This window comes from Hoplias malabaricus, chromosome 12, assembly GCF_029633855.1.
Source record: "Hoplias malabaricus isolate fHopMal1 chromosome 12, fHopMal1.hap1, whole genome shotgun sequence".
Lineage (NCBI taxonomy): Eukaryota > Metazoa > Chordata > Actinopteri > Characiformes > Erythrinidae > Hoplias > Hoplias malabaricus.
Genome location: NC_089811.1, coordinates 10441707 through 10585885, shown reverse-complemented (window position 1 = coordinate 10585885; position 144179 = coordinate 10441707). Strand labels below are relative to the sequence as shown.

Genomic DNA, 144179 nt, shown 5'->3' with positions numbered 1-144179 from the left:
CTCTGGAGTGGGAGTGAGAAGCAGAGGGGAAGATGAGAGAAAGGAGAAGAGGGGAAAAAGAAAGAGAGAGTAGAAAACATGCTATTCACCCAGAGGCGTCTAGTAGAGACTTGAGACAGTGAGATGGAGGTAATGCCTTCCACATTATCAAACGTGAGGCAGCTCTGTCAGCCTGAGGGAAGCAGCATGGTTGGACAGATTTGGCTGAGAGGAGCTCATCTGGATCATCTACAAACACACACACACACACACGTATACTATTGCCAGAACTTGATTAAGATCCAGCTATGAGCCACTGTAGAGGTATTATGTCATCCCCCCATTTCAACACTTGCTTGACTTGAGGGTCTCCTGGCAAACATCACTGAAAAACCCACAGGTGGAAGATGGGATGAGAAGTAAGGGGAAAGGATGGCGTCATTTCTGTACATTTTTTTCTAGCCGTCTAGTGTCTAAAGTTTAACATTTTTATTCAAGTTTGTAGACACCTGTTATTTCTATTTTCCCCACACAAAATCAATTATATTTATTGAAATATTTCCCCCTTTGCTCCAGCAACAGCTATTGGTCTTGTACAAAGTCTCAAATCAGTGACATAACATTGCTGTGCAGATCTGATTGCATTAAGCCACAAGTTAGGGTGGTCAGGTGTTGATGATTGGTGATTAGTTCTAAATCACTCCAGCTTTGGTGCTAGGGGGCAAAAAAAAAAAAAAAAAAAAAAAAAAGATATTTGTTATTGAACTAAAAGACAATATATATTTTAATTTATTACATGTATAAATATTGTTATTATTGGTACAGCTAAGTTTTTTTTTATAAATGTTTCTGTGTAATGTCTAATTGTAATTCACAATTCAAACATAGTGTTTCATAGCATTACAAGTTATAAATTAACAAAAAGTAGTTTAAAATTTGAAGTACATTTGTGTGTCTCTAATAACTGTGTAGTTACACATGAACAACATATGCAACTACTGATTAATTAGTACCTGTAACAGATGGGTTAAAGTAGTAAAGCTTATGTAACTACACACTGTGTAACTTCACTTTACAATAAAGCATACTGATAACGTTAGTATTATGCCTTACTAAATGTTGGTTAAGGAACACCTCATATAATTAGTAAAGAATGTTAGTTATGGTAACTGACATGTGTTTACTATTAAAACTAATATTCATTAAGAATTTGATTATTAATACTGTCTTAAATTATCTTTAATAATGCATCCTACCTCGTGAATTAGCTACAAAGTCTCAGATAACGTTGTCTTTATTTCCTTTGTTTCTCTCTCCTGAGAAACTGGACTGAACCATTACTTCCATGAAATAGTTCAGTCCTGTTCCAGTTCCTTTTTTTTCCCCTAGTTCTTGACAATGACTCCCACCTGCAGCTACTCAGAGACTCTATTGCTCTGTTTCTTGAAACCTGTACTTTTGCAAATGGACTGTGCACCTAACCAGTGTTCTGAGCCTCTGTTACTGACCCTTTTGCTTGTGTCTTTTGGTTATTGAATATGGATCTGCTAGTCTTTATTTGTGTGTGTGTGTGTGTTTGATCTCTTCTTGTCCTGATGAAAATATAAATCCTAACCCCAAGAAAACTACTATGTGTGTATTAGTTAACCTCAAATCTCATTTTAAAGACCAGTCATTTCATAGTAACATATCATGATTCTAGTGGAGCCTATTTTTGTAGACAACATCTAGTGAATGCATACATCTAGGGAAACACATATCCTGCAATTGGCAGCTTATTTTTAACAGTATAACTTAGTTTGTCACAAGCTTAAATAGAGTCTGTAAATCACAGTCAAATAAGACAAGGGTTTAGCCCGAGGCTAATCATTAGTGTTTAATAAATCAATCAGAAGCTGATGTCTGAAGTCATAACAGTGGCAATGGAGAATGATGAATGAAAACTTAATATCAGATGGTGTGGTTACCGTGCCAACTCAGTTAATTATAGCATGTTGCTAAGCATATTGACTATGTGTTGTTCAAGCTAGCTTGACCCTTCCAATGAATCAACTCACTGTAGCGCTCTGAGTGGTGCCTCTATGGGCTGGTAAATGTTGTGTTAACATGCCGTTAATTTTAGATTGTATCTATTGATTATGATCACTTAAAAGAATTTGTTTGCTTCTGGTCAAATGCAGCACTAAGCTCTGCATCTTTTAGGTTGGAACAGTGTGTTTGAGGGAAAATAACAACTGCTGTTTGTATGGGAGGGCGGCACGGTGGTGCAGCAGGTAGTGTCACAGTCACACAGCTCCAGGGGCCTAGAGGTTGTGGGTTCGTTTCCCAGTTTACTCCCACAGTCCAAACCAAAAACACACGTTGGTAGGTGGATTGGCGACTCAAAAGTGTCCATAGGTGTGAGTGAATGTGTGTGTGTATGTGTTGCCCTGGGAAGGACTGGCGCCCCCTCCAGGGTGTATTCCTGCCTTGCGCCCAATGATTCCAGGTAGGCTCTGGACCCACCGCGACCCTGAATTGGAAAAGCGGTTACAGATAATGAATGAATGTTTGTATGTGGCTAAAGTTTAACTTGACCGTAAGTATGTATTCACTATTTGAATTACCACAGAAACTCATTTGTTTAGTTTTGTTATATTTTCAGTAATGCAGGTAGACATTGCCAGAGTTTGAAAACATTTCCACCTTAAGTAATCCAAAACAGCAAAATAAGTCAATATTACCACATGTGGAGCAGGAATAGAGCAACATCCTCATTTTGGTTGATGCTTGTCAGCATTTGGAGTTCTCTCCATTGTTTAAAATAACTCCAGCTGCCCCTGCCATGAGCAGAGAGAGAGAAAGACTAGCATACCGGAATGAGCCAATATGTTTTTTATTCATTTACAGACTTAAGAGATAGTGAATGGTGTGGAAACATCTGAATGCTACCAAAAGTGTTATTTGATTACAGTCATGAACTACACCTTTAGTGAAACTCTACATTTAAAACTGATAATTGAGCATTTAGTCTGGGGGTGTTTTAATCAACTTAAAATAAAATATTATTAAAAATATATGGTAATTTTACCATTAGATGTTCTTTAATTTCAAAACAAATGTACCACAGAAAGTTCCTTCAGGATACATAGTATACCCGTCTGTGTTTCTGTCTGTCTATCTGTCTACCCATTTAAATATTTTAGCTCTAACTATGGGTTCTTTTTATTTTCTTCTCTTTATAATAACACACACACACCAAAATTTCTCATGAATAATAGCTCCCCTTTATGGAGAGTCTTCAGACAATCCGTCTTCAAGAGACTTTTATGGGGCCGTATCCAGGAAACATTTATGTCACCCACTTTTTAAGAGACTTCTATCAGTGGACACATCCATTTCAGTAAACTTTAGGAGACTGATTATCAGGAAAGTGGTTAGATGAAAAATAACAGCATCTCCACTGCTTTCCTTGGGCACTGATGCCATTAAACAGAAAGCTATAACATTTTCTATGAATCTAGTATCTATTTTAATCTACAGTGCATTTGTAAGATGTTATATGGCACACACAATGCCTTTCAATGTCTGGAACAAGCCTCTGGATTTAGTGTGAGAACAGTGAAAAGCACTGTAACAAAATCCTCATTGTCTCATGAACTCATATTATAAGGTGTTACAGAGCTACATTTTATAAAGTTCTATATGAGATCATTATAATGCTAGATTTGGAAAGGTTTTCTGTAAAATGTGTCAAAAAACACTTAAAAAGTTTCATTGGTGAAGCCTAAGTATTATAGGAACTGTTAATTGCACTGAACCACATTATCAGTGTCCACTTTGTTTACCCGCTCCTTCATGAAGCATTAGTCAGAGTCTTTAGACTTGTTTAACACCTTTGCCACCTTCTCTGTGACCATAATTTGAGTAAGATCCGCCAGTGGGTTTTCGTGTTTCATTGCTGACAGCAGGACTGAGGGACGGTGGCAGGCCATTCATAAAGGCTGCGTGCGAAAGAGCACTTGCATGTTTACAACCGTCGACGTGATTTATTAGCATGATGCTAGTGTCCGTTATCCCACCCACTTCCATTCTCTGTGTGAGGAGCTCATTTATTACGCGCTAATGAGTTGTTGATAACGGTCCTCCACATACAGTAATGCTCAGCTTTGCCAGAACTACACAAGGGACGGGGGGAGGGTGGTTGGAGAGGGATCGGAGCCAACAATAAAGCTATAGCTGGAAGGGAAATGGAAAAGTAAATGCACAGAAAACTACACTTTTGACTTAAAACCCCTCCTGACTTGGCCAGTTGCCTTAAATTTGAAGAGAAGACAAATGTTTTCTGAAGGTGGTGTAATGCAAAAGTTATTTCATCTGCAAGTGGGGAACCACAGTATTAAATCATAGTGTCGCGGCACTGAAAATTAGCCGACAGGACGCATAAACCATCCGTCACCTTAAATATGACTGTAACACAATCTCGGTATCTAGCGCTTATAACAGAGCAGCACTCGAAGGCTCTTGATAAATCAAGGCGCGCTCCCAACGAAGCAGAGGACCAAAACTTGTATTCCAATCGGGCCGTTATTGCCTCGTAGCGTGCTAATCAAAGCATGCATTAAGCATCAAAATGAACAATTCTTCTTAATGACACAATGGAGGCACTAGGACGGCAGTGCCAGGGGTTGCAAGAAGTTGATTATTTTGTGAACTGGCACAATCAAGGCAATGAGATGAGATCTACCAACCCCCTCCACTCCAACCCCTGGTCCCCCACCACCGCATCCCCCATCCATATACATGCATTTATCTCTTTCCACCACCCACTAGTGATTGTCTATTCTCCCTAGGTGTTAATGTGATGAACTCGAGTGAATAGGCAAATCAGGGAGATCTTAGATTGCAAAAGAAGCAGCGTTTTCCTCAAAATATGGACGACAGTGAAGGGCACATTCAACATTCTCAACACCAGGGGTCATCATGACTTTTCTAAGAGGACATTGTGGGAATTTGTTGAACTCTCATAGAAGCAGGAGAACTGTTTTCTAGAGTGTTGAAGCACCATCTAACACTAATCATTCCACATCAGCATCAGCCCTCAGTAATGTTCTCTTAGGTGCAGGCTGTCAGTTCTTCACAGCAATGTTTTAACATCTATTGTAAGGCCTGATGACACCCACATTTTGTAATTTGACACAACTGACTTGCGTAATCATGGTGGCCAAGTGTTTCTAGAACCAGGAAAACAAGATTAGGAGCTAATATTTGCAAAAACTGCCCCCCTTGGACATGGCTGGCCATCGCAGGTCCAGTTTGTTTGTCTTCAAGTCTAGATTCTCAGCTTCCGAAGCAAAAGAAATCCCTATCTGCTTGGAAATAACACTTGAATAAGACGAAACATTCCAAGCCGAATGGCGTTATCGCAGAGATTCAGATGCTCTTCAAAATTAGCTTATTAAAACCTCGCACCCCACGCCGTGCCTAGTTCCACAGCTCTGTGATTGGGTATCTGATTGGGCAATGCTTGGCAAGCAAATTTGTCTTTGATTAAATAATTAATTCTCGATTGGAGATGCACGCAGCAGGTTTTCTCTCTCACTCTCTCTCACTGTTTCTCTCTCTCTCTCTTTTTGACAAGGCACATGCTCTTTCTTTTTAAAGAGCCTGGGCTCGAGTGATTAGCACCAAAGCATTTTAATTAACTCCAACAAGATTTTTTTTAACTTTATTTTTTTTTATCTCAGCCGAGAAATTAACATCTCTTGTCGTGAGCGTCAGAGTAAATTTACCCTGTGCTGTGAAGTTGGATTGCTTTTTGCAGTTACAGTATTTTCTCCAACTGGAGTTTGGGATTCATTTTCTGAGCCATATATTTATTAGCAATTAAAAATAATTAAACATAAACACCCAGAAAACATCTTGTCATGGCTAGCCCATGATCTACAGACTTCATTTGCCATAAACCCTTAATGAAAACCAATCTAGTCTGATGTTGTTCAGTGATTTTGTGTATTTAGACTCTGAACTCTGGACCACGAGAGCTCAGTTCAGACTACACTTGCAGCCTTTGTACGGTGTCCACTTTCTTTAATTGTCCCCAGCAGCAGTGCTCAGAAGTGTCCAGTGAGTGCTTAATGCAACCCACTAGTGGACCGCCCTTTTGTGAAGGCTGTTACCAAAAATCCATGGCAATCTTCTTGACATTTCAAGATGTCTGGGAAAATTGAAAAAGAGGGTAAGTGGAATTTTAGTTTGTCAAGATTCAGTAGAACTGGTTTGGAAATGGTGATAGTGAATAGGAATGGGATGTGGGAAACGTTCTGTACAAATTTATATTAAGTGTCTGTAACAACTGTGTAGCTACATATTAACAACTCAACAAGTTAACAACTGTGTAACTATCAGTGATTTATTCACTGTTACAAATGGATTGCAGTAGTACAGCTTCACTACAGTGAATGTACAAATGTACCAGCTTGTATTTACTCTTGTAATTACATGAATGTATCCTATGTGTTACAATGTAATTAAATATAAATACACAATAGAACTGATAGTACCATCCATAGGTAAGTAATCCATAGGTAAGTGTGTGTATATAATCAGTAGTTACACAGGAATTGCATATGTTGTTAGTGTATAACTATATTTAATATAAATTTAAATAATATATATATATATATATATTATCTTACTGATGTTCAATTAAAGCAAGTGTGTTCAACCTTCAGATACCTTAAGCACTTATGATTCTGGTGTTCCATTAAAGTGTACACTTCAAAGAAGACTTCAGGGCTCAGGCTGTGAATGGGAACAAGGACATATTTTCAATAACCTTTGTGCATTATAGTAACTGGTCCAATATTATATCACAGTGGCGCTACAGGTTCACAGCTATACAATCCTGGGGTTGTGGATTCAATATCCCCACTGGGTCGCTACGTGTGAGGAGTATGGTGTGTTCTCCTTGTGTTTACATAGGTTTCCTCCAGGTGATCCGGTTTTCTACCAAAATCAAGAATATGTGTTAATATGTGAATTGGCTATTCAAATGTGTCCATATAGGCATGAGTGACTGTATATGTGTGTGTGTGTGTGTGTGTGTGTGTGTGTGTGTGTGTGTGTGTGATGCCCTGTGATGGTCTGATGCCTTTGGATGCCTTTGGGGCCCACCACAACACAGAGCATCATGCAGAATTTACATAAATTGAATAAATATATGTATTCCATATTTATAGTATTTACAGCATTATACTCTTTATAATATTGCAGACATGTGCAAAATTTTGGGCACTCTTGTTGCAATGTGTGTCTGAGTCATTGCCTTATTTCTGATGTGTCTTGACGTATCTGTATATCCCCCACATGCATCAGGCTGGTCTACTCTAAACACTCTTTATTTTCCTAGTGAGCACATTGTTTCGCAACAGTGAGGTGAAGCGGGCGTCCGGGGGATACTTCTCAGTAAAGTCCATTTAGAGTCGTCCCATCAGGCCACTGCATCTGCCCCTTGCTGGATGTGGGTGGGTGGCTGTGCCAGCTGCTGCTGGAGCCCAATAAATCATCTGTTACTGTGTGCCAGTGGCAGGCAGCTCTGCAGAATGCTGTATTATTCCTCCTACTGGCTTTGACAAATGGCTCTCCGAATGTTAGGGAGACGAAATGGCAGGTTGTGTAAACTGTTTCACTTTTTTTTTTCACTCGCCCCCCACCCCTTTCTACACAGCAGTATGTTCCTTAGTCCCTCCCCCCACCCACCCACCCATTTCCTTCTTCACCAGTTTTGTGGAATCCTTTTGGCTCTTTTCCCCTCGTTTGCACTCAGGATTTCTCCTTTCAGACATGTCCTCTTTCTTCCTTACTCTCTCTTTAAACTGGAGATTGAGAAGAAGCAGGATAATGCAAGATTTTTTTTTTTTATTAGCACTGTTAATTTATTTCTAAAAGGATTAATGGTGTCCTAGCAAGATCCAAAACATACGGAATGTTGGCGCCTGTTCCATACCTCAAAAACTCTAAGAATTCCAAGAGAACAGAATTTCCAATCTTGATTTTTGGAGAACTAACCTTCTGCCAAATTTAGTCTAAATACTTTGACACTACATTGATTTTAAATTGATTACCATGGTAAATAAATAAATGAATAAATGAATAAATAGCAAACAATTAAATGCACTTCCAAAGTTTAGAAGATAAATTAATCAATAAGTGGGTTCAAGTAATCAACTGATCAACTTTTCCTGAGTAAAGCAACGGGAGGGGGAGGACCAATCGACTGAAACATAATGCACACACACACACACGTATAAGCACACAAATACACACCCAAAGTTTCCATTTTGATTTGGATCTATTCCCCTCCATATTGTTCTGGTTTGTCTTGTGTTCAGCTTTAACATGCTAATCCTCTAAGGTGCTTGTCTTTCTTCTCCTCCTCAGCGTAATCCCACCATTCTCATGCCAGCCCACATCTGGCGGCGATCACATTAAACACACTGATTGATGATGTATCGATCATGAGTGCTCCTCCCTTGTAGGTGCTGAGTCAACAGAGCCAGTATCCAAGACCTTATCTTTACAGACCACCTTGTCTCACACGTTTTCTTCCCCCAGAATACCAGAGGAAATGGAAAGCTGTAGGGGGAATGTAAAGCCACTTGGATGTGTTTGAAATCTGCTGTTACGTTTGCGTACCTTTCGCGGCCATCCCAGTGTGTGTGTGTGTGTGCTTGTGTGTGTGTGACAAAGTGAGAGAGAGAGAGAGAGAGAGAGAGAGAGAGAGAGAGAAATAGAGAGAGAGACAGAGTACTGTTCCATTTCAGAAAAATACTTCTTTATTATCCTCATCACCATCTGTGTGTCCGAATGTGGAAGTCTAAGGACATGGCACATTACGGTAAAAGCAAAAGTAATTATATTTCACACCCTCTTAAGATCTTTTTAATTCTGTTTTTCTCCTCATCCCTGTATTACGGTAATGACACACGCAGGAGACTCCTTTTCAGAACCATCACTGCCTTTCACTGTCTCACCATCTTTCTCTTTCTCTTCTACCATTTTGGAAAATGCCCATTTTTTTACGGCAAAGGAAATGGATGGGATGCTAAATTACATCTGCAGAGATGACATTTGTGTCTAATGTTCAATTTTAAGGAAATTGCCATAGTCTCTTACTGCATAAGGCTTGGAAACTAATTTGTACATTTTTTTTTCATTCTCTTTCTCAATTCCTTCCAACCTGCCTATCTTCATAGTTCCAATTTCTCCTGATTTTGTCCTTTTTTTCAAGCTTTCACAGAAATTTTACCCTTCTTGAACTCCCACCTATACATCCTCATTTCCCTCTCACACAGGTCACACCAGGTCATATGTGGACTTGGAAAATCCAAATCCAAGTACTTAAAAAAGATTCCAATGTTTCTTTAATTAACTCTAACTAGCAATAGAGGTATCCTTTCAGCTGAAGCAAAATCCTCAACATTTCAACATTATTGCCCTGAACCACTAAAAACTTGCATCTTTCATTCTACTTCTTGACCACCAGCTTCCCCCCTCCCTTCTTTCTTCTCTGATTTCATACTTTTCTGTTTGGATGGTGCGATAACCATCAGCTTCAGCAGCAGCTGCTTAAATTCAGCCATTTCCTGCCATTTTCTAGCCAGAAAATACTCTCCACATTGGCCTATTGGCCCATTTGCATGTTGAGTGATTGCCCAATGTTTTTTATGAGCAATGCAAGGGATAGAGAGGGAGCAATGGGGGTTAGATTTGCTTAGATATACCAGGCTAAAGCCATAGCTACTGGTTTTGACTGATTTACAGCTTTTTAAGCTTGAAATCATTTTTCTGCTACAGATATTCAACTATTCTTAGCTTGTGCAATCACCCCAGTAAAGCATGAAATGGAAGTATAACCCTCAGGAGGGTTCAATTCAGCTGTGTTCTATGAGAATGACTTTGAAATGAGTTAGAGTGGTGTTTGTCATTCACAACTAGTCACTAAACATCTGTACATGACCACAATCATGGCTAAACAACCATCAGATCCTCACAGATCAGTTCCAGTATCTAGATTAAAGCCTCCCTAGATGTACTGAAGCTGACAAGCTACCTTTTAATATTCTTTATTTCTGAGGAACCGGTGGTCATACTGCATAAGTGAGGCTAAGAACAAGGGTGGGGTGAAGTGGCAGGGTTGTTCCTTGTCTCCTCTCCTTTTTTGTTCCTCTTCTGTGACCTGGCCCAGTTCAACTCTAGTTGGGAGACACCATCACCATTGAAGGATGGCTTTGTTGTGACCAAGCCTAGCCTTACAATGCCACCTGTCACTAAGGCCTCTGCCTACACACCATTTTATTTTGCACCCACCCCGATTCAGCCTGCACAGTGTCAGGACTACCCACAGACAATGGCAAAATCAAGTTTGCTGTTTCTGCCTGTTAACAAGTGTGACCAAGCATTGAACACATTCAGATAATAGGTTGTCAGTTTTCCCAGAGTTCAGCAGGACATCACTTCACTGCTTTAACAAGGCATAGGTACTATCCCTCTACTTACCAATACTTGTCAATTGCCATTAAGAAGCACTCCCACTTCTGTCACAATGAACATGTTGCCACAGCCAAGTGCAAACTACTTTGAAAATGGCACTGGATACAGCGGAAGGGGGTCAGCAAGATGGAGTACAACACATCTCTCTCCACTTAACCCATCCCTCAGCTGAGCAGCAGCCAGTCACTACGAATTTGCCGCTAAGCGGGGAACTAGCCTGGTGTTTGGCTGCCAGGCATTGCTGGGACAAGCCGCCAGACAATGGACACAAGGATGAGACAAGGAAAAGGACACAGACAGCAAATGAGATCTCCTTCATCCTAGGCTGCTCCACTGAACTGTCTGTAACCTCGGCTCGTACCAGACACACTTTCCGTCAGTCACAATGCATGAATCTTTCACAGGCCTGGATGCAAAACCGGCCAAACAAACATTAGCTCAGCATGGAGATAAAGACCTCTGCAGCAGCACTAAGTAAATGTTTGCATCAGAGCTGCATGCAAATGTGGAAGAGCTGTAAAGGAAGTTCTTGACCTTCCACAAGTCATCTCAAGGGGAGTTTGTACATGTTTTACTATGAGACAGTTTCCAGGATTTGTAAAATGTGTAAGAAATATAGTTGCCATTTCTAAAAGCATATACTATTTATGTTTGTGTACGTACATGTGAATTTCTGTATGTCTTAACACTAAACTTAACCCTTCATCTAACTTGACCCATTCATTTCGAGATCGTGTGGACTTGTCAGGTGTTGTAGTCTGTGACATATTTCTGAAATGTCTGTGACTTACTTTGGTCAAAATACCAAATGTATTATCAAACTAATTATGTGCAGGTTGGTAAGAACTCCAGATCGCTGAAATATATCATGTTACATGTTCAGTTTTTAAAAACATTTCGAATGGTTCTGACTAAATTATTGTCAGATGACCTCATCCTGAGACAGCTCTTGTTCCCCAGAGCCTCATGCAATGTTTATGACATTGATCCTATGTTTGTGTGGCAGTATTGTTGCAACGTGAATACGATGTGAACATGCTGAGGTGGGGAAACTCCTGTAGTCCATATGTGTCTGTGGGAATATATTATCGGTTGGACAGGAACATAAAGCAGTCTAAAGTGCTGAGAGTGCAATCCTTCATAGGGACATCTTGAGATGTCCTCACTGGTATCTCTCTCTCTCTCTCTCTCTCTCTCTCTCTCTCTCTCTCTCTCTCTCTCTCTCTCTCTCTAAATGTTTCTATCTCTCTAAGACAGCTGTTTTTTTACTACCTCCCAATGTTCAAAAAGAACATATGTTCTCCATGAGTCACATCATATTCCCACAGTCACATCAGCTTGAACTGTTCTCAGCAGGTGGAAAGTTATGGCTCGAGATTCACCTGGAACAGTGTTGTAGTATAAACACCTTTCATATTCATTCATTCATTCATTGTCTGTAACTGCTTATCCAGTTCAGGGCGGACACAGGGAGAACACACCAAACTTCTCACAGACAGTCACTCGAATCGGGAATCGAACCCACAACCTCCAGGTCCCTGGAGCTGTGTGACTGCGACACTACCTGCTGCGACCACCATGCTACCCTTGTAAATCATATTGATTAATGATATTTTTCCACCTTTATTATCTTTCATATCAAATCCCAGTACATTTATTTCTGAAAACTGTAGAGATGTTTCCTGTCATTGGCACCTCCTGTATTTATGCATGAATAACTGTAAATAACTGTATAATGTGTATATAGCCACTACAATTTGCATTATCATTATCTTTTTATGTGCATTGTTGCATTGATACATTGGCTATTCAACTTAGCTTTTGTAACAATGAGTTTAACAAATAAGTTTTAAAGCATTATTTTATGTAGCATATAATTTAAGTTCAAACATTGTCAGTTGTCATTTTATTTAACGAAATAAATAAATAAATAAACTAAATATCAAGTAAAGGATGGGCACCTCCTCCAGGGTGTATTCCCACCTTGTGCCTAATGATTCCAGGTAGGCTCTGGACCCACCGCGACTCTGAATTGGATAAGGGTTACAGATAATGAACAAACAAATGAATGAATGATTGAATGAATGAATGAATGAATGAATGAATATGAAGTAACTTGGAAAAGGCAAGTGAGAAGAATTTATTGGTCACTTTATTGGTCATTTCCATCAACAAAATTTGAATTACAATGCTTTAAAATGTCTTTATACACCTAATACTCTAATGTAATGCAACATCAGGATTGCTACCTAAATTCTTTGTATTATGAGCAATAACAATATATAATTTCAATTTAGTCACTCAGTGGCAACACAATAGCACAATTTTAAAGCATGTAAACACCTCACAGTCTGAGCCAACCAGGCTCAGAATAGCCTCCACATACTGGAGTTAGTTACAATGTCACCCAAAGGTGAATATCACCCAAAGGACAGCTGTTGTACTCTGTGTTTGCACCCAGCTTTTAACAGTCTCTACCCCCTACCATTGACACGAAACTTTTGCCAGCATCTGGCTGAAGGTTGTCCAAGTGGTCATTGATATTTTCTTGCCAGAAGTATGCGTGTAAGATTAGCATCTGTAGATTAACTAGATCACAGCATGAGATGTCCACACTGCATCTACAGCCACAGGTGTAAAAATCCCCTCTCAGAATCTGGCTGGAGTGGTCAGTCAGTTTGACCCATGGTGGGTGAATGCTGCAGGGGCATTGCTGGCCATTGATTAGCCGCACAGTGGGAGCATTTGAAGTCATTGCTTTTTCATGCTAGAGCACAACATGCTATGGAGGCTATCATGACCTCCCCAAGTCCTCGCCTGAGGGCCCACCTGGGACTGTGTGTGTGTGTGTGTGTGTGTGTGTGTGTGAGAGAGAGAGAGAGAGAGAGAGAGAGAGAGAGAGAGAGAGAGAGAGAGAGAGAGAGAGAACACAAGGACACATCACGTTCAGAAAAAGCAGAATGCCACATAGCTGTATATCCACTCGAATAGGTGGATGATAAAAATAACAGAGCACAAAAGAAACACTGGGAGTATAAAAACAGATGGCAAAAAAAAAAAAAAAGCAAGAGAGAAATGTGTCTAAAATACCACAAGGACAGAACACACTCTGTCTGCACTTCACGCCTGTGGCTGCTCTGCTCCACTTCAGCAAAACAGCAAAGTCAGGCAAAAATAACATCCAGGCAACTGAGCAATCCAGAAAGTCAGGTCCTCGATGGTATTCCCAGAGGATCTTTCATTCCACCCAGTAACACATCTATCTAAGCTAATTAAAGACTAGAGTGAATGGTTGAAAATTAGTGATTAGTAAATGTATCATTCAACCATCTATCCATCTATCTTTGGTATCTATTCTGTTCAGGGTCACAATGTGTCTGAAGCTAATGTAGAATAATTGGGCACATGGCAGGAACACACCCTGATCAGGATTTTTCACATTCACCCAGTCACTCACTCATGTGGACATTGTCACACAGCCAGTCTACCTACAAACTTGTGTGCTTGGACTTATTCTATATCAATACAGTGATATTCCTGGTAGTATACAGTAATTACATATCTTAGAGATGGATAACAATAATATAGCTATGTATCAGATGTTTCACATAATTAAACAAGAATATCTTAACACTAAATATATTTTATGTTATAACTGCATTTCACACAAGTGATTTTACACTACGGTAATTTCAAGTTTCAATAAGTACATCTCCATTAATTACACTATAATCCCATATGCAATTAACATGTAACTACACAGTTATTACAGAAAAAGTTGGACCACAAGATACCATTTGCTATAATGCCATTTGGGTAAGTGCTACGTCTATGGAGAGGATTGGGTACATATTTAGTGCTAACATATTTCAGGGCTTCATTAAAAAAGGATATACATTTCATATGTGTCTATTCAAGCTGTGTATACACAATGTGTGCAGTAGCTGAGTGTAAGTGTTCACTAATTATTTGTTGGGACTAAAAAAATCTGTAGGCAAAGCATGTGCAGTGCATCCGAATTTGGGCTGCATCATACATAATTAGATTAAGTAGCTACACTGAAAACATTACCTTTAGGGCATTGTGTGGTTCTTCCTCAGAAGACAGATGCCCATAAAAAGCCCAGACGGTTTATGCATTAAATGAATATTTGGACACTTTGTGCATAAATACATACACAATAAAAACAGACCGGCTAATGCCTGACCTTTAAACCAAAACCAGGTCATTGATGAAAGAAGAAAGAAGCCATGGAGGAAGATACACCACATCTAGCCGGCAAAGCCTGTAGGAAGAAAAAAAAGTGCATGTTGGTGTTTTTTCTTTTCCACTGATCCGAGTGCAGTTTTCCCAGCGTTCCCAGAGGGTAGGCACATTTCTGAATCAGCGTAAAAAGTAAAAAGTGCAAATTCCTCTTTGCTTGGCAAAGCCTACTTCCCTGAACCTCAATCAAATGGCCAAATATACACAATGGCCTCGCATCATATCTGCAATCAATGGAGTCCATTAATGCGGAGCTCTCAGAATTATCGATGCCATCTTTCCACCTCCGAGTGATTCACACCGGGAAGTCAATTTAAAGAATCAATAGCCAGCCTATTAGCTGAAAAGTTATTATGACAAAACAATTAACCGGATGGCAGCTATTTCAGGTCGGAGTCCAGCCATAAACGAACTTTCAATGATACATCACACTGGCGGTTTCCGAGAGGGCGTACGAGCTTAATATACACCATCATTTGTTAATTGCAATGCTTTGAAAAATGGTTTTTGTCTGGGTTTTTTCTTTCTTTGCCTAAAATGCTATTCAATGTTTTGGCTCAGTTGCTTAAGTGGGAAGAACTGACTACAGCCATACTCAAGGAAAATTACTGTTATCAAAATGTTCTTACAATATCCAGGATTAAAAGGAACAGCATAGGAAGTTTATATAACAAAAATGTCAATAAAAGGAAGGAAAAAGGTATAATCCAGAAATACAAAATATCTGATCACTAACTATAATGATTTGTTGCTATTTTACAGTCATTATGTGAGCTCCCGTCCACTGGTGATCCTGGTTCACTACATACACACACAGTAAATTGTTCACTGCTATAAACCCTTTTCGGGAAGATACAAAGATACAAAGAAGACAGTCCTGCAGCTTCAGATATATTGGAGCTTATATTTAAGCTTTTATGACCAAGGTTATTATTATGGGCAGAAATAGGGCTTGGTATATGGTTGGAGTTAGAGTTGGGTTGGGACTAATGATATTGTAACATTTAGTTTTATTTTTAGGGTTTAAGTTAAGACAACTTTTCACACTGTATGGCTGTCAGAAATTCTTGTGTGTTGCAGTAGATCAACTTTGATTCATTCATATAACTGATTAGGAATTAAATTATTTGAAATCACAAAGATGTAAACTTTAATAAACATTTACATTTTAAATGTAAAAACATGTATCTATTTCAATGGCTGCAAACAGTTTGTAGAAGCCTGAAAGAGGATATTTGTCATATTGTGAACCCTTGTTTCATAGCTGGTCTCATGATGTGAAGCCTACAAATAGTTTCCACATGCCCCTATCAACACACGGGTGCCGACTAATGTCGTCATTCTTAGCCACTGACTAATATTACATTATGCACAGTGAGTGAATGAAGCACGGAGCCAGGGGATGTGTTCTACTCAATTTCATTCTCTTGAGAACAGCTACTGCACGAAAATAAATATAACCCTCTCTGAGATGACTACACATGTACACATGGAAATACAGGCAGAGTTAGGCATTATGTGGCATAACAGAACAAGGGCTAAATCAGCAGCAGTACGCTTGGACCACTTATGGCCCTGTTTTAAATTATCGGAAATTACTGTCCAGTTATACATTAACAACACATATAACACTGTAACTATGAGTGATGAATGCTCTGTTACAAGTGAATTCCAGTAATTGAGTGTATGCAGATTGGCTATATATATTTATAATAACCTGAAAACATCAAGTTTATCTTTAATAATGATGGACTAAAACCTGAAGTCTGCTTGCCGTAACATAAGCTGTGCTATTGTAATCCTCCTGAAATTGTGAATTCATTATAAATAGTTCCATTAGTGCACAGACACTAAATTGGAACCAGAGACTTTTTATTTATTTATTTATTTATTTATTTATTTATTTATTTATTTATTTTAAATTAAAAATTAAGACTACATCATAATTTGCAATGCATCTTGAGGTGTACTGGATGCTACTGAAGGTGTATCTCTCCCTTTTTAAATGCTGTCTTTTTCTCTTCAATTTAAACAGACTGCTTTCTGGCTTTAAATCTTTGGACAGTGGCCTCTGCTGGCCATATTTTCCTGAGGTGAATTTCAACAGAAAAGAGAAATGACAAAAAATGCAGGCCCCTTTATGTTAAATAAATATTTATATTAAATTTAAAAAAGTTGGAAAATGTATAGTGTTAAAAAGGCAGTTGCTGGATTATAAAGAATATGTTTAGTATATGTTTAATATGTTTACTATAAAGAATATTCTTGTATTTAAGAATATGTTCAAGTCTGATTTGGTTTAGAACTTAAGCCTATGGCAAAACCTTTTTTATTTCGCAGTTGGTCTTATTTATCTGTATGTAAATATAAACAAATTCAGTATAAACAATATTTTAAAACAACAATCATTCACCTGCTGAACCTGTAGCCAAATGAATTGCTTTGTAGTTGGAAGTGTTGATCAGTATTCAAACTATGAGTTCTAAAGCCACAGTTTAAAAGGACGCTAGACTTCACAGACATTTTGAAACTTTTAAAAATCTTTAAATGTCATTCCACATTTGAACATACAGCCAAATAAATTCAGTTGGTAGTTTGCTGTGTTTTTTTTTATTTTATTGTATTTATTTGTTTATTTTTCTTCATTTGGCTGAATGCATCACAAGGTCAAAAACAAAAACTTCAGTTTATGGATATTTTGAAACTTTAACAGACATCATTCATTTTATCTTTTAAAAAGCAGTCAATATGGGCTGTAGTATACTGCTTTGGAACAGATTTCTGTTAAGAATCCTCTGTTAAACCTGCGTTTGGAGAATTGCTTCATATCTGCAGTGAGATGCTCTGAGATTTCAATCCCAAAAAACAAAATGCAAGCCAAGGTTGGCTGATTAAATTATTATCACTTCTCGCTGCTTTGTTGTTTCTTTTTTTGAAAACGTCTCACCTCAAGGAAAGTGATTTCAGCTCTTTTTTTTTTTTTTTTTTTTTTTGGATGGAACTCATCAGAGATGGAAGAACACAAACAGAAAAATCACAAAAACGTAAAAAAAATACAGTCACAAATGAAGCCCATCACACACCTGCAAACAAACAGCACCTCACTGATGACTACGGCACTTATTTACCAGCGGTTCTAGGTAAATACTCCCTGAGCTGCTCGGCTTAGAAACTCGGGACACTGCAGTGACTTGTTTTTGTGTTTGGGTTTTGCTTGCTGGGTTTGGCTGATATTTATTTATTTATTTATTAGATTTTTTTGCTGGTATGATTGTTTTTCAATGTGTATTTAGAATAACAGACTTGGTGTTTAAGTTTAAAGAGCAATCCATCATCTTTACAGTCATCTATCAGTTAGTTTTTAATAGTATTTTGAAAACCTATTATTATTTTTTTTTTTATAATTTCTACAATGTATGATTAACATAAGATAAAGAATAAGAATATGTTGTTTGTAGTCCCTCAGTGATCCTGTTTATGCTCATTTGATTAGGTCAGCTTATGTTTATAACTATGTATTTGCATTATTTAAAACAGCGATTACTGAATGCACTTGTCTAATTATAAGTCAGTATAAAAGGCAATATATATATGTGTGTTTAAAACCTCTCAGATGTAATATGAATGCATCAGTATTAGTCACAATGTCATGGCATGTGTTTTATTGTGTAACTATGCAGTTATTACAGACATTTTGAAATGGGAATTAAAAATACTCACTTTCTACTTGCTTCTTTGTAGTTGCCCAGACCAACCATGAGTGGGCAGTATGTTTTATGCACTGTAACTAGGGCACAATGTGGGCACACAGCGCACACTGTGAGAAATGTCAATCTGGCGGTGCTATGACAGGGATAACACTGTGTAAACACTGTGCACATATCCAGCCATCATCGTTTTCTCAAGCCTCCATATGTGACCTCTTGCTCTTATGAGATAAATAAGTCATGAACATATGGTTCTGTAAGTTCAGTTCAAATGGCAGAGCTCTAATGGTTTCAGGACAAATACATATATTTCAACTGTGGACTTGATATATAGAAACACTAGAGCTGAAAGCTTTGGGTCTACTCTATATATCCCATTAGTACATTTCTTACATAGATGTTAACTTTTCCTGGGATCTTTAGTAAAGGCGGTGGTCCTTCGGAAGCACTTTGCTGTAGTAAAAGCTTGAACTCTTATAGAATACTTTATATCAGCTATTGGAACATTGCTGTAGTGTTTAATGGAATTCTTCTAGAACTACTTTGGAGAACTCACTTCTCTTAGGATCTTAGAATCATGCACAGCTTCTCTGTAGTATTCCTAGAACATCATTTTTATAAAGAATATTATCAAGGTCACTAGGTTCCTAACCAAGCCCAGCTAATGTATTGGTTTCTTCCTCTATGTTTGCTTCATTCTTCAAGCTCTTACCCACTGCTTTACCACCATTCATCCACTATCAGTGCTCTTCTTCACTCTGACAGAACATGAGGCTGATTTATGCAAAACTGTGTAAATGAGAGGCATGGCAGTGCTTTCTGTGTTCAGTCAGAGGCCTGCCATGTTCTTGAGGGACATGATGTGAGAAAATTAGAGCAAGTTGTAAAACAAATGGACTTTCCTTGTCTTAATAACCAAGATTATTTAAAATTTCCAGACATGTGTTCTGGGTTGATCTGCACATGAAGCCTTACAAGGGTAAGCTCAAAAGACCTGTTGTGTGTTGTATGTGTTGTAAAATGAAGGGTATTCATAGGTACTGCCCATTTTTTAACTGCAGTAACAGTTTCTACTCATCAAGAAAAGTCTTGCACTAAGTGTTGTAACATTGGTGTGAGGATTTATTGTCATCAGTGATGGAAGGAGCTGAAGTTGGAGGTTTTATATAGTATAAGATTAGTATGCGATAGGCAGTATAAGATTCAAGTTTTCATTGCCTTCTCACTTGAGGTGCACATATTTAATGGTGTTGGTTGCATTTGCATATTTTATGTCATTTCTGCAGAAATGCATTCTTATTAGACTGGGACTTTCTGGCCTAAGATGTATTTGTTCAATGCCAATTGTCAGCGTGAAGAGTTTAAAACCTCCATGTTGTTGTTTTTTGGAACAGTGGAACTATGTTCTCTATAGTGATAGTGCTCAATTCACCACTTTATACTAACCATCAAATATTCACAGCAATGTTCCAACCTTTAAAAAAAATCGACTCTGTTACTGCTGCGAAAGTGTGTCCTTCTTTTAATTTTGTCTCTGTTACCTATGTATTTACACAAGAAAATAACTGTGTAACACCAGTGTAATAAATGGTGAACAAATCACAGTTGCATGGAATTACAGTGGTACAACTTGTGTAATTACACATGTGCAACAGCTTTAGGTTTGCCACATGTAATTACAAAAGTATTTGCATATTTGAAACAGTTTATTATGTAATGACTTATGCTTTACAACTGTGCGCGATTTATTACGATTACTAGATTGACAGTAGTTACATTGTTGTTACGTATGGTTATTTATATGTAATTATTTGGCTATAAGAGGCACTTTAAAAAATGAGACCAAAATGTGATGCAAATTACACACTGACAGCTTTGGTTTGAGAAGTAACCCTCCTGTTTGTACAGAACTGCACTGAAAGTAAAGCTCCACTTAGGTACTTGTTTCATATGTAAATTTTTGGCCTGTGGAAAAATGAATTACACACTTTATTGTGTTCAGGTTGATTTAACTAGGGCAAATTTAGTTGATACAGTGGTGCATCAGTTGAAGAAAACACTGTCTGTTGGGAAAAAAAAAGCAAAACAATACAAAGAGAAATAGGGAGCCTGATGAATAGATGTCTAAAAAAGACGAGGGGGGAAAAATGCAGACGTCAACAGTGTTGGGAAGACAAGATGCGAGCAATGAAGCCGCAAGAAGAACAAGAGATAGATGAAACAGAGAGCGAGAGAGAGAGAGAGAGAGAGAGAGAGAGAGAGAGAGAGAGAGAGAGAGAGAGAGCAGAAGCTTCTGCCGCAGAGTGATTTCTGGAAAGTTTTCTGCTTTTCCCCGTCACTGAAGTGAAATGTGGAGTTTTGCCGCATTCCTGTCGGTTTGTTGGCTTTGTGGCAGCATCAAAGGAAGGTAGATGCTGTGTCACTCTGTTGCTGTGGCACCCTGGCAGTCAGATAGGGCTCATTTTTATATATTTCCCTATTTATTTATTTCTTTTCCCTTAACAACTCTGACAGCCTGATGGCCTTTAAAGTCAGAGTTTGTTTGGCGCCAGAGAAAGTAGGTGGAAAAGGAGAGAATGACGAGACGGGAAGGGAGCACTGATGGCAATTGGAGGCAGAGCTAAATAACGAAGAAATGACAAAGAACAGCAGTGGTGACATTCATCATCAGTATTACACTGTCATGCCGGACTGATGAATGACAAGAAACATGGGGGTGGTAGCATTAATTGGGCTGTCCATGCTCCGCCCTTGAATGCATTCTTTACAGCTGTCACTTGTTATTTTGTATGCACAGTCACACTAACCATAACTCTAACCCTAAACCTGACACTAAGCCCAACTCCAGAAGGCTTCAGACGGTTTGAAGGTCTACATTTACCTATGAGAGATTACAACTCTGTTCCTGTAATTATTCATTGTAAAAAATGTCTGTGCATTTTATGGTGAAAAACGATAAAACCTTGACAATAAATGACTGTAAACTCTAAAAAGGTTGAAAAGGTTTCTGTAACAGTCACATGCCATAAATAATGTAAAATATAATGTAAAAAAAAAATACATTATTTCACTGGGGCGGCACAGTGGCGCAGCAGGTAGTGTCGCAGTCACACAGCTCCAGGGGCCTGGAGGTTGTGGGTTCGATTCCCGCTCCGGGTGACTGTCTGTGAGGAGTTGGTGTGTTCTCCCCGTGTCCGCGTGGGTTTCCTCCGGGTGCTCCGGTTTCCTCCCACAGTCCAAAAACACACGTTGCAGGTGGATTGGCGACTCGAAAGTGTCTGTAGGTGTGAGTGAATGTGTGTGTGTCTGTGTTGCCCTGTGAAGGACTGGTGTCCCCTCCAGGGTGTATTCCTGCCTTGCGCCCGATGATTCCAGGTAGGCTCTGGACCCCCCGCGACCCTAAATTGGATAAGCGGTTACAGATAATTGATGGATGGATGGATTATTTCACTGTTAAACGCACAAACCAATAGGGGCGGTACAAGTGTCCAAGGGCTGGAAGGAGCTGAGACTCATTAGGGAGCTCCCAGCATGCTTGCTGTGCCCTACTTTCTGTGATTTTCTCAGTTTATTTGTTTGTCTTTGAGACTTTTTGATTTGGGTAGCATTGGTTGTTTTATTTTAGGTAAATACTATGGGGGTTTTGCAGTGTATATCTGTTTTTAACAGAAAAGTACTGTAAACAAAACAGTAATTGGATGTAAAATTTATAATTGCCAAAAATAACAGTGTAATTACTGTGAAATTTTGGCAACCACAACTGCCTTTTTTTTATATATTAATTATATATTTTATATTATATATTATATATTTATTTATAAATTTTACCGATTTTTTTATTTTTTTTGGACAGTGTACTTTTTGGCACAAAAGTGTGTGGACTTGAAACAGCAGCACCAGTGAATGGGAGCTCATTTACCGATCATAACATAATCACCAGTCATGATAATTATAATGTAGAAATGTAATGCATTTCTGGAAGATTAGATTTAGTTGTGTTACATAGAGAGCTGTTGTAGTTATATATAACATTGTAGTTTATCAAAATGTCAGCATCCCAGTCCAATAGATAAAAACAATAGCCAACTATCTCTAAAACTGATCATTCTGATTAAAACATTCAGCTACTCCACTATCTCTGAGGGTGACAATATAAAGTTGTAGCTAGTCAGAAATGCATCGAATGGAAATTAACAAAAATATCTGCAATATTTTTTATAAATATGTAAAATTGTCTGGTTTTGGGCGGCATGGTGGCACGGTCACACAGCTCCAGGGACCTAGAGGTTGTGGGTTTGAGGCCACGCCGGGTTACTGTGAAGAGTTTGGTGTGTTCTCCCTATGTCCATGTGGGTTTCCTCCGGTTTCCTCCCACGATCCAAAAAACCACATGTTGGTAGGTGGATTGGTGACTCAAAAGTGTCCGTAGGCGTGAGTGTGTGAGTTAATGTGTGAGTGTGTGTTGCATTGTGAAGGACTGGCACCCCCTCCACGGTATGTTCCCGCCTTTCAATCAGTGATTCCAAGTAGGCTCCGGACCCACCGCGACCCTGAACTGGATAAGTGGACAATGACAATGAATGAATGAATGAATGACCTGGCTTTGGAATATTGCACTTTTGTGTGATAAAATCAAAATACAACCAAAAGTGTTCTATGAATATTCTATTTATAAACCTAATTATATGTGTATAATGGCATAGTCTGCATTTCACACAGTGCAGTGGAACAGAAACCTCACCCTAACACATAAGTACACCTGCATGTGAATTACACGCTTATCAATGATACTGGGTTGTATCAAGTCTTAGAGACCGCTGAGAAGTGTCATTAGCTGTTGAGATTGTGGCGTGTCACCAATTCCTCCATTTCCTTGTCATCTCAGAGACCCTTGATGGAAGAAAGCCTCTCGCTCACACTCACACACACACACACACACAAACACACACACACACCAAATGTCATGGGCATTATTTCGGTCTCTCGTCCACCTCTAGAGGAGAAGGAGGTAATTGCGTGTAATTGTACTTTCTAATGACGGCTGCTTTCTCACCGGAGCCCAAACAGCCAGCAGCCAGCTGTTTTGGCCAAACTCCAGATAGAAGGAAATCATTAAGCATTTTCATTAAGGTACACTGCCCTACACACACACACACAAGTGCCCACACACACACACACCGCGACCCTTACCAAAAATTAAACTTCACTGCTGGAGGGTCTAATCAATACGGAGCTAAATGGTTTCCGTCAAAACGTGTAGTGGGCGACGAATTCATTAACGTCGCCTTGTTTTCTGCACACACACTTGAATACAAAGTTGTCCTTCACTGCGTAAGTGTGTGTTTTAGGGCAGTGGTGAATTATGCACAGTGGTGTGTGAAAGTTTTGGTTCATGTGCTGTATATTTATTTTGGCCTCCCACTGTATTCTGTGTTTTAGGTTGAATTTAATAAATGCCCATTAAAAACATTTTAAACTTTTAATAAAGTGGCTCAACATGTAGTTTTTATAGTTTCAGGTTCTCAGTCAGAGCTGGTATAGATTTCCCAAAGGCCCTAAGCAAATTTTGGATAAGGGGCCTTGCTACATTTTAATGAACTGAACATGTCACTGTAATTTAGACAGTTTGCTGTGTTGTTAGTAATAGTATCAGCATCTTTAGGCACCGCTCAATCTGGCTCTTCTTTTCTCTAATATTGATAAGACATAGATGATATTTATACTATTATGTCAATACTTCAATGGTTCTCTTTTACTAAGATAAGTGCTGCGCATCTATATTACCCGGTACGCACAACTTATCAAAGTTCAGTTCCATGTAGTTCATTCTTTAGTATCAATTACTTTCCATCTTATGTCCAGATGTAAAAGACTTAATCTAATGCTTGAGATGAACATAACCATTGCCTTGTTGTAAATTGATACAGGAGCAGTGTAGTCACCATCACATCATACAGTGTCTCTACACTGGTCCTCACAGTGGTCACTGCTTCAAAGTGCCAGTGTCATGTGAATGAACAATGAACAATGTAGAACTTAAGGTGGAACAACTATAACAATTCATTCATTCTCTGAAACTGCTTATCCCGTTTAGGGTCGGGGTGGGTCCAAAACCTACCCATAATCACCAGACGCGAGATGAGAACACACCCTGAAGGGGGCGCCAGTCCTTCGCATGGTGACACACACTCATACATTCACTCACACACTCACAGACACTTTTGAGTCACCAATTCACCTACCAATGTGTATTTTTGAACTGTGGGAGGAAACAGGAGGAAACCCACATGGACACGGGGAGAACACACCAAACTCCTCACAGACAGTCACCCGGAATGGGACTTGAACCCACAGCCTCCAGGTCCCTGGAGGTCTCTAACTGCTACGCCACCGTGCCACCAACTATAACAGTAAGAAACCAATTTGTAGCACTTCAATTTAACTTCTTCAAGACTCAAGGTGGAACAGAAAAATCAAATAAGCAGCTGGTGAAACAAGTAACTGGCACTTAATTTAAGATGGAACAGAAACAAAAGCCATTTAACTGTTTATTTTCCAGCTTTCAGCTCTGTGTGACCTTAAATGGTGCAGAAGTTTCATCCAAGGTGTCCCGGGTTTGAGTCTCACATGGTTCCACATAGAATCTTTACCTGATCAGTATGAAGTAGTTACAGATGAATGAATGAATGAATGAATGAATGAATGAATGAATGAATTTTATTTTAACAGAGTGAATTTATGAATGACATTTAAACCCAAAATTTGGTTGGTTCCTGCACCATATTTTTATGAATGTGGACAATTTGATTCATGATCAAACATGAGCTCTTAAAACAAAAAAAGCAAAGAACATCAGAGAAATAAACAAGACCTGGCAACCCGGAAACAGGAATGGGGCCCTGCTCTCGACCCTGAGCACGTCTGCAGTGCGCAGATGATGATGAAATTTGCCCTTTGTCATTTCTCTTCTTTTCCCAAGTGCCTTTCTATATTTCTCTCTTATTTTCTTATGCATTATTCTCCTCCTCAGATGTGGCAGAGCAGCAGGAATCTAGACGGCTCATATTCTTAAACAACTGAAACAGGCCAAACAGACAGATTGAGCTTGTAAAGTGGACGCAGGACTAAATGGAATTGTTCTCACATCATTAAAGCATTCTGTTTGTGACCCAATGATTTGTCATTAGATCAATACACACAGAACGAAGAGGAACAGTGCAGATTTTTGTAACACATTTGTGGAAGTTAGAACTCTTACACAGGAGAGCATTACATGTGGTAAATACTTTTTAATAAATATTTGTATTTGGTACTTGTTTTTATGGCAGTAGAGTAGACACGTTTAGTAGAGGTGTTATGGTATGAATAGGTGGTAAGAAAACTTTATTTCTGCCCTAGTTTTTAGGGCAAACCAAACTGACAGTGGCTGATGTTGGCATAGTATAACTTCATTACATCCTGTTTGTAGTTTTATGTAAAAATAGCTGTATACGATTGATTTAACTGGACTTAAATGTTATAAGTTTATGAGAGGCCATACCACAACAGGTAGCATCACTGTCACACAGCTCCAGAGTCCTGGGGTTTGGGGTTTAAGACCAATATCGATATCGATATATAACTTCATTCAATGCTTAATACAACTCAACTTCATTCATTGTCTGTAACCAAGGTGCCAGTCCATCACATAGCACCACACACTCATGAATGGCCAGCCCAACTACCACAGTGTGTTTTTGCACTGTGGGGGAATACACCAAACTCCTCAGGGCAATGATCCAATGTGTGTCTTGAACGCACAACCCCAGGACTCTGGAGTTATGTGACAGTGATTCTACCCAGTGAACCTCAGACCCCAGACCATCCACCATCTCGGCTGAACATTCCTGCACTGGTCCAACATCTGTGACTTCAGACGTCATGCTGCATAAACTCAGAACATTTAAGTTCAGTTAAATCTCTAATATCCAGCTATTTTTACATAAAACCACAAACAGGACTCAGCTAAATCAAAATGTACAGTGCTTGAGGTGTTTGGTGTGTTCTCCACCTAAAGACTGGTGGGTGGACTGGCCATTCATGTGTCCATAGGTGCCTTATGATAGACTTGCACCTGGGTTACAGTCATTAAATGAATTAATTAATTTATAGGAAGTTTAGATATTTTAATAATACAACAGTATTGAATGTGAAATGCATATATATAAGTTGTTTTATGCTTTAAATGACGCAGCAGACACTTAAAGTATATTTGTGTGTAAGAATAAGAATATGTGTAAGAATAAGAATATAAGTTATATTCTTCTAAATTCGGGTTTACAGTGTAGTAGGTTAATATTGTGTCAATATTAATATTAGTATATAGTACTTACTCACATTTTAGTGCTTCGTACTCACTTGTGAGCCTCCCCTTTGTGTTTATTTTATTGTTAATGTTTATTATAACATTTATTGTTAATGTTTATTTTATTGTTTATTGTTTTATTGTTTATAGTTTATAATCACTACAAGTGACACGTCCGATGTTTGTAGCTCAAAGAATGTTCAGGTAAAATTGCAGTAATTTTTGTACAAATAAAAATAAATAAATAAATAAAACATTATTTCAGCTTCTGGAGTAAAAGTTAATGGCTGATTTTTCAAGTTGGGCATGCATCAAAAATAACATTGACAAAGGGAAAATGATATTTTGTAAACACATTTTATAAATTCTGGTAATGGATTATAAAATCAAGACCTGGCTGTAACCACCAGGCAATGTCACATTTGGTAGGTATTTATTTCATTCATTTACTTATGGTCTGTAACTACTAATCCAGTACCGTGTCATGGTGGGTACGGGGCCTACCCGCTATCAGGGACACATCCTGGACTGGGTCACAAATCCATCGCAGGGCACCACACACTCACACATTCACTCAAGTATTGTTCAATATGCCTATGCTATTGTTCAATATGCCTTACTCAGATTTTCTCTGTGGATTGTACATTGTACATATACTGATTTAAAAATACTGGAATACTAACTGGAAACTGAAACTGGGACTTGGACTGAGACAGAATTAACACTACATTAGTCCATGTGTAATGTGGGGATGTTATCCATTATGTTCTATTACAGAATCCACACTACAAGTGACTGTATTGGCATCAGTGTTTATAATTCCAATATATTCCTGCTGATAACATCTTATTCCCATTTATTGAAGAATAACCTGTCAGTCAGTGGTGGAGATCTATGGGCCATGTAGGTCTGCGAGTGGGAATCACTGGCTTGAGACCTCCAGAGGAAGTGAAACTGGCACTGTCAGGGGCACAAGTCCAAAGGCTAACGGAAATGCCAGTTCCCACTGAATTAAAACTGGCATCTGTAGGCTAGTTGAACCCAGACCTTGTGGAAGGACCACTGCCAGAGCAAATGGAGGAGCTGGACAGGAACCGGGTGCAGCGATATAGCACAGATTGCAGAGATTAGCTGGGTTTTTAGTTAGTTAATTAGTTTAATAGCACTCCAAACAGTCAAAGATGTTAGAGGATATGCTTCCACATTGACTTTCATATTCATAATAAAGAAGATACCACAGATATTAATGATCAGCATGCAAATGACTTGTTGATTATGCTAACGGTATGCTAATGTTGCTCCTAGAGTTATTTAATCGAGATAAAAAAAGAAAAAGAGACCATGCTCAATGGCAACCATTGATTAATCTATTTAATAACTTACAAAATGTGGTTTCATAGGGCCCTTCAACCACCAGGAGGTCCCCTAAACAACAGTGGAAGTAGCTGTTCCAACATAAACACACACATTACCACAGACACACACTAATGAAATGCACATTAATTTTGTAATAACAGTGATTCACTAAGTGTTGTGTCGTACTATGATTATATTCTACAAATGCTGCAAGGAATTGTACAGTTTCTACCAGCTGATTTTCCGTCCCCAATGTTAAAAATTGGGTCCTATCAAAACAGCTCTAGGGCATGCTTGAGTTTCAGTTTCACCTACACTCTTGTTTGGAGGTTGGTGTGTTCTTCTTGTGTTCACTGCCCAGCCACTAGGGCTGCACCTATGCTGATCCCAGGCTGGGGTGAGAGGGAAGGATTGTGTCAGGAAGGGCATTCAGTGTAAGACCTGTGCCAAGTTTGGTGTATGGGTTGCTGGCCCAGTTGGTGGGTGTTCTGCCATGGTGGCGATTTAAGAAAAAAAAAAAAAAAAAAAAGACAGAACTGTGCAAAAGTCTTAGACATCCAAGGTTATTATTCATTCATTCATTGTCTGTATGTGCTTATCCAGTTCAGGGTGGAGGTGGGTCCGGAGCCTACTCGGAATCACTGGGCACAAGGCAGGAACACACTGGAGGGGGCGCTTATCTTTTACAGGGAGACACACACTCACACATTCACTCCCACACTCATGCCTATGGACACTTTTGAGTCGCCAATCCACCTACCAACATGTTAGCTGTGGTAATTGTTTTGTTTTATTTATTTATTATTTTTTTTTTTAATAATTCATCTTTTTCTATAAACGTGTTGCTTAAATATAATCATATATATTTACACTAAATACAAAAATATAAATACATAAGTAATATATTAATAATTATCCTAAAACGTAGTAGCTGTGTTGTGAGCGAGTGTAAAGAACAAAGTCTCAGATGTTCTCCTTGATCGCTTCAATTTGTTACAACAACAGCGCACTCGATTTAACATAATGAAGTATGTATTAAGTAGTAATACACTGAAGCCATTACACATTTGTAGATTTAACAACAAACAAACAAATATAAAATACACCAAATAATTGATCAAACCTCCCTAAACTATAATAAAATAGTTCACCTTCAGCAGTGTGCTATTAAAACCCCTTCGGCCTCATAAACCATGTTTTTTCCTCTCACCCAATGACTCCCACCATCTAACTTAAGCAGCCAAGTTACGCATGTCAGATTTAAAGACCCCATAATTCAAAGGTTAACAAATTCATCTTAGGGGGTATAACTTTATAAATAATTGTCCCTTTAGCACAAATATTTACACTCCCACCAAGGGGCTGTTATTGTAAACCGTTCAATGATTAAGTACCCATAATAATACAAAAGGAATGCACAGAGGAATACATTCTGAAACAAGGAAAAGAAAAAATAAACAAAGAAAACAAAGGAAAACAAAAGAAAAATGATGAAAAAGAGAATTAAATTATGCCTCCACTGAGAGAATCAATTTCTGTACTGAGCATTCACACTGAGAGTTTATTATGACACTACCCTTCACTGTAATAATAGTATTGGTTTTTATTCTACAGTAGTATACCGTTTTTACTAATTGCTTATTTTTATTTATTTATATATTTTATATTTGGGCACAGTACAATAAATCAGACTACATCTGTCCTGTGTTACTTCTGCTACTGCCGTGTGAATATTATGCTAATAAATCTCAATTCACATCACTTTTGGCAAATGCATCACTTTCTACGACAGCCTTCTGTTTTCTTCTGTGCTGTGTTATTGTTATACACTCAGATCCTCAAATCCCAGTGGATTACAGAAGGTGGGAGGTATTGGTGGGACGTAAAAGACTGTATGAAAGAGAGGCAGTGCTTTAGATGACGGTATCTCAGAGGTAATGAGGAATGAAATGATCTGACTCTGGGGTCAGGATGGAAGGGATGCAGGAGGATAAAGGATCCAATCAGAAAGTCCCCAGAGACTAAAGTCGAAGAAGAAGAAGAATGGGACTCCCAAGCCGGACCAGTGGGATGGGTGTTTATGAGTTTTTATGAAAAACGGGGGCGCCTTGTGTTTCAATCTCCGAAACGGTGATGGGGTGTGTAATATGGTGCCATAAAATATTCACGCTTACAATAGAAGTCACATAACTCTGGGTGGAAATGTGGTTTCTTATTGCACTATTAGTTAAAATGACTCGTCGCTTGTGCTTGTGCACGACTCATGGCACCATTCACACATCCTGAGTTTGCAGACACATGTTCAGCTATACAAACAAATTGTATATGCTCCATAGCAAGGATCTCCCATTGAATGGGACCCTATGGAGCAGCTACACACGAGCCTGAAGTCACCTGGCTCAATGGCAAGCATTGACTAGAGAGGTATAAAGTCCCCCAATGGACTGTGGAGCAATGTGATACATTGACGGAACATCTAAAGTCACTGAGTAGGGCCTAATGTGACCAGATATTTTCCCTGACATTAAAAATGTCTATTTTTTGCCTGTATTTAGTTGAAGTGCCACTCAGTTGTCCGTTTAACCCACTTCACTAATAACACCACACCAAGGACCTTTATCAATAAAGAGCCATGCTGCTTGTCTGCCTCTCTCTCTCTCTCTCTTTCTCTCTCGCTCGCTTGCTCACTCTCCCTGCCACATATGCACGCAGAGCAGGAGCCATTTATTCTGCAAAACAAGCTGTGCCTTGTAAACACTTTGACAGATGCTGAGCTGAAAGACAAGAACGAAGGGAAAAACAGAGCTGAAAAAGGAGAGAAATGCATGAGCATCGATCTTGCTCACAGGCACGTCTCCTCTCCTCAATACAGCAATATTGATGTGCTGGAATTGCCTCTGAAGAGTTCTGTGTGTGTGTGTGTGTGTGTGCGTGTGTGTGTGTGTGTGTGTGTAAGTTGCAACATTTAAAATGTAGTGAAGGGAAAACAAGTATTCTGACACTTGTTTATTTCTAATTGAACATACTCCCAGTGCATACATCCACTTCAGTTTGTGGACACTGCTCTGAAAGAAAAGAGTATATATCTCATATATCTCCTTAATCATAAACAAATGGTGTTTGGTTGTTATCCAAAATGAAAGGAGGCCTGTATTAACAGCAGGGGTGTAAATTTGCTTTGAACAATGCTGGGGGCTGGATTATGGAGCAGGTGCTGTATTCAATTAAGCTGCTCTGCAATCTTGCATTACCCTAAGAAGTCCTCAGACATGAAGTCTTCGTTGAAAAAAAAATAAATAAATAAATAAATAAATAAATCAGCACTGGGTCTGAAATAAAGTGGTTAATGAAATATTGTATGGCCGCTTTTGTAAAGCCTCTCTACACTGAACAATATGAAGCAGATCTGTATTAATTTAAATTAAAAACATATTACAGGCAACGTCATTTCTGCCCTGTTTATGGTGTAGCATAAATTATAAGTGTGAATGATTTCAGATTCTGTCATTTGGATCAGAATTAGTTTTGGTTTCTGCACTGAAATAGGCAGATTATTATTGATTGTGATTATGTTCATTACTGTTAATGGAGTTATTATAATGTTGCCCTGCGCCCCGTGATTCCAGGTAGGCTCCAGACCCATTGAGATCCTGAATTGGATAAGTGGTTAAAGACAATTAACGAATTAGTTATTATTAAATAAATAATGCGGAGACACTTGATAAAGTAGAGACAACAGTTCTATCCAGAGGAACCAGGAACACCTCCGAAACCCATCACATTCAGCAAATACCTGCTCTTATTAATCAGTGCTATCAGCGTTTATTTTTGGGGTCAAAATTCATCATTAGCCACATTTCCAGCTCCCATCAATCCCTTTCACTCTTATGTGTACTTCTCTAACTAACATCAACAATAGCATTAATCACCCAACCGCACTAATACATAGTGAATAAACACACATTAACACTGTAGGGTATAACTGCAGTTTTATGGTGAATACAGCATTACTAATAAATAAACTTAAATACATACTATGTAACTTTTGGGGAGGGTAAGAATGTTCTTAAGGACAGCAAGAAACCAATGGCAAGCCAGGGTGTCTAATTTTTGAATTACAGACAGCAATCTCCATCAGTTCCACTGCTCCACAGCGCAATGCCAGGGTGCTAAACCCCTCTAAATGATGGTCAGTATTGAGCATGGTGGACTTCGGATGGTACGCAGCTGTTTTTGAGTTTGATTACTTGATTATAAGAGTTAATGATTATATATAAGGGTGGCACTCTGGTGCAGCAGGTAGTGTTGCAGTCACACAGCTCCAGGGTCGTGGGGTTGTGGGTTCAAGCCCCATTCCAGGTATCTGTCTGTGAGGAATTTGGTGTGTTCTCCCTAGAGGGTTTCCAATAGCACGCTTTGGTAGGTGGATTGCCTACCTAACATGTGTCCCTCATTGTGAATGTGTGAGTGTGTGTTGCTTTGTGAAGGACTGGTGCCCCCTCCAGGGTGTGTTCCTGCCTTGCGTCCAGTGATTCTGGACCCACCGTGACCCTGAACGGGATAAGCAATTACAGACAACAAATGAATGAATGAATGAATGAATGATTATATATAAATGTCCATTCATTCTAAGGTGTGGCTTCAAATGAGGTTATGTTTGTCTTAATGTTATGACCTGCAGTTCAGCTACTGACTCTGAAACCTGAGATGAATCAAGTGTAAAAATGAAATAACACTGTTGTTTTAACAGTGCTAAGAATGAAGAACACCATAAGTGTGCTTGTAGTAAATGAGATCATACAAACTCCTCCTTCATCATTTTTTTTTCTTTCAGTGACTCATGTGTTTAAAATATCTGTGTCCATCTTCAGCTTCATGACAGTATCCATTGTGGAGAACTGATTAATGACATTGATTACATGTCAGGACTCACCTCTAAACCTGAGGAAGGACACAGAGAGATAGAGGAACATATGAAGGAAAACAAAGGGATCTCTCAGCCTATAATCTGGGATCTTTTTGGGTTTTATCCACTGGGTCTGACCGATCCCTGATGGAGTTCTTGTTTTTTGCAGCTGCTTTGTTTTCCCATCTGCAGACATCCTGTAGATGCTCAAGGGTCACCATGCTCCAACCAAGCATAAGCAAGACCTCCAGATTGTTGGTCTTGGTGTGAGATTGTGCCTAGAGCATGGATGACCTCAATATTACAGCTTCAAAATTATTGTGATATTGTGACTGACCTATAATAGAGAGAATAGAGCCTCTGACGCTGCTACTCAGGGTGAAGCACTGTATAAACTGAACTATGTAACTTTTGAGGGAAGGTAGGAAACCACCCCCACTGATTTCAGTTCAGTGCTGTAAGATGAACACTAGGGGGAGCAAGAACAATACATTTTAATCTTACTTAGTGTTTCTTTAAGTAAAGAAAACAAGTGCACCACATATTATTGTTTTTAAATGTCTTTAATAGCAAATGCAGTCAGAGCCCCACAGCAATGTTCCTTCATTTCAAAAGTAAAGCTGGATGAGCAGTTTTATAAGAAATGTTCTGAGGAAAAAAAAACTGGGAATGAATAAGGTCAAATGTTTGCCATTAATTCAGAGAAACATTTTAAACTTGACAGAAAAGGAAAGGGATACAACTGGATAGAACTGAACACAAAAGAACGATTGGTTCCAGTGAGGAGTTCTTGACCTGCTCTGTAATTTGTGTATTAAGTCGGTACATTAGTCTGGTCTGATCAAGGGGTCGCACTAAGGTTCATACCTCACTACGTAAAGGAGGAAAGCAATATTTATCCCAAAATAGACAGAACCCAATCAATCACAGAACCCAATTTTCCTAAAGATGAATTTGTACATAACTAAATAACACCATCTCCAATATTTGTTCAATGTAGATCACAATTCATGGTTATACAGATCAATTTTCCAGCAACCCCACAATCAAATTCACCACTAAAATTAACTGCAAGCCTAACCCTAAGTTGGAAACTATTTTCTAAAAACTATGTTTTCTTTGTGTGCATATAACGGACTCGTATGTAATGAACTGTTATTAATAAATTGTCTGCTCACAAGTGATATTAATATGTGTGTGGTTCATTCCATCTGTATTTTGTAAAGACTTGTTGTTTGACCACCAGGGGTTCACATACTTGTGAGTTGGCTTGTGAGTTGCAAAAATACCCCTGTCAACAGTTGAATTTTGGGATGTACATGCCAGCTTGCTTAGTTTTATTTTTTTTTCCTCTTGCTTAGATCTGAAACAATCTGTAAAACACTGATTAATGGTCACATGAGTGATACTCCTTTTAGACTGGTATCAAATTTTACTGAAAGACCATTTCCTAGATTTGTAAACTGTGTATAAATCAGAGGTGATATATGGTAACCCTACCTAAAAAAAGCAGGCTTAATCTTTCCCTAACTCTAACCATGAGCTTAAACTCAACCTTATTCCTATCTTAACTGGAAACCTAACTGCTTAGTCCAGAAAGTTGGAAAATCGGTGTGGTTTGTGTTTGTGTACTGCATTCACACACAGAAAATGCTGCTGTTTTTGTAGGTCTTCTTTGAGTATATAATGAAGAGTTTGAATATATGTAGTAAAACAGCACCACCAGTGGACTGGGGCTCCCTTAGCTAATATAAAATAACTAGCAATAATGAAGAAGCAGTGTCCTAAAAATACAAATGAAAATATTCTTGTAGATAAATGAAAATCTACCTAAAGGGCAATGTGAAAAAAAAGTATAAATTATGTTCCTGAGACTTTGGAATGGGGAAATAAGTTCCACATTATTTTTTTTCCTGCCTGTTACACACCAAAAACAGTTGAAAATATATTTACAAACAATATTACAAATTTAGCCATCAAAAGAATGAAAAACATGTTTTTCTTCCTAATTTTTTGTTTCCTACAAAACACAATCAAGCTGGCTATCATACAGCCACAGTAGAGATAAATTGTTCCGCTGTTCTTCATTATAAACATATAAATGATAAATAATTAAGAACAGCACTGTATTTGGTTGGACTGCTCCCTTGTGGTCAAAGCTGGCACTTTGGACTTAGTCTCAAGAACATATATAAATATATATTTTTTTTTCACCTTGCCCTTCAGGGCTTCCATAAAAATCACTATTTTATGAAAATATATTCAATGATGAATCAACAACAGATTGATTACCACTTGTAGGATTAAATGAAAAAGATAAATGGAGTTACCTATTATTATTTCAAATTACAGGACATCCATCCCCTTTCACTCAGCTTATATATCACAGCTCAACAATGGTATCAGTCTGTCATCAAGTCTATTCTTGATATTTGTATTGTGACTGTTTTATGCTAATCTTCTTATGCACCTTCTGTATGAAGAAGAATCATTCAAATTGCTTCCGAGTGCTGGACCACCTCTTCACATAGTCGTTAGCTGAGTAGACGATCTGTGTTAAGGCCTGCAGAGCCAGACAGTTCAGCTTCTCATTGCTCTCAATCTCATTGTGGTAGTTCTTCACAGGGAAGATGCAGTTCTCTGTGACCCCCAGTCTATTACTGCACTCTGCTATCTGCAAACACACACAGAGTGGCATCCATGTTTTTCCCTGAATAAGCCACCAATGTGCTACTACCTCCCCCATCATCATCATCATCATCATCAACTTAGTTTCCGCTTTTCCATTTCAGGGCCGCGGTACCTCCCCCATTAATTAATTAATTAATTAATACAAAAATAACGTTGAGGTGTGTTAGCTACAATCCTCCTCTGTGTATACCACATTTTTTCCCAGTTAATGCTTATAATGTCTTTGCCATGCTGATAACTATTGCAATTTAGCATTTCCAGAAAATGTGGCTCCTGATTCATATAAATGCAATTAAAACTGAAATCTGTAATATGTTAATTCACTTAAAATTCCCTTTAAACAGATAAAAAAGACAAACTAGACAAGACAAAGACTCAAACATTTTATGATAGTATGAATTGTATTTGGTGAACATCCAATTCTTTACTGAAGAATCTTGCAATGGCAAATACAGGGCTTTTGGTGAATGATACTTTTATAACTCTCATTTTCATGAGTTAGTTTAATATTTGCCACTCAATGTGGCCAAGCAGCACCTGCTGATGCAGGAAAAAATAATCTGACTGATACACCCAAATACATTAATTGTGCCCATGTCCCAGTGTGTTGCAGGGATCAAATAAAAAATGGTTAATATTAAAACACAATCCAGTTTTTCAGTGAAAATTTTGGAAACTTTGTTTTATTTGCTTTTGTCAGTTGAGTAAATCAAATGACTTACTTTGTCCTTGATCTTCTTGCTTTGGTAAATTTTCCCCAAATCTGCATTTGTCAGCTCACACACCTTGTCCACTCTTGTCATGAGAACCAGTTGAGGGATTCCTGCAATGGAGACATATGGATATCTTTGTTTTTTTCATTGAAAGCAAACTTTTGCTAGCCACTACATTCATCCATTCATTCATTCATTTATTGTAACTGCTTATCCAGTTCAGGCACTGGGCGCAAGGCACAGACGCAACCTGGACAGGGCATCAGTCCATCAGAGGGCTAGACACTTTGTATAAATGCAGATTGTATACACAACATTAGCAAAAAAATAATAGGTGTCTGAGATATGTGCACTAAGTGTCAGTATAAAAAATGCTTTTTTTCGTATTTCATTGTTTGTTTGCTTGCATCCAGGAAAATGTACTTCTTAAATCAATTTGCAGTATAATTTATAGTAAACTGTTAAGTCCTAAGGTCATGAAATTTATTGTTTAATTAAATGAGTCTTCCACATTAAACCTAAATCTGTGGCAGTGAACACACACACACACACACACACACACACACACACACACACACGCGCAAACACTGCACACAGAGTTGGGAATTGCTGATATATAGCTTTTCTTTGGAAGGACTCAAAGAAAAGTGGAGAGTGAAAACTTACCTAATGTACTCGCTGCTGCTCTGATGTCCCTCATTTTCTGAAAAACTTTATCAGCCATCAGTGAGACTCTGTCTGCAGCAACAACACTCACCAGACAGTGGATTGTATTGTTTATATCTGGGTTGCTGATGAAGTCTCTGTGCTTTTTAATCATTGGCGTGTTAAACAGGAACTAAACATGAAAAAAAAAAAATAATAATACAATTGAAAACTGAAAGAACATAGATGTGTGTGTGTGTGTGTGTGTGTGTGTGTGTGTGTGTCAGGGCTGTCACTAAGGGCGGGCATTAGAGGGCAGTACAAACCCCCATAAAATGTACTTAATTTTTAATTATTTATTTTAAAGTAATAATATTCACATATTTAAATCTAGCAATGTTTTCAAATTTTATTTAATATTACATTTAATTTTCAACTATTTGAAGCTCTGATGAGTGTTTTAATACAGAATTTATTAAGAGACACACAACAGTGTTGTAGACACGTAGTTTTTACTAATTATCCAGAGTTTTATGCTAAAGCTTAAGGTACTTTTGACAGTTTATATACACTAGCATTTGGTGATCTTATGTTTTTATAGTTAGTTCTTAGCTGTGTAGTGTGTTATGAGTAGGGACTGATGAAATAGCCTCTCTGAGGAATGTGAATGACATGGTATAGGGTGAGATTTTTTTTTATTTATGGCACAAGTTTTAAATAATTTTACTGCTTGTGGCAAGATATATGTAACTATGACTGTCACCCCTGGGTAAACTCAAATGCCAGCCCCCAACCCCAATGTGTGTGTGTGTGTGTGTTTGTGGGTGTGTGGAGCCCCCCCTTTAGACTGGCCAATACGCTTTGGGATTAGGCTACGAGTAACTGTTAAGATTATAGTAAGAGCTAACGTCAGGGTTAGGGCAAGGGTAATGGTCAGGTTAAGGGTAAGAGTCCAGGTTTTTATAAATGTTAGTTACAATTAGTCTCTATGAAATAAATTGAAGTAGCCCGTGTAATGTCCTCTGAAACCATGTGTGAGTGTGTGTGTGTGTGTGTCTGTTCTTACTTCGTAATTGTCTGGTATGTGGCCTTTAAAAGCATTGATGATATCTTCAGTGTGCACCCCTTTGTTTTCTTCAAATTCTGTGCCTTCTTCCAGACCCATCACATCATAGAGGGCAAATGGTAAAGTTCCAATAGAAAACTTCTGATACTGGAAATACACAACAACAGATTTATTCATTCATTCATTATCTGTAACCCTTATCCAGTTCAGGGTCGCGGTGGGTCCAGAGCCTACCAGGAATCATTGGGCGCAAGGCGGGAATACACCCTGGAGGGGGCACCAGTCCTTCACAGGGCAACACAGACACACACACACTTTCACTCACACACACACACACCTACGAACACTTTTTGAGTCGCCAATCCACCTACCAATGTGTGTTTTTGGACTGTGGGAGGAAACCGGAGCACCCGGAGGAAACCCACGCGGACACAGGGAGAACACACCAACTCCTCACAGACAGTCACCCGGAGCAGGAAAAGAACCCACGACCTCCAGGCCCCTGGAGCTGTGTGACTGCAACACTACCTGCGGTACCCCCGTGCCGCCCAACAACAGATTTAGCATAATAATAATAATAATAATAATAATAATAATAATAATAATAATAATAGACTCACCTTGGTTGTAAAACTCGTTCCACTACTAGTATCTGCATTGGCAGCCAGACAGTTGATGAACTGATGTCCTTCAAAAATGCTTTTCAGGGTATTGATGGTGCTGGATTTTCCTGCTCCAACTGGTCCATGCAGAAGAAAGCGGAGCTCTCTGACTTCATCGCAGCAAATTTTAAAGTTCTTCAGTTCCGTGATCATTGGCTCTTGTCTTGGAAAAAAACAAATGAATGAAAAGTCAGTTCATGTTTCCAGAGAAATCAAACCTCATTACAAATGTATCCAATGTATGACCCTATAATGATGAGGAACATGTGGCTGCTAGTCAGCTTTTTTCTCACAGTGTACAGAAACATTTATTGAAAAAAAAAATAAATAAAACATCCACACGTTAACAAATTAATGTTATATCTACAGTATGTCAGATATTTTCAGAAAATTAGTATTATTTTATAATGAAGTAAATGGTAGTCTTTGCTGAGGGGCCTCAATTATAATGTGACATGATAATAAAAAATTACGTACCTTGTTTTTACTGACCTCCATTCATCGAGTTCTATAAAAAAAAAAAAAAAACAGATTGATGATGTGATCACTGTGAATAGTTTTATTTTTCATAGCTGAATAATTTGGATAAATGTGTTAGTTAAGTGTGTTCTCTGTAATGGACGAGTTAACTAATGTTCACACTGAGAGAAACAATAAAACCTCACACAGCCCAGTCTCTGAATATGAGTATTTCAAGTGAATCTGAAAACGTACCCACAAAGACCATGGCCGAGCAGGAGTCTGAACCCAAGTCATTTTTCAGGGTTAAAGTGTAGTTGCCTTCATCTTCTTGTTTGGTGTCTTTGATTTCCAAGTAAAATGTTGTACCAGTTTGTCCTACTCTGTGCTTGCCCTGCACACACTTCAGACTGTGTCCGGCCTTCTCCCACGTTGCATTTACGTATTCAGTGTTAGCCTCACAGCGAAGTATAACATCAGTTCCAGCTTTAACTGTTTTATTTGCCAAAACAGTCACAAATTCTATAGGAAACAGAAGAAAGTTTCAATATCCAACAGGAAATGTGTATTTAAAAACACCTGATCAACCATAACATTATGACCACATCTTGTGTCCCTTGTATCCACTGAACATAGAGGAGCACTTTATAGGTTTATTATTACAAGCTATGGTCCATTTGTTGCTCTGTATACTTTGCCCCAACCCCGCACCCCTCCCCCCACCCCTGCAACAAACACACACCCCCTCACCCTGTTCTCCAATAATCAGGACCCCCAAAGACCACAACAGAGGAGGTATTATTCAGGTGGTAGATCATTCTCAGCGCTCCAGTGACACTGATGTGGTGATGGTGTGTTAATGTGTGTTGTGTTGGTATAAGTGGATGAGTCACAGCAGTGCTATGAAGAATAACATAAAAAGGGGCGAAGAGTGTGTACAGCAAGTGGAGCTGAGAGAATGGATAGTGAGAATTGAAATAAAGAGACTGTCATAACGTTATTGTTGACTGGTGTCCATATTCTGTAAATCTGAAATTAATTTCAAGGTCAGAATATGGCATTTGGAGTTAAATATTACATTAAAAAATGTATGGTAAACATTAATCCAGATAATCCCTGATTATTAATAAATCTGTATTCTTGTTTTATTTCTGTTTTCTTTCGATATTCTGTTCTGAGTGGAAAAAAAAAAAAAAACTCCTCATACCACAATCATAGATAAAAGCCTTCCATTCTAATGACACACCACAAATCTACAAAAAACAGTTAATGGCTCCACCCTGTAATTTGCAAGACAGGTTTATCAAGCTATACCATATTTATTTATTTATTGTTTCAGTTAGAAATGCAAATCACTGCAAATATATCTAGCCAGTCAAGATTGGATCATTTATACTCACCAGGTTTTGTCTGAGAACCTCCCATATTTGAGTCTATGGAACAATATTACAACAATGTATTATTATTTGATAAATATTACTTTTTTAACCGATATAATTATAACATAGCTGGTGTAAAAATGGATAAATCTTGAAATAGAAGATCTTTTTTTCAGAGACAGAGAGAGAAAGAGAGATATATAGATAGAGAGGTGACTTCTAAAAACATGCTCACTGCCATTATTTTACTTACTTACTGTTCCTATACTTTGCCTCAATCTGGCCACTATTACTTTAGTTATAATTGTACCTTAACATTAACAATGACTTTAATACTTCTACATTCTTTTATTATTTAATGATCCATTTGTTCTTTCCCTCTTCACTGTTTTTTTTATCTATTTTTTTTTTCTAGTATAATGTTTTTTTGTTTTTTTTAAAAAAAAGACAAAATCCTCTTGCGTAAATGTGTTTCTTCCTTAGGTGCCACACCCAGACTGCAGATATCATGCCCTGATTCACACAACGTGCAGTGAAAGGGTCATAGATAACAAGTGTTAGTAAGTGAGAGGGCAACAAAAAGGAATAAGATACAGAACCAAATTCCAAAAGGTTTTTAGTTATTAAAAAGGTATTTACATTTAAAGTGGCCTCAGTGTCTGATCAAGGTTCAAGGCTTGTTTATTTTAAGTCTAGTTTGCAAAGTTGATCTGTGGCCTGTGAACTGAGCCACACTTTTCTTTTTCTTCTAATCTGCATATGAATCCTGTTTCTAAAGGTCACACAGATGTGACGTCAAACATTTACAAACCAGCAGCACTGGACTGAAGACTTTACAGCTGAGCACTGCTTAGTGAATAAACTTGAAGCTTATAACATTCATATATTTTAAATGTATTTGTGTTTCTTTTCAAAATTAGTTTGTTTTAAAATCATTAATTCAGAGAATGCGGTGCTCCCTTCACCAGCACAACACAGTTACAACTTGAAGCTAAACTAAATCACTTCACTGGCTTGTGTTTTCTGACCTCACTGGAATGTTATACAATCCTGTTTGAAATCAGTTGCATTTTTTTCTTTGTTTCAGACAACAAAGAACTACATTCCTGTTGTTTATTCTCCATGTCACATTCTTATCTCTCTCGCTCACCCACATTCACACAAATCTTGTTTTAATTTGTGTAAATGATATACTCAAATACTGATCACTGTCATATATCTATGTACATATCTATATAAAAGGATTCACCAGTTATCATGTACTTGTATTAATGCAGTAATTATATGGCATTATTATGACATGGCAATATTTTTGTTTTCTTTATTTTTTTCTGCAAAATTATTAAGAAAATGTAATCTTATACAGTGCCTGTAGTTCCTTGAGATCATATAAATATATCTAGGGTACTCTTAGCAGTATTTAGAGAAGGACTTACCTGTGTCTGCAGGGTGCTGTTAGTTGTCTCCGTCTGATATTCTGTTTGTGAATTTCTGCCTGCTTTTGTATTCATACCCTACATACATACTTTCACTTTCAGCTCTGGGAGAGCAACGGTGGGTAGAGATGGGGGAGGTGCTTCTTGTGGTGAATCTGATTTCTTAGAAATTGAAACTGAAAGTGTCTTTACAATGCATATTTTCCTAGTATTTTTTTTGTTTGCTTGCGTGTTAATGTTTTTAAAATAAGTCAATGCCTTATCATTTACTCAAAGAATGCATGCATGCAAAATAATGAGACACTAATACTTTCATGCATTGATGTTAATGCTTTACATTTAAGTGCAACACAATTATCAATCAGATACCTAGGGAGGAGACACGGAGTTGAGCAATTCATTACATTTAAAGTAATTTCAGGAGAATTCAAATAATCCAAGACCTTTCAAGACAATACAGAACACCTTGATAAATTTTGATTTATGGCCATAACCCTCAGATAAAGAGCACCTGGTCCTGTTTTAGATTTTGTAGATGAGCACCCAGGTTTTAAATGTGATGTGGGCAGCTACGGAGGCCACTGAAAAAACCATAACAATAATGCAATAAAGATTTTATTTGATCAAAGAAGACGACAAAGGGTAACATTCCGAGTTGTCCAGTACTTTGAAATATTTTGATATGCTCAAGATACAATAAATGTCTTAAAGCCTGAAGCATGCATTTAGATAAGCTACATACATCTGTAAATGTCAATACATCACCAGTAATTACATTGTTACATGTACAACATTTTTTTTTTAATTCAAATTTCTAGTTATTAATGTAAACCAGCTGCACACATTTTATTTAAATCAGTTCAACTCCTCATTCCTCATCATCGTGGATGTCAAACAGCATTTTACTTTGATGTCTCCCCCAAATAAACATGCACCCTGCTTCATTATGTAATTTAGGATATATAAGGTATATATTTTCTGATTATTGTTAAACACAAATTAGTTCTGGCTACTCAGCTGGACTTAAATTACACATCCTAATAATTATATACGTTGTCATCATCACTGTTATTAAATATATGGAAAAAATATTCAACAGTATTTTTCAAGACATTTTGTAGACTTTTTTTTCTTACATCACACAGTAAAGTGTTTGTTTATTTTTACATACATTAGAATTACAGATCTATATGTTTTCAAGCTTCCCTTATACAAACATCTAAAATTGTATCCAGTGTGATAGTAATGCTATTGAGAGGCTTTTAATTCATAGGTGTGTGTTAATAATTTGGTAATTTTTTTTTTTTTTTTTTTTTTTTATTCCAACTTATTTGTACTCAGTAAACAATGGATCCATTTACAGTTGATTAATAGTTTGTTTTAGCCATTTTCTAGCCCTTCATCAGTGATCAATTTCTGACCACAGACTTTCTTGAATTAATTATTTTTGGTGGATAATGGCACAATAATCTACAAGTACAGAAAACAGTTCCAACAACTAAATGATACCTGCCCAGCTGGCATCTTGTCAGAAATTGACCAATAATGAAAGGCATAGATGGAGTTGGGGTGGTGTTTATATTCTCAAGCTATCCTCCCATACAAGCCCTGCATTTTAAAAAGAAAAGCTGGATGAGCAGTGTTTAGCAATATAGTATACATCAATCATCACTGACCATCGTATTGATATTAGGATGCTGACTCTTTATTTGAGTCTTCTGTATGAAGAGGAATCATTCGACTTGTTTCTGAGAGGTTGACCATCTCTTTATGTAGTCGTTAGCTGAGTAGACGATCTGTGTGAAGGCCTGCAGAACCAGACAGTTCAGCTGCTCATTGCTCCTGATCTCATCGTGGTAGTTCTTCACAGGGAAGATGCAGTTCTCAGTGACCCCCAGTTTATTACTGCATTCCGCAATCTGTAAACACACAGAGTTGCATTACTTCCGCTTTGCTCTGAATATAGCTTAGCACACCAGCAGCTTCAAAGGTCTCAGCTTACGAATTTATTGTAGAGCAAAGAGGACATATGGAAGACAGAACATTAATATTGCTGTGTGTGGTACTGTTTACTAGCTTATTTGTATACTGCCCTTGCTAGCACTAGATACAGATTTCTAAATGAGGGGCAATTAATAAGTCCACTGTATGGTTCTATGTATGAATTAAAAGCAGACAATGTATTGTATTTTTATTGTTCTGTACAATTCTCTGAAACAAATATACTTCTTCTTGACTCAAAAATGATTATTTATGGCTGTCATCAGAATTGCAACTAAACCAATAATGAAAATAAGCTAATGATTTAATTGTATCTCCTCATAAAGTGACACTTCCGAGCACCATTATTAAATTACCTGCAGGATTAGTATATTATATACGTACTGAGAACCTACTGAACACTCCTTGTAAATTTGCATTGTTCAAGATGAAAATAATATGCAATAATAAAACTTATGACTGGTAATTTACAGTTCTACAGAGTATTATTCTGAGCTCTGCCCTCAGGTCTTTGTACTTCATGCTCTTACTGGTGGTTATTATATACTGCTGTATAGGCATCCCAAAAGGCTCAGTGCTTGGGCCTCTTCTTTTCTGTAATATCCTCTCATGGGTTCTCTTACCACTGCTGTGCTGGCCCTCAACTCATTTTTTTTCCCCACCTTCTGACACCCAAGTTTAACTGCACATCCTGTCATCTTTCTGATGTCTCATCAGGGATAGCAGCTAAACTCAACCCCAGCAAAACAGAGCTGCTGTACAACTCTCAAACTACAGGTTTACATCTTAATCTTGCCATCTCCTTTTTTTCCATCTGCAGAAGCTTGAAATCTTGGTGTAGTTATGGCTTACCAGTATTTGTTCACGACCTGATGGGGTCAGGTAAGTTTCTCCTTTACAACATCAGGAGAATTCAACCTTCTCTGTCTAGAGAGGACCCCAGAAAGTCATTCAGCCTCTCATCTACTGTGGCTCCTTTCTGGCTGGTCATCTTATGTGTACCATACACATTTCTACTGATCTGGCGCAAGTTTTCTTCAATGTTTCTAAGATTAGCCATGTACCTCTTCTGCTACATTGTTTTTACTTCCTTCCTGGAGCGGTCCACATGATTCAAAGCTGTGACATTGGCCAAAACTGGACCTGCTGCTCTGTACTTAGCAATGGTCAAAATCTTAATAATAAGTTATTGGACAAATTACCTTGGAGCGCTGAAACGCAGAGTCACTTGAGGTGTTCAAATTGCTGACTCAAGACACTCTTCTTTCAATTCTACACTAATTAAAGGCTGACAATTGTACTCATGTGTTACTTGATTTGCCATTCAGGCAAAGTGTAATACGTAAGAATTGTGTGTCTTGGTCTCCATACTGACTTTTGTACTTGACATTTAATAAGACTTATATATCTTTTCGATCCTACTCCATAAAAAAAAAAAAAAAAAAAATCTAGCTAAGTATATTTTCAGAGTTAACAGCAAATCACTTTTATAAGTCACCCTAGATAAGATGGTCTGCCAAATTCCTGAAATGTAAATATTTATAAGACATTAAAGTCTATTTAATTAATACTTTGAACCTGTTGTGAATTTCAGTGTGACTTATCATCATAGAACCATTCTGTTATCTGTGACAAATGACTTTGTACTTTGCACTAAAAATAAATTATAATTATTATTTATAATAATAAAACTATAAATTGATATATTGGCCACAACTGTCAAGGAGACTCACTTTATCCTTGATCTTTTTGCTTTGGTAGATTTTCCCCAAATCTTCCTTCGTCATCTCACACACCTTGTCCACTCTTGTCATGAAAACCAATTGAGGGATTCCTGCAGTAGAAAAAAAAATTGAGATCAAGTCAACCCACTCTCTGCATTTAAATAATCTTCATCTGCATCTACCCACACTGATATAGCTAACTTTAAAAATGTTTAAGTGTGTGCATTTATTAAAATAGACAATTTTTATAACATTAATATTATATCCCAATACCTGTTCACCTTCTAATTACTATATGTTTAATAATTTCCATGACTAAGCTTAGCAAGCTGCTGAAGTAGTTGTAGCTTACATGCTAGCATGTTACACGCTAACTCTTCCTCAGGGATTGCTTGTAGTGTAAAAGAGGACAAAGACTTTAATATGGACTAGAAACTAATGCTGTTGTTGGCAGTGGAGAGTGAACCCACCTAATTTACTTGCTTTGGCTCTAATATCTTTAATTTTCTGCAAGACTTCTTCAGAAATCAGGGAGAGTTTGTCAGCAGGAATTACGCTCACCAAACAGTGGATTTTATTGTTTATGCCAGGGTTGGAGATGTAGTCTCTGTGCTCTTCAAATATTGAGAAATTGGGATTGAACTAAACATGAGAGAGAGAAATAAAAGACAAACAGTAAAACAACAGCAAATATGGAATACAATTTTGATTATTTTAACTATGTGAGAGTGTATGTGTGGGGGGGGGGGGGGGTCTTACTTTATAATTGTCTGGTACGTGACCTTCAAATGCCTTAATGATGTCATCAATGCACACCCCACTGTTTTTGTCTGGTTCCAGACCCATCACATCGTAAAAAGCAAAAGGTAAAGGTCCAATAGAGAACTTCTCATACTGGAAATAAACAACAACAGTCATAATTAAAAAATTGCTTTTACAGTTTTAATTTGTATTATATGTTAAGTACATTATGTTGAATTTAGCCATTGAATGAATTATACAAGGAGAGCAATTGTGTATGTGGTGCAGTTGTATCTGTACAACAGATTATAGTCATCACTCATAATTTTAGAGTGTGGCTAAATTGTGTTATTTATATACGAAAACATCTCCTCTCTCTGGTGCAGGCTCACCTTGGTTGTAAAACTCATTCCACTAGTAGTATCTGAATTAGCAGCCAGACAGTTGAGGAACTGATGTCCTTCAAAAATACTTTTCAGGGTGTTGATGATGCTGGATTTTCCTGCTCCAACTGGTCCATGCAGAAGAAAGCGGAGCTCTGGGACTTCCTTGCTGTAAATTTTAAAGTTCTTCAGAGCTGTGATTATTGGCTCTTGTCTTGGAGGAAAACAAGCAAATGAAAAATCAGTTCATGTTTCCAAAAATCTGACCTAACTATACATAAAAGCCTTTGTTCAGATATATATAATATATATATTATTTTATAATGAAGTCACTAGTGAGTATTGTCACTATTACTTGTCTTTGATCATGTTACAATGTTAAAGAGATTTATATTAAGATGGACGTACTCTTTTTCCACTGCCCTCCATGGTTTGAGTTCTGTAAAAAAAAAAAAAAATAGTTGTTTTAAGATGAGAAACATACAATGTATAGAGTGTTACCATATAATTATTGACAAATATAGATATGTTTATTAATTCATTCATTCATTATCTGTAATCGCTTATCCAGTTCAGGGTCACAGTGGGTCCAGAGCCCACCTGGAATCATTGGGCGCAAGGCGGGAATACACCCTGGAGGGGGCGCCAGTCCTTCACTGGGCAACACAGACACACACACATTCAGACACATTTGAGACACCAATCCACCTGCAACGTGTGTTTTTTATTTTTTTTTTTTGGACTGTGAGAGGAAACCAGAGCACCCAGAGGAAACCCACGCGGACACAGGAAGAACACAACAACTCCTCACAGACAGTCACCCGGAGCAGGAATCGAGCCCACAACCTCCAGGTCCCTGGAGCTGTGTGACTGCGACACTAATCTGCTGTACAGTCTAAAAGAGCAGATAATTAAAAATAAGCAACAGCAAGGAATAATGCTCTAGATCCGCTCACTGGCCTCATGTGTAAGAGACTGTGAACAAAAATAAAAGGCTACAGACAGAGTTAAAATATAATGCTTGAAGCATTAAGCCACTATTGCTCTCACTGGACAATGAAAGTGAAGCCGAGAAGCTGTGTCCATTCATGTTCAGTTTTCATGAGCACCCGTTTCTGTTTTCTAGCTGGATTTGCACAAATAAAGAAAACGTATGTGACTATTTAAATCAAATTATGTTCATTTTGACAGTTAGAAATTAGTTAACATTTGTTCACTGAAAGAAACAGCAAAACCATTCATTTAGCCTGAGTCTGAATACAATAACATTTCCATCGAAATAGCAGTGAACCTAAACTTACCAATGAAGACAAAGGCAGAGCAGGAGTCTGTACCCAGTTTGTTCTGCAGGATTATGGTGTAGTTGGCTTCATCTTCTTGTTTAACATTTTTGATTTCCAAGAAAAACTTTGTACCGTTTTTTCCTACTCTGTGTTTGCCCTCCACACATTGCAGCCTGTTTCCACCCTTCTCCCACCTTGCCGTCACATCACTTGTGTTTGCCTCACAGCTAAGAGTGACATCTTGTCCAATTTTCACCATTTTATCAGCCAAAACATAGAGAAATTCTATTGGAAACAGACAAATAATAGAATTCATTAGAAAACGGTCACATTCAATCATATTTAGAAATCTGCACAAATATCCAGAGTGAAATATGACTCTGGAAAATTGTACTTGATTAAATTGAACATTCTGAGAAATGTTACACTGTTACACTACCCCTGTTTGTTTGAGGGGTCTGTGTTCTTTTGTTAATTTGATTTAATGTTGTTTTTTGACTGTGTTTTTTTCTATTGTGCAGTGACTTTCTAATGGTGCTCTTCCACTCCATGGGTCCGGCTCTACTCAAGCTGACGTTGTGACTCTTGATAAAAATAAATGTGAAAGCTGCTGTAACTTAAGAGATTTTACAAGTGAGTTTGTGCTGGAATTGAATGATCTGTGCATGGACCAGGTACCAGATTTAGCCAGTGGAATAGCAAGAAAGCCAAGCTGAGTCAAGTACAGTCATGTAGGTTCCATGCAGTGGAAAAGCTCCATATGGCTAAAGATATAGCTTCTCGTGCAATTTGGATTGGATCATTTAAACTCACCCGGTTTTCCCATGTTTGAATCTATGGAACAGAAGAGAAAATTATATTAGTTTTTATAGTATACTGAAGCTATTACTTCATAAAATAAAGCTAATGTCACAAAATGAAACACTGCAAGCTCTTGTTCATCCAAAGGAAATTATGTTGCAAATGTGATCTTCATTTTGAGGCACTTTTTAAATTTATGTATATTTTTGTTGCATTAATTAACTCATATACCTCAGGTTAAAAAACAATATCTTCTCATGAAAGCCCTGTATGTCCTTCGGTTTTTGCAAATAGATCTGCTTTTAGTGTTTAGGAGCTTTTTTTATGTGCTGTTAATATGTTTGTTTTTGTCTGATGCTCTGTGTGTGCAGCTCTTCTTTTTTTTTATACACTGAATTTTTACTTTCACTTTCAGCTCTGGGAGGAATGTGGGGTGGGGGACTGGTGGTGGGGAGGGAGGTGTTTGAACATTTTGAACAAAAACACTGACTTCTTAGAACCTGAAAACTTGAAGAGCATGTTTCTTCTCTACAATGTTTCGTAACATTATGATTTTTATAATATATACAAGCATATTGTACTAAAAAAAAACAGTTATTCTTATTATTTTACTTTAACATTAACAAGGATTTTAAATACTTCTACATTCTTTTTCTATTTAATGATTATGTTTTATTTCTCTCTTCACTGTTTTTACTTCTGTTTTCAATTCCATAGTTTTTTATTATTATTATTGTTTTCTTTTATATTTTTACTATATGTAATGTAACATCTGCTTTTTTTATTTTTTTTATTAATTTGTTTATAAATTAATTGATTGGGGGCTCAAATGTTTTTTTTTTTTCCTTTTTATCTAATATGATGTTCTTCAAAAGAACAAAAGTTTCTTACGTAAATGTTTTTTGTCCTTTACATGCCACAGCAAGGCTGCTGATGTCATGCCCTGATGCACACAAACGGCAGTGAAGGGGTCATAGGTGTAAGTGAGAGGTCAACAAACAGGCATAAGATACAGAACCAAATTCCAAAAAGGTTTTTAGTCATGATAAAGGTATTTATCAAAGTGGCCTCAGTGTCTGATCAAGGGTCATTAAGTCTAGATTGCAAAGTTGATCTGAGCCACACCTTTTTTTATTTTATGAGTCCTGAATCTAAAGGTCACACAGACGTGAGGTAAACCGTTTACAAACCAGCAGCACTGGACTGAAGACTTAACAATTGGGCACAGCTAAATCAGCAAAATAAATTGGCGTAATAATCAATTTGTTTCAGAATCAATAATTCAGAGATTAATCTTGGCTGTTATTAGATTTGATTTTGTCTTTTTGCATGCAGTCTCCCATCACCAACACACCACAGCAATAACTTGGAGTTAAACAAATTCACTTCACTGGCTTTATTTTAAGACTACATTTATTCTAAGTACATTGAATTATTTTAAGAACTCACTTAAGTGTTAAGACACTACCCTTTGTTCTTAGCGTGTGTTTTCTGACCTCACTGAAATGCTTCTTGCATCTTTGTTTCAAACAAAAAAAATGAGCTAGATTCTTTTTGTTTATTCACTATAACATATTCTTATCTCTCTCACAAAAACACGCTCACACTCACACGCACATACACACACATAACTGCAAGTACACACTTATACACCCAACTTATAGCTAAACATTCAGTCAGATAACTTTCAAGTGTAAATATTTCATTGTTTTAATTTGTGTAAATAAATATTTTATTCATCACTTTGTGTCTTGATGCTCAATTAATTGATCACTGACATATATCTACATAAAAGATTTCATAATTTATATAACATAAAGACATTCATTTGTCCTTCTCTTCATTGTCTCTAACCACTTATAATGTACTTTTGTCTTCAAAAAATAAGACTATTTCATCTCATATAGCACCTGTAAGTTTTCAGGTTATATAACTATAGCAGATGTGCTCCTAGCAATATTTAGAAAATGACTTACTTGTATCTGCAGTGTGCTGTTGAGGTGTGGTTGTCTCTCTCTGACTTTCGCTTTGTGAATTTGTTTTTGTATTAATAGAGTATGAAGTTACTTTTACTTTCAGTTCTGGAAGAACAGCAGAGGGCAGAAATGAGGGTGATGTTTTCAGCATCATCCTGTGAACAGTCTAATTTCTTAGAAATTGAAATTTTAAGTGTCATTTCAATGCATATTTTTCTAGTATTTATTTATATATATTTATAATATATATAAATAAATATTTTATATTTATTTATATATATTATAAATATATATAATATATATTTATAATATATATATATATATATATATATATATATATATATATATATATATATTTATTTATTTTTTTTTTTTTTTCATAATGAAAAAAACAAAAAACTTTAATGTACATGTACATTTACACTCTTACCACCCAGAGTCACTACTTCATCATACACTTAAAGAATGCACGATGCAGTATAAAATGTTTAGCGTACAAAATACTAAAGTACTAATAGTTTCAAGAGTTGATGTCGATGTTTACAATAAGCTCTCTTTAGAGAAGCCACCCAGGGACTTGTTCAGTCTCATCATTTCAACACTTGAATACTGCTGCTCCCTTCTGGCTGGTTAACTTATGAGTACCATCTGGCTTTTGAAACTGATCCTGAATGCTGATCAAGAATAAAATGTATGCAATGTTCTTCAGTTCCACCAGGGGGGTCCTCTGTTGTCCCCTTGACTGGCTTCCTGCACCTGCCTGTGTCAGATTCAAAACCCTGACAAAGTCCTTCAAAGAAAAACAGGATCTGCCATTGAGTACTTGATGGCAAAACCCAATCTATAGAAAGAGAACATCAAGCTTCAAGTACAGCTTGGCTTAATGCACCATCCTTCAAGATGCATAGAAGACAAACATCCAATTTTTTTCTGTCTTGGCAACTAAATGCTCATTGCTTTCCAACACAGACTGAAAAGACATCTCTTATAATAGTACTTAAATCAACACTTATTTTGCACGTATTAAAACCTTGCATTTGTGCTCCTTTCTTACTTGATATGACATTAAGGCAAAGTGCAGCATTGTTGCAGTGCAGTTGTGTGTCTATGTCTCTGGGTCTACTGACTTTTGTGCTTGGCTTCTTATAAGCTTTAGGTAGCTTTTGGATTCAACCCCATAAAAAAAACTAGGATATTTTCTGAGTAAACAGAACAATAAATCACCCTGGATAAAAGTGTCTGCTAAATGTCTGAAATGTAAATATTGTAAGACATATGTATTAAATGAATACTTTAAACATGGTGTACATTCAGTATTACTTAATACAATAGAACCGCTCTGTTAATTTGTACTTTGTACTTTCTACCACACGTTTATCCAGTTAATACTGAACATTTAAAAGGACTATAAAACAATAATTTTCTAGGAAAAACAAATTGATATATCAGCCCTAACTGGCAAGGGGACTCACTTTATCCTTGGTCTCTCTTCTTTCTCTGGTAGAATGTCTCCCAAAGCTTCCTTCATCGCACATCTTGTCCTCTCTTGTCATGAAAACCACTTTAGGGATTCCTGCAGTGGGAAAAAAAATGTGCCCACTTTTTTTTTTAATAACTTTAAGGTCAGTATGTGTGCACTTATTACATTGCCACATTTTAAAATATTAATATTATATCCCAATTTCTAGTCACCATCTAATCATTAAATCTTTTTTTAATATTTGCCCTGATTGAGCTTAGCAAGCCACTACCAACTAGCAGACAGTTGTAGCTTATCATGCTAACAGTTCCTCAGGGATTGCTGGTAGAGATAAGAGGACATAGACTTAAATGTGGATTAGAAACCAATGCTGTTATGTGTGGTGCTGTTATCTGAGAACCTTCTTCACTGCTCTCCTTAGCGCTAAGTGCTAGATTTAGCATAGTGAGGAGCTTTATCAGATTCGGTTGTAGCTAACTGATAATGTATTAAGGATCATCTCACTCAATCTCACTTTTTTTAAGCATAACAGGCACTAAAAGTCATACAGTGGGTCCTCCACATGGGGGAGGTGATGATAAAAAAGGTTTTAAAATATTTTCTGTAGATATTGCAGGACATTCTGAAGGGGTTACTTCTTAAAAGAACTGCTTGCAAATTCTGCACTAAACTGTTAAGGCCCAGCATCAGTTCCTAGAGTTCGTAGGAAATCCTGATTTCAGGACACAGCCTGTTATTGTACAGTTTGGATGATAACGTACTGTAAAATAACAACAATTGTTGGCAGTGCAGTGTGAAAATCACTTAATTTACTTGCTTTTGCTCTGATTTCTTTAATTTTGTGGAGAACTTGACTGGTAATCAGGAAGAGTTTGTAAGCAGGACTGATGCTTACCAAACAGATTTTATTATCCAGGTCTGCGGATGTAGTCTATTTGCTTTTCATTCATTGAGATATTGAGCTTGAACTAAACATGGCTCAAACTGAAATACAGCAAAGCTTTGATTGTTTTTACTGTGTGTGTGTAGGGGTGTGTGTCTGTGTATGTGTGCGAGGGGGTTGTTCTTACTTCATAACTGTCTGGGACGTTTGTTTTTTAATGCCTTGTACATGGAACTTACATGACTCAACTAAACTCAGCTTGACTCTGCTCAGCACTTTTACATTTCCACTGGCCATTTCTGGTACCTGGTCCCTGGAACCGGGTATGTTTTCAGTCCCTGCCCACACAGAGGTTCAACCACACCAAGTAGGTACAAAATGGTGGTGTAAACCCTGCAGATCACTGATTGGACAGTGAGACATGTCAATCACCACAAAATGCAGAGTGAGGTTCAGCAGCTTTCACATTTATATTTATCTGACTCACAATGACAGCTTGTACATTTACCTGTTCAGTTAGAACTGGGATGCAGAGCCATGTTCAGTCCAAAAAACAAAAACCTCACATGCATACACAATGTGTAAACAGTGCCTAAATTTACCGCCTTTGCTGTGGTTGTCAAAGCCGGTATTCCCAATAGAGATGGGGTTTGCGAGATTACTTGCTCCATAATGCAGGTAGCTGTACTAGTGGAAAACCTACAAGCTGTAAGCGAGCCAAGTGGAGTAGAGTAGAGCCAGATCCATGCTGTGGAAATGCACCATTAATGATGTCATGAGTGCACACATGTATCTGCCAGGTTCACATCATAAAAGTCAAAAGGTAAAGGTCCAATAGGGAACTTCTGATACTGGAAATACACAACACTATCCATAATAATAAATAACATGTTGGTACAACAATGTATTTTGTTCACTGCATTTGTAAGGTGTTGGGCCACACCACCAGTGGAGAGCAGTGGGGCTCACTTGCCCTGTTAGGAGAGTTGGTGGGAGCAGCTCCCAGGACTCCAGTTCCCAGAAGCCCCTGTACTAATCAAGGCTGAATAGTCACACCCACACCTGTTGGGCCCTGCCAATAAGCTCAGCCAAGCACAAGCTGCATTACACCTTTGGTATCAGAGTGACAGTGTGTGTGTGTGTGTGTGTGAATGTAAACGAAAAGAAAAAGTCTATTCATAAATAAAAGACTTGAACTAAGTTGAACCTCTCCCCACTCATAGTATCTGAACTGCCAGCCGGACAGTTAAGGACCTGAGGTTCTTCAAAAAAACTTTTGAGGGTGCTTATGGTGCTGGATTTTTCTGCAGTTACATTCTGAAGAAAACAGAGCTTCTTCTGCTTCTTGTGATAATTGGAACTTGTCTTGAAAAAGAACATGCGAATGAAAAAACTGTTCATGTTTCCAGAGAAGAAATCAAACATTGTTAAACACAAGTGTCAGTACAAGTGTTTGTTAAAGGCAGATATTACACTGAAAAATTAATTGTATGTCATAGTTCAAGATAAACAGTATCTACTTTATACAAATTGTGGGTGTTCATATGGCTACACAATGCATACGCAGTCCCTACCTTTTGAACAAAATGTACATGTATAGTCAACTTCGTCGGTAGTGTAAATAAATATTTATAAAAATAAATTTTAATATATATGAGGTCATTTTTTAAAATATTCTTTTTGTAATTAAGTGGTTAATAATCTACGTTAGTGAGTGCTGTTATTACCTGTGTTTATCATGTGACATAACTTTAAAGAGATATGCTTAAAGACGGACTTACTCCTTTTCTTTTGCCCTGCTCCCATTCTGTGAAACATTCTTTGGTTATTTTAAGATTAAATTAAACATGTTGTCCTTAAAAACATGCAATTTATAAAGAATTAATATATGTTCATTCCCAAATATAAATATATTTAGAAATTTTAAAATTTTCAACACACACATCATGCTACACTTAATGTTACACACTACATAAAATCAGAGCAGAGCATTAGCAAAGAAAATTCTATTTACTGGATATTTACTGGTGTAAGAGACTGAACAAGAATGAGAGGCTACAGACAGATATTCCTTTTTTAAGAGCATATGTGTTTCAATAATGAAAACAATGTTATAGACTTACTGGAAGTATTAAATATATCCTTTATATCCTTTATGGTGTAGTTGGCTTCATATTGTTGTTTACCATTTTTGATTTCCAAGAAAAACCTTTAACCTTTTTGTCCTACTGTGTTTGCCTTCCGCCCATTACAACCTGTGTCCACCCAAATGCATAGGATCCTTTACCATATAGAACCCAACCAAAATCCATCAAATAGCCCACATTAAATTCCTCTGTACGGCCCATACAAAACCCAGGAAATTGCATGGGGAAACCCATGCCCTAGCCCACTATAGGCCCAAGTGGGCTTGCCCAGTTGTAAACCTACAATATTAATGGGATAGCCCAAGTGGTGCCCAATCACAATGCATGAATTTTCCCACTTTTAGCCCAAGCCCAGCTTAAGCCCAATAAACCCAGGAAAATCCCAAGTGGAGCCCATTTGGACATGCTGGGTGTGAAAGCACTTGGGAATATAGCACAATAAATATATCTGTTTTTGGTTAATTGCCTTGTACATGTAATGAGCTGTTGAGACAAAGAAACTTGTGCTGTTCCGACCTTAAAAGGTATTTGTAACTGCATCCTAAATTTGATTTCCCAGGTGCTCGCTACATAGTAGTGTCCTGTACTAGGACTATTTTGTGGCGGTAACATTCTCTTTTGAGCTCCCTTCAACCCATCTTAAACATTCAAAGTGCAGTTTTTTTTTTCACCCTTTTAATGATATGTTCCTCTCTGGGTTTTCACTTCAGGTAAAAAGTGGTTTAGTTAATTTTATGCTGTGTAAAACTCCTGGCTTCATCTCACCTTTAATGGAACTAAACATCAACATTTGTTAAACAAATGTTATGCAATGAGCTTAGCTTTTTGGGAAAACAACTTAAAAAATTGTGAATGATTCTTCACTTAGTAGGGAAGAAGGATTGAGAGAAATGAGACGGTCAACATGAAAGGGTATATGGATGCAAGATTTAGCCATCTAGACTATTGTAGACTGCCACCATCAGTGTGATAGTGTGTGGGAGGAGCTTCCAAAGGTCTATTCTTACCTTTGTAGATGAGTGACAGGGATAAATACAATGGTAAAATACAACCCTAAGATACAACAATATGGGGAATGCAAGTAAATAAATAAAGCGGTAAAATGTAAAGATGATGTCTTGATGCTTGTTTTCTAGCTGAACTTTATTTAAAACACAAAAAGCTCAAGCTACAGAACATGTACTGACCATTGCCATTAGTTTTTGCCCACTATTCAGGGTCATTTGTTATAAGTTTCCCCAGTTTCCTAGCTTTCTCTTTCCTGTGGACGTTTATTCCTAGTCTCTCAGAGTATCTGGCTTACTGTTGTGGTATTGTTTTGTGATTGTATTTTCAGGTTGTGGTTGTTTTTGAGGTCTTTGTCTTGTTCTTTCTCCCTCTCTCTTTTTTCCCTGTTGCTTACATGCATTTTAGTTTCTTGATAGTTATTTCATGGATTCATGGATTGCAATTTTTGTCTTGTAAATTATTTCTTCTATTCTAATTGGTTGTACTTCTTATCTTAGCCCTCTTGTTTCTGTATTTGTTTCTGTGTACATTGTGTGTACATAGTTTTATATCTATCTTTATTAGTTCTGATTATTTTCTTTTTAAGTCATATGTTAGTTTCTTATTCACTATCTTATCTCAGTTTGTGTAGTGTCTCCAGTACTTCTCATATTTTTGCTTCCTCTGGTTCTTGTTTTACAGATAATAGCTTATCTGCATTTACATCTGCCTTCTAGTCTGCTTGTTTGACACTTGATTCAACCTCAATTCATACAAGTTCTAGGCTGCAAAACCATACAGAACCTTTTGCATTAAACAGTTCCTGCTCTTTTAAACTCTAAACCACTCTATGTACCTCTTGGATAAAAAATATTTCAGCTTCTTTATTTTCTGCTGTATTAATGACCACTGAATTTTATACCAGATGTGGGCTGAATGGTGGCTGTGTTTAACTATCCATACAATATAGCTTAGCACACTTTGTAACAACACACAAAAAACTGATCTAATTCATTTTAGGTGCTCCCACATGGTGTAGGTCTCTTTAGAGTTGAACAAAGGGACAAAATGCTTGACCCTGGATTTAAAACTGAACCGATCTCAGCACTCTGCCTAGCAGACAACACCACAGGAGCTTTCCTTCAGCAGAGAGAGTGACCCCTGTACTGACCTGGGTCCCTTCCAGCACATACTATTTATAACAGGCTGTCTACATAGTAAACACATTTACTAAAAAAAATGTTCACATTAATATACACACAATATTAAGAAAGGCACATTCCCTTTAACACTACTAGGACACTAAGACATTCATTACATCCTGTGCATTGTCATATGTGTTATGTTATATGGAGGTTTATTCATTATTATACTGAATTATATGAGACATTTACAAAACATGCCATGTTTGGCCTAAAATTAATTGTAAAATCTTTCATGGTAGAACATGAGATTCTGCAAACATCATGAGCTTGTTGAATCTCATGACTAAGCCTCTTAGTCCATTCTAAAGACAAAGCTTCAACCTAAATACAAGCAGTTTTACTGTAGCCTCTCACATGCTGGCTTGGTGAATGACTTTTGAAGTTATCAGAAATAGGCTTAGTAGTAGTTATTGCATCTGCATAAATAATCCTATGATACTTTCTTGTTAATAAATATTTTGCTTCATTATTTTTATTTTCATTGGCTTTTTTTAGCTGCTGCACAAATGATGGTTCCCCAAAGATTACAAAGGCTAAATAGATATTTGGGTGGTGACCCTTCAGTGCTGATTTTTATGAGTCTTCTGTATGAAGATGGATTATTCGACTTGTTTCCGAGTGCTGGACCACCTTTTCACGTAGTCATCAGCTGAATAGACGACCTGTGTGAAGGCCTGCAGAGCCAGACAGTTCAGCTGCTCATTGCTCCTGATCTCATTGTGGTAGTTCTTCACTGGGAAGATGCAGTTCTCTGTGACTCCCAGTCTATTACTGCACTCTCTTATCTGCAAACACACACATAGTGGCATCTATGTTTTGCGCTGATAAAGCTACCAATGTGTGGCCCCAGTAGCAAGACGTGGTTAGCTTTTCACACCAGCAAATTCAAATAACACAACTCCTACTGCTTAACTAGAACTAAAATTTAGAACTAGAAATTAGAGATTGAAGCTAGACCTATTAATATAAGTTTGTGGTTTTAGGCTGAAAATAAATTGCAAAGAGCTTTTAAAAATAACATAAACTGGATATGTATTTTCTGACATTTTTTTTAACAACAACAACAAAAAAAAACACTTCATAAACTCATATAATCTTGATTATATACATATTGATTTTATACATTTATACTTTAATTTTAACATTGCATAGTACAGGTCTCTGCTCACTTTTCTTAGCTCTTACAGCAAGCATTTTTACCACACGCCACAACCCACTCATGACATTTCTCAACTGTCACAAGCCTCTACATAAATGCCTTGCAAATTCATTCATATCATCTCTGCAAAAATCCTAAAAATATATATTTAGCAAGTCGGAGGTAAATACTTTCAGCATGGATGGGTCTGTAAAGTTGAATATCTGTCTTTATTGGAAACCTATACTGTGATCTCACTGGTGGTCACTATTTTAGGTTTGCAGCAGAAAAGCTTGGCTTCTGTAGTGTAGATTTAAAATATTTGGTAACACATATTGAACTATTTAACTAATACGTAGAATCTAACAAGCATCTCTTGTTTTACCACACATGATGTTCTATAAAAAGACAGTCCAGTCCATATCAGTCCAGACTAGAAAGGGAACTCACTTTCTCCTTGATCTTCTTGCTTTGGTAGATTTTGCCCAAGTCTTCCTGTGTCAGCGCGCACACCATATCCACTTTTGTAATGAAAACCAATTGGGGGATTCCTGCAGTGAAGACACATAGAGGTCAAGTCAAACCACATTCAGTGCCACATTCAATTAAGTACTAAAATACTGAAGTCCACAACTTAACTGTAAAATGACAACAAATTTGACTATGGACAGTGAAACCCACCTAATACACTTGCTTCTGCCCTGATTTGTTTCATTTTCTGAAAGACTTCATCAGCCATCAGGGAGATTCTGTCTGCAGCAACGACACTCACTAGACAGTGGATTTTATTGTTTATACCTGGGTTGCTGATGTAGTCTCTGTGCTCTTCAATCATTGGGATTTTCTCCTTAAACTAAATAGAAGAAAAATATAAACAAGGCCAACAAAGCTTAAACTAAAACAACATATCAGAGTTTGTTTTAGTTGTTGTCTTTGTTTTGCTTGTCTGTGTGTGTACTGGTCTCACTTCATAGTTTTCTGGTATGTGGCCTTTTAAAGCCTTAATGATGTCATCAGTGTTCACCCCTTTGGATTGGCCAGGTTCCAGACCCATCACATCAAAGAAGGCAACAGGTAAAGTTTTGATAGGAAATTTCTCATACTGAAAAGGCAAATCATAGATATCTGTACAATTAATAATAATAATAATAATAATAATAATAATAACAATATTCTTTCTTTTTTGCATCACCGTGTATTATGTAGTTTGCATTATTTCTGACTTAACATCATTCCTCATTAAAACTGCAATTTTAACTGTTGATCTTTCTACAAGTAGAACTTTTGCTCCACATGATATAACTGTATTCAGGCAAAATACTTTAATTCACATATTTCAGAATCTGGAGAAATCTGGAATACTCATTATGAACACATCACTTCTTTCTGGAGTGGACTCACCTTTTTTGTAAAACTCTTTGCTCCGCCATCTGAATTGGCAGCCAAACAATTGATGAATTGATGTCCTTCAAAAATGCTTTTCAAGGTGTTGATAATGCTGGATTTTCCCGCTCCAATGGGTCCATGCAGTAGAATGCGGAGCTCTCGGATTTCTTTACTGCACATTTCGAAGTTCATCAAATGTGTGATGAGTGGCTCTTGTCTTGGAGAAAAAGATATCATTCTAAGGTTTTTTTTTTTTTTTTTTAGGGTACCATTGTACAATTTGCTATTCTATACATGTGTGTATTCAGTGTTTATTGTCTCCCAGATAAACCTTTATTGGATCAGATTTGACAAATAATGATTAAAAACTGTATTACATTTTCATTAATAATAATGTGTTTTATTCAATATTGTGTACAAATTTGATCTCAAATATTATCTAAATGACTCCCAACCAACACATTATTGACTGTTTTTGCCCCCTGTATACAGTTAATGTTTTATGACTGTCATAACAAACTGGTCAACTCTGTCATACACCTGCATAAGGTTTTCTAAGTTCTAAAAATTAGCATGTGACTTGCACTCAGTAAAGTGACTTCCTCTAGCAGAAAACCTGTGAAGGATTATGCAACTCATTCATTCATTATCTGTAACTGCTTATCCAGTTCAGGGTTGCAGTGGCTCCAGAGCCTACCTGTAATCATTGGGAACAAGGCAGGAATACACCCTGGAGGGGGTGCCAGTCCTTCACAGGGCAACACAGACACACACCCTATGGACACTTTTGAGATGCTAATCCATCTACCAACGTGTGTTTTTGGACCATGGGAGGAAACCCATGCGGACACGGGGAGAACACACTAACTCCTCACAGACAGTCACCCGGAGTGGGAATTGAACCCACAACCTCCAGCTGTGTGACAGCGACACTACCTGCTGCACCACCGTGCCTCCCATTATGCAACTCATTCATTCATTCATTATCTGTAACCGCTTATCTAGTTCAGGTTTGCAGTGGGTCCAGAGCCTACCTGGAATCATTGGGTGCAAGGCGGGAATACACCCTGGAGGGGGCACCAGTCCTTCACAGGGCAACACAGACACAGACACAAACACACTCACACCTACAGACACTTTTTGAGTCGCCAATCCACCTACCAACGTGTGTTTTTGGACTGTGGGAGGAAACCGGAGCACCCGGAGGAAACCCACAGAGATGAGGAAACCCACTACCTGCTGCGCCACCGTGCCGCCCATTATGCAACTGTAATATTACATAAATTTTGCCTAGTAAAGGCAAAAAAAAAAAAAAAAAATCAAACAGACTCAAACATGTCAACTTGTTACCATCTCTGTCTGAAATCCATCTGCAATTCTGGAATGGGTGAGGTATGCAGGTGAGGGTTTAGAAGGCTAAATAAAACAGACACAATTTCTTTATGCTGAATAACATGTATAGAGATGCTTTTCTAACAGATAAACACTTATCAAATATACTGTGACAAAAGCTGCTTTTGTTAATTTTGTCGCAGTAAGATCTTTAGTGTGTTATGCTACATAGTTTTCTGACATTTATTATTGTATTGTTTTGTAAATGTTAGTCTGCATTTGCTGTTGCAATTGCTTGTTTAAGAAATACAGTAAGCTTACTTCTTATCCAATTTCCTCCATTCACCAATTTCTGTAAGAAATATAAAACAGTAAACTGACATGTTTTTACACAATCATTGTTTAAAAAGTGCACCATGAGTGTTCATACAATTGACAATTTTTTTACTAAATCATTTATTAAATCATATATAAAAATATACTTATTTTTTGATATGTTCAACTAAACATCTAAAGTTATAGATATTTCAACTGATTTTTCTGTACAGTCAAATTGGACTAAAAGGAAAAAAAAAAGTGATTACAGCTCAAATAGCGTGGGTAAATGTGATAGTTAATGCTGACAATGAACTTTTGTTCCATGACAGAAGCAATAAAAATACGACTTGCCCCAAAGTCTGAATATGCTTATATGTCCAGTGAATCTGAAAACTTACCAACCAAGACCATGGCTGAACAGGAGGCCGTGCCTGAGCTGTTTTCCAGATTTAATGTGTAGTTCCCTTCATCTTCTTGTTTAACATCCTTGATTTCCAAGCAAAAGGTTGTTCCATTGTGTACTACTCTGTGCTTTCCCTCCACACACTGCAACGTGTGTCCAGCCTTCTCCCAACGTTTAGATACGTCACTTGTGTTTGCCTCACAGCGAAGTACAACATTTTGTCCAGTTTTCACCGTTTTATTAGCCAAGACAGTCACAAATTCTATTAGAAACAGAAGAAAGAGTTTGAATACATATTCAGATACAACAGGAAAGAGTTTATCTAAATGGTTCAATATGCTGTGGCTCTGAAACTAATTTGAAGTACAAGGCAGTACATTTGGGAGGTACAGTTTTTGGTTTGTAGATTTATTTATTTAGGAGTACTCTTTGTACCATAATATTAATTGTTTGTGGAGAATTTTTGTGAATTGTAACCATGTTTATTCCACAAGCAGTTGCTAAATGTTTAGCTGGGATCACCTCGCTTGCATTTGTCATAACCTTTCAGGAATGTATTGTGTAATTTTATTTTAAGCTATTACAAAGGTTTTAGTCATGTGAGTTTGGATTGAATCGTTTATTCTCACCAGGTTTTGATGGAGATTTTCCCATCCTTGATTCTGTGGAACAAAATAAAAAAATATATACATATATATTATTAATATTATATATGATAAAATACAATTAGGTGATATTATATATCATATATTACATAGAGTTGCAGCAATCGAGTGAAATTTTATGTCTGATTTCAATAAAGATATTTGTAGATATTACAGTAAAAGTATAATATATTCAGGAAAACCGTTCAATTGAAAGGATGCTCTACACTACTCAGCCATTCTAGACTGGATATAAGATGAGATACAGTTGAATGTGAAGCATACAAGTTCCATACAGCATCCTGCAGCACATTTGCCCACAGATGTTGCAGCTGGGACTGTAGATCCTGCACACTCATAGGTTTGATGCAATGGCTCCACAGATATTCTTACCAGCAGTTGAGGCATTGTGTCACACAAAGGTAGGACTAAAGCACTCAAAATGAAGTCTCCATACTTAAAAGTGATTGTCATCAGATTCCAAACATAACCTAGATTCTTTGATAAAGACGATACGGCTCCAGTCCATAGCAATCCAGATTTCATTCATGACACCACTGCTCCCAATGCCCCCGAACAGTTTGGTAAAGACAGCCTTCTTTGAGCAGTGCCATAAAAGACCCTTAGGACCTTAGAGAACCACTTTTGCTAATACTTTTAAATGGGTAAAGAGAGTTAAAATAGAGTGATGGATCTCTTAAACAGAAGTTGTTATTTATGGATCCAAACGTGGTTCTTCTACGGTATCGCTCAATAACCTGTTGTAGCATCTTTATTTTTAAGAGTGTAGATGGCTGGAAATTTGTTAAAAGGTCAATGGTCTCTTACCAAGAGGTACACTAAGAGCCTTTTTATACGATAAAGGGGGAAGCACTTTTATGCCCTTGTGTCAGTACCTACTTACTATTCAAAGTACACATTTTTTAGTTTCATGCCACATGTATTGGCATGGTATGTAATAGGTATGCTGTGTTACTGTGACAATGCCAAAGAAGTGTTTAGAAACAATGCCAAACTATTGTTTTGGTTAGGCTGTTGGATGATTTGCTGGATGTGAACTGGCTAGCGGAGAGAACAAGACTGAGCTGGAACAACCAAAATCATCCTCACATCCATCTCCTGTTTGGGAATAATTTGGTTTCCCAGTCAGTTACAACAAAAACAGGCAAAGAATAGTGGACCAAGTGGTAAATTTGTGTGGACTTTGCTAAACTTGTGTGTCAAACATTGTTTCTAATAGCTTCATCCAAACTTGTCACTCACTGGACCAAGGAAAAAACATGAGTCACAGCAGTTGCTTCTCTCGACAGTGAACGGGCAAAGCATATTACTCGTGCCATTGGGACGTTTAGTCACTCTCACACTCATTTTACAAATTTTACTCATGCCATCATACTTAGACAAGTAGGGTTTTTTAAATATATATTTTTATCTTAAAGAGGGAAAGAAATTCTTTCTCCATGTTGTATAAAAATGTATTGTATCTTGGAGCAAAAAGAGCAATGTGTATAAAATTGAATAGATAGATAGATAGATAGATAGATAGATAGATAGATAGATAGATAGATAGATAGATAATGTTTTTGTACCTCTCAATCAACATATCAACATATATGCACATAATTATTCCATGAGCAGCATTAAAAGATTCCACATTCATAAGGGTGTGAGGTGTAAACTGTAAATAGATTATCACAAATAGCTGCAGAGATCAGTGGTCAGATTGCAGTGCAGAGTGTATGTGTTCTAACTGTAGTAGCACAGGGTGCATCAATACACTGTAAACATGGAGCTGTGCAGCGGATCTCAGCACAGTTCAGACATCAGGAGCAGTACAGTCCCTCAGGAAACGGGATCTATAACCCTATATTAAATTTATATTTCATCTTACAAATAATGGGTCCAAAAATGTGAAGAGCTGCACAAACAACTATTTTCATAAACATACTCACAATACATGTCTAACTTAATTTCCCTAATCGATTAACACATGCATCTCTTAAAAAACATAACTGCTACTGCTCTTCACCAAATCATGAGCTGAGAGTAACTGCAGTGCATTGTGGTACTTTTGCCTAAAAGTAATGTGAGTAATGGAATTGTGCACTACATAAGGCATGAATTTGTCCATGGAGATTTTTTTGTACAACACTACAAAATGGCTGATACCCTACAAATTACACTATCTAGTGTACAGGGTATGAATTCAGACACAGCTTTATGCTAGTTTTCCTTTCTGTCACTTTTACTGCACTGCAATCTAGTCACCAATATCTTGATGTTCCAACATCACAGTACACAGCTGGAGAGTTTAGAATGTAGATAATATGTACTTGTATTCTTCTCTTTCTTATTTACTAACTCATACAGCAGGAAGGTTTACGGCAACTTCTTTATATGTAAGCACACAGTTTCCTCCAAGAAGTGCAAAACAGTGCAGGTTTAGTCTTAATTCATTTTATTCAGGCCATACAAATATAGTTTTGTAGTCTTAGGGCCCTTTGCAGCAGGACTTACCTTTATTTCAAATGAGTTAATGAGCTGTGTTTGTCTCTGCCAGCCCGCTACGTGTGTGCAGCTCTCACTTTGTTTTTATATGCTTTTTACTTTCACTTTCGTCTCTGAGTCCACAGAGAAGGGATTTCAGGGGGTAGCAAGGGTGTATAATTATAGAGCAGTGTATGGATCTTAACATTATTTCATAGAAATAGAAATAAAAAGTGTCTATGAAATACATTTTATTTTTCTAGAATTTATCACAAGCTTTAAAGTAATAACAATCATAATAAAAATAACTTTTTATCACATCTCTCATATTCAAAAGTAGAGGAAAGTGATTGGCCAACTCATTAATTCATTCATTGTCTATAACCGCTTATCCAGTTCAGGGTCGCAGTCTACCCAAAATCGCCGAGCACATGGCAGCAACACAACCTGAAAGGGGCGTGAGTCCTTCACAGGGCGACTTACACACATTCACTCACACCTACGGACACATTTGAGTCACCAATTTATGAGTTTCATATAGATCAGCAATTTTCTCCATGGCAGTTGGGTTTAATTCAGTTTATCTCTGTTTGTTTTGTATTTTTGGACATATTGGACTCTGTCGTAACACTAACATACCACAGAGCTCTTATTAACTTTTGTACAAAAACTGTTTTGACACTTGACTTTATACCTATTTTCATATCCATTTTCCAGTAAAATTCATGATTTTTCAAATCTATTAAATCTGTTAGTGCTCTGTAAGATCATCAATTGTAAGCCTCTCTTGGCTTACAAAGTCAATGGATACAAAAGTTCCAAGATTTTTAGTTTGTTTATATTTAGCAGAAGCCTTAATAACTAAATTTACCCCTGATTTTGTTAGTGTTTAACGTGTCCACACTGTCACAGTTGGCCAGCAGAAGACTAGGAGGTGGACGTAAACGCAAGGATTACTTTATTACAAAAATAGAAGCAAAACAAAGCAAACACATGCAAGAGAGATAGAATAAAGAGAAGACTTAACTAAACAAGATTAAACAAGGACAGACAGGAAACAACCATGAACTGGGGTAGATACATGTATATGTAACAGAAATACACAGAGGCACAGAAACACACATCTACACACACACAAGAATCGACAAGGGAGCACTGAAAGGGACTATATATACACAGCACAGACAAGGAACTCCTGGGGACAAATAGACAGAGGTGGGGACTAAGGCGGCACATGGTGAGAAAAACAGACAGGACAGGGCCAGGGCATGACACACACACTGGAGTGAATGTGCCAAGGTTCTGATATCACCAGGTATTTTATGTTGCTAGGACTGGCATGTTCTTTGTTCATATTATTAATATTTTTAGCTGTCTTTAGATAATGTTTTGATAGTCATGATTTTCTTTTGACCACACTACTTCTTAGGCAACAGTATTAAGCCTGGAAATTCAAATTTGTAAATGTATTGCATTTCTTAATATCTTTTTATTTTCTTTTACACAATTCAGGCAGTAAAGGTTTCTAATGGAGTGGATTTCTTTAGGTCCTTTAGTGAAATGTATTAATAAGCAAAGTTCAAAATGTAAAGCAAATGTAGTAAAATACATAAAAGTACTATATAAACCTATGGCATGTACCCTTCCACTGTATCTCCATTAAGTGGAGAATTTTAATCTTAAATTAATCATGCAGTATTACAGGTTAATAAAACTTTCATGGCTGAATGCAGTCAAATCCTCACTGCAGTAATTGAGCACCTAGCATCAAGATCTATTTACTTCAGTAGAGGTAAACCTCCACTTCAATTCAGAAGAAATGCTGGACAAAAAGGTGTCTACATTAATCTATCAGGTCTATGACCAGAAACTGACCAATAATGAAAGGCATAGATAGAGTTGGGATGGTGTTTGTATTCTAAAGCTATCCTCCCATACAAACGGTTTATTTTAAAAAGAAAAGCTGGATGAGCAGTGTTTAACAATATAGTATACATCAATCATCACTGAGGATCTTATTGATATTAGGATGCTGACTCTTTATTTGAGTCTTCTGTATGAAGAGGAATCATTCGACTTGTTTCTGAGAGGTTGACCATCTCTTTATGTAGTCGTTAGCTGAGTAGACGATCTGTGTGAAGGCCTGCAGAGCCAGACAGTTCAGCTGCTCATTGCTACTGATCTCCTCGTGGTAGTTCTTCACAGGGAAGATGCAGTTCTCAGTGACACCCACTCTATTACTGCCCATCTGTATCTGAAAACACACACAAAGTGACATTGATGTTTTGCCCTAAATATACTACTAACATGTTATGCTAGTTTAGTGTGTCAGCAGCTCCAAAATTCACATCTCATGTTTTAATCAGAGAACAGAGAAGCAATGACTCAAGTGTAAAAGATAAAAATGAGAAATACAGTAGAGTTACAGTGTTTTTCAGATGCCTGGTACCTGCTCAACTTTATTCTGCTGTTTTGCTTTTTCATCAGGTAAAGCTGTTCCTGGAAGTTTCTGGAACTGGGTTCTTTTTTAGTCTTTTCTCTCTCATGGTTTCATGTGAGCCAAGTACAGACTAAACCGAGTTGGCACTCTGCACCATTCAATTCAGATGTCCAGCACAATCTGCACAAATCCATCTGTAAAATCTCCAGTTACAGCAGAGATCACATTTGTTTTTCTCAGACTCACAATGGCAGCTTGTAAAATAATGCCATGGTCTTTTGAATAGGTTCAAACATTCCTTGTATTGGTGGCTGACAAAAGAATCCAACAAGAGCTGGATGCTACAACAAGGAAGGAACAAACTCTACTGATCTGTCTGAACTGATGACGGAGCTGTGTTCAGTCCCAAACATCAACAACATTCCAATACATGATGAGTAAACAATGCTTTTTTTACAGCTGCCATTATTGTGGTTTCCAAAGACTGTATTTCACAATAGAGATGGTGTTTTGCATCTTTGCAAGCTATTTTTCTTGAGGGAGCAGTGATAGTGGAAAACCAACCAGGTACCAGATACCACACAATGAGCAGAGCTGAGAGTCAAGTAGTGTAGGTAGCATTCAGTGGAAAAGCACCATAAGCTTTTCCTGCTCCACTTAGGATAAAGACTAGTTTCTAGTCCATGTAGTGATACAGGTTTTTTATGTTTAAACTGAAAATAATACATAAATAATAATGAAAATATAATTAATTAATTAATTTGTTCATTCATTCATTCATTGTCGGTAAGTCCTTATCCAGTTCTGGGTCATGGTGGGGCCAGAGACTACACTGAATCACTGGGCGCAAGGCTGTAACACACTTGCCTCTTTTATAATTTTGAGTCACCAATCCTCCTGCCAACATGTGGTTTTGAACTGTGGGAGGACACCTGAGCACCTTGAGGAAACCCACAGATGAGAACACACCAAACACCTCACAGACAGTCACTCAGAGCAGGACTCAAACCCACAACCTCCAGGATCCTGGAGATGTCTAACAGCGACACTACATGCTGCACCACTGTGCTGCCCAATGTGGAAATTAATTTTCAGATATTTTGTGAATGATTTGTGTAAACACTAAATTACTTCATAACCTCACAATGTCACTGGAAACATTTGCTGTCTACATATAGAGTTCTCTGACCATTAATTTTATCTCTGCCAGCAGACATATTCAATTTGTGTTTACTCATATATTGATATCTTGCTGTACAGAGCTACTGTACATAGATGGTTTTATAGGGAAAAGGGGCAACATCAGCTGAAACTAGCCAGGGGACTCACTTTCTCCTTGATCTTTTTGCTTTGGTACACTTTTCCCAAATCTTCCCTTGTCAGCTCACACACCTTGTCCACTCTTGTCATGACAAGCAGCTGAGGGATTCCTGTAGTGGAGACACAAGACAAACCATCTTCAGAAGAAGAGAGAGACTCCTTGTGGATAGGTTACTAAGATATTTAACCCCCTGGAGTCTGAGGGGTTTTCAGACACTCTGGTGTAGTCTGACATGCCTTGATTGTTTTACAAATTGTACGCATCTGAAATTATTTTTTCTCAAAGTGTTACACATGCATTTATAATCTGCCTGAAATATGTTACAGAAGTCATGAAGTTACATTTTATCTTATGTTTGTACGTCATGAAACAATTGGCAACAGTAAAATTAAAGCCTCAGACCATGTTGCTGTATCTCACTTCATGTCTGAGATGTGTGCATTGTCCAGTGTGTATAAGAGTGTGTACAATACTAGTGTACACACCCAGAACTTCATAAATCACAGTATGTTGTTATGAAACTGCCATGCTATTTTGTATAAAATAACATTAACTCAGTAAATCAGCAGAAAAGAACACTCACCTAATTTACTCGCTTCTGCTCTGATGTTGCTCATTTTCTTGATGATGTCTTCAGATATGAGAGAGATTTTGTCAGCAGGAATGACGCTCACCAGACAGTGGATTTTATTGTTTATGCTGGGGTTTCTGATGTAGCCTTCATCTTCTTTAATCATTGGGTCAGTAGGGCTGAACTAAACATAAAAAATAAAATCAGTCCTATTTGAAAAAAAGACATTGCAGCATTTGATGGTTTTGATTTTTGTGTGTGTTTGTGTGTCTGTATTTGTGTGTGGTGGGGGTGTCACACTGTGGGAACCAATTATGTTTGTTTGTTATTGTCTTCCACATATATGCATCATTATGACAATGTTAAGTTTGGGATTAGGGCATGGGTTTAGGTCCGGGTTCAGGCAAGGGTTACGGTCAGATTAAAGGTAAAGGTTATTTTAAAGGTAGGAGTTAGGGTTGTTACAAGAGTTAGCCTATAGGGTACCATTTAAAAATAAGACTACATATTAAAGATTATAAATGGTTTAACAGCCTATTTATTACAGGTTATTCATTATGTTGTAAGCATTTTGGAAGTCATGAATAATCATTTGTAACACAGAGATAGGAAGTGTGACAGATCTCGATTTTTGTCAAACACAAAGTGTGAGGGAACTTACTGAAATATGAAGGGAAAGAATAAGCTCTGACCTGAGAATGTGAATTTGTTGGTTAGTTCATTCAACTGAGGAACTCATTAACAAATATGTGCAGAAGCTAAGCTCCTCATCAGGCAAGATCTGAGGTTTAACAGTGTAAATGAGTGTGGGTTCACTATCTGACAAACAACAAGTCACTGTTTTCCTTTCTGTCTGTGTGTTATAAATGATTATTAATTACTGTTAATGTATTAACAACATATGAAATAATTAAACATAAATAAAACAGATTTTAAACTATTTATAATATATAAATAATATTTTTCTGGCTATTTATACAATTATTCTCTGTGGAATAAATTGATGCGGTCTGTGTAATGTCTTCTATGGAGCAAGGCTTTCTGACTTTCTGTGTGTGTGTGTGTGTGTGTGTGTGTGTGTGTGTGTGTGTGTGTGTGTGCGTGTGTGTGTTTTGATCTTACTTCGTAATCATCTGGTATGTGACCTTTAAGAGCATTGATGATATCTTCAGTGTGTACCCCTTTGTTCTTATGTATTTCTTTGCAATTTTCATCTTCTTCTAGACCCATCACATCATAGAAAGCAAATGGTAAGGTACCAATGGAGAACTTCTGATACTGAAAATACACAGCAACAACAAATAATAATATGTATTATTATTATTATTATTATTATTATTATTATTATTATTAACAATAATAATACATTATCATAGTAAATTATTAACTAAAACTGATTTTCATAATTATTATCGTTAAAACTGATATTTTGTAGCTGTTAAATTAATCCCACAAAGAGAACCATTGCTTTACCAATGCAGTTGTATCATAACGGGACTTTAGTCGACACTCTGTATTTTAGAGTAGGGGGCTAAACTGGAATAAATACTTATATTTCTTATATTTCTCTCTGCACTCACCTTGGTTGTAAAACTCTTTCCACCACTGTCTGCATTGGCAGTCAAACAGTTGATGAACTGATGTCCTTCGAAAATACTTTTGAGGGTGTTGATGATGCTGGATTTTCCTGCTCCAATCGGTCCATGCAGAAGAATGCGGATCTCTCTGACCTCCTCACTACTAATTGTAAAGCTCTTCAGAGTCGAGATCAATGGCTCTTGTCTTGGAAGAAAACAATAAAAGGAAAAATCATGGTTCCACAGGATTTGTTTATTTCTATAGTGTTTGTCAGTGCCTTTTTCAGTTGCTGTTGAAAAGTTATTATGTAAGACAGCCATACTCCATATGTTGTTTTCTATTTTGAAGACCTTCGGTTACTCAAATATGTAGTCACTTGAGGTTTGAATATTAACTGATATTTGATATTAAGTTACTGTTGTTTTCACATATTTTGGTATCCATTTCTATGAAGCCTGTATTTATAAATCTTTATAAATGTGGTTATAGTCTTTTGTAACTTAATAATTCTTTGTATGAATAAATATAAACTCTAATAATACCACATAAGGCTTTTAAAAAGAACTATAATAAATTGGTTTACATATAGACAAGTGTCACTATTCATTATAAGCCACTTAAATGGATAAAGACATGTGCATAATTATAGAACACCTATAATAAATAATATCAATTATAAAGTGATCACAAATGTTTTTTTTTTTTTTTCAATGCCGCCACTGAGTGCTTCAAGTGATTTACCATTAATATTATAAATGATACATATATAACTCCATTAATTGTAAACAAAAAAAACATTTATAGCAGCAGGTGTCTGTCAGCAAGTTGCTAGAACATCTCAGTGTATCAGGAGACAGATGACTTGTAGTTACAGTCCCCTTTTGGTGGTGACTAGGGACAGAGAGTATGTAACATGAGATGTGTTGAAACTAGTGAGAGGAGGACAGTGAAGGCGATGCTTCTCTTAACTCTATTACTTTAACTTTATAACAATAACATTAGTAGGTTAGCAGAAACATTAGTATTTCTAGCAGGTTAGCAGCAAACAAAAAGGCTTCCCCTCCCCAGCTCTTCCCATTTCCTTTGAACCCTGCTGTACTCCAGAAATAATGCATTTTATTGGTTATATACAGGGGCTGCAGATGATCACCTTCAATAGGACAGAATTAGGGGGGTGGGGGGAAGAAAATGATGGTAACCAACAATGATGGACTTACTTTTTTGCCACTTTCCTCCATTCTTTGAGTTCTGCAAGAAATTAATTGTAATTATTGAAACATGCATTTAAAATACATTCAATAAACACTGAACATTCATTGATTGTCTGAAACCAGTTATGACGGTCGGTCCGGAGCCTACAGGGAATCATTGGGCGCAAGGCAGGAACACACCCTGGAGGGGGACGCCAGTCCTTCACAGAGCGACACACTCACACACACTTCTGAGTTGTCAATCAATCTAACAATGTGTGTTTTTGGACTGTGGGAGCAATCCAGAGCAAATCCACGCAGACACAGGGAGAACACACCAAACTACTTACAGACAGTCACCCGGAGCGGGACCCAAACCCACAACCTCCAGGTTCCTGGAGTCGTGTGGCCGTGACACTACCTGCAGCGCCACCTGCCACCCGCAATGAACATAACAATGGACATTTTTTATGTATGGTCCTACTCCCAATCTTTACTTATTCATAAACCCATTTAAAATAATTTCATGCAAAGAAGAACTTTGTATTGAATGACAGCTTACCAACAAAAACCATGGATGAGCAGGAAACTGAGCCTAAGTCATTACTCAGGTTTAACGTGTAGTTCCCTTCATCTTCTGGTTCAGCATTGTTAATTTCCAAGAAAAAAAAGTTGTCATTGTTTCCTACTTTGTGTTTGCCCTCCACACATTGCAGTTTGTTTCCAGCCTTCTTCCAGTTCACAGTTACTTCACTTGTGTTTGCCTCACAGCTAAGTTTAATATATTGTCCAGTTTTCACAGTTTTATCAGCCAGGACAGTCACAAATTCTATTGAAAACAAAAAGAACAGGTCATTACAGAACATACACTCAGATACAACCTAAGATTAAAACCTTAATTGTGTGAAAATAATTCCATTCTAATGACACACACTTATGCTACTGCAGTAGCTAACAATTAGCTCCCTCTTGTGGAGAATGTTCTATCTACTAAACTGAAGTGTAAGGAAGCCCTGAAGTACAAGGTGAAAAATAAAGTTTAAATTATGTTCTTGAGACTAAGTTCCACATTATTATTTTTCAGCCTATTACACACACCAAAAACAGTTGAAAACATATTTCTAGGATCACTTTTGTTTTGCCTCATTTTAGCCTCTAGAAATTTTATCCCTCTTTTTTTTTTCCTGAGGGGACAAGAAAAAAAGGCTAACATTTAGTGTGGTATACCAGTTTTGACCAGCAGAAAAAAAATTTAGGTGCTAAGAATTAGCAACCAAAAAGGAGCACTCAATACAGTGCCAACAGCAGAAACACGAGCAAACTGGCCGCTATACAGCCAGAAAAGTGACAATTTGTTTAGCTGTTTTTAGTTATAAATATAATAATTATATATAATTTAAGAGCAGCTGAAGAATTTATCATTTTTCTGGCTTCAGATTGCTCGTGTGTGGTATAGTGTGTTAATTCTTAGCACCTAGCTCCTCAGGTTTTTATTTTTTCCCTCATATTCCATTGCTGGTCAAAACTGGTATAACATGCTAAATGTTAGCCAATAGATAGATAGCAGAGGTGATTGCTCTAAGACTGCAATGGGAGCTCAGCTTCCCCTAAAATGTCAAAAAATAAGTGATCAAATATATAATGTTGTGTGTAGATGTCATTGAATAAATTCACTACAACACGCTCAACTTTTGTTCAGAATCAGCTTCTTATCACTGGTAAAGACGCGGCTTTCCTCTCAATCATTCAGCTTCACAGTGCTTTAAACAGCGTCCAAAGTGTTCAATAGCGAAGCAGCGAAGTGCAGCGAAACGAGACAAGTCATTGGATAAATGCTGGGCTTTGTCCCGCCTATCGGACGCTCAGCGTCTCTGGGGGTCTATTGGGCATTGGGCTGGCCTCGGCTGGCCCGGACGCTCAGCTTCTGCATGATGATTGGATGATCTGTCTGAGGCTGAATCCCTTTTTGATTGACAGCGAAATGAGCGAATCAGCGATCCTTTGATGTAAAGATCCGTGCGAGCATTAAATTTTCATTCTGTTCTGAGTTGAACCGGAGACTTAGCGGCATTTTCTTTGTTAAAAACCACTAGCGACAAATCGAGCTTCTATTTCTGGTGGGGTTTTTTGTAGCTGCTTGTGTTTGGAGACTGACTTCTATCACTCTTTCTGACTTCTATTGCAGTTTCTGTCCAGCGGGTGCTGCTGAGCCCCTCCACCATCACAACGCACTCACAGGCGGACACACTTCACATGGGCTAAGGCCGTTTAAGGAGCCTAACTCTGCTGGCCATTGCGAGGACACTAGTCAAGTCCCTGGAAAAGACGCCTTGTTGGTACGACAGGGTCACAGATCATTTTCTTAAAAAGGAACGAAGGGTAGAATTTACATATAAATAAACCGACACATTTTATGATGTAGGCCGAAATTGAGCTTCCCCTCCTTGAAAGACCAGCATCCGTCACAGATAGATAGATAGATAGATAGATAGATAGATAGATAGATAGATAGATAAATAGAAAAGAAAGAAAGAAAGAAAGAAAGAAAGAAAGAAAGAAAGAAAACCCTCAGGTGCACCTCATTAGTAGGAAAATAATAATGGTTTTGATTGCTTAAATAGTACAAGTGATCCTAAAAAATATTTTGGTATATACTGTTTTTGGTGTGTTGCTCCTCCCTCTTGTGCCTATTTTGTGTTCCTGCCCTCTCGTTATCTGTCCCAGGTGTTTCCTGTTTGTGGATCATTGTGGTTGTATGTATGTTTGTGGTTCATGTCTGTGCTTAAGATTATTGCTAAATGTTGGTGCTCTGTTTAGTTTCTGTGTTCTGCTGTTTAGCCATCTTGTTTAATCTTCTTTAATGTTCATCTTCAGTTTAGTGTCTTGCCCCTTTATATCTGTTCTTGTTTAGTTTTTAGCCAGCTCTGTTTAGTTTCTTAGTGTTTAACCTCTGTTTAGCCCTTGCATTTAATGTTAAGCCTCTGTGTTTAGCTCTTGTGTTTTGTGCTTAGTGTTCTAGCCCTTGTGTTTAGTCCCTTTGTCTAGTTCCTGAACCTCTCTGTTTAGTTCCCTTGTTGTGTTAATTAAATATCTCCTGCAATTACCTCCTTTCCCGTTTATACCTTGACCACCCCAACACCCACCTTGTGACAATAATATGGAACTTAGTCTCAGGAACATAGCTTAAACTTTATTTTTCACCTTGTACTCCAGGGCTTCAGTATAAATGAGCTGCAACCTCAACAAACATAAGTTGCTGATGGTCTGTTGACCTAAGGTTTGTTTAGGTGGCTATGTCATCGCTTGCTGGGATAAGCTTTTATTCCTGTATTGTACTGTTCTGGCTTATGTCAGTTGTCAAGAAAGTGTATGAAGGGATTATATATCATGAATGCTACAGAAAAATGAGAAGCATGCAAGACTGTCATTTGAATTCACCAGGTTTTGATGGAGTTGATCCCATGTCTGAATCTATTGAGCAAAAGACAAAAATAATGCTATTATTCATTATGTATGTATAGTAGATCCTGAAGGAAATTTAGACATCAGAATAGCATGCGTATAATCACAAGAACAGGCACTAATCAGTCAAAAAAAGGGAGGGTGGGGTCATGAGTTACAGAAGTGCAGTCTTCTAAATGTGTAAAACATCAAGCTCTGCAGGACTGTCAATAAAATATTTAAAAACATGCATGAAGGCTGTATGATTATTTCTTTAGAATTTAGCTTGATTTTATTAAAATCCTGTCACCATACTTAATAATTGTAGATTATATGGATAGTATTTTTTTCTTATTGTTTCTTCCTCTTTTCTTTCTTTGTACATATTTATTTCTTTATTTCTTTTTTTCTTTTCGCTTGTATTTCCTTCAGGCTATGTAAATATAAATAGTTTAGTCTTAGCATCTATTTTCCATGGGACTTACCTGTCTTTCAAATATGATGTTGAGATGTTGATGTCTCTTCTTGATGTTCTACAGCTCTTGCTCTGAGTGTATTTATACCTCACATTTTTACTTTCACTTTTAGCTCTAAAGCCACACAGGAGGGTTCTTAGGGAGGGCGGGTGATGTATTGAACCATGTCTTCTAACTACACAAATTTCAAGGAAATTGAAACTGAAAGTTTTATAAAATGCTTCAGACAATGGAAAAACAACAAAATTATAAACATGCAAATACCGTAAGATACAAATACCTTTTGTAACCCAGGTTATAAAAGCTTGATTTATTAAAAGAATATTTTATTATTAAAAGGGCACAAAAGTTGAGTTAGACTGAAGCTGAAATTGAATATGAAGCATAATATAATAATTGAAATATTATAAATAAATAAAGACACAAATATGTGAGTAACAGAAACTTTATTCACTTAAAAAATAATTATTTTATATATTTTTGAGAATATTTAATTTGTTTAGTAGTACGTCACACACTACAGCCAATAAGGTGATTGACTACGTTGATAAGCGCGGGTAATTCTGCTGATCTGGACCCAGTTCTTTCTTTTGGGTCGAGCAGCCGTCGTGAGCGGAGGGCATCTGCAGAGGAAAGGAGAAGGATAGATTAGAATTTGGATTTGTGTGGTAGAAAGCTGCAGTGTTGCAAGTAAACCCTCTTTGGGCTAGATCACCGAGCTGGTGGACCTGGGAAGCCCTCCGTGGCGAAGAGGAGTTTTATTAGCTGGTTACACTGAGTTTTGCATCGGTGAGTTAATTTAGTAATTACTGCGCTAGCCGACTATGCTACGCTAACCATGCATTTTCATTAGGATTATGGTGATGCCTGTGCTTAAACGTGTCAATATAACTATTTAAAATTCTTTATAGCTTATATGAATGATTATTTATTGGAGATATTTCAGCCTGTGTAACCACAGGCTGGCCTTTGAGAGCCCACAAATTCGCGCGCGTTGCGAGAATTTAACCCCTTGTGTGCCAAGCAGTGCATTTATCTTTATTTTCTCTGTACATAAATCTCAATTATTGTAAATATGTTCAATTAATTGGTCAAGAAGGTAAATATGTTGTGAGTATGTGTAGTTGAATGTGAATTATTATGTTTAAAGCTTATATGTGTTCATATAAAAACTTGATGTTGATGGAGTATTATGACCTATTATAGGTCAGGTTTTTTGGCTAGATTCAATTTGGACCCCCCTTTTCTACATTTGATGGCGAGCCTCCCTGGATCCCGACCCTGGAAGCTGTCCATAAGTGCTGTGGACAACTCTGCTCTGTGAAACCCCCTTCTTTTCTATTGTTGCTGAACTTTCACTACTCTCCAGTGTGGTAGGAGAAACACATACCTTTCCACAGACTGGACCTGTTTGCGCATACTCAGTTCCAACTGCCATCTGTGAAACAACCGGACATTAATTTCTCATATATACACACACAGAAAAAAAAAGATATTTTGATATTAATAGATATTGGTGTATAAATAGATATATAAATATATATTTTCTTATTAATATACATATTTTCCTACCCGGGTAGTAGTATATAAATATTGATACAGATACAGTTATCCAATATATATATATATATGGTAATAACAGTAATATAAGGTGTATTATTTATATTGAATATCCTGCCTGTTTTTTGTATTTTATTTTATAATATTTTACTTACCTATTTATTAAAAGGAGGCTAACCTCCAAATCTCAGAGCAGTGGTGCAGTGTCATCTCTTGCGTGGTGTTGTCCTTGGCTCCGTAGACGATCCTAGGTTTTTTTCTGATTGGCCCACAGTATTATTTTATATTTCTTGTTAATTAATCCCAGATACTTACCTTTGGTATTTAGCACTGGTATTTAAATATTGGAATCTAGCTAAGTCACTACTATTTTCTAGCAATTCGCTACATAAAACTTGGCGAGCCAGCCAGGAGCCTAGTTACGTTAAATACTCACTCAAGAGCAACACTGCACAACTGTCTAATCAAACTAAGTGTTTCACATGCTAAAAATGGAGTTCATTGAACATAACAGTGTAAAAGTCCCTAATTCCGTGATAGTTAATGGATTAACTGGGTCAGACTGTGGTGGAGAGGTGTTGACGTTTCTGAAAGAACATGGTACAATAAATAGGACACTAAAAGTGGACGACGCTAGTTCCGAGCTACATTCGCAGGTAATTGTAGAATACAGTTCCGGTTCTGCTTTGCAGAGATTAGAACCCCTTCTACCCTACCGTTGTACACTCGCTGATAATACTGTGTGCTGTGTACGAGCACTAGCGGATGTTTACTCTCAGGGAGTGGGTAGTAAGATTACTCACACTTATGTAGGTGAGTTACAGAGAGTAGCTAAACTAAGTGGGAGGGATTTAGAAGCTATCCTACGAGAAGCCCTGGATCAGATAGGTGATATCATTGACACGCCTGATGTTGTCGAACTAAAAAATGACTCTCATCCTGCACCAAGCCCCGACCAAACATCAGAGCAAAACCAGTCTGAAATTTCGTCCCAAGCCGTGTTCGGATCTCACCTGAAACCTACCTCTGATGACAGCAGGAGCCATCATTCTGCACACTCCTTGTCACCTGCTAAGCAGAGAACAGTTCCATTGCTCGATTCTTCTACATTTAATCCACCTGAAGTGCAGAAAGTGATAGTGGAGCACATCGTGAGAAGCGAAGAAAAGTCTCCATTCGCTGGTTCAACTGTGAGATTGAGAACCTTTTCTGGAAAAGTTCCCAAGCCATATAGCGAGGTCGACTACGACACTTGGCGTTCTCAAGTTGGTCTGATGCTTAATGATTCATCAGTCCCTGATAGGGAAGTAACGCGTAGAATACATGAAAGTCTTCTGTCCCCCGCTGCTGACATAATCAAGCACATTAGTCCAGAGGCTGCAGCTACAATATATTTGGAGCTGTTGGATTCAGCCTATGGTACTGTGGAGGATGGAGAAGAGTTGTTTGCACAATTCATGAGCACTCTGCAAGATGCAGGAGAAAAAACCGTCAGCATACCTGCAACGTCTTCAGTCTGCACTGAGTCGAGCTGAAAGAGCAGGTGGGGTTAAGACTTGTGATATTAATCAGCAGCTCCTTAAGCAGTTTTGCAGAGGCTGCTGGAATGATAGTTTGCTAACAGACCTACAGCTAGAGCACAAGATAAAACACCCCCCACCGTTCGCTGAGTTGCTGCTACTACTGCGTACAGCTGAAAACAAGTATGAAGCTAAAGTTGCAAGAAGAACACAGCACCTAGGCTTAGGAAGACAAAAAGCAGCAGTGCACTTACACACTGTGTGCAACAGTAGTGTACTTCATGTTGAGCCAGATTCCAGTGAAATGAGCGAATTAAGAAAAGAACTAGCTCAGATTAAGAGCCAGTTAACTTCCATTTTGACACAGAAAAGTATAAGAAAAGCCAGTGTGAAGTCGGAATCTTCAACAGGAGAGCCACTGACACAACTTAGACCTACAAAACCTGACCATGCACAGAAGAAATATAAAAAACCTCAGGCTAAGAAACATACCAGTGAAAAGCCAAAGCCCTGGTATTGTTTCCGTTGCGGAGAAGATGGACACATCGTGGCTAATTGCGAGGCCGACGCGAATCCTGCTCTTGTTGCTGCCAAGAGAAAAGAGTTAAGAGAGAGACAAAGAGTATGGGAAGATGAACAGCACCCTTTAAACTGAAGCCAGTTTCTGTCATGGGACAGCCAGGAACTGAAGCTCATTCACGTCCCGCTATCAAGAAAGCTGAAAACCCACATACTCAACGAGCTTCACTAAAATGTGCACAAACAAAACAATCCTGCATTATACCTAAAGGACTGATAGGAACCAAGTGCACAGCTCGAGTAAAAATTGGAGAAACTCAGACAAATTGTCTACTGGATACTGGTTCCCAGGTGACCACAATCTCTCAATCATTCTCCAACCAACACTTACCAGCGCATAAGATAGAACCACTTGGTGACTTGTTGGAAGTGGAAGGAGCTAATGGGCAGATGGTACCTTACTTGGGATATGTAGATCTGAGTATCGCCTTTCCCAAAGAATTCGCCGGAGTGGAGGTGGAAGTGCCAACACTAGCCTTGGTTGTTCCAGACTTGAGTTCTGAAGCCCAACCCCAAGTCCTCATTGGCACGAACACTTTAGATGTTTTGTATACGACCATCACTGACAAGGTTGTGGAAAGACACTATCCTCATCGGTACGGTTATGAAGCTGTATTAAAAATTCTCAGAGCAAGACATAAACAACAACAACATCTCACTCATGGGTTAGTCAAACTCCACAGTAAGGACCCGCAAGTCATTCCTGCTGGAGAAAATGTGGTTTTGGAGGGTTGTATTCTAGTCAACAAACAGACATCAGGAATTATGGCTGTTTTAGAGCACCCCACCTGTTCCACCTTGCCTGGGGGACTGTTGGTAAAGCCCTGTTTGGTGAGCATCCCTGCTAAGCTACCCCGAAAAGTTCCTGTGATGTTAAAAAATGAGTCTGGGCATGATATAGTGATGCCCCAGAAATGCATCATTGCAGAACTTAACGCTGTTCAGGCTTTACTACCCCAGTCATCCAATTCAGCTGAGTATGTACCAGTCAACCCTGGATTGAGTTTTAACTTTGAAGATTCTCCCATTTCTATTGAATGGAAAGAGCGTGTCACTCAGAAGTTGAACAACATGCCTGAAGTCTTTGCACAAAATGACCTGGATTATGGGAGAGCCAATAGAGTCAAACATCACATAACACTCTCTGATGAAACTCCATTCAAGCATCGAGCTCGACCTATTCACCCGCAAGACCTAGAAGCTGTTCGTAACCATCTGCAAGAGCTGCTGCAGGCTGGTATAATCAGAGAGTCTGAATCTTCTTTTTCATCTCCCATAGTAGTTGTGCGCAAGAAAAATGGAGATGTGCGCTTATGCATAGACTACAGGAAGCTGAACCTTCAAACAGTTAAAGACGCTTATGCTCTTCCAAACTTAGAGGAGACCTTTTCCACGCTCACAGGATCAAAATGGTTCTCTGTGTTAGACTTGAAATCAGGGTACTACCAAATTGAAGTTGAAGAAACTGATAAACCCAAGACTGCATTCGTGTGTCCCCTTGGATTTTGGGAATTCAATCGTATGCCACAAGGAATCACAAATGCGCCAAGCACATTTCAACGCTTGATGGAAAAATGTATGAGTGGCATTAACCTGAGAGAAGTCCTTGTATTCCTTGACGACTTGATTGTTTTCTCCAAGACCTTAGAAGAGCACGAAGCAAGGCTACTAAAAGTTTTGAATCGTCTCAAAGATTATGGTTTGAAGCTTTCTCCAACTAAATGTAAGTTTTTTCAAACTTCTGTTCGATACTTGGGTCACATCGTTTCCCAAAATGGAGTTGAGACAGACCCTAACAAAGTAGAAGCCCTAAAAACATGGCCAAGACCCAAAGGGTTAAAAGAACTGAGATCTTTTCTTGGTTTTTCAGGCTACTACAGGCGTTTCATTAAAAATTACTCAAGGATTGTCAAACCACTCACAGACCTAACTGTTGGATACCCACCTTTGAGGAGGAGTAACCAACCCAAGAAAGAACAAAAACAGTATCATGATCCGAAACAGCCGTTTGGTAGTCGCTGGACTCCTGAGTGCGAACAGTCATTCCAGGTCATCATTGAAAACCTCACCTCAGCACCTGTCCTAGGGTTTGCGGACCCCCAGCTTCCATATGTTCTCCATACTGATGCCAGTACTACTGGAGTGGGGGCAGCTCTGTACCAAGAGCAAGAAGGCAAAATGAGGGTTATAGCCTATGCAAGTAGAGGGTTGTCAAGAAGTGAATCTAAGTACCCTGCACATAAGCTTGAGTTTTTGGCGCTGAAGTGGGCAGTCACAGAAAAATTCAGTGACTATTTGTATGGGAGTCCATTTACTGTTGTGACTGATAGTAACCCATTAACATATATTCTCACTACTGCCAAGATGGATGCCACAAGTTACCGGTGGCTAGCCTCGCTGTCAACTTTCGACTTCAAGCTGAAGTACAGGGCTGGGAAGCAAAATGCAGATGCTGATGGTCTTTCTAGAAGGCCCCATGGTGAACTGACCAATGACGCTGTTTCCCGAAAAGAACAGGAACGAATCTACCAGTTTGCTAATACTCACCTGGAAGATTCAGATGTCTATATGGGCCAAGATGTTGTCAAAGCTGTCTGTGAAAAGCATTTTGTCAGACGTACTTTGGATGAATGTCAGCACGACAATGACACTGTGGCACAGATACATTCTCTAGTTGTTTCTTCAGATTCTATCCCGGATTGTTTCATCAACGAAGAACAAAGTGGGCTACCTATAATTACACAAATGTCTGAGGAAGAGATTCAGAAACAACAAAAGGCTGATCCATGTTTAAGGGAAGTCATCCACCAGATGGAGACAGGAGAGACAATTCCTCCAATGGTCAGAGAAGAGCTGCCACAAATCACCCATTTCCTGAAACAGTGGAAAAAGCTAAGATTGCACAACAAGATCTTATATCGTCAGCGCTTGGATGGGGAGAACCCTACTTACCAAATGGTCTTACCTGAGTCGTTACGAGCTGTTGTTCTCAAAAGTCTACATGATGACATGGGTCATATGGGAATGGAGCGGACACTTAACCTGGTAAGGTCTAGATTCTATTGGCCAAAGATGTCTGAGGATGTTGAAAGAAAAGTCAAGACCTGTGACAGATGCGTCCGAAGGAAGACACTACCAGAGAAAGCAGCACCCCTGATGAACATCACTTCGACCAGACCACTTGAACTTTTATGCATGGACTTCCTATCCATAGAGCCCGACCGAAGCAACACCAAGGATATTCTCGTGATTACAGACCATTTCACGAAGTATGCTGTAGCAATTCCCACACCAAACCAAAAAGCCCAAACTGTTGCAAAATGCCTCTGGGAAAACTTCATAATTCATTATGGCATCCCTGAATGTCTACACAGTGATCAAGGTACAGACTTTGAATCACATGTCATTAAGGAATTATGTCAGATTATGGGAATCCGCAAGTCACGTACTACGCCATATCACCCCCGTGGGAATCCAGTCGAACGCTTTAACCGAACTCTGTTAAATCTCCTTGGCGTTCTTAACGAGGAAGACAAGTCAAAGTGGAAGCAGTTTGTCAAACCTTTGGTGCACGCATACAACTGCACAAAGAATGATGTGACTGGGTATAGCCCATATGAATTAATGTTTGGAAGACAGCCAAAACTACCTGTAGACCTAGCATTCGGCTTACCTCTGAGAGATAAGCGTTATAAGTCACATTCTCAGTACGTCCATGATCTCAAGTCACATCTCGACGAAAGCTTCAAATTAGCCAAGCAAGGGGCAGACAAAATTGCAAAAGCTAACAAGACCAGATTTGACCGGCATGTCACAGCCTCTAGACTAGAAGTTGGTGACAGAGTCCTTGTAAGGGCAGTCAGACTCCGTGGAAAGCACAAACTTGCTGATAAGTGGGAGCCAGACATCCACATAGTGGTTAAACAGGCTGAAAACTTTCCAGTCTACACAGTCAAGCCGGAGACTAAAGAAGGTCCGCTGAGAACTTTGCACAGAGATTTGCTACTCCCTTGTAATTTCTTGCCAGAAACTGCTCCAGAACCAACTATTTCACAACCTTCACGAAAGCCCAGAACACGACAATCTGTGGAACAAGAATCAGTAGACCAAGATTGGGCTTTTGATGATGAACACCCATACCAGAGAATCACAGTGCGACCAGTAGTCAGACCCACCAGTTTCACTACTATCTATGAAGTACCTATGAGAAGAGAAACAATAGACAACCTGTCTGCAAAAGACTTACCTGAAGGGAACTTACCTGAAAAAGCCGTATCTGCAAATGACTTACCTAATACTACTGATGACAACTTGGATGTCAGTGCACATAGAAGTGGAAAAAGTAAAGAAATCAGTGCTGAAAGCCTGTCAGTACACCTGCCAGTAGCATCCAAACCTGCAAGCATTGAGTCTGTTGACATACCTGTAATGTCACCTGAATCCTTTACTGAGTCAGAGGTTGAGAAAGACAAAGATTCAAGTACCCAAGTGGAAGCTGAAAGACAAACCCAAGATGCTCTGCCTGGAGTTGAACAGAGTAAATTGAGTGAAGACACTGGCTCTGGTGAACCAGATTGTGTCAGACGGTCTAACCGTAAAAGGGAGCAACCTGAGCGCCTGCACTATGCTCAGTTTGGAAACCCAATGGTCTCCATTGTTCAGTCCTTATTCCATGGCCTGAGCACAGCTTTCACTGAAGCTTTGAGAGATAGTCCAGAACCTGATTACTTACCTCATCCCCATACCAAACCTATTACTGTACAGCCATACAGATGCACAGGGACGTGCATATGTTCAAGCGGGGAGGGTGTAACCCAGGTTATAAAAGCTTGATTTATTAAAAGAATATTTTATTATTAAAAGGGCACAAAAGTTGAGTTAGACTGAAGCTGAAATTGAATATGAAGCATAATATAATAATTGAAATATTATAAATAAATAAAGACACAAATATGTGAGTAACAGAAACTTTATTCACTTAAAAAATAATTATTTTATATATTTTTGAGAATATTTAATTTGTTTAGTAGTACGTCACACACTACAGCCAATAAGGTGATTGACTACGTTGATAAGCGCGGGTAATTCTGCTGATCTGGACCCAGTTCTTTCTTTTGGGTCGAGCAGCCGTCGTGAGCGGAGGGCATCTGCAGAGGAAAGGAGAAGGATAGATTAGAATTTGGATTTGTGTGGTAGAAAGCTGCAGTGTTGCAAGTAAACCCTCTTTGGGCTAGATCACCGAGCTGGTGGACCTGGGAAGCCCTCCGTGGCGAAGAGGAGTTTTATTAGCTGGTTACACTGAGTTTTGCATCGGTGAGTTAATTTAGTAATTACTGCGCTAGCCGACTATGCTACGCTAACCATGCATTTTCATTAGGATTATGGTGATGCCTGTGCTTAAACGTGTCAATATAACTATTTAAAATTCTTTATAGCTTATATGAATGATTATTTATTGGAGATATTTCAGCCTGTGTAACCACAGGCTGGCCTTTGAGAGCCCACAAATTCGCGCGCGTTGCGAGAATTTAACCCCTTGTGTGCCAAGCAGTGCATTTATCTTTATTTTCTCTGTACATAAATCTCAATTATTGTAAATATGTTCAATTAATTGGTCAAGAAGGTAAATATGTTGTGAGTATGTGTAGTTGAATGTGAATTATTATGTTTAAAGCTTATATGTGTTCATATAAAAACTTGATGTTGATGGAGTATTATGACCTATTATAGGTCAGGTTTTTTGGCTAGATTCAATTTGGACCCCCCTTTTCTACATTTGATGGCGAGCCTCCCTGGATCCCGACCCTGGAAGCTGTCCATAAGTGCTGTGGACAACTCTGCTCTGTGAAACCCCCTTCTTTTCTATTGTTGCTGAACTTTCACTACTCTCCAGTGTGGTAGGAGAAACACATACCTTTCCACAGACTGGACCTGTTTGCGCATACTCAGTTCCAACTGCCATCTGTGAAACAACCGGACATTAATTTCTCATATATACACACACAGAAAAAAAAAGATATTTTGATATTAATAGATATTGGTGTATAAATAGATATATAAATATATATTTTCTTATTAATATACATATTTTCCTACCCGGGTAGTAGTATATAAATATTGATACAGATACAGTTATCCAATATATATATATATATGGTAATAACAGTAATATAAGGTGTATTATTTATATTGAATATCCTGCCTGTTTTTTGTATTTTATTTTATAATATTTTACTTACCTATTTATTAAAAGGAGGCTAACCTCCAAATCTCAGAGCAGTGGTGCAGTGTCATCTCTTGCGTGGTGTTGTCCTTGGCTCCGTAGACGATCCTAGGTTTTTTTCTGATTGGCCCACAGTATTATTTTATATTTCTTGTTAATTAATCCCAGATACTTACCTTTGGTATTTAGCACTGGTATTTAAATATTGGAATCTAGCTAAGTCACTACTATTTTCTAGCAATTCGCTACACTTTGATTTAACACGGGTGGTTTTCCTGTGATTTATAAAACAAAAAATCAAAATAATCATATAACCAATTTAGAGACCTGCATGCATTTCATTCACTCAGTTCAACAAACTGATTATCAGAGCCTTAGGCTACAAATAGAATGAACCTTGTATTTCCTCAAAGAGTATACACCCATCCTGTTATTATATCTGTTACAGTGGCTTACATACCACTGAGAAACTAAAAAGGAAGTCCAGGCCTCTCTGCCTGCTTTAAGGTTTCAGTCTTACTTCTTTTTTTTCAGTTACAGTTGCAATTTAAATAATGCTGTTTAGTAAGTTAGATAAAATGTTGGTTTTGTTTGATTGACTTTGATTATGCTGTATTTTATTGTATATTAAAGTTATTAAGCTTATGTATGTTAAAGTATATTAAACTTATTCCTTGCAAGCATGGAGGAGTTGTGGCTCAGAACTATGTACTTTCAGAAGAGAATTATCAAAAAAAAATATATATATATTGTAAATAATATTTCTCATTGCAATATTAACATTCAAAATATTTCATGCCTTGTGAGGCAAGGCTGGAAACCATGGTAGAATTAGTATGACTTTCAAGTTTTCATATGACCTAGGATCAATGACAGAAAACAAAAAGATATTTGGCCTGGAATTTTCCGTTAAACACAAACTGAAGTTTACATAAAATATAAAATATTACATATAGATAGCATTAACATAATGAATTAAGCTTATTTTGACTACCAAACTTAGGGTATACACCATAGTGAACATCATAGCACAACAATCAAATCAATCTGACACCAAGAATCTTATAGATATTTGTGTGGGGACTTATTCATGCTGATCTTTAAACAAGTCTTCTATATGAAGAACAATCATTCAACTATTTTCCGACTGCATGATTATTTATTCACATAGTCATCAGCTGAATGAACGATCTGTGTGAAGGCCTGCAGAGCCAGACAGTTCTGGCTCTACAATGGTAGCTTAGCAGGCCAGCAACTTCAAACACCCCAGTTTGATCTTAGAACAAAAAGGAAAGAGTCAGATAAAAGAGAATGTTCTATTGGCTAAGCTCCTCCTGCTTCAGTAGCACTAATGTCTATGTGCATTAGTAGCTATTATGCATTTTATTTGTTTAAGTAGAAAATTATGGGCAAATATTAAACAAGCTAAACCTGGAAACTCGAAATTCAGTTTCACACATTTGGTCTCCAATGTGCTCTTACTGGTGGTGATTAATGATTTGTGGTTGTACCGAGACACTCCTGACATTTTTCAGCTATACATAGTCTGTGAGGTTTTCAAAAACATTTTTGGAATTTGCTTACATTTTCTAAATAAAAAAAAAAAAATTTCACTAGAGCAACCAATGGTTTAACTGGAAGCCAACAGCTCACTTGTGGGTACTATGTTGGAGTTACTGTTGAAAAGCTCTGCTACTATATTTTGGAAATAAATGTATGTGCAAATATTTACCTAGTAAATATTTTAATCTCATTGGCATTCCAGTGCCATTTAGTTATAACACCTTGGAAATCCATGATATCCAAGAATAATCACTTTACTACTACAAGTTACTACCTCCCACAAATCTAGTTAATATGTTGCTGAATGTACTTAAAGGATTATGAAACCATGATTTTCAAAAAAATAAAAAGATATTAGCATATCTTCAATGAAGAACTTAACACAGATGGACTACTTACTTTCTCCCTGATCTTTTTGCTTTGACACATGGAGACATATTGCAGCAGAGACACATGGAAGCCAAGTCAGAAGTAGATTCTTACTTCTATATCTTATTCAACTTTTTGCATTTTCTTGATTTCTGCAATTAATACAGACTGAATCGATTAACATACTGACTATGTTCAAACTGTGTTTGGAAGGTTTCAGCAGTAAAGAGGTATCCTATAAATTTGTTTAAAAATGAGAACTTTCCCAAGGAAATGAATGGCGGAATGTTCAGAGATTCAAATTCTGTTTGCCAATGATGATGTCACAATAGGCCACTCAGTCTCACAGACTCAGCACACACACATGGCCCCTCTTCTCTCATGCTCTCACTCCTCACATTTCTCTCTCTGTACTCTCCTACTCTACACTCTTCTCTCTCACCTCCCTCTCCCCTCTCTTCACCCTTCCTTCATTCCCACTCCTCATTCTTCTTCTCACTCCTTATCCAATTCTGACTGTTCTTCTCCTTCTCACTCTTCTCTCTCTTTCTAAATCATCACTCACACCTCACTTTCTCTTTCTGTCATTCATCACTCAGTCTGTACTGACCTGGCTGGTTTTAAATCACTCCTCAAAACACATCTTTTTAGATCTCTTTTTAATATATGAGCAAATTATTGTAATTTTTAAAGCTTAAATTCCCAGTTTGGCAGGTTATTGTTTATTGATTGATCTAGTGTTGACTTGTATTTTATTTTTCTTCTCTTATTTGAACTGTATTTTATAACCTTTAATATTCTCATGCACTTTCAATTTTCCCTGATTGTTTATGTATGTAAAGTGACTTTGCATATCATGAAAAGCATTGTATAAATTAAATAAATTATTATTACTATTATTATCACTCATTCTTTACTCTTCTTTCCCTTCTAAAAAGAGTTTTAAATAGTTTTGCCGTACACACATAAACATGTGTATCTACATCCAGTGTGTTATTACCATATTGTGAATAATTATCCTGCTCAGTGTAGACATAAGGCAGCAAGGCTGGAATGTGCTAAAGCAGATTAATATTGGGACTATGACCTGATGAGACTAATATCTATTTATCAATAAAAAAAAAAATGTTGTGTAATGTTATATGTGCAACCATCAGATATTTGGTAGCTGTGCCATTCCATTGGATCCAACAAATTAAACTTACCTGGTTGTGACAGGTATCCTCCCATGATTTAAGCTTTGAAACAGGATATATATTTTTATTCCTTAAATACTGCATCAGAACTGTATGCCAAGCTGATGACATAAACACGCATGCCCTGAAATATTTTTCAGGTGTTGTTTGGTACTGGTGGCAGAAGCAGTAAATGTTGCTTTTACAAATAAAGTTTGGGCTGAGATTTTTACTGAAATTGTGATCAACAGACTGAGACAGCTATGCTTTAGACTAATATTCTTAAGCTCCCACCACACACAGCTGAATATATTTAAAATATTTCTTCATCATTCTTTTTTTTTTCTTTCTATATTAAATCATTGTGCAAAATTTGTTTGCTTCAGGTTATGTAAAAATAGCTTGAACAGGTTCTGGTGCAGGACTTACCTGTATTTCAAGTGTGTTGCTTGCATGTGCTGGTCTATGATGCTGTGTGTGCAGCTATTGCTGCATTTGTATTAACATGTTCTATGTGTACTCTCATCTTTAGTCATGTGAGGACAGTGGAGGGGAGATCTCTAAACATTATCATGTATAGAACCTGATTTCATAGAAATTGAAACTGCAAGTGTTTTTAAAATGCCTCACGGATTGGTTAAAGTCCAAATGCCATTGAACTAAGGCTCATATAGATATTAGTCAATGCTTAAGCTTAGAAGGTAAGACAAACAAAATAATTAAATGTTAAGTGCTGATACATGAGAAGGACTGATAAGAAGAGGAAGAACATTATTAGTTATATGAATGTTAAGAATTATACTAAATACATTTCATAGCAATTTTTATAAACCAGAACAACTCAATAAGCTTAACCTTCCCCCTGTGTTAGCTTTCTGTTACCATCTCTTATGTTAATTATGCAATTGTACATAAGATACAATTCCGTTTTTGACCGATGCCATCAGGGTGAGGTGTTTGGCAGCGCTTTGTAAATTATTTATCCATAGCCATAAAACAATAAGTATAATTAATCTGGCTTGTTCACTACCTTATTCATTTCTAGTTGTAATTTCACTTTCAGCTCTGCAGGAAGAGTGGAGGACTCTGACGGAGAGTTGGGTACTTTGAACATTATCTTGTAAAGATCCTGATTTAATGGACAATGAAATGGAAGTGTCTTTAAAGAACATTGTGTCAGGTATATATTTCATATGTTTAAATCATTAATACAGTCAGACAGTACAGAAAACAATGTTATTATTATTATTATTATTATTATTATTATTATTACATCTAATTATGATGACCTTTGACACAAAAAATCTTCCAAAGTTTTTAACAAGCAGAGAGAACAAAACTAAAACATAAGCACATACGTTTTAGCACAAGATACAAGAAGGCAATAAAGATGAAATATATCTAACACAGAAAGTTTAACATGCACTCTTATCTAGAGTCATTGCTGGGGCATCTACTCAGGGAATGCACCTTACAAAATAAATAGGCTTAAGAGTCCAAAATAGAGTTGGACAAACACAGATTCAGGAGCCAGTGCTGAGATTTAGAGATGTCCTATGCAGCCAAATGATTGGGTGGACTTTTTCACAGGGGCTATATTTGAAATAAAATGCTATGTTTTAATTGCATATAAAATCTGCCTATACATAGTATGTAATATGTGACAAAATGTTTTATATTAATGATAAGGGCATCATTCCAAAGCTCATAATATTCTAAGTGTAGTCAGAACAAACGAGAATGATAATATTGTCTTTGAAAATGGAAACAAATATTTTTTATATTGATCCACAGTAACTTTCTTTGTCTGACACAGGCAGGACTCCATGTCAATTTTCATGAAAGATTCATGTAGGTTTTATTTATTTTTATGAATGCTAATCAACAGAAATGTGCTAGACATGCAAGCTTAGATGAAGCTTAGTTATATATGTATAACTGATAGTAGAAATGCACTGCAAGTTCTGGTTCCAGTCAAATCATATAATCTGCGTTATATAGAAATGGTTGTACCTTTTGAGTAATTAAATCTATGTTGTGAACATTGACAATATTTCTAGGGATATTTTATTCACTACAGAAATGGAATTTCATTCTTAATGGTTTGCAGACAGTGGCTGATACATACCTCAACCTGTGAATAGGGTTAGTACCAGTACTGGAAAAAGGCAAGAAAAACACAAGGACCTTTGATTTGTGAGATTTTTTAATGATTTAACAGACAACAATACAAAAAGAGGAGATGGGCAAAACAGCCTTGACAGAAAAAAGGGTCATATATATAAAATAGGCTGCTTTAAAATATCTCATTAAAAGAAGTACAATATAAAATCTATGAAAATAACATACAAATAAGTTCATCATTGCAGAAAAAAGGGCTCAACATTTTTGGACAAACTTCATGAGCACATTGTCAAAATTGCAGTTGATTTTGGTTTTCAATCTAGATCAAGGCCAAAAATATAGTGTTTATTTTTCCTTTGAGTCCTCAGACGGCACCACATATGAGCCCATCATGAGCTACTGTGACAAACTAAGCCATTGAAAAGAGTCACACCAAACTCATCATTAATTCACTCATCAGTAGGTCAGTGAGTAAACATGGCCTTGGATGAGTAACAGAAAACAAAGAGACCTTAAACCTGGAATATTCTCTTAAACACATATAAAAGTTCACAATCTGTATAGTTTATATTTAACATCACACTTTTAAAAACCTAGTCATCCTATTGATTACCACTGAGAGTATATACTGTAAAATAGCATTACAAGATGAATTATGGTGATCTATTCCTATGTTTAAAAAGTAACCCATGTTTATAAACTTACAGTATACACCATAGTGTACATCAGCAAAAATTAATCTGATCTGTCAGCAAGTGTCTTATGGATATTTGGGTGGTGACTCTTTAATGCTGATCTTCATAAGTCTCTTCTGTATGAAGAAGAATCATTCGACTTGTTTCTGAGTGCTAGACCACTTCTTTATGTAGTCATCAGCTGAATGGACAATCTGTGTGAAGGCCTGCAGAGCCAGACAGTTCAGATTCTCATCGCTACTGATCTCATTGTGGTAGTTCTTCACTGGGAAGATGCAGTTCTCAGTGACCCCCAGTTTATTACTGCACATTGTAATCTGTAAACACACAGTCATCAAATATATCACCAGTTTAACACAAAGGACCCTGGCTGTTCTGGATTTGGTTATTAAGGTTTATTATTTTGTTTTGTTTTTGGTTTTTTTGTTAGTTTGGTTTTTTTTGTTGTTTTTGTTTTTTCCTCAGTGCCTGTTTCAGTTGCATATAAACAGTTATTGTGTGACATAGCCATATTCAACATCTTGTTTTCTTTTTTAAAGATCCTTGGCTACTCAAATATGTAATCATTCATTCATTATCTGTAACCGCTTATCCAGTTCAGGGTCGCGGTGGGTCCAGAGCCTACCTGGAATCATTGGGCGCAAGGCGGGAATACACCCTGGAGGGGGAGCCAGTCCTTCACAAGAAAACACAGACACACACACACATTCAATCACACACTCACACCTACGGACACTTTCGAGTCCAATCCACCTACCAACGTGTGTTTGAGACTGTGGGAGGAAACCGGAGCACCCGGAGGAAACCCACACGGACACAGGCAGAACACACCAACTCCTCACAGACAGTCACCCGGAGTGGGAATCGAACCCACAACCTCCAGGCCCCTGGCCCCCTGGCCACTGTGACACTACCTGCTTCACCACCGTGCCGCCCAAATACGTAATCACTTGTGGTTTAAATGCTAACTGATATTTGATTTTTCTTGAAATTTGCCATGTGCAAATTGACCAAAATTTTACCAAGTGCATGCTGTTTTTGTTTGTTTGTTTGTTTGTTTTTTACATATTTCTTAATGTACAGCTTTCAAAACATATTCTAATATTGACAATTGTAGTCCAGGGTGTCTGTTAGTTGGAAACATAAGCATGTTTGATGGCATATTAAGATGGATTTATTTTTCTTGATATTCCAAGCTCTAGGATGTATGACAGTCACAGCAGGTCCAGATTTTCAGCATTTATTTCAGGGCCAATATGGACAATATCACAACTAATAAAAATTGTTTTGGTATATTTGCAGTTTACTTAGCTGCTTATAATAGTAACCACTAATATTATTATAATAATATTTTAAAAATATGATGAAATAATACTTATTGTATACTTAAATACTTGTATTTAAAATACACATAATAAAAATTATTTAAACCTTTTAGTTTATGTTTGATGATCTAATCCAATGTTATTTGATGTGAAAACTCATACAAAAACTTTGAAACCCTATAAACAAGTAATAGTAATAAAAATAAATATAACTGCATGATTTTGCTGAATGAATCCTTCCGCCTGGAGACAGCGTGTGTTGATGTCATATGGATCAAAATGAAACTGAAAGTAAACACTGTCCGTCTTTCATGTGTTTGAGCAAAAAAAAAATAATAATAATAATTAAAAAATATATATAATAGCTGAATAAACATGCATTTAGAAGAAGCACCTTTTTAGGTGTTTTTGCATGCTGAATTACTCCCAGAGGCTTCACCACACCGAGATTAGAGCTATTTTTATAGCTCTAATATAGCTTAAATTCTCTACAGTCTACATACTGTAATTACAGTTCTCTGAATATATTTCTGAGCTGTGCCAGAACTAAATACTTGTAGCACATATTTACTGAGTTAACATTGAGAATCCCTCTGGCATTTCAGTGTCATTTATTTAGAACACATTGGAAACTTGTGTAACCCTAAGCTGGTTAGTCCAAATGACCTTGGGTATAGTTCATTACTCCAACCATGAGATGGCTACAGAGAGTAAATAAATTTACTATTTTATTTTACCACCCGGAGATAGTGTGTATTGACGACATGTGGGTCAAAACGAAACTGAAAGTAAACACCGCCTGTCGTTCATGTGTGGAAAATAAATAAATAAATAAATAAATACATTACGATAGTTGAATAAAACATACAGAAGGAGCACCTTTTTAGGTGTTTCTTCACACTGGATTACTCCCAGAGACTTCAACACACCGAGAAGAGAGCTATTTTTAGAAAATGCTATTTTTTAGAAACAGCTGCCTCATGAGTTATAAACTTGATAATATAAGTTATGCTTTTACCTCGACAGCTGCTGGATTCGGGTCCAAAGGGATTGCTCTAAAAAATGGTAGCTTAGCTGTGTTAGCACTAGGGAACAGTTACAGTACCAGGTCTAATTATAAATTTGCTTTGTTTGAGCTGAAAACTACACGAACATAAAACAAACAAACAAGTATATATGAACTGGAACCCTATCTTCATGGACTCAAATATATAGCTTAATATTTCTGAGCTGTGCCAGAACTAAATACGTGTAGCACATTTTTACTGAGTTAACATTTAGAATCTCTCTGGCATTTCAGTGTCATTTATTTAGAACACATTGGAAACTTGTGTAATCACCTTATCTGGTTAGTCCAAATGACCTTGTGTATAGTTCAATACTCTATTTGAACCCGAACCCCGCAAAATGCTCAAAACCCGAACACACCTTATATAATCAGCTTTGTAAGTCTTGAATGTCTGAATGCGTCTTTGAGCTCCGTATATCGTTAGAAAGCCCAGATCCTACCGTTTCTAAAAATAGCGCTCTCATCGCGGTTCTGTGAAGCCTCTGGGAGTAATCCAGTGTGAAAAACCACCTAAAAATCAAGGCGCTCCTTCAAAATTTTTGTCTTATGTCCTTGTCATGAAAGATTCAAATCATATTCGCTATAATCAGAAATGAAGACGCTGCAAAGGGACAAGAAAGACGGTGTTTACTTTCAGTTTCGTTTTGACTCACATAAGGTCAACCCACGCTGTCTCTGGGCGGAAAAATATGAGTCATCAGCAAAAACATATTCCTATTATTGATTTATAGTTTTTCAAGGTTTTTGTAGGTTTCACATCAAATAATACTGCATTAGATCAACAAATATAAACTAAAAAGCTTAAATAATTATTTATTGTGTGTATTCTAAATAAACAAGTATTATTTCATCATTTTTTAAAAAGATTAAAATAATAATAATAACTGTAAATATTATCAGCATCTGAGAAAACTGCCAAAGTACCAAAATGTTTTTTATTTGTTGGGAAATTTTCTATATTTGCCCTGAACTAAATTCCTGAAAGTCTGGGCCTGCTGTTTATCAGTCATACATCCCAGAGCTTAGAATATCAAGAAAAATATGTCTGTCTGATGCTACAAATTTATTTTGTCACAGTAATATGACATGTAATAAATTAGCATCAAAAATGCTTATGTTTTCAACCAACAGACACCTCACACTAACAATCTGTGTCAAGATATCTGATGTGGGAGTATGATTTCAAGGCTATACATTGAGAAATATGAAAAAAAAAAAAAAGCAGGCGCTAGGTAAAATTTTGGTCAAAACATGACAAATTTATAGAAAAATTGATTTATCGGTCAGCATGAAAACCTCAAGTGATTACATATTTGAGTAGCAAAGGTTCTTTAGAAAATAAAACAACATATTGAATATGGCTATGTCACATAATTTCTGTTTAAATGCAACTGAAAGAGGCACTGACAAACAAACGGAATAGCAAAATAGCTATATATATAGGGTCCATCGGGCTAACCATGAGATGGCTACAGAAAGTAAATAAATTTAGAATAAATAAAGAAGAGGGGCCATGGTAGAGAGAGCACCAAGCTACAAACAACCCGTGTTAAAATTCCCTGTATAAAGTTCTTTGGGAAATCCTTTTGTTTTGTTTTTTTTTTGTTTTTTTGTATTTAATTAATTATTTATTTATTGCCTCCAGAGTGAATAACTGTCATTATTGGTAAAGATTTACACATACAGTAATTTGGTTACAGTTTTATGTTTACTGGGATATCTTTGTACAAGAAGCTTATAGCATTATGTTTATGTAGAAGGATTTTTTTACTGGCCTACTCCAATCACTGATGCATACCCCGGGCATGAGGAGTCATTGGTGTGTTGGCTGATTGAAAGGGAGACATTCAAGGATCTCCATGGGCAGTCATATTCACACTTGTTCCTATTCCTCCAAACAAAGAACTTAATGAACTGATATGGTGAGAATGGTCCAATTCTTTACATTTCTTTGCAAAAATTCAACTTTGGGACATATAAAGACTTACTCTTCCTGTCTCTTGTATTTTCTACTTTATATATATATATACCCGTTTGGAAGCTGTTTTGATCGCTCGGGTTTTCCTGTTTACTCATTTCCATTGTTATTTCTATATTTATATCTGTTTTTATAACCTACTAACCATCCATAGATCTATCTTTTAGATTGTCTCCGCAGGAATATTCATTACAGAGGCACTAAAACTGCCACCGGACCCTGGAGTAACGTTCTTGGTGTAAGTTACTAAAATTCACTAAAAGCGGTAAGTACCTGCAATTCCATGGCTACTACTGGCTGTTTTGCCTGCTCAGAGTGTGGCATGTTTAGTTTAACGCCCTTTTCCACCTCTAGCGATAAAGATAGTGGTTGTATTTGTACTAAGTGTCAGCTAGTTAGCTCTCTGGTGGATAAAGTGGACCAGTTAGAAGTGCGCATCCGGAGCTTATTATTGTTGAGGGATAAACAGCGAGATTCAGTGTTAGCAACTCCGGGTGCCTTAGGGAGAGTTAGCACCCCCACGACTCCGGCGTTAGAGCCCTCACAGCGGGGTGAATGGGTGACGTCTCGGCGTCATAGCCGGAAAGCTAAGGCTGATGCTAACGCTGAGGCCAAAGCTAGCCCACCGGGACACCACGCTCCTCCGATTCGCGTGTCAAACAGGTTTGCCCTGCTCAGCGAAGCACCCGCTGAGGAGCCTGTTAAGAGTGCTCTGGTTATAGGAGACTCTATTGTTCGACACGTGAAATTAGCTACTCCTTTAGGGGCGCCGGCAGTAACAGTTAGCTGTTTATCGGGAGCCAGAGCGCCGGATATTAGTGGCAACCTTAGACTGTTAGCTAATAGGAGATATTCGAGGGTAGTCATTCATGTAGGGGCCAATGATATTCGTCTGCGGCAGTCTGAGGTAACTAAGGGTAATATTACAGAGGTGATTAAACTGGCCCAGACGATGTCCGATGCCGTAATCTGCTCTGGCCCCATACCAATGCGGCGTGGCGATGAAGCTTACAGCAGACTTTGGGCGTTAAACTGTGGTGTTCCGAAAATCAAGTGGGCTTTATAGACAATTGGTTACGTTTTGAGGGCAAGCCTGGTCTTATAGGTAGGGATGGTATCCACCCCACGCGGGAGGGTGCTGCCTTACTTTCTTGCAGTATAGCACATAGTCTTTTAGTTAGTCAGCAGAGTAGTGTAGATAGCTGCTGACAATCCAGAGCCGGGACCAGGCCGCAGACAGACAGGCTAAACCGACCGTCTGTGAACTGTCTTGAGGCGTCACCCAGGTTCAACTGTATTGAGACTGTGTCTTTCCCCCGAACTAAATGTAAAAGTAGAAAAACAAAATCAGCCTGTTTCAGCAACCTAATCAATATTAAATCATACACAACACCTAGCAGCAACACCTCAGAACTAAAATTTGGGTTACTCAACATAAGATCACTAAACTCAAAAGCACTCATCGTAAATGATATTATAAGTGATCATAAATTCAATGTTTTCTGTCTCACGGAAACGTGGGTTAAACCAAATGAATATTTAGCACTAAATGAAGCCACCCCCCTAGGCTATAATTATGCACTCTCCACTATTATTACAAATCCGGTCACAAAAAAGGACGCATTTTTATTATGCAACATTTACAGACCACCAGGGCCTTACTTAGAATTTCTGAAAGAATTCAGCGATTTTGCTACAAACCTAGCGGTGTGCAATCATAAAGTTATAATTGTAGGAGATTTCAATATCCATTTTGAGAAGGAAAGTGACCCACTAAAAAATGCATTTACCTCAATCTTAGACTCTATTGGTATTACTCAAAATGTAACAGGGCCTACACACTACTGCAGCCACACTTTAGACTTAGTTCTGACACTAGGTCTTAACATTGACAAAATTAATATCTTACCGCAATCCTCAGCAATCTCCGATCATTACTTAATTTCATATGAGCTACGTTTTATCCATAATATATGTAAGAACCCTCGCTATTCTACAAGGCGTATAATAAAACCATCTACCGCCCTACAATTTATAGAAAACCTACCAGAACTATCGACCCCAGTTCCAACTCCATCAGACCCAATGGACCTAGATGTACTAACTGATTACCTAGAAAATACCTGTCGATCTACTTTAGAAAAGGTAGCACCACTTAAACATAAAAGTATAAGACAGAAAAAGCTCGCACCATGGTATAACGATAAGACCCGTACTTTAAAACAAACATTACGAAAACTAGAGCGGAAATGGCGATCGACCAAGCTTGAAGTGTTCCATTCTGCCTGGAAGGACAGCCTTATAGAGTATAGAAATGCCCTCACTAAAGCTCGCTCAGCATATCTGGCCTCGCTGATCTCCCATAATAAAAATAATCCGAGAGCACTGTTTAGTGTGTTTTCTAGAATTACAAAAAATCAAGCAGGTTCTGAACAACTAATTCCAGCAACTCTTACCAGTAAAGATTTTATGGACTTTTTTAATAATAAAATTGAGAATATTAGACAACAAACTCAAGCCACAGGATCAAATCCATCCTGGCTGCCACCCGATGTGAATGATATAAAACATAATATAACTGTAAAAGAAAGACTTGAAACCTTTTACTCACTCCCACAATTAGAACTAGAGAAGATTATCACCTCCGCAAACTGTACAACTTGCACACTTGATGCAATTCCAACAAAGTTGCTCAAAGAAGTACTACCAGCTATTATTTATCCTCTTTTAACTATAGTAAACTCATCGCTTAGTCTGGGCCATGTACCCAAAGCTTTTAAACTAGCAGTTATTAAACCTATGATCAAGAAACCAAATCTTGATGCTAGTACACTGTCTAATTACAGGCCTATTTCTAATTTGCCATTTCTGTCTAAGATCCTAGAAAGAGCTGTGGCCCAACAACTTAGTTCATATCTACATAAGAATCATATATATGAAAAATTCCAATCTGGATTCAGGCAACATCATAGTACAGAGACAGCTCTAGTCAAGATAACAAATGATCTTCTTCTTGCCTCTGATCAAGGCCACGTATCCCTGTTGGTGCTTCTTGACCTAAGCGCAGCCTTCGATACAATAGACCACAATATTCTCATAGAAAGGTTAGAAAACATGGTTGGAATCACAGGGACAGCCCTATTATGGTTCAAATCTTACTTAACGGAACGTTATCAATTCGTAAAAGTAAACAATCTAAATTCAAATTATTCTAAAGTAAGATTTGGAATTCCACAAGGCTCTATTTTAGGACCATTATTATTTACATTATACATGTTACCGCTAGGCACAGTTATAAGAAACCATGACATTAACTTTCACTGTTACGCAGACGACACACAATTGTATATTTCAGCCAAGCCCGATGACAAACACAGATTAAAGAAAATAGAGGACTGTGTAAAAGATGTGAAAGGCTGGATGTTGCGTAACTTCCTCCTTCTAAACAGCAACAAAACAGAGGTCCTGCTTTTGGGTCCAAAAGTGGCAAGAAATAAATTATCAGATTTAATTTTAAATCTAGCTAACTTTCCAGTTAATCCTGGTTCAGCAGCAAAAAATCTTGGTGTCATAATTGACCCGGATTTATCATTTGATCAACCCATAGGTAGTATCACTAGGAGAGCTTTTTTACATCTTCGCAATATTGCTAAGATTAGAAATGCCTTATCCCTCCAGGACGCAGAAACATTAGTACATGCCTTTATTACTTCAAGGCTTGACTACTGTAACGCACTACTGTCAGGATGCACCAGCAGCAATTTAAGAAAACTTCAACTAGTTCAAAATGCTGCAGCTAGGGTCCTCACTAAAACTAGAAAATTTGAACATATCAGCCCAGTTTTATCATCACTTCATTGGCTGCCTGTTAAATTCCGCATTGACTACAAAATTTTGTTATTAACATATAAAGCTCTACATGGGCTTGCTCCTGAATATCTTCAACATACAATTTCCTATTATGAGCCTCCACGTTCACTCAGATCACAGAATACTGGATTTTTAATTGTTCCCAGAATTCAGAAGGCCTCAGCTGGGGGAAGAGCCTTTTCTTATAAAGCCCCCCAACTCTGGAATGATCTTCCAGAAAATGTTCGGGACTCAGACACAGTCGCAATCTTCAAATGTAGGCTAAAAACTCATTTGTTTAGTTTATCATTTGGTAGCTAATGCTCCCCCATAGATAAAGGCGGCAGATCCGGGGGGTCCATGGACACAGGGAATTATAGTAAACTGAGACGCTGGTGCTGTCGTCCCGCCGCTTCTCGCGATCACAGGTTTGTTGACGGTGGAGCGGAGGGATGCCAGTGTTTCAGGATGCTCCCGTGTCTGTGTGTCCTCCTGGTTCTCTCCTTTTAGTTAAAGCTGTCATAGTCAGATCTGCCGGAGTCATTAGCCACACTCTGGAAATTTTCATATTTTCTACTTTATAAACACAAAACAGTTCAAAACTAATTCCATCCCTTTACATCTTTCCGAGTAAACGACTGCCCACCTGTCTGTCTGGACACTGATGGATGACTGTCGAAATCCTCCTCCACGCTTCAGACCAGCTGCCCACGCTCCAGCAACCACCAAGTGCCTTGAAGCTGTCCCTACACTGAAGTTCTCATGGACTACTAACTATCATCACCAGTAGATTGACCAGAGGAGGATGGGTCACCCCTTGTGAGCCTTGGTTCCTCCCAAGGTTTCTTCCTCAGCTGGGGGAGTTTTTCCTTGCCACTGTCGCCCCTGGCTTGCTCACTTGAGGGTTTTACATTTGTCTTTACATTTCATGTCAAATCTTTGTCTTACTGGAATTCTGTGAAGCTGCTTTGTGACAACATCAGTTGTGAAAAGCGCTATATAAATAAATTTGATTTGATTTGATTTATAGTGTGTGTGAATATGAATGATTTGTTTCTTTGTTTCTAATCACTGGATTTAAATACACACTTTGTGCATACCAAATTAAGTTATGGTATATCCATCTATATCTAGTCAAAGTGACCATCTAGGATCATTGCTTCAGATATCTGTTTACTTACCCAGTCAGATAAGAACAGTTTGTTATACTAGTATCATGTTATCCAGGGCTGTTACTACCACTTTCACACCTACTTAATACATAACTAGGACTTTACTTAAAGAAAACTCTTATTTTTTCTAAAAATGTGTAATGAACACGTCAGCAACATGTAGCATAGCAAGGACCACTTACTTTCTCCCTGATCTTCTTGCTTTGGTAGATTTTCCCCAAATCTTCCTTTGTCAGCTCACACACCTTGTCCACTCTTGTCATGAAAACCAGCTGAGGGATTCCTGCAGTGGAGACAGACGGAGATCAAGTCAGGGACAGGTTCCTTTTGCTTCAGATACTGTAATTACTTTGATTAGACATATTTATTCTGCCTGCTACTACAGTGCAGAGTTCATGTTTCACCAAAGCTCTCAGTCTCCTGAGAATTATAACTCAGCCGTTTACTCATATGTTCATTTATCCACCTGTATTTATCTATAAAGCCTTACCCTGCCTTTAAATTCTTGTACAGCAATTCTGGCATTCTCTGTTATTTTAATGTATTTTGACTCCTGGCTTTGTTTCATTATTGTTTGGCTGCTATTTACAGTTTAGCCACTGCTTTTGTCACTTTTTTTTTAGTCACTGCCCAGCATACTTTTATTCCTGCTCTTTGCAGATTCTGATATTTTGCCTCTTTGGTAGTATTTTAAAGACCATTAGAGCCTAATCAAGACTAAGACAAGGATAGCAATTAGTTTGAATATAGAATTGAAAAAAAAAAAAAAAAAAAAAAAAAAAATATATATATATATATATATATATATATATATATATATATATATATATATATATATATATATATGTATATGTATATAAAAAATAGTAACTCACATTGCATTCATTATACATGATAAATACTAAAGAATAAAATCATAGGTTTAGATACAAAAAATTCAATAAATAGAATCCCCATATGTTTGAATATTCACTGAATATTACTGCCGAAGTTCTGAAGCCCTAGAAATGGCATCAGAAACAGTCCTATTATTTTGTTGACTGACGAGCTGTTTCCAGATTACAAGAAAATGTGTCTTACTGACATACGGCTTTGAATATCTTTCCTCCTGTTCAATTGTCATTTTTTTTATCTGTCACCCCCGCTGGTCAAAGCTGGAAGAGCATGTTAATTTTTGATCTCCTAGATTCTTAGAAAATGTTTATCTATTAGTCAAACTAATACACAGTAACAACATTGAGGTAGTTAATTTATTACAGAGACCTACAACACTTAGGAATGGACTGTTTTTTTTGTTTTGTTTTGTTTTGTTTTGTTTTGTTTTGTTTTGTTTTGTTAGCCAGACAGTGTACTTAATATTGTGTGGTGTAGAACCAAGATTTGGTGTAAAACAAAATCCTTATTTGGCTCCATTTATTTATTGTGAGTTATCTTTGTTTGATTACAAGTCTGCAGCTTTATAGGGGATGAGGTGCTTTATTTCTTTTTAATTAAGTTTTCTCCTGGTTTGTGTAGTAAGTGAGATAGCTGGGTATTGTAATTTATTTTGCATTTTCTTTTGTTAGTTTAGTTGTAATTGTATAACAGGTGTTAATATTGATTTGTTTGGTATTTTTGGGCATATATTACCCCTGATGTTTTTGCTGCATGTTTTTTTTATTTACAGTGGTTATTTGTGCTTTGTCTGGGGCCAGATGGGAGGAAAGGGGTTGTACATCTTATGTAAGGAACCAAGGACTGTGGAGAGTTAAACTCACCTAATTTACTGGCTTCTGTTCTGATGAATCTTATTTTCTGGAGGACCTCTTCACTCATCATGGAGATTTTGTCTGCAGCAACTACGCTCACCAGACAATGGATTTTACTGTTTATACCAGGCTCGCTAATGTAGTCTCTGTGCTTAGTCATTTGGATTGGGATATTCTGCTTGAACTAAAGATGAGAGAGAAAGAAACTCATGCTTATACAGTTTACACTGAAAAACGGATTAACTGTTTTCTTTTTCTTTTTTTTATTTATTTGTGTGTGTGTGTGTGTGTGTGTGTGTGTGTGTGTGTGTGTGTGTGTGTGTGTGTGTGTTGATCTCACTTCATAGTTATCTGGTATATGGCCTTTTAAAGCCTGAATGATGTCATCAGTGCACACCCCACGCGATCGATCAGATTCCAGACCCATCACATCGTAGAATGCAAAAGGTACAGTTTCAATGGAGAACTTCTGATACTGGAAATAAACAACATTAACAGCTATAATAGTAATAATTGTGTAACTGTTTACCCAATTCAGGGTTGTGGTATCATAGTAATAATAATAATAATAATAATAATAATAATAATAATCTTAAAACATTTTTGAACCACAGTGCATTTGTCATTCATTCATTTTCTGGAATTGCTTCATTTTGTTCAGGGTCCAGAGCTTACCTGGAATCACTGGGCCCATAGGGCACCAGTCCATCACAGAGCATCTCCTAGTCACTCACATATCTCTCAATTATTAACAGTTTTGCATAGCCAGTCCACCTAACAAAAACATGTTTTTGGACTATTGGAGGAAGAATAGTACTCCTCACAGCCAGTGACCCGATGCGTGCATTCAACTCACAACCCCAGGACCCTGGAGCACTCTGGCAACAATTCAATGTGTATCATCACAGACATAAGAGGCAACCCCAAATCAGAAAAGGCTTAGACTGTATGGTAAATGCAGTATCTCTGACACTGGCTGAAATTCAATTAGCTCTTCACTCTCTCTATAGTGAAGTACATACCCCATTAAACTACAATGTACACACAGCTAGCACTAGATTACAGATTCCCACATATGAATAAATATGCATGATGCTGAAACAGGAATTTATAATGCACTATTAAGATCTAGATTAAGTAATATAGGGTGTATGGAGTGATTGAGGATTAAACCTTTGTTTTTCTTTTTGATGCCTCTCTTCAATAGGTTCTATGGCACCCTACTGGACTAGCATGAAAATATCAATTTTTAAATATAAATGGATATGTGCGGCTCCAGGCTCCTGGGGTTGTGGGTTTGAGCCCTGCTCTGGGTGACAGTCTGTGAGGAGTTTGATGTGTTCTCCCTGTGTCCGCATGGGTTTCCTAAGTGGGCCCCGGTTTCCTCCTACAGTCCAAAAAACACCCATTGATAGGTGGATTGGCAACTCAAAATTGTTCATAGGTGTTAATAGGTGTCATAAGTGTTTCACACTGTGAAAGACTGGAGCCCCCTGCAGGGTTTGTTCCCGCCTTGCGCCCACTGACTGGTAGGCTCTGGACCCACCACCACCCTGAAACCTATAAGTGCTTCCAGACAATGAATGAATGAATGAAAGAATTAATTGATCTGTGTGAACGTGGCCTCTGTGATTCAAATATTAACAAGAATTAATGCAAAGTGTATGTTGTGTGGTGTTATATCCTCTTTCATTTATCTTCTAAGGGGAATTAAATACCTGACTGATTTGTTTGTGTAAAATGCATTTCTGTTAGATTGTACAATTATAAGAGGCTATAAATACATATTTACTTGGTGTGTCCTTTAGTTCTGATGAGAACTCTTGAATGAAACTGTCTGATTGTGGGACATTTTACTGGGTTAGTGGAGTGGACTCACCTTGGTTGTGAAACTTGTTTCACCACTGTCTGCATTAGCAGCCAGGCAGTTGATGAACTGATGTCCTTCAAAAATGCTATTGAGGGTGTTGACGATGCTGGATTTCCCTGCTCCAACTGGTCCATGCAAAAGAAAGCGGAGCTCTCTGACTCCCTCACTGCTGATTTTAAAGTTCTTCAGAGCTCTGATCATTGGCTCTTGTCTTGAAAAAACAAGCAATGTTTCCAGAGAAGGATTCAAATGTTAGTACATGAAGTGTTTGTTAAGTCTAATGCTACACATTATATGTAACCCTCAAATTCCTGGATATACAATATATTCATTATACAAATGTTAATGACTGGAAAAAAATGGTAACATACAGTTTACAGAATAAATAGTTACCTGCACAGTCAGCTACAGTGTACATAAACATTTATAACATACATCAACACAAAGGCTGTTTTTCTCATAACACAGTAAACTAATCTGTGTTAGTGAGTGCTGTTGCAGCTGCTACTTTTTGATTGTATGACGTAAGATTAGAGAATGAGAGTGCATTTACTCCTTTTCCAGTTCTCTCCAACTGCTGATTTCTGTAAGAAAGTCAATGAATATTTTATTATTTTACTGAAATAACTCTTTCAGGAGGCAATTAATGTACACTAAACACATATAAAATGCATTATAAACACAAGCTTTGGGGTTTATGTAAAAATATAAAATAAACTTGAAACTGTTAAATCTCTTGAATCTTTATTTACAGGACAAAAATACAAAGAGAATATTTCCAATGTTTTCACTGAGCAATTTGATTGTATTTTGTTAATATGAAGAAATTTAGAACTGAAAGCATGCAACACACAACTTGAGACAAAGGCAAATATTGGATTCAGGGAATGTGGTTGATATGATGGAGTTTTAGGGCCATGGCATTGAAAAAAAAAATATTCAGAGAATAAAGTCAGATTTCTGAGAATAATGTCTAATTATTTTGTTGTACGTATAATGGGGCAGACACAACCACAGTGTAATTGTGGAATGCAGTGTATTGCTGAAGTCATATTGTATTGATTGCAGGACCAGATTGCTATTAGTATTTAAATGCTAAAGCAGTGCAAGAACCCATTTATTCACAAGAGGGCATGTAGTTTTACAGGATACAATTAATGATCATGAAAATGATCAATCCAGAAAACACATTAGATTAGTTTGAGGTATTTAAATTGCTCTTGTTTGACAGATGAAATGTGTATATTTTGTTAATAAATCTAATTTGAATTGGGGTTTAAAAATGTTACTTACAACTGTATTGTCAGTGAATCTGAGTTATGTATTGAATTTAAACTTACCAACAGTGACCATGGCAGAGCAGGAGACAGAACCTGAGATATTCTCCACGGTTATGGTGTAGTTGGCTTCATCGTTCTGTTTAGCGTCCTTGATTTCCAACATGAACTTTTTATCTTTTGTGTATACTCTGTGTTTGCCCTCCACACATCGCAGTCTTTCTTTGGACTTCTCCCACTTCACAGTTACTTCACTTGTGTTTGCCTCACAGCTAAGGGTGACAGTCTGTCCAGTTTTCACAACTTTATCAGCCAGAACATAGACAAATTCTATTGGAAACAGAAAGAACATTTAATTCGAAAACAGATGTTCTATGACAACAGCAAATACCACCATTAAGAATTTTGGGTTAACAGCAGCAAGTGAGGACCAGGTAAACATTCTACACATTGTGCAGTGCATTGTAGCAGCTTTACACATTAATGCTGTGCTCTGTATCTGATTCTTGAAGTGAATGGTAATGCAGATTCACTGACTGAGCTGCTGTGCTTGTGTGTGTGTGTGTGTGTGTGTGTGTGTGTGAGTGACTGAGAGAAAGATGTGAGAATTGTGAATAGCAGGTGATGCTGTAAGCAGTCTCACTAAAACAGACATCAAATACAGTGGTGAGGGACGGGTATGTTGGTTGTTTATTCATTTGAGGGGCTGTAGAATTCACTGTTTATTATGAAGCCCCTGAAGTTTTATTGTGGAAAAATATTATTTAGAGACTTAATTAGTTTCCTCAATTTAGTAATTTGTTCAATCTATTTAAAAATTCATTTGAGGCAGACATGACAGAGGCTATGTGTTAGGAAATGGGTTTGATTTCTCGTGTTCATTCCTTATTTACATGTTACAACCACATTTTATACATCTACATATTAGTATTTCAGGTAGAGGAGGGAGTGAATATGGGCGTAATTTTGAGTCTGACAGGTTTTTAGCTGAGCAAGATCAGTGTGGCATCCATTCAGCTGTAGGTGGGACAGTGGGCGCCTGTTGTTTGTGCACATAGCTGTGGCCAAAATCACATCTTATTCTTAAGCAAGTTATTCAATAACATACAATTGATCTTCTATTGTCAATTATTAGTCAATTATTGTACATTTTCAGGAATCAATGTTTTAAAAAATAAAGAAAAGCATAAAAAAATATAAGTACAGTGTGTACAGAATTAAGCCTGTCAGCTCCGATAAAAAGCTGCTTCTTTATTTGTAATTACATAGCCTGGCCTTTCGTTTTGTAAGCCCATATAACACCAGATGCAGTAAACAAGCCTCAGACATGATAAGTAAATACCTGGAACCACCTGTGGTTCCAGACTTGCATTCTCTTCACATTCTTCTCTTCATAGATTTTATATATTATGAAATAGATGAAAGCTGGAAATGTCTTCTTTCAACTGGGGTTGTATAATTTTTGTAAATATTAATTAGTTAAAAAGATACATTGCACAGATTGTTTTATGGACATAACAAACCATATTGGGAAATATTAGGTTCAGACATGCAATAATGGAATTACTAATTGTGTAAATATGTGCCCTTTTTGGGCGGGACGGTGGTGCAGCAGGTAGTGTCGTAGTCACACAGCTCCAGGGATCTGGAGGTTATGAGTTCGATTCCTGCTCTGGGTGACTGCCTTTGAGGAGTTTATGTGTTCCACCGTGTCCGCGTGGGTTTCCAGGTGCTCCGGTTTTCTCCCATAGTCCTAAACAGACTCAGGTAAGTGGATTGGCGACTCAAAAGTGTCCGTATGTGTGAGTGTTGCCCTGTGAAGGACTGGCGCCCATTCCAATAATATTGGTAATGGTCAATAATATGCATACAGCAAAAGCCTGAGGAAATATATCAACCTCGTCATTAACCATTAAACGAGTCAGTAAAACAATTAGACATTGTTTACACAGTAAGGTGAATCTAGGGAAGAGTATTTGTAGCTTATTCTCGGGGCATTTGTGTTCATTTTGCCAAGCAACAGTCTCTCCACTGGTTAAGACAAATTTATCAGACGGTCTCAGGTTGTTTTTATATGCAGAAACAGTGTGGGATGTCCTAACTGATCACAGAGCAACTATGGTTGACGTATGGAGCATGGTTTACTGACAGCTTCACTCAGTTTAGATGTCTGTTGAACTGTCTGCATAAGCTTATGTTTGTCATCATGAATGTTGGTAACTATGCAAAATTGTATCATATAAACTCACCAGGCTTTGGCGGTGGTGGCGGTTTTGGCGGTGATGGCGGTCTTGGGGGTGGGGAATATGAATCTATAGAAAATTAAATCATTTAAATCATTTCACAAAAAAATTGTTTATTTCTGTTTGTTATCTATTGTCATAAAATATACGTAAATATGTATGAAGTCATATATAAACACTTATGGTGCTAACATTGCCAGTAGCATTTTATAGGATGGCAACATAACAAAACATTAATTGCTAATGGTTAACTAATTAACTTCCTCATCAGAACTATGCAAAATTGGATCATATAGACTCACAAGATGATGAACTTGGTGCTGTAGCTGAAACCATGGAAGAAAAAATATACAGTTTTTTAAATTATTGCATCTTGAATTATATTCCTCTATAAGAAAAAAAAAATTATATATATATATATATATATATATATATATATATATATTTTTTTTTTTTTTTATAATTATATATACACTCTGTGGATTAGACACATCAGGTGTTGCTGAGTATATTTAAAACTGTGTCCACTCACTGTCCACTTTGTTAGACACATCTACCACATTGGTTCACCTTGTAGATGTGAAGTCAGAGAGAGTAGCTTATCTTTCTCATTATTTTACAACAAAGTTACAATACATATAAAATGCAAAAGTTTCAGCTAAGGACTTCCAGTGAAAATGGTTCTGCAGTTTTTCTTTAATTTATTTTTCCTGTTCCCACCACCATATTTAACAGCTGGAGATTTTGGGTGAGTATATAATCCTTTTATAATAAATGTCTACATAACTTTAATTTACTGGTTATCTATATTAGCATTCATAAAGTCATGTACTAACAAAAGTTTTTTGTTGGTCAAATTTGCTTTCTTTTCTTTTCTTTTTTTTTTTTTGTTTTTGGAATAAGCCTCAAAAACAATTTTACACAGATTTATATAATTTTCTCAAATGATTTCTTGAAAGGTTCATGTAGGTCCTGTTTATGTTTATAAACACTACCGATCTGTAAGTTTGTGCTAGCCATTTGGATATATATTGCATCATTAACACTCACCAGGTTTGGACTCAGAGCCTCCCATGGTTGAAACTTTGAGCAGAAAAGGAAAAGAACATTGTTATTTGTTATATACTGAATATATAATTCTATAAAGTGAAGACGATGACAGAAATCCAACTGGTCTGAAAAATCCTAAACACTTACTCCCTGATTTGCAAGCATATAAAATCTATAATTATAAATGGATTTTTAAAACTATATATATATATATATATATATATATATATATATATATATATATATATATATATATATATATATATATATATATATATATTATAGTTTTATTTATTTCTTCATCTCTTAAACTCCATCTGAAAATCCTAAAACAATTTCTTCTCATAAGTGCTTTATTTCATTTAAGTTATGAAAATATACATGGTTAACTTTTTGCACAGGACTTACCTGTATGTGTAGTGTGAAGCTGAAATTTGTTCGTCTGTGTGTGCAGCTCTATCTGGAATTTTATATATGCACAATATTTTACTTTCGCTTTCTGCTCTGGGGGAAAGGTCTGTGTGTGCGTGTGTGTGTGCGTGTGTGTGTGTGTACATTGTTGTGAAGGTAGCCAGGGTGGGGTGGGGTTTCTTTGGGTTCTTTACAAGTTGATGCCCATTTTTAGGGAATTTGAAACGGAAATTCTTTGAAATGCATTTTTTTTCTGCCTATAGTTAACCCATGTCTCACTAAACACAACACATTTTCAGTCGACCTAAAATAAAATGGGAATACTGAGAATGAAGATTCTTTTTTTTTCCTTTTCTTAGCCTTTATATGACACCAACAACATATTTTAGCATCACTTGTACAATTTCAACCATCAGTAAACAAACAAAAGTATTCCTATTTTTTCTACTTCTGAGGTAAACCAAAAGTGAAACAAGAGGAGAGCAGGGGAAAAATTCTGAGGAGCTAAGTGCTAAAATTTAGGAGGCTATACCAGCATTAACCACAAGGAAGCACTCCAAATCAATGTGAGAAACTTTTCAGCTATTCTTTATTATTCATAATTTATATATTTATATACCCTCACCCCGTTTCCTTCCTGAAGCCTGGAATGTTAAAGAAAACAAAACAAAAAAAATGTGCTGATCTTCCCAAATTCTTTTACCCCTCTTCTTACTGAAGCCTGGAAGGATAACTGAAAAAATAAATCACCTCACCAAAATGTATATAACACTATAACTCATATATAACTTAGAATTTTAAGATCCTCTTCTTTACCTTTCTGACACATTTCACTAGCAGATTAAAAAATTAGGAAATAATTTATATGTAATATTTACTTTTTTTTCTATTTAATATTTAGTTTTGTTTTTGTTTTTTTTTCAACCGTGTTTGGTGTCATACAGGCAGAGTTTTTTTTTTTTTTTCTGCTCCTACAATTTACACAGAACCCTATGCTGGCCTATGTGGGTTTTCTCAGAGTACAGTGCTGTTATCATCAGAATAGCACTAAACCCAGACTGGAATACATGATGGCTCCAGAGGTGGTGGGTTTTTCTTGAGTCGATCAAAGCAAATGTGAGACCTTGCTGTAGCTATTGTGAGAATTCAGGAGAAGGATGCTGATGCCCTTTCAGGACAACCATCTGCATAACCTGAGATGAGATGCTGCTGCACATACATCTGGATTTCGTACCTTGACCAACTGTGTGAGAGTGACTAGTTCAAGACTAGTCATTAGGTCAAGACCAAAAACCAGTCTCTGTTCATCCATTCATGCTGAGATTTGAATGCAGTGTTAAAAAAAAAAAAAAAACAGTGAATATTTAACATCATTATCTTACAAACTGGATTCCAAAAAGGTTGGGACGCTAAACAAATTGTGAACAAAAACTGAATGCAATGATATGGAGGTGCCAACATCTAATATTTTATTCAGAATAGAACACAAATCACAGATCAAACGTTTAAACTGAGAGAATGTGTCATTTTAAGGGAAAAATATGTTGTTTCAAAATTTCATGGCGTCAACAATTCCCAAAAAAGTTGGGACAAGACCATTGTTTACCACTGTGTGGCATCCCCTCTTCTTCTTACAACACTCAACAGATGTCTGGAGACAGAGGAGACCAGTTTCTCAAGTTTAGAAATAGGAATGCTCTTCCATTCATGTCTAATACAGGCCTCTAACTGTTCAATCGTCTTGGGCCTTCTTTGTCGTACCTTCCTCTTTATGATGCACCAAATGTTCTCTACAGGTGAAATCTGGACTGCAGGCTGGCCATTTCAGTACCCGGATCCTTCTCCTACGTAGCCATGATGTTGTGATTGCTGCAGAATGTGGTCTGGCATTATCTTGTTGAAAAATGCAGGGTCTTCCCTGAAAGAGATGACGTCTAGATGGGAGCAAATGTTGTTCTAGAACCTGAGCATAGTTCTCTGCATTAATGGTGCCTTTCCAGACATGCAAGCTGCCCATGCCACAAGCACTCATGCAACCCCATACCATCAGTGATGCAGGCTTCTGAACGGAGCGTTGATAACAACTTGGGTTATCCTTGTCTTCTCTGGTCCGGATGACATGGCGTCCCAGTGTTCCATAAAGAACTTCAAATCATGACTCATCTGACCACAGAACCGTCCATTTTGCCACACTCCATTTTAAAAGACCCCTGGTCCAGTGCAAACGTCTGAGCTTGTGGAACTTGCTTAGAAATGGCTTCCTCTTGGCACTGTAGAGTTTAAGCTGGCAACGGCGGCTTAATGTGTTCACTGAAAATGCTTTCTGGAAGTATTCCTGAGCCCATTCTGTTATTTTTTTGACAGTCGCATTCCTGTTTGAGGTGCAGTGACGTTCAAGGGCCCGGAGATCACGAGCATCCAGTAGAGCTTTACGGCCTTGACGCTTACGCACAGAAATTGTTCCAGATTCTCTGAATCTTTTGATGATGTTATGCATGGTTGATGATGATAACTTAAAAGTCTTTGCTATTTTACGCTGGGTAACACCATTCTGGTATTGCTGCACTATCTTTCTGCGCAACAATGGTGGAATTGGTGATCCTCTTACCATCTTGGCTTCAAAGAGACACTGACACTCTGAGAAGCTCCTTTTATACCCAATCATGTTGTCAATTGACCTAATTAGTGTTAATTGGTCTTCCAGCTGTTTGTTATATAGTCAATTTCCTTTTTGCAGCCACTTATTGCTACTTGTCCCAACTTTTTTGGGATTTGTTGACACTGTGAAATTTTGAATCAACATATTTTTCCTTCAAAATGTTACATTTACTCAGATTAAACTTTTGATCTGTCATCTATATTCTATTACGAACAAAATATTGACATTTGCCATCTCCACATCATTGCATTCAGTTTTTATTCACAATTTGTTGTCCCAACTTTTTTGGAATCCGGTTTGTATTAGTGGTAGGGGAAAAAAGAATCTACAAGTTTGCTCCTAAAGAGATTTTGTTTCTGTGACTTCAAATTTATTGATACACATGTGTGACTAGTTTCTACAACTACAAATTTCACTGTAACAGTTGCTCAGGGATTTTGCACCAAATATACCTTCTCTAAGTAATCTTCATTACTTTATTACTTCATACCTACTTCATTAACTAGGTATGAGGGTGGTAGTAACTCCTTTGGGCAACACGATATTAGTTTCCAGTGTATTCTAAATAAATGACACCGAAATGCAAGTACAATTTTAAATATTAACTCAGTAAATATGAGCCAAATATGCTGGCACAGGTCAGAAAAATGGTCAGTGAATTGTGACTACAGTACATAGACTCTAGAGAATATAAACAATATATTTGAGTCTATGAATTTATTTAGTGTTCAGGTATTCTTATATACTTATATATTCAGCAAAATATTAGAAATTTGTTTTTTCAAATTTCAATTTTTTTTCAAGTTTAAGGGATAGTTTTGTTTGTTTACTTTGTTTGTGTAGTTTTCCAACCAAAACAAAGCAAATTTATTATTATACCTGGAACTGAATCTAGTCCCTACACTTTCAGGAAAAATATACTGTACATGATTGGTCACTAAAGGTAGAAACCCCTTAAAGGTAATGACCCTTTAAATGTACAGCAATGGTGTTAAAATCCAGTTGTGTTCCTTAAAGATACATTACATTTTCTTCTCCAGAATGAGAGATGAATATTTGTAACACTTATTACAGAAAGTAAAAACATAAAGTCCTGGAGATAGAATGGGGCATATGAAATCAACACAATTTTAAAATCTACAATTATAATAGCAAAAATTACAGTTATGTTACCTAGCTAAATGTACTGAATATATATGCCTAAAGGGACCACAATAGTGACAGTTTTTCTGACAGTGTAGTGTTAATATTGTGCATAGTGCTAAGATACCATTCAGAGCAAGCCCTGGAATATTTAATCTGATGAAGTGACTGATGACTGTGTGTTTACAGATTGCAGTTTGCAGTAATAGACTGAGGGTGACTGAGAACTGCATCTTCCCTGTGAAGAATTATCAGAATGAAATCAGTAGCGATGAGCAGCTGAACTGTTTGGTTCTGCAGGCCTTCACACAGATTGTCTACTTAGCTGATGACTATGTAAGGAAGTGGTCCAGAGGTCAGAAACAATTTGAATGAGAAGACTTATAAAGATCAGCATTAAAAGAGTCTCCACCCAAATATCCATAAGACGCTTGGTAACAGATCAAGTTACACTATGGTGTATACTGCAAATTTATACATATAGGTTACCTTTTAACCTTAGAAATAGATCACCATAATTCATCTTGTTAATGCTATTTTACAGTATATACTCTCAGTGGTAATCAATAGGATGACTAATGACTAAGTGTAATAATTTATTTAAAAGTGTGATATTAAATATTAACAATACAACATGTAAACTTGTTTTACTGTTTATGAGAATGTCACAGGTTTAAGGTTGTCAAATAAGTTGTAATAATAAGCAATAAGTTTTAGTAATAAGTTGCCAAAAACAAGGCTAAGAGGAGTCATGTCTAGACATTTATTGACTCTTGCAAATGTAAAGTTTATGCAATAAGCACAGCTTCTAGCCTGTGAGCTTGAGAGAACAGAAAAAAACTCATCCTTGACAGCACAATCAGTCCTCTTTTAACACTATGGATCAAACCATTTAATATTCAAGGTACATTCCCCAGTAACAGTGAATGTGAAGAACTCCACTTAGCTTCACATTCAATCTCACACTTTGCATTAACCATCACAATATTTCAATATTAAATATCAATGGAAAAATGTTGTAAAATACCCACTAGCTCATTGTACAAACATGGTTTACCCCCTAGAAAGGTTCCAAGTAGTACAGTCCAGATTACCCATAATTCCAGGCATTTCTATAAAGACATGCTCAGTAAGCCCGCACTTCCTCTAAACCAACACCCACTGACCCACACTGCAGGCTCAACAAAGAAGTCAGCAGAAATGTTATGGTGATATCAATAAAAATGTTAAAACTGTCCCATCTTATGACTCTTCTTTACTAGCATGCACAACTAAGTTTAAAAGATGTTACATTATTGACCATTTACCTGAAATATAGGATTTGAACAGGATTTTAACCTTTTATGAGCTAATCACTTTAAAGGTTTTTTTAATGAAAAACATTCACTTTAAAATGAATAAATATAACCAATGTATACATTCTGGGCAATCTTAACCCCCTGGAGTCTGAGGGGTTTTCAGACACTCTGGTGTAGTCTGACATGCCTTGATTGTTTTAGAAATTGTACGCATCTGAAATAATTTTTTCTCAAAGTGTTACACATGCATTTTTCAGAACTATCTCTGCAACAACAATGTTGAATCATTAAGAGTGTTATACATCTATATTTTGATTAAATTTACTCTAAACTTAGACTTTCCAAAAACCTATTTTCAGAATTCAGGTCCCCTCCCCACTGCCTAATGAATGGCCCATTAGCTGTCATCGCCACAGCTGTCAAAAGAGAAGAGACCAGAGGCAGATGATGAATTAAAATAAATGGAAACTGTGTTCACATGTAAAGATAGTGACAATATACTAAAGATAGTCATACTGTATATCCTTGTGTGTGTATATATGAATGAGTCAGTTCAACAAAAGATGCCCGTCTCTAAAACAGTTTCTGTCTGGCTGCATGCAAAGGTAGACATCACATCACACTTCCATTGAGTTTTTGTTTGCTTTTCCCAGTGCTTCCTGCAGTATGCACAGGTCTTTCGGCCAGCAGTAGCTTTCATACTTTGGTTAGTGACATCACTCCCAGGAATCGGCAAATGAAGACCACTGGCTGTCTTTGCAGGGGGCTCATTTTCCATACCACACAGCTGTTCAACAAGCTCTTCCATGAATGCCTTGTGTGTCAGGCTGTCCTGTTGCATAAGTTGTTTGTGTAGAATGTAGGCATTGGTAGCAGCAATGTCCAAGAAGTGAAGAAACAGTTTTCTGTACCACTTCAAAGTTTCGTGCTGAGTTGTGTTATACTGGATCAGCTGGTCTGACAAATCCACACCTCCCATGAACTTCTTGTATTCAATCAATGGTGTTGGGCATGGAAAGAACTCTGTGGTCCAGATTCCCGATCTGGATTTTATTCTCCTTTGAACTGTATCCCCTTTGAAAGCTGTGTGGATGGTAGAGCAAATTGCTACCTCTCGCGTATCCATCCACTTCACAAAGAGAAGAGGACCATCTCTTATCCAGTGGAAAGTTCCTCTAGGTGACTTCTTTGTTAGTGCATTGACAGTAGCACGAGGGCAGTCTTTCCTGGACTCTCTTTATGTTCCACAAGCACCAAACTTACAGGCATACAAGTCTTTAAAAGCTTTGGGCTTGTATAGAAATTATCCATGTACACATGGTACCCAGACTCCAAAAAACTCTTGTTAACCAAGGACATGACAGAGTCATAAGAGAGTCCCTGGCCAGTGGGGAAGTTGTTCTTTCCAGTGTACACAGAGAAGTCCACAGTGTAACCATTGCTGGAGTCTGCAAGAACAAACAACTTGAAACCCCACTTTGTAGGTTTGTCCTTCATGTACTGTGTCATGCTGGTGTGTCCTCTGCAAGGCACCATGTGTTCATCCACAGCAAGATCCCTGTGTGGATGGTAGAATGACTTACAGGCATTCTGTACTGTGTTCATCAGAGGTTTGCAACGGAACAGTCTGTCATGCTATGATGTCCCCCTCTTGGCATCATTTAGTCTGTCCTCATCTAGATCACTCATGTGTATGTTCCAGGATATTCACCGGACATGTAGATTATGAGTCCAATGTACTTGTAAAATTCAGCAACGTCAATGTCCAGCCATCTGTATTTTGCACCTCTTGCAATGTTCTTTGCAGCTTGCTTGTTTGTGTTTAAAGATTATCTATACATGGCAACAGTCACTACAACTAATTGCTTGTATTTCAAATACAGTACTTGACCTATGACCTATGTATAGCATAGTAATTGTCTGAGCAGTTACAAAGATTTACATAGCATAACAAGCTACATAGGATGACACTATCACATTCACACAGGCCATTTACACATTACATTACCACACTAGGCTCAACATATACAGCCATTTACACATTATATTACCACACTAGGCTAAACATATACAGCCATTTACACATTATAGCATGACAATAAGCCACACTTACGGTACTGGAGCCTCGCATACTAATGTACAACATGTCATTCACACTCATATTAGCAACAGGATACACTTGAATGTGCCGTTTACACAACAGCAGAATTCAGTGTATTTACATAAGCATGAATGAACTCGTTCTTGTATAATTATACATCTTACATGTTTTTTACATTCATTTATGCTTATCATATACAAAGTAATACTTATTTAATTTATTATTTATTTTAATTTACTCAGAATTCGCGGAGTGTACACAGTCGGCTATGCCGCCCAAAATCAGAGCTAGGGCTATTACTGCAATGTACCTAACAATAAACAATGTACTCTGAACTTCTGCTGAACAAATTAAAATTCATACTTCACTCCCTAAACACAATGCATCCCTTATTCTTACATGTGGGGACCTTAGTGGGCCATCACATTTCCCCCCACCTCTAAGTGCTGGCAAGGTAGCCTAGACAGAAAATCAGCAACCACATTGTTTCTACCTGGTTGGTGTTTGATAACAAAGTGAAAAAGCTGCATAGATAAATACCAACAAGTTAAACGGGTATTTGTGTCCTTCATTCTGTCCATCCAAGGCTCTGTGGTCAGTTTCCACAACAAAGTTCCTTCCCAGCAAGTGGTATCTGAGAGAATCTAAAGCCCATTTTAGTGCTAAACACTCTGGAGTAACGGGTTTCTCTGGGATAGAGCTTTCTACTTAAATATGCAATTGGATGTTGTCCAGTCAGGTGTTCCTGCAGTAAGACTGCTCCCAAACCAACATCTGAGGCATCAGTCTGTAAAACAAATAGTTTTTCAAAATCAGGACTATGCAACACAGGTTCATTACTCAAAGCTCCCTGGAGGTCACGAAAAGCATATTTGGTTTGTTCTGTCCAGGAGACCTGACTGGGGCAAGATTTTTTCGTCATGTCAGTCAACAATGCTGCCCGGGTGGCAAAATTGGGAATAAAGTGCCTATACCATCCAGCAAGGCCCAAGAAAGACCTCACTTCCTTTTTAGTGTGGGGAAGAGCACAAGACTGAATGGCTGGGATCTCTTGTATTTGTGGCTTGATGAGACCATTTCCCAGCACATAACCTAAATAATCCGCTTCATGCTTTGCAAGAGAACACTTTGCAGGGTTTATGGTTAAGCCAGCATCTTTAATGTGTTAAATCACTGCTTGCAGATGTTGAAGATGTGCATCCCAGGAATCACTAAATATCACTATGTCATCAAGGTAAGAAGCCGCAAAGCTACCCAACCCTTGTAAAACAGTGTCCATTAGTCTTTGAAAAGTAGGAGGGCCCCCCATGTAACCCAAATGGCAAAACCCGGAATTGAATTAGACTGGAAGGAGTACAAAAGGCAGTTAATTCCCGCGATTTAGTGGAAAGGGGAACCTGCCAGTACCCCTTACACAGATCAAGGGTACTTATAAACTTGGTTTTTCCCAATTTTTCCAGCAACTCCTCAATACGAGGCATTGGATATGAATCAAACTTGGAAACAGAGTTAAGATAGCGGAAGTCAATGCAAAACCGCAGACTGCCATCTTTCTTTGGCACAAGCACTACAGGGTTACACCATTCACTTTTGATGGTTCCACAATGCCCATAGCCTCCATCAATTCCATAAATGCTGATACTAACCATTCAGGAATCCTGTAACTCAGACGTTTGGGTTGAGCATTCAATGACTATGATGACTAGATTTTTTTTTTTTTTTTTGCTGGTAAATACTGTTCATCCACATCATCAACTGCTCTAATAAACATATGAACAGCTCCATGTTCTTTCTTTGGAAACCATTCTTTCAGAAGATTGGTAAGCAGAGCCCTATGAGAGTGTGCCTGTCTGGGTGTGGCAATTTCATAGGTGGTAGGTCCTAACTGCTCAGTGACTTTAAATGGACCTTGCCATTTACCCAGAAGTTTGTTTTCTTCAGTAGGGAGCATTACCAGCACCTGCTGTCTAGGACTTAATGATTGTTGCTGTGTTTTTTTATCATACCAAACTTTTTGCTTACGCTGAGTCTCTTGCAATGGCTAGTGGCGAACTTCATCATTCATTCCAACTTCTCTCTCATGCTCAGTACATATTCAATCGTACTAACCTTGTCTGGATTTGAATGCTTTTCCCATGTTTCCCTCATCAGTGACAGAGGTCCCCGCACTTCGTGAGCATACACCAGCTGGAATGGTGAGAAACTTGTTGATGCCTGGGGAACTTCTTTATATGCAAATAAAAGATAAGGAAGCCACTGGTCCCAATCAGATCCAGTTTCATTTACAAATGTCTGTAACATTTGCACTAGTGTTTGATTAAACTGCTCTACCAGACCATCTGTTTCAGGATGATAGGGGATGGTTCTCAATCCTTTAATGGCAAGTAGATTATAAACTTATTTTAAAAGTGTAGACATATAATTAGATCCTTGATCAGTTAGGATTTCTTTTGGGAATCCTACTCTAGAAAAAAACTGCACAAGACAAAAAGCTACTGATTGCGCCTTGATGTTTTTCAAGGCAAAGACCTCTGGGTAACAAGTTGCATAGTCACAAATGACCAACATATATTTGTTACCTCCTCTACTCCTTTCCAGGGGGCCCACAATATCCATACCCAAACGCTCAAAGGCAATGTCAATAACAGGCAATGGGATCAGAGGGACTTTAGGAGGACCTCTGATCGAAGTACTTTGGCATTCTGGACAGGTCTTACAGAATTCAGCAATGTTTTTTGACATAAAAAATATTTACTAATTCAAGTTTTTCGTCTTCCAAGATGTCCGACCCAAGGTGTTCAATGGCCTGTGGTCATCACTTTAATGCACACACATTTTGGAAGCACCATTTGCTAACTTCTCCCATTTTCCCAGTACAAAATGTCATTTTGCATGCAGGAAGTGCTCCCTTTATATACGAACTGTGACAGGTTCTCTGAAGTTGACTTGGGCATTTTTAAAAGCAACCAAGAGATTTCAGCATCCTCTTGTTGTAACCTTGGCATGTCGCCAGGTATTTTCCACTGCTAAGCACCTTCAAATTAAATTGCCTCCTTAAGAGGTGGGCACTGAATTTTGAATCCTTGAAATTTAGCTTGCCTTTTTTGTCTTTTAGCTTTTTTTAACGCTACTGGAATACCTGGTAAATCAGTATTGTAAAAAGGTAGCATTTCTAATGAATTATCCTCTGTTTGTTGTAGCTTGGATTGTGCCTGCATTAGCACCACATTACAGGTACTCAAGGAGGACTAGTGGGCCATCACAAAGGTCTCTTTGTTTTCTGTTACTCATCCAAGGCCATGTCTACTCACTGACCTACTGATGAGTAAAGTAAGAATGTAGTTAGACTCTTTAAATGAATTGGCCTAAGTTTATCACAGTAGCATGATGGGCTCATATTGATAACCGAAATCAACTGAAATATTATTATTGTGATATTATTATTGTGAAATGTCCTCTTTGAACTGTCGGACAATATGACAATCTGACAAAATGGAAACTTCTTTTCCTTCTGTCAATGCTCCTTTGCCCATTTCCTCTTTTTGTTTGTCATTTTAAATAAATCTTTAATGTAATTCACAAATCAAATGTTCTTGTTTTTTTCTTTTTCCTTTTTTCCAGTGTTGGTAATAACCAATTTAAAGTGTGTCAGACGCTGTCAACAAACCATTAAGTATGAAAATCCATTTTTGTGGTGAATAAAATGTTGACATCATATGTTTAATTACTCAACAGGTACAACCATTTCTCTCCTAAATTTCAGCATTGAATCATACCCAAGTCTTAGTTCTGTTGTATTCTGATCTTTAAGGCTTAATTTGCATTTTAAAAACTTTTTTTTTTTTTTACTTTTTTCTTTTACTTTTTTTTTTTTTTTACTTTTTTCTTTTACTTTTTTTTTTTTTTTTACAAGTTCCATGTAACCATGCTCCACACAAGACACTTGTTTTTAAATTAGAACGAATGTCAAGATACTGCCTACATTGACAAAGTGTCAAAACTTGTATTTCAGCCTGTGGTTAAGGGAGCAGAGATACCAGACATGCTTTTTAAATCTCAGTGTGACCAAACATTTTCACATTTTCAGTTCAGTCTAATATGATCAAACTCGGAACACAAATTCTAACAGAGTAAATATTTCATCAACTAAACAGCAATAGTAAGAATTAATAAAGAAATAATAAAGAGTAATTAACAAAGATGAGACCTTAAACCCTGCTGAGTGGCTACAACTTACTTTTAATTTTTTTTTTTTTTTCAGGCTGCTTCAGTTACACTGAGTTTAAGTTTCTGACTTTTACTGTCACTGAAATAGAACGTGGAACTGAAGTAATCATCCTTACACCCACAGTTCAAACACAGGATAAGACATATGCTGGCGTTACTTTCACTTGTTCTTCTTATTCAACAGCATAAAAACACTGGGAATTAAATAAAGTAATCTTGAGTAAGCTTGAGCTCAAATTAAGCTGGGAGATATGTCGTAAAATTGAAACATTGAATAGTACTTTTTACACAATTTTGAAAAATACCATTTTCGTCATATCGAGTATGTCAATGCTGACATCATATGTTTAATTACTCAACAGGTACAACCATTTCTCTCCTAAATTTCAGCATTGGATCATACCCGAGTCTTAGTTCTGTTGTGTTCTGATTTTAACCTACCTTTAAGGTTTAATTTGCATTTTAAAAACGTTTTTGTTAAACTTTTTTTTAAGTTCCATGGAGCCATGCTCCACATAAGACACTTGTTTTTAAATTAGAACGAACGTCAAGATACTGCCTACATTGACAAAGTGTCAAAACCTGTATTTCAGCCTGTGGTTAACAGAGAAGAGAGCAGAGATACCAAACATGCTTTTTAAATCTCAGAGTGACCAAAAATACACTCAGTAAGAGTCAATTTTACATTGTCAGTCTTGTCTAATATGATCAAACTCAGAACTCGATTTCTAAAAAAGTAAATTTTTCAACAACTAAAAAACAATAGTGAGAATGATGAAAGAAATGATAGTGTAATTAAAAAACTGAGACCTTAAACCCTGCTTATCATCAACAGTAGCATGATGGGCTCATATGTGGTGCCGTCTGAGGACTCGAAGAAAAAGAAAGCACTGTTCTTTGGACTTGATCTAGATTGATAACCTAAATCAATTACAATTTTGTATTGAGAAATGCCCTTTTTGAACTATCTGACAATATGCTCATGAGGATCTGTTAAAACTGTTGAGCCATGAACCCTCTTTGTATGCAATGACAAACTTATTTGTATGTTATTTTTATAGATTTTATATTATCCTTCATTAAGTGAGATGTTTTAAAAAAGCCTAGCTTTAATATAAAAAAATTATACTTATTTTCCTTCTGTCATATATATATATATATTTAATGGAATTCACAAATCAAAGATTCTTGTTTTTTCTTGCCTTATTCCAGTGCTGGTACTAAACCTATTTAAAGTTTGAGGTGTGTGTCAGCGACTATCGCCAAATCATTAAGTATGAATCAATTTCCGTGGTGAATAAAAGATACCAGGAAATATCAAAAAGTACAATAATTTCTCTCCTAAATTTCAGCACTGAATCATACCCGAGTCTTAGTTCTGTTGTATTCTGATTTTTAACATATCTGCATAGCTTGAGTTGCATTAAAAAAAAAAAAAAAAAAAAAACATTTCTTGTTTAAATTTCCATGGAATCATGCTCCATACAAGATACTAGTTTTTAAATTAGAACAAATGTCAAGACACTGCCTACATTGACAAAGTGTCAAAGCCTGTTTATCAGCCTGTAGTTAACAGAGAAGAGAGCAGAGATACCAAACATGCTTTTTAAATCTCAGTGTGACCAAACATACACCCAGTAAGAGACATTTTCACATTTTCAGTCCAGTCTAATATGATCAAACTCAGAACACAAATTCTAACAGAGTAAATATTTCATCAACTAAACAGCAATAGTAAGAATGAATAAAGAAATAATAAAGAGTAATTAACAAAGATGAGACCTTCAACCCTGCTGAGTGGCTACAACTTACTTTTAATTTCTTTTTTTTCAGGCTGCTTCAGTTACACTGAATTTCAATTTCTGACTTTTACTGTCACTGAAATAGAACATGGAACTGCAGTAATCATTCTTACACCCACAGTTCAAACACAGGAAAAGCCATATTCTGGCATTACTTTCACTTGTCCTTCTTATTCAACAGTATAAAAACACTGGGAATAATCATCATCATTTTCTTCTCCGCTTCTCCATTTCAGGGTCGCGACTGGGAATAATATAAATATTTAAACTAGAACAGGGCAGAATTTGGAGTCATTACTGAAAGCCTGATTGAAGTTGAAGTTGAAACTTTGCATACAAATAGTAATCTTCTGACCAATAATTCCTTCAGCCTTGAAACTGTATTTCTGAAACAATTGTAATAAAGACACTTGCTGATGTCTCAGACCTCAGAAGACTTTTATATTTAGTGCTTAATTTTCCAAGCTGATTTTACACACAATTTACTCAATAACATTTTCCAGTATTCTTACAATATCATCTAATACACTGGCACTTGTAAAATGTGCACAGTATTCAATGTTGGATGTTTATGTGAATTTATGATTAACCAGCATAAAAAAATCAGTCTTAAAAAGTTCCCCTAAACATAATACTAAATGTAAATGTAGCAATGGAGAAAAATTAGAAATGGAACTGTTTTGTATGCAATGTTTTCACTAAAAGATAACAGCAATCCTTTTTTTTTTTAGGTTCTTATAAGAGAGTTAAGAGTATTTAGCAAAGAGCGCCATTAGCGGGTAAAAGTCCATTGAGTGGATGTAAAATACCTACAAAATATACCAAATCTCAAAATATATATAATTTAAAACCTTTCTAGAGTTGTCTTTTAGGATATATATATATATATATATATATATATATATATATATATATATATATATATTTCACATTGAAGGCTATTTTTCATTGGGAGGAAATAATGTGTTGTTTACAGCTGCACTGATAAGAAATTTAACTAATGTGTAAATTTGTTCAGGATATCTACATCAAAAATACAACCCCAAATTAGAAAGATTGCAACAGTATAGAGTATACAAAAAAACAAACAAAAATAAAAAACAAACAAAAAAGCAAGCAAACAAAATTATAAATATGATGTGACATGTAAAATGGGTGTAATATGTTCTCCGAAAAACACAAGTTGGTAGGTGGATTGATTACTCCAAGGCGTCAATAGGAATGAGTGTGTGAATGAATGTGTGTGTGTGTTGCCCTGAGATGGAATGATGCCTCCTCCAGGAAGTTTTTTCACCTTACGCCCAATGATTCCGCGTAGGCGCCAAACCCAACTCGACCCTGAATTGGATAAGCACTTACAGACAATTAATAAATTAATTGTCTGTAAGTGATTTGTATATTCATTAATGGATGGATATAAGGCTGTATATATTATGTAAAAAAAAAAAAATAATAATATTAACACTAGAATAAAATGCACTTCAAAGTAAGTTACTTTACAAGAAGTCCACACCCCAACATACACACACCTCTTCCAACTATAGTCCTCTCAAAGCATAAAGTGAAAGTGGAAATGCAATGTATATATAAAACCCCACACAGTGCTGCACACTCAGAACTTCAGACAGAGATGAACATATCTTGTTCACAAACAGGTAAGTCCTGTACTAAAAGATTCTAATATTAGCTATTTATATTTTCATAAACTGAAGTAAATACAGCATTGAATGAATACTTGTTTGAAAATAAACTGTGTGGGCATTTGTTCGGAAGCATAAGGGATTAAATTAAAAATATATAGAATTTGGTGTTCTCCCCGTGTCTGCGTGGGTTTCCTCCGGGTGCTCCGGTTTCCTCCCACAGTCCAAAAACACACGTTGCAGGTGGATTGGCGGCTCGAGGGTGTCCGTGGGTGTGAGTGAATGTGTGTGTCTCTGTGTTGCCCTGTGAGGGACTGGCGTCCCCTCCGGGGTGTGTTCCCGCCTTGCGCCCAATGATTCCAGGTAGGCTCTGGACCCCCCGTGACCCTGAATTGGATAAGTGGTTACAGATAATGGATGGATGGATAGAATTTGAAAAATATCCTGATAATACAAGTCAGAAAAAAATCCCTGAATAGTGTTAAATATTGTTATTGTTAAAGTCAAGAACCTATTTGTTCAACTTAAAGCAAGAAAATAATAGACTTTGTTCAAACAAATAATAAAACATATCCTTCACAAATTTGTTAAACACTCAAGCTCAGGGTCAGCTTGACCGGAATCTCTGCCTCATAACCAGAGTGAAAACAATGATACTATCGGTTTTGGACAACCTGTCTTTTGCTTGCAAGTTAAAACAATTGGAGAAGGTGTTTGGATGACACTTTTAAACATTGTTGGACAATGATTCAGAGTTTAAACTCTAGGAGTCGACTCAGTTTCAGTTTGCAGTACAACTTAAAATGTTAATGTTAAATAAATGCAAAATGTATCTGAACAAAATGAGGCCATATACATTCTATAAATTTGGAGGTTATCATGTTTTTGAATATATTAATTTGAGCTGCCCTGTGAAGGACTGGCGCCCCCTCCAGGGTGTGTTCCCACCTTGCGCCCAGTGTTTCCGGGTAGGCTCCAGACCCACCGAGACCCGGAACCTGACAAGTGGTTACAGACAACGAATGAATTAATGCTATATTTTAAGCCATTGTTTTTTAAAGTTAGTAAATAATAGCTCTATTTTATTTTAATGTACTAAAACCAACAACTCCACAAAAATTATTTTAGTTCTCATCAACCAAAACTAAACTAAAATTAACAATAATTAAATGACAAAATATGAGACCTAAACTAATGCACATTTTAGACTATAACAAACTATGTCAACATCAACTGCCTAAATGAATGCTCAGATTTTATTTTATGACATCTCAGTCAGGAAATAAAAGTGTTGAAGTTTCATTTATGTCATCATTTTTATTGTATAGAATTATACATTTAGAGGTTTCCTAAAACGGGATTAAGCCTAGTCTTAGACTGCACAGCATTTTGAATTGTGATTTTTCATTGAAAAGAGGGTTTAGTCAATGAAAAGTCTTAATCTCTGTCTGGGAAACCACCCCATTGTATATAAAGGAGAATAATATTCTCTTTCTGTTCAGTTCCACAGATTCAAATATGGCATATAACAGAAGTGAGTGGAAATGATGAAATCTAAACACACATTGCCAGCACAAACACACAGATGGGAAGAGTTTATAATATAACCCAACACCTACATGAACATTTTATGAGAGCTAACTTAAATCTAGGTACACATTTATAAAGGCTTATTTCAACAAACGAGATAAAATGACATGACATCTGAACAAAATCAAAAGCTGCTAAGCAACACACATCTATTAGTACAAGCCTTTATAAATCCTCATGTAGGTTTCATAACCAATTAATACCTTTTCTTAACAGTTACTGTTTATTGTAATACATAATAAATTTATATTTATTTTCTGTTCCTCAGATTCAAATTCAGAACCTGGTGAGTTTGTATTTAACAATTTTGCATGACTAGCTTTTTTTCCGATCAGGAATGTTCATACAATTACACATCACTTTCATGACAACAGATGTAAGCCTATGCACACATATATTAAGTTTTATTCTAGCATATGAGTTTAACAAACAACTAAACTGACCAAAGCAGTCAGTAAACCATCCGCAACTGATGCCTTGTAGTAAAGTGCTACCCCTAGTGTTATCACGACAAAGTGTTTGTATAAGTTTCCATAAATGTTTACATAGGTTTTATGACAACAGATAGCACAAACACAAGTGTAGTAATGGACTACAGATGATCCGTGATGACAACAACCACTGATTCTGATTCTGCATCACAGAATTCATTAAATAGCTTTAGGATTAGATAAAGGAATTTTTTTAACAATTTTGAATGCTTCTTTCACATGCTAAATACAAGGATAGCATAAGTTTTTATAAAAAAAAAAAATATATATATATATATATATATATATATATATATATATATATATATATATTTCACTCTGCATATTTTTGCAGTTTTTCATATGTACTTTTCTTTTAAATAAACTTTTAGATTAACTCAGTATAGACTTATTTAGATAAACCTTTACAGTTGTATTAGAAGATGTCAGGAATGAGGGGGCGGACTGACGGTGTGGACGCACTTGCTAAAACACAGAAACACACTGAAAAAAGGGAAAAGGAGAGAGGACTTGGGATTGGAAAGGACTAGACTTGACAGGAGTGGACACATGAGACTGGACAGGAGACTGGACAGGGTTTTTGACATTGGACATGACACTGGATGGGAACAAGGACTGGACAGAAGACGGGACAGGTGACAGGACTTGAGACAGGACAGAGGGTTGAAACGGGGACTGGACTGGAAATGGGACTTGAGACAAGACAGAGGGTTGAAAGGGAGACTGGACTGGAGACAAGACAGGTGACTGAACGCTGGACGGATACGGAGACTGGACATGTTTGGGGACAGAAGACTGGACATGGGCAGGTGACAGGACAGAGGACTGGAATGGAGACAAGACAGGTGACTGAACACCGGACGGATACGGAGACTGGACATGACTAACATGGGACTGTACATGAGACAGGACAGAGGGTTGAAATGGGGCCTGGACAGGACTAACAGGGAACTGGACAGGACTTGGCAGGGAAACAGGGACCAGAACATTGACGGGAACAGACACAAACACAGTGACAGGGACTGGGACAGAGACAAAGGCAGACATAGGTCCTTGGGGCAGTCCCTCGGACACGACCAGGAGAGGCCGGGGCCACAGTCACGGGTGCCGAAACGGCGGAAGCCATAGTCACGGGTGCAGAGACGGCCAAAGCCATAGTCATGGGAGCAGAGGCGGCCAGGGCCACAGTCACAGGGACAGGAGCGGCTAAGGGAGCCGCCATCACGGAGACAGGAGCGGCTGGGGGAGCCGCCATCACGGAGACAGGAGCGGCGGGTGCCGCCATCACGGAGACAGGAGTGGCGGGTGCCGCCCTCACGGAGACAGGAGCGGCGGGTGCCGCCATCACGGAGACAGGAGCGGCGGGTGCCACCATCACAGAGACAGGAGGCCCTGCAGCGACGTTCACGGAGACAGGGAGCCCTGCAGCGACGTCCACGGAGACAGGGAGCCCTGCGACGACGTCCACGGAGACAGGGAGCCCTGCGATGACGTCCACGGAGGCAGGAGGCCCTGCGACGATGTCCACGCAGGCAGGGGACCCTGCGACGACGTCCACAGAGGCAGGGGGCCATGCCGCTCACCGGGCACATGCTGGAGCTGTAAAGGGTTTAGGGGGTTTGACGGGCGCAACCATTAGATCCCTCATAGGTCCGCCCCTGTTAGCCCCACCTCCGTTGTCCTGAGGTTGGAGGCTAACAGCCCCAACCCATAACCCCCCCCCCCAAAAAAAAATTTCCCCGGACCTGAGGGGGTAATCCACAATCAAGGGGGTGTCTCCAGCACGTTTCTTTCACCGACTCTTTCGACTCGGAGAAACAACACGACTGGGAACACGACAAAACAAAGGTGAAATGTTCGACAAACAGAACGTGAGACAAGGGGGCTTAAATACTAGACACAGACAAGATGCACCTGGACAGATAACGAGGGGGCAGGTTAACAAATGACACAGACGAGGAGGCGGAACAAAGGCGGGACAAGGGCGGAGACAAGGACAATAACAGACAAAGCCATGTGCAGATAAAGCACATGGCGGGGGACAACAGAACTGACAGGACGAGGGCGTGACAGAAGATCTGTGTTTAATGAACATTTTCTTCTTTTTCCAATAGAATTTGTCTATGTTCTGGCTGATAAAACTGTGAAAACTGGACAAATTGTTACCCTTAGCTGTGTGGCAAACAGAAGTGATGTAACTGTGACGTGGCAAAAGGCTGGATACAGGCTGCAATGTGTTGAGGGCAAACACAAAGGTCAAAAAGATAGTACAAGGTTTTCCTTGGAAATCATGAATGCTCAACAAGAAGATGAAGCGAAATACACCATAACTTTGCAGAATCAGTCATGTTCAGTCTCTTGCTCTGCCATGGTCACTGTTGGTAAGTTTGAATTTAATAGAAGATTCAAATTCACTGAAAATACCGTTGCAAGCAAAATTATTGACCCCTAACTGCAAATTCACTTACTAAAAAGGTACAAATCTCAGCTGTCAGACAAGAGCAATTTGAATTTCTCAACACAAGTAATATAACAAGTGTGTTCTCCCAACTCAATACAAAATGGCTCTTTTAATGACTCTCAGAATATTTCAACCCCTTCATGACAAGAGCCTTTAGAAATCATCAGAGCAACATTTTGATGTTAGACCTTCTGCAAGTGGTCTTTTCTAATCACCTTTGGCTACACAAATATGTAACCACTTGAGGTGGAAATAACCAACTGATATTCAAAATTCTCTTGAAACTGACCAACATTTTACCAAATGTTTATTATTATTATTATTATTATTATTATTATTATTATTATTATTTAGTATTTTATATGTATAGCCTTCAAATCATATACTAATATCATGGATATTTTCCAGAAATCATTAGAGTAGGGTGTCTGTAAGTTGAAAACATGAGCCTTTTGATGATAATTTAATACATGGCATATTACTGTGATAAAACATATGAGTAGCATCAGACAGACTTATTTTTCTTCAAATTCTCAGATTGGCATGTACAAGAAGATTAGCCAGTGTTTTTTTCTGGTAACACTTTATTAGAATATTGTCTGCATAGCACATTCATAACATGTTCAGAGTATCTTACATAAACACTTTCATTCATTCATTCATTCATTATCTGTAACCGCTTATCCAGTTCAGGGTCGCAGTTTACATAAACACTTCATAACTTATTCATTAATGATTAAATTAACATTCATAAAGTATACATTCATTCATTGTATATAACTGCTTATCTAGTTCAGGGTGGCGGTGGATCTGGAAACTACCTGGAAATCACTGGGTGCAAGGCAGGAACACACCCTGGAGGGGGCACCAGTCCTTCAGAGGGTGACACACTCACACATTCACTCACACACTCACAACTATGGGCACTTTTGAGTCGCCAATCCACCTACTGACATGTGTTTAAAGAACATGAAATTAGAAACAAGCTTAATTTATGAATGGCAGCTGTAACGTATGGAAAAGAGGACTTTTACTTTGAAAACAAGTATCGCAATACAAGTACATATTAGTCTATATTGTAAAACAGGTATAACTTATGAATTTTGATTTAAACTTTCATGAGCATGTTATGAAGTGTTTAAGTAGGATTTTATGTTTGTTATGTACACAAACTTCATGTAAAATGTTACAGTTTTATTTATTTTTTTGAACTTGTGAAATATGCTTGCACTGTAGGAACACTCACCTTTGATATCATTTGTACAAATTTCCTTGTTGTGGAAGGCTGTGATCTTCTGTCTTAATGTTTGGAAATCTCTCTTGAGTTCTTAAATTTTCTTAAATAAAATTAACAATCATAGATTTTTTGTATATTCTAAAATTTTTGTACATTTTTTCATTGCCTACTAAAATATAATTTTATAAATGTTATAAATAAATAATTATTCAATTTATTACAGAACTCACTAATTGGAGAACATTGGGAAAACAGTAAGCAAACTGTCATACTTTAACCTAATGTCACATGATCAAAAACCAACAGCAACAGCCCTTGCTAGTGCAGACTAATGTATTGTTATGAAAAAAGCTGCCTTCCTAATGGCACCTGTTATAAATGATAATGTAAACTTTAGCTGAGGCTACAGGTACATTTTTGTTCACCACAAGTGGATAGTATATGTGTAATTTAGCCTTATAATCTCTCACAATTTAGTTAAATAATATAGCATATTTCCTGGAATATAAAAGTAATTAATTGTTAATGTTTAGCATCTGACAGATTAAACATTTGAGCTGAGATTGTGCAATTAACTTTAAATCCTTGTCATGAAACATGAACTGATTTTTCATTTGCTGGTTGCCATCCAAGACAAGAGCCAATGATCATGGCTCTGAAGAACTTTAAAATTTGCAGTGGGGAAGTCAGAGAGATCCGTTTTCTTCTGCATGGTCCAATTGGAGCAGGAAAATCCAGCATCATAAATACCCTCAAAAGTATTTTTGAAGGACATCAGTTCATCAACTGCCTGACTGGTTCAGATACTACTGGAACGAGTCTTACAACCAAGGTGAGTCCAGTCCAAAGAGAAATTAATTTGTTCACATATAAATTATATTAACCCTAAGAACTCTATCTATATAGCTATTTTGCTATTCCGTTTTTTTTTATCAGTGCCTCTTTCAGTTGCATTTAAACAGTAATTATGTGATATAGCCATATTCAATATGTTGTTTTATTTTCTGAAGACCCTTTGCTACTCAAATATGTAATCTCTTAACTCGATGGACCCTATATATATATAGCTATTTTGCTATTCCGATTATTTGTCAGTGCCTCTTTCAGTTGCATTTAAACAGTAATTATGTGACATATTGAATATGGCTATGTTGTTTTATTTTCTAAAGAACCTTTGCTACTCAAATATGTAATCACTTGAGGTTTTCATGCTGACCAATAAATCAATTTTTCTATAAATTTGTCATGTTTTGACCAAAATTTTACCTAGCGCCTGCTTTTTTTTTTTTTTCATATTTCTCAATGTATAGCCTTGAAATCATATTCCCACATCAGATATCTTGACACAGATTGTTAGTGTGAGGTGCCTGTTAGTTGAAAACATAAGCATTTTTGATGCTAATTTATTAAATGTCATATTACTGTGACAAAATAAATTTGTAGCATCAGACGGACATATTTTTCTTGATATTCTAAGCTCTGGGATGTATGAATGATAAAGTTCTGACAGTCACAGCAGGCCCAGACTTTCAGGAATTTAGTTCAGGGCAAATATGGACAATATCCCAACAAATAAAAAACATTTTGGTACTTTGGCAGTTTTCTCAGATGCTGATAATATTTACAGTTATTATTATTATTATAATCTTTTTTAAAAAATGATAAAATAATACTTGTTTATTTAGAAAACACAATAAATAATTATTTAAGCTTTTTAGTTTATATTTGTTGATCTAATGCAGTGTTATTTGATGTGAAACCTACAAAAACCTTGAAAAACTATAAATCAATAATAGGAATATGTTTTTGCTGATGACTCATATTTTTCTGCCCAGAGACAGCGTGGGTTGACGTTATGTGAGTCAAAACGAAACTGAAAGTAAACAGCGTCTTTCTTGTCCCTTTGCAGCGTCTTTTTTTCTGATTTTAGCGCCTATCATTAGAATCTTTCATGACAAGGACATAAGACAAACATTTTGAAGGAGCGCCTTGATTTATAGGTGGTTTTTCACACTGGATTACTCCCAGAGGCTTCACAGCACCGCGATGAGAGCGCTATTTTTTGAAACGGTAGGATCTGCGATTTTTAACGGTATATGGAGCTCACAGACGCATTCAGACATTGAAGACTTACAAAGCTGATTATATAAGTTGTGTTTTTAACCGCCCAAATTGCGGGTACAGTGGTGCAACATATAGCGTCACTCTCACACAGCTCCAAGGACCCGGGGTTGTGGGTTCGATCCCCACTCCAGGTGACTGTCTGTGAAGAGTTTGGTGTGTTCTCCCTGTGTCTGCGTGGATTTCCTCTAGGTGCTTGTTTCCTCCCACGGTCCAAAAAGACACATTGGTAGGTGGATTGGCGACTCAAACGTGCCCATAAGTGTGAATGTGTATATCTCTGCAAAGGAATGATGCCCCTTCCAGGATGTGTTCCCACCTTGTTCTCTGTGATTCCGGGTAGGCTCTGGACCCACTGCGACTCTGAACTGGATAAGGGTTACAGGCAATGAATGAATAATGAATTGCCCAGAAAGAACAAACTCAAATACAAATAGTTGGGAGAGTATGGAAATGCAAATGATAACAATACTAGTAACAATAGTAACAATAAAAATAAAAAATGCAGTGTTTCTTACAGACTTTAATCACATGCAGACTGTTTGAACCCAAGATATTTCATACTTCATCTGGTCAACCTCATTTAATTTGGTAATATACATCCATTACTGCATTTCTGACATGCAACACTTTCAAAAACAAAGTTGTGACAGGGACAATTTAGGATCAGAAATAAGGTTAAATTAAATAAAATAAAATAATGATGTGGTTTTAAACAGGTGTGTGCTTATACTCATAATTTGCTACAAAACATTGAGAAATGTACTGCAATAATAATTAAAAAAAAAAAAAAAAAAAAAACAAGGGATATGAATATTTGTCCATCTACAGTTGATAGTATCATTAAACAGGAATTTCTGTGCATAAAGGAGGAATTTCAGTATATTAAGTAGTGATGGGAATTTAGGCTCTTTTTGGGGAGCCGGCTCCTTCGGCTCCTAAATGGCTCTTTGCTTTACCACTTTTTCCACTGGTACAGAACAATATTACCTACATTTTACATGATTATATGGACAAAATATTATTGTTCAATATTAAAAATAATAAATAGTTTTTAAATAGTTTTGCAATGGCCAATTGTTTTTATGGCTGTCTTGTAATAACTCACTGATTGCACTCACACATTCAATTGTATAAATAACTGGATTTTTATTTAAACACCTTAAAATAAATCACTTGTAAACTCTGAAATATAGCCAATGGAACCCAAAAGGTAGGTATTACAAAATAGCTTATTAAATTACATAATCATCCATTTCTGGGTAATAAAATAAACAAATACTCTGTAAAGTGCAAAACAGCAGCATTCAACGGTAGTGATTAAAACAACCACAACTGTCAACAAACATTTAACTGATTTAACATTTTCTTGAACTATTTTTTGGAAGGCAGATTGGCATTCAAGAAAACCAAACCTCTCAGCTTGGAGGGGTTGATCCGGCCACCCACCCCTCCCCTCCCTGCTTGGTGGTATAACTCTTCGCTGACTGGTACATTTGCTTGTTGTTCTCTGATTGGTTGAATGACAAGCCTTAGAAAAAAATGGCCCGGTCTTAGACGGGAACCGGCTCTCATCATTCACTTACAAGAGCCGGCTCTTTGAACCGGTTCGTTTGCGACCGACATGTCACTAATATTAAGGGCAAGGGTACAAGCCTAAGCTGATCGCCTGTGATCTCCAATTCCTCAGACAGCGCTGTATCAAGAGCTGTTGTTCATCAACTGCTGATATAACCTTAAAGGCTGGGCTGTACTTGGTAAACAGTTGTCAACACTACAACATGGCATTCACAGCTGTCACAAACTTAAAATGTTACTGTGAAAGAAAAACATAATGTCAACCATATCCAGAAGTGATGTGGGCTTCTTTGTGCTCAGAGGTGTCTGGTGTATTCCATCACACAATGAAAATGTGTATTGTGGTGGGATAAATTAACATCCCTGATCTATTTTACAAGACATTGATACTGTTTGCTCCAAAGTGTCGTCCAGACTTTCTCAGCAAGAAGTCCAAAAGCCAGGGTCTCTCTCTACATTGGGTGGTGTCAGTGACCTTGGGATCATGCAAGACATTGGGAAATTTCATGCTACACACATTATAAAGACATGGCTGCAGAAGAACACTGTCCAGGACAGTTCTCAACTGAGAATTTGTGGAGAGTTTTGAAATCAAAAATATAACAATCTCACAAACCAACACCTGAAACTTTCCTAATTTTTTTTAAATGTGTTGCAGGCCTGAAATGCAGGAATGGATGTATATGAACAAATTCAGTTAAGTGGGCCAGGCAAAGTATTATATATATATATATATATATATATATATATATATATATATATTATGGCAAGCCAAACAGGAATTATTTAATTAACTTTGATATATATAGAATGAACGCTGATATATATAGAATGAACTTTGATATATATAGAATGAAAGTTGATATATATAGAATGAACGCTGATATATATAGAATGAACTTTGATATATATAGAATGAACTTTGATATATATAGAATGAACGCTGATATTTATAGAATGAACTTTGATATAAATAGAATGAACTTTGATATATATAGAATGAACGCTGATATATATAGAATGAACTTTGATATATATAGAATGAAAGTTGATATATATAGAATGAACGCTGATATATATAGAATGAACAGATATATATAGAATGAACTTTGATATATATAGAATGAAAGTTGATATATATAGAATGAACGCTGATATATATAGAATGAACTTTGATATATATAGAATGAACTTTGATATATATAGAATGAACGCTGATATTTATAGAATGAACTTTGATATATATAGAATGAACTTTGATATATATAGAATGAACGCTGATATATATAGAATGAACGCTGATATATATATAGAATGAAAGTTGATATATATAGAATGAACTTTGATATAGAATGGTGGTATGGTAGAATATATCAGCGTTCATTCTATATATATCAAAGTTCATTCTATATATATCAAAGTTCATTCTATATATATCAGCTTTCATTCTATATATATCAAAGTTCATTCTATATATATCAAAGTTTATTCTATATATATCAACTTTCATTCTATATATATCAAAGTTCATTCTATATATATATCAACTTTCATTCTATATATATCAGCGTTCATTCTATATATATCAAAGTTCATTCTATATATATCAAAGTTCATTCTATATATATCAACTTTCATTCTATATATATCAGCGTTCATTCTATATATATCAGCTTTCATTCTATATATATCAAAGTTCATTCTATATATATATCAAAGTTCATTCTATATATATCAGCGTTCATTCTATATATATCAAAGTTCATTCTATATATATCAGCATTCATTCTATATATATCAGTGTTCATTCTATATATATCAGCGTTCATTCTATATATATCAAAGTTCATTCTATATATATCAACTTTCATTCTATATATATCAAAATTCATTAAATATTTACTGTTTGGCTTGCCATAATATATATATATATATATATATATATATATATATATTGTGTGAATATAGATGCTTTGTTTCTTTGCTTAATCACTGGATGTAAATACACCCTTTGTGCATACCAAATTAAGTTATGGTATCTCCATCTACATCTAGTCAAAGTGACCATCTAGGATCATTACTTCAGATATCTGTTTACTTACCCAGTCAGATAAGAACAGTTTGTTATACTAGTATCATGTTATCCAGGGCTGTTACTACCACTTTCACACCTACTTAATACTTAACTAGGACCTTACTTAAAGAAAACTATGATTTTTCTTAAATAAATGTAAAGAACATATCAGCAACATGTAGCATAGCAAGGACCACTTACTTTCTCCCTGATCTTCTTGCTTTGGTAGATTTTCCCCAAATCTTCCTTTGTCAGCTCACACACCTTGTCCACTCTTGTCATGAAAACCAGTTGAGGGATTCCTGCAGTGGAGACACACAGAGATCAAGTAAGAGACAGGTTCCTTCTGCTTCAGATACTGTAATTATTTTGATTAGACTTATTCATTCTACCTGCTACTACAGTGCAGAGTTCATGTTTCACCAAAGCTCTCAGTCTCCTGAGAATTATAACTAACTTGTTTACTCATATGTTCATTTATCCACCTGTATATATCTTATAAAGGCTTTGTCTTTGTAAATCCTTGTACAGCAATTCTGCCGTTTTCCGTTATTTTAGTATGTTTTGGTTTTGACTCCTGGCTTTGTTTCATTGTTGTTTAGCTGCTGTTTACAGTTTGCTAGCCACTGCTTTTGTTTTTTTAGTCACAGCCCAGCATACTATTATTCCTGCTCTTTGCAGATTCAGATTTGTTGCCTCTTTGGTAGTACTTTAAGGACCATTAGAGTCAAGTCAAGACTAAGACCAGGACAAACTAAGTCAGATTCAAGACTAAGACCAGTTTAGCAATTAGTCAGGATATAAAAATGAAAAAAAAAATAATAATAATGTAAAAAATGGTAACTCACATTGCATTCATTGTACATGATAAATACTAATGCATAAAATCATAGGTTTAGATTAAAAAAAAGAATAAAATAAATAGTATGCCCGAATATTTGAATATTCGCTGAATATTACTGCAGAGGTTCTGAAGCCCTAGAAAAGGCTAGTTTTTGTGTAAAACACAATCCTTATTTGGCTACATTAATTTATTGTTAGTTATCTTTCTTTGATTACAAGCCAGCGCTTTATTTCTTTTTAATTAAGTTTTCTCCTGGTTTGGGTAATAAGTGAGATAGCTGGGTATTGTTATTTATTTTGTATTTTCTTTTGTTAGTTTAGTTATAATTGTATAACAGGTGTTTGTATTGATTTGTTTGCTATTTTGGGGCATATACTTATCCCTGATGTTTTTGCTGCATGTTAAATAAATTGCCTTGGTTTGTATTTACAGTGGTTATTTGTGGTTTGTCTGGGGCCAGACGGGAGGAAAGGGGTTGTCCATCTTATGTTTGGACTGGCTTGTCCAGCCGTAACACTGTGGATTTGACAGTGACATATTGTTAGGAACCAAGGACTGTGGAGAGTTAAACTCACCTAATTTACTGGCTTCTGTTCTGATGAGTCTTATTTTCTGGAGGACATCTTTACTCACCATGGAGATTTTGTCTGCAGCAACTACGCTCACCAGACAGTGGATTTTATTGTTTATACCAGGTTCGCTAATGTAGTCTCTGTGCTTAGTCTTTGAGATTGGGATATTCTCCTTGGACTAAACATGAGAGAGAAAAAAAAGTTAATTCAGTGTACACTGAAACACAGGTTTTTAATTTTTTTTTTGTGTGTGTGTGTGTGTGTGTGTGTGTGTGTGTGTGTGTGTTGATCTCACTTCATAGTTATCTGATATATGGCCTTTTAAAGCCTGAATGATGTCGTCAGTGCACACCCCACGCGATTGATCAGATTCCAGACCCATCACATCGTATAATGCAAAAGGTACAGTTTCAATGGAGAACTTCTGATACTGGAAATGCACATCAGTTAATGTATATGTTAATGTATATCAAACATTAACAGCTATAATAGTAATAATGGCTTTGTGTAACTGTTTATACAATTCAGGGTTGTGGTATCATAATAATAATAATAATAATAATAATAATAATATTTGTAATAATAATAGTAGTCTTGACTTGAATATTAGACTTTTTTGAACCACAGTGCATTTGTCATTAATTCATTTTCTGTAATTTCTTCATTTTGTTCAGGGTCCAGAGCTTACCTGGAATCACTGGACCCATGGGCACCAGTCCATCACAGAGCATCTCCTAGTCACTCACATATTTCACACTCACACTTATAAACAGTTTTGCATAGCCAGTCCACATAACAAAAATGTTTTTTGGACTGTTGGAGGAAGAATAGAACTCCTCACAGCCAGTGACCCGACGCGTTCATTCAACTCACAACCCTAGGACCCTGGAACTCTGTGGCAGCAACACAACGTGTATCATCACAGACATAAAAGGCAACCCACACTTGGCGTTTCCTTTAGTTCTGATGAGAAATCTTGAATGAAACTGACTGATTATAGTGGGACATTTTACTGGGTTAGCTGAGAGGACCCACCTTGGTTGTGAAACTCGTTCCACCACTGTCTGCATTAACAGCCAGGCAGTTGATGAACTGATGTTCTTCAAAAATGCTATTGAGGGTGTTGATGATGCTGGATTTCCCTGCTCCAATTGGCCCATGCAAAAGAAAGCGGAGCTCTCTGACTTCCTCACTGCTGATTTTAAAGTTCTTCAGAGCTCTGATCATTGGCTCTTGGCTTGGAGAAAAACAAGCAATGTTTCCAGAGAAGGAATCAAATGTTATTACATGAATCTGAAGTCAGGTGTTTGTTAAGTCTAATGCTGCACATTATATGTAACCCTCATATATTGGAAATATAATATATTCATTAAACAAATGGTAGGTGATTTTAAAGCTACATGTCACATACAGTATACAGAATAAAAAAGGTTACCTGCACAGTCAGCTACAGTGTACATAAACATTTAAAACATACATCAACACAAAGGCTGTTTTTGTCATAACACAGTAAACTAGTCTATGCTAGTGAGTGCTGTTGCAGCTGCTAGTTTTTGATTGTGTGACGTGAGATTAGAGAATGAGAGTGCATTTACTCCTTTTCCAGGTCTCTCCAACTGCCAATTTCTGTAAGAAATTCCAAAAAGTATTATTTAATGTACACTAAACACATATAAATTGCATTATAAACACAAACTGTGGGATTTATGTAAAAATGTAAAATAAACTTGAAACTGTGATGAGGTAGCCCTATGAACCCTATGTATATAGCTATTAAAGATAAAAATATTCAATAAAGAATTATTTAAGCTTTTTAGTTTATATTTGTTGATCTAATGAAGTATTATTTGATGTGAAACCTACAAAAACCTTGAAAACCTATAAATCAATAATAGGAATATGTTTTTGCTGATGACTTTGCAGAGACAGCGTGAGATGACGTCATTTGAGTCAAAACGAAACTGAAAGTAAACGCCGTCTTTCTTGTTCCTTTGCAGCGTCTTTATTTCTGATTATAGCGAATATCATTAGAATTTGAAGGAGCACCTTGATTTTTAGGTGGTTTTTCACACTGGATTACTCCCAGAGGCTTCACAGCATCTCGATAAGAGCGCTATTTTTAGAAACGGTAGGATCTGCGATTTCTAACTGTATACGGAGCTCACAGACGCATTCAGACATTCAAGACTTACAAAGCTGATTATATAAGGTGTGTTTCTACCCCACAAAATGCGGGGTTAGGGTTGATACCTTACAGCTCCAACACAAGGCTCCATCGTGTTACGGCTTATGGACTCATACAATAAACTAAAGGCATATGCACTGCAGTCAGTGGCTGCACTGACGGGGTTAGTTGTCATGTGGATGCGTTTAATAAATAATTATGTTCACGTCATTGACTGCTTCTTTCAGAACTCACTCTATGGCACATAGACTTTGAGTCCATCAGTCTAAGTATTATAATAAATAATAATCTATTATGCCTATGCGTTCTGCATTCCTACGTCAGTTTGAGCCCATGTCATTGTTGGATCTCACCGATTTAATTCTGCATATGAGACCAACCACTTGCTCCCTGGATGCCTTCCACACGCCGCTTCTTAGAGATGTGCTGTCTTCAGTTGGTCCAAGTATATTGTCCATAATAAACAGCAGTCTCATTAATGGTGTTGTGCCTTCTTGTTAAATGCCACAGCGGTAAAGGCATAATGGTTGTGCAATGCGATAGAGTCAGATTTGGTCTTAAGATGGCTAAGATCATCACGCCAGCGGAGATCAAATTGATCAACTACTAATAGAATATTAAAGTATCACCAGCTAAATGTCATTAAGATACAGTGTAATAATAATAGTGACATTAATCTGGGGCCACCATGGGGCCATGCTAAGTCCAATTTCTCCTTCAGTGTAACTGATAGTGATTGGGTAATGGTGAGGGGTCTGAGACTGGCAACAATACGTGGAAAGTGGATTAGTGGCAGCCTTGAAGTCAAGTACTACAGAGGGGCAGCATTAATAAAACGAGATGTCCTTCGTTGGCAGGTGTGCCATGGTGATGCCTTTCCAAAGGCATAGAGGGAATTGAGAATGGAAGAGTGATCTAGAGGGATGACAGATGAGGCCAAATAAGAAGCCCAAAAAGGGTAATTACCGCAGGAATGGCAATATGGAGAGAAGGCAATTTGTCACATGAGAGCAAACTCTGAAAGAGACAAAATCCAAAGTGCCAAGGAGCTCAAGCAAGGGGGCAAGTTAGAAAGTTGACTCAAATGCATGTGAGAGGGGGAATTGAATTTGAGGTGGCATCAAGTGCCTGAGTGCTGGGCATGGGGGCTGGTCCAAGGCAACATCTGAGAAGAGAGTATAAGCTGGAACAGCGTGTTTGTGAAGAGGAGATGTCAGGTTGAAGGCCCATGGCAGCTGGAGGAATCAGTGTGAACAGTATCATAAGAGGCAGCATGCGGTGCAGTCGCTAGCAGAGAGATGAAGGATGAAGGTCCTCTGTGGCACGGGCTGGAAAGTTAGAAGCTGAGAGCAACATGGCTGTCAAGAGGAGAGAATGGGACGAAGGTCCATGGCAGTGCCTGATACGGAGTGATGGCTGATATTATAAGACAGGAGCAGCATAATCAGAAAGGAGAGAGGCTGGGACAAAAGTCTGTCATAGGAGAAAGTGCGAGCTGCAAAGCTAGGGCTGGGAGCAGTTTAGCTGCAAGCAAAGAGGCAGAAAGTAAGATCCAGCAGGAGAGAGTGCAAGCCATATGGTGGACACAGGGCGCTCTTTGTTTGCGAGGGGGAAAGTGTAGGGATAAGCATCCACAGCAGTTTCTGAAGAGAGAGCGCAAGCTGTGAAGTTGGAGGCGGGTGGTGCAGCCACAAAGCTAGGGGTTGGGACAAAGATCCACGGCATGAGAGAGGGCTGTAAAAGAAGAGGCAGGATGCAATAAAACCACACTGGAATTATGATGATGGTCCACATCAGGAGAGAGGGTGTGCTGTAAAGGAAGAGGCGGAGTGTGGGACAGCCTCAAAGGGAAGAGGATTAGGATATGGTCTGTAACAGCACCTGAGGAGACAATGAGCTGGAAAGTCAGAGACTAGGGATAGTGCAGCAGCAAAAAAAAAAAAAAAAAACTTGAGGATGAAGGTCAACCGAAGCACCTGAAAACAGAGCAGGAGCTACAAGCTGTAGAGTGTAGAGCTGTCCGGTATGATAGTCCACAGCAACATCTGAAAAGAGAGCACAAGATGGAAGCCGGAAGGTCGGAGCAGCACAGCAGCAGAGGAGTTGGGATGAGGTTCCGCAGCAGCACCTGGAAAGAAAAGTGAGAAACATGAGCTTCAAATTGAAGAGTTTGGGATGAGTGTCCCGGAAGTACACAAGCTGCCGGTGTAGAGGCTGGGAGAATGAGGTGATAGGATTAGTGCAAATCTAGGATGAGGATGCTGTGCAGAAAGGAGACTGCATTAAGTACCAAGAGGGCCAAGCAGGAGGCAAGGCTGTAGAGGGGGTGAGAGCTGGAAAGTTTGATGCATAGAGCGGCAGCTGTTGTGGGGTAGAGGGTGGGATGAAGAAAGGGTAGGGGGTGAGATGAAAGTGAATCAGCAACAAGGAAGCCAGGCAGTGAGGAGACTGCATTGAGTGCATTGAGCGCTGAACAGGAGGCAGGCCGGCAGCAGCACCTATGGAGGGGTGCAGGCTAGAAGGTGTGAGGCATGTAGCTCCAGCTGCAATGGGGGAAGAAGTGGGATGATGAAGGGAGGGGTGGGATGATGCATAGATATAGATGTAGAGGAAGAGAAAGGGAGGGTTTGAGATGATACAAAGAGGGGTGGGATGGTAAAGGGAGGGGTGGGATGATGCGTAGAGACAAATGTAGAGAGGAGGAGCAAGGGAGGAGTTGGGATGATAAAGGGAGTGGTGGGTGATAAAGGGAGGGGAGGGATGATGCATAGAGACAGATGTAGGGAGGAGGAGCAAGGGAGGAGTTGAGATTATAAAGGGAGGGGTGGGATGATAAAAAGAGGGGTTTGGATGATGTGTAGAGAGGATAAGAGAGAACGAAACAAGCATGGAGGGCTGTGTCTAAATGGGTGCAATGCTGTTAATCAAGGCAGTGTTCAAAGGGAAGGAAGAGCCAATGAAAGCTTAAACATGTTGCCTGCTTTCTTTTCTAACATTTTCAAACAGGACCATCTTGGCAAGCAGTGTAGGTGAACTAGTGCCCTTGTGATGTGCATAAATAATGCATAAATAAGTGCCAAGGCATTATCTAATGCAGCTCAAGTAATTATATTATTATCAAAACAGGCACCGACTTGTGAGACAGCAAAGACTATAAGACATTGAGGCTAATGTCTCCAACTTAGACACAACCAGGAAGGGTAAAAGGAAGATGAAGAATGCTCCAGCAGGGGGCACTGAGTCAGAGATAGGAGGTTGTGACGTTATCACATTGCTGCGCACACTGGCAGATGTGTTATTTTTGTCAGAATACCAAGAAAGTTAGCACCGTATTATCCAAGAAACACTACTTAGAAGACTATGAAAACATGATTTTCTAGGAAAAAGTAAATGACATATCGGCAAGGTATTGTATAACAGAAACAACCCACTTTCTCCTTGATCTAAATTATACATGCAGTATGTGTGTATGTGCAACTATTTGTCATTGTAAAACAGTACAACAAAATGTCTTCCACATTTTACCCATGTGTGACACACTCTTATTCCTCAAATCCTTAGTTTAAAACACACAAATCAAGTGTACATCACTTCATTTAAGTGCATAAGCTACCAAATGTCAAGAAGTGGAAGAGCCACTGCTGTATGTCCTGCATTTAGATTTAATTTAAAATTTAGTTTACATTTCCACCATAAATAGTCTCTTCCTCTACTGTTTTGGATTTGCTGGTGCTGTCAAGTGACCTTGCCTTCTGACTGGTTACTTGTGGATAAGCTCGGGTATTTCTGCAACTTTGACCATGGACAGATAGCTGGATCCAGTAGGTTGTAGTGCCAGTGTTTCAGCAAAATCTGCATTTGTTGTTGCTCCCATACCATGG

General features: G+C 37.4%; 3 protein-coding genes and 1 long non-coding RNA gene across 4 annotated transcripts; all 4 read right to left on the bottom strand.

Annotated features, from left to right (window-relative positions):
- Positions 1–33867: 33867 nt before the first annotated feature.
- Positions 33868–51094, bottom strand: LOC136710988 (titin-like). The gene is made up of 18 exons (XM_066686921.1): positions 51049–51094; positions 49085–49105; positions 48290–48556; positions 47397–47427; positions 46998–47202; positions 46624–46758; positions 46335–46506; positions 45874–45974; positions 43882–44058; positions 42226–42301; positions 40725–40757; positions 39580–39846; positions 39343–39373; positions 38824–39028; positions 38204–38350; positions 37159–37330; positions 36502–36602; positions 33868–35762 (listed from the first exon to the last, which is right to left on the bottom strand). The coding sequence occupies exons 2-18, from the start codon at positions 49095–49097 to the stop codon at positions 35577–35579; spliced, it is 2319 nt and encodes a 772-aa protein (XP_066543018.1). The 5' UTR covers positions 49098–49105; positions 51049–51094; the 3' UTR covers positions 33868–35576.
- Positions 51095–56725: 5631 nt separating this feature from the next.
- On the bottom strand, positions 56726–76585 carry LOC136710987 (myosin light chain kinase, smooth muscle-like). Its single transcript, XM_066686919.1, has 18 exons — positions 76485–76585; positions 75997–76029; positions 73121–73387; positions 72586–72616; positions 71371–71572; positions 70913–71068; positions 69803–69974; positions 69228–69328; positions 67536–67712; positions 63800–63818; positions 62957–62989; positions 62323–62589; positions 61928–61958; positions 60290–60491; positions 59856–59990; positions 59570–59741; positions 59339–59439; positions 56726–58535 (listed from the first exon to the last, which is right to left on the bottom strand). The coding sequence occupies exons 2-18, from the start codon at positions 76019–76021 to the stop codon at positions 58350–58352; spliced, it is 2277 nt and encodes a 758-aa protein (XP_066543016.1). The 5' UTR covers positions 76022–76029; positions 76485–76585; the 3' UTR covers positions 56726–58349.
- An 8575-nt stretch (positions 76586–85160) lies between these two features.
- On the bottom strand, positions 85161–86909 carry LOC136664128 (uncharacterized). Its single transcript, XR_010795082.1, has 3 exons — positions 86374–86909; positions 86049–86096; positions 85161–85281 (listed from the first exon to the last, which is right to left on the bottom strand). It is a non-coding gene; the product is annotated as an uncharacterized lncRNA (long non-coding RNA).
- A 4796-nt stretch (positions 86910–91705) lies between these two features.
- Positions 91706–109889, bottom strand: LOC136711014 (interferon-induced protein 44-like). The gene is made up of 8 exons (XM_066686963.1): positions 109865–109889; positions 106635–106901; positions 105848–105878; positions 105304–105505; positions 103765–103899; positions 103434–103608; positions 101859–101959; positions 91706–92600 (listed from the first exon to the last, which is right to left on the bottom strand). Exons 1-8 carry the CDS (start codon positions 109887–109889, stop codon positions 92415–92417), a joined length of 1122 nt encoding a protein of 373 aa, XP_066543060.1. The 3' UTR covers positions 91706–92414.
- Positions 109890–144179: the final 34290 nt, after the last annotated feature.

What these genes read in the sequence shown, in the direction of transcription:
- LOC136710988 (XM_066686921.1), bottom strand. An exon ending in GCAAAAAGATCAAGGATAAA is followed by an intron (nt 44,059 to 45,873) that starts GTGAGTCTCCTT and finishes GTGTGTTTACAG; the next exon opens with ATTGCGGAATGCAGTAATAA. An exon ending in TGGAGGTCAGTAAAAACAAG is followed by an intron (nt 39,029 to 39,342) that starts GTACGTAATTTT and finishes TTTTTTTCCAAG; the next exon opens with ACAAGAGCCAATGATCACGG.
- LOC136710987 (XM_066686919.1), bottom strand. Translation starts at nt 76,021, where the DNA reads ATGGGATCAACTCCATCAAAACCTG. An exon ending in ACATACCAGATGATTACGAA is followed by an intron (nt 69,975 to 70,912) that starts GTAAGATCAAAA and finishes TTTTATGTTTAG; the next exon opens with TTCAGCCCTACTGACCCAAT. An exon ending in GCAAGAAGATCAAGGAGAAA is followed by an intron (nt 58,536 to 59,338) that starts GTGAGTTCCCTT and finishes GTGTGTTTGCAG; the next exon opens with ATAAGAGAGTGCAGTAATAG.
- LOC136711014 (XM_066686963.1), bottom strand. Translation starts at nt 109,889, where the DNA reads ATGGGAGGCTCTGAGTCCAAACCTG. An exon ending in AGGCTCTGAGTCCAAACCTG is followed by an intron (nt 106,902 to 109,864) that starts GTGAGTGTTAAT and finishes TGTTTCCAATAG; the next exon opens with AATTTGTCTATGTTCTGGCT. An exon ending in AAACAAGTTTCACAACCAAG is followed by an intron (nt 103,900 to 105,303) that starts GTGAGTCCACTC and finishes GTTTATTTCCAG; the next exon opens with TATCAGAAGTTCTCCATTGA.